Below are 128,576 nucleotides of genomic sequence, written 5' to 3' on the forward strand. Positions count from 1 at the left end.
TCATTCATGGGAACGCCTCTTGTCCAATCAAATATGAATAAATCGGTCGACCGGATGTAACTCTTTCATACTAGAAAATAACCGAGCAACTTGTTGCAATTCCACTGGGTGAAGCAGGAGCCCTGCATTGCAGTTACGATGCAGGGTTGCAACTTTAACCTCGCGGATGGGCATCACTGGATACAGTGCAACCAGAAAGTAGACCTCGGGGCTTAGCAGGCGCATTCATTTGGTAAATAAACTTGGCAGCAGATCTGGGCGGGCCCCTTCCCACAGAGAGAGAGCGAGAGACTGTGTGTGTGTGTGTGTGTGTGTGTGTGTGTGTGTGTGTGTGTGTGTGTGTGTGTGAAAAAGAAAAAAATATGAGCGCCCTTAAATTAAAAGGAGTACATTCCCTGTATATTTCCAACCAAAATCAATTCCGATGACCCTCTTTAGTTCTAGTTTTTGTAGCAGAGGAGAAGACAAAGGCTTTTCTCGAGCTGAAACTGTTCTCAAAAACTGCATTAATGCTGTTTTATGAGGTTCAAGTACAGGTTGCTTTTCCTGACTTTCAATTAGCTATTGCTGGTTAAGCCACACATAGCGTTTCCAGTGCAGTGCTCTTGGCAGTCATCTCATCGGCGCCGGTCTCGTTTCAAAGATGAATATCGCCCTCTAGAGGTCAAAGTAGCACAGACACAGAAACCAGCAGACTGCATGAATTGGCAGTTACTATGCACTTTTGGACGCGAGGGAAGAATTTTGGATGCGGTTTAAAAAAACTGCATAATACATCGACTCAAACCCCCTAGTGTTTGCCTCTCCACCCAAATCTACTTGAGAGACATTTTTGTGGATGGTTGTTTTTCTGTATTTCTCTCTCTCTCTCTCTCTCTCTCTCTCTCTCTCTCTCTCTCTCTCTCTCTTTCTGTGTGTGTGTGTGTGTGTGTGGTGGGGGGGGGGGCAGCACAGACCTAATGACTCCCATTCTATTCCTATTTTCACGTCGTGTGTGTGGCAGCACAGACCTAATGGTTCCCATTCTGTTCCCATTTTCACGTCGTTTTCTCACAACAGATGCTTCCCGATTGCCAAACGTACGTGCCTCCGGGCCATGAAGGACTTTTTAGCGAAGGAAATCCAGGCAATCTGCCGCGTTTTCCCAAGATGATCCCGGTCCTAATAGGTCTGCAAATGAGTTTAACATGACGAACAGGTGGCAGTTTGGTTCGGTTCAGGCTGCTCAAATAAAGGTTGATGTGTGCTGATGAATAGGGTCAACGAGATGTGCGACTAGGACACACGAGTGAAGTGACGGGCGGGGGGGGGCGGGGCATAAGAACACGCCGGTGTGCGCCGACGTCACGAGTGGGCTGGGGCGGGGCCCAGCGCAGGTGTACCGCTGACAGGTGTGAGGTAGCGATATGCGTGTCTCTGGAAAACGCGTTACATCTCTCCATGCCGTTACCCGAACCCGCATCTCTCCGGAGGCATGGTGCGCGACTGCGTGGGGAACTGCGTGCCGTTATTTTTCCTGGCTCTCGTCTTCGACATGGGCGGTCTGGCGGTGCTGCTGGTGGGCATTTTCGGTAACCTGAACATGGACGGCCGCTTCTACGGGGATTTCCTCGTCTACACGGGTTCACTTGTTATTTTCCTCAGTTTGGTGTGGTGGATCCTGTGGTACACGGGGAACGTGAAGTTGCACTCCGAGGCGGAGGTGGAGGACAGCGCCACGGTGGACGTCAGCCTGACGCACTGGGCGAGGAAGCTGTCGGAGAGGCTTTCTAACGGGGGGAAGACGACCCAGGCTGCCGTTGAAATGGGGCACGGGCAGGAGATGAGGGGGACGGTGCCGGTTCACGCCCTGACTCGGGTTACCTGGGAATACGACTCGATGTCGGGTCACGACAACAAGGGCTACGATACAAACGCTGACGGCGTGCCCTGCGAGAGGTCGGTGGAGATGGGCGTCTTGCAGGACTCTGCGGCGCCCGTGGGGACGGTGGATGGCAAAGCAGCAAGACTCCTCTGACAGGCGATGGTGTGTATCCCGCCCAGACAACCACAGCTCAGCCACTCGCATATGCCCCCAAACCAAACCAGCTCCACTTTCTGTATGCACGTTGTCCCTAACACCCCCCCCCTCCTTAGTCCCCTGGTATCAAACCCTGCTGCATATTCTCGACCGAAACAAACCACACGCAGGGCCATGAAACACCTGACCTACGTTAGTTCAACTCTTATTGGTTGAGGAAACTCGTTGCCTTGATGTCATAAAGGTCTCGTCTTATTGTACAAGTAAGGGGCCGTCATGGCAGAGTTGCTGTCAGACGTTCCTGCTGGTGTCTTTTGCGACCATGTGCTGCCAATATCTACAAACGCAAGGAAACGTGTCGTATGGATCATACACCTGACGCAGAACACCCTTCACTCCTCCAACTGAACATCTGGCAACGGATGAATCTCGCTTAAAAAGGGGGGAGGGGGGGCGAGTTGTACTGCTAGAAACGGGCGGCTGAGTTTGCGTTTGCAACTTGATGCACAGTGCGAGCGGCTGTGTTTTCCAGGGGCCGGGGCCACGAGGAAGGCGCGAACGCCCGAGCTGGCGCTCCCGATGCCGGGGCCCCTGGCGGAGACGCGGACGCGGTGTGATGGAAGTGCGCCCGTTACAGCTGTCCCCCCCCCCCCTCTCTCTCTCTCCCCTCGTTGCGTGCTTCCAAGGAGCTGTTGTCGGTGCGGGAGCGCGCCCTTCGCCACGCAGACTCGAGAGCCCTCACCATGGCCGACGCCTCGGGACCTGATCGTACACTTGCTCATGAATATCTTTAATGATTATTCATCTCTTTTCTTGGCCGCTGTGAAAAGATCGTCGGTGGCCCTTGGCAGCTTTTAATTAATGAGCCCGGCCATTTTTCTGTTCACCTTCACAGCTCTGCATTATTTCAGCTGTCAGTTAAGGGCGGCGTGTAACTGGGTGGCAGGCCAGACACCCTTTGGGCCCAAAAGGCTCTATTGCATTTTAATGGAACTCGGCGGCATTTATTGATTCTATGGAGCGGAGTGGACCGCACGCCTCCTTCCCCAGCCTGCAAAATGCATGGGCGATATAGGCCTATTTCCATACACCGGCCTCCTCCGCTTGTTCCGGGGGGAGGGGGGGGGACTTTGGGCCGTTTTCCCCTGTTATCTGTTACCGGTAATGATGCTGTAAGTAGAAGTGTTTTGACGTGGCGTGGTCAGAAGGACAAACAGCTGAAGCGGTAATCAGGCACACGTAACGTGGTGTGGTTTGCTTTTCAGACAAAGGTGCGTTTTCAGCCGTGCACAAAGGACGCATTAGTATTAATGGGCTTTATCACTGGACATTCCCCCAATGTCTACAGGCCTCCGCCTAAAGACAACAGCGTTATTGTGCAGGCCGACCCGCTCCGTTATGTAACGACAGGTCACACATGTAGACATCTATTGAGTTTTGTTTTGTCTTTTTTATGACGCCAACCAGCCCGAGTGAGTAAGGGCACTGCGAACTCAGCCCTCAAGTGTCAGGCGAACAATGTTTTCCCAGCAGGAATGACCTGATTCCATTCACAGGAATGACCTGATTCCATTAACCGGAATGATCTGATTCCATTAACAGGAATGATCTGATTCCATTAACAGGAATGATCTGATTCCATTAACAGGAATGACCTGATTCCATTAACAGGAATGATCTGATTCCATTAACAGGAATGACCTGATTCCATTAACCGGAATGATCTGATTCCATTAACAGGAATGATCTGATTCCATTCACAGGAATGATCTGATTCCATTCACAGGAATGATCTGATTCCATTCACAGGAATGATCTGATTCCATTAACAGGAATGACCTGATTCCATTAACAGGTAGGTATCACAGATAGACCAGGTTAAGTGCCCAGGTGATACGTGCAGCTATTACGGCTCACGTTTGGCCATTGTCCCCCCCACCCCCACCCCACCCCAACCGCAGCCACCGATGATTACCATGTCTCCAAGGAAATGAAAGTTGTTGAGCAATTACCGTCGCCCTATCCTTATTAGGGTGCCAGCCAGCGTTAACTATGGGGAAAGTATGCAGTGTTCAAAATCATACGCACCGTTGGCACACGTCAAACACTGGCAGCGGGAATGCAAAGCTGGACGTCAAGAAAAAAAGTCCAAATAAAGTCCAGTTTTTGCGGGCTGTTTGTGCAGTCTCTGGATTGTTTGATCCTTCATTGTGCTTGGCAGGCTGGGACTTAGAGATCCTTAAGCCCGTACAGTTGCTTTGTAAATCAAGCCGGATCGCTCCGAGCAGGTGTCTGTGTCTGGCTGACTGGCCACCAGCCACCGAGAGCGGAGCTAGAAATACACAATGGCACTGCGGCGGGGATTTTCTGCTCCATGAGTCATAATTGTTCGATCTCAGTGAGCCTGCATTTAATTAGGTGTGACTAAATAATATACTATATATACATAAATATATACATAAATATATATATATATATATATATATATATATATATATATATATGGTGGTGCAGCGGTTAGCGCGGTCACCTCGCAGCAAGAAGGTCCTGGGATTGATCCCTGGGGTAGCCCAAACTTGGGGGTCATCCCGGGTCGTCCTCTGTGTGGAGTTTGCATGTTCTCCCTGTGTCTGCGTGGGTTTCCTCCAGACGCTCCGGTTTCCTCCCACAGTCCAAAGACATGTAGGTCAGGTGGATCAGCCATACTAAATTGTCCTTTAGTGTGTGTGTGTGGGGGTGGGGGCCTGTCCAGGGTGTCTCCCCACCTGGCGCCCCAGTGACTGCTGGGATAAGCTCCAGCATCCCCGCGACCCTGAGAGCAGGATAAGCGATTTGGATGATGGATGGATGGATGGATGGATGGATGGAGGGATATATACATATATACTTACTCTGATCCTTGCTCTCCACTTCTTTGCAGATGAAGTTTGGTTTCAAGGACGGACGAGCTGTTAAAGGAGCGTTCTGGTTTCGAAGGATGGACTTGTCTCTCACGCTGCTCTCTGCAAACCTTAAGACTGGAAGGAAGTCTTTGGCTCGTCAACGAAAGACAATTAACAGAGGAGAGTATTTCTCATTCAGGGAAAAGGCCTTTCTTTCCAAGTAACTTGAAGGGGGGGGGCTGTGCACAGGTTGGAAAGGTCTTCAATTTTACACGGATATGGAAAATTTCTATTTTTATGTGCAGATTTTTTTTGGTTTTGTGACAGAGTTAAAGTATTTTCTTAAAATAAAGTTGTTGTTGTTTTCCAGAAAAATGACTTGTCATGTCTGTCTCTGTGTGTCTGATCTCTCCGATGGGTTTGTTACTCGTGCCCTTTTCCTGTAATGGGGGGTGTGTGTGGCTCCACCCTGACTGCCTGGCTGATAGCGCTGGACGAAGATAACGACATGCTGGCACCAACACAAGGAAATGTGCCTGGCACAGGTGGGGTCAATAGTCTGTGGCTCTTCCATTTCCTCGTCTGCTTTCTACCAGCGCTCTTAAACAGGAGACCCAACCTACTAAAGTGGGACGGGGCGCTGTTTTAATACCTCTTCTTGTCCGGCGTGTGCCGCATGCCAGGTCTTTATGTGGTATATCCATGGTCTACTCCGGGTGTTGTACCAACACACTCTTCTTCTATCTCTCGTGTGTGGGTGTGTGGGTGGGGAGTGATGACATGCCAAAAACAATAAATGGTGTTGTCATTACAGAGCACATGTCTGTCAGATTTCCACAATGACAAATATGTGAAGATGTGTTACGCAGATCTCTCGGCGAGGAATGCGAGCAGGCGTCTAAAAGCTCTTCCTCCTCGCCAGTCTTGCCACAAAGAGCGCCGAGCGAGGAAGGCAGAGCTGGGAAGGTAGCCCTTGTCGATATATTTCACTGTTGGCGTGAAGGGGATAAGGCCTCTGCTGAGGCGGCGACTACGAGCGAGGAGAAGCACTGTCGTACCCACACAGATGGACTGTGAACGGCCGCTATGGATTACACGCCATACCTCGGTCGCTGCATACCCTTCTTCTTGGCAGCCATCTTCTTGGACGCGGCCGGACTCATCCTCTTTTTCATCGGCGTCTTCGGTCCCTTCACCTTCTGGGATTTCTTCATCTTCACGGGACCCCTCATCATCTTCTTCAGCCTGGCCTTTTGGATCTTATGGTACCTGGGCAACATCGAGCTGTCTGTGGAGGAGTTGCTCCCCACATGAGCCGGACGGCCGGGCCTCATGGCAGCCCGCTGACTCGCCACAGGATTCATCCGCAGAGCCGTAAACCTCTCTGGACCTCACCTGAAACTGGTGCTTGGTGAGGCCAGAGCCTCCCCCTTAAGGTGCAGATCTTTCAAAGACATTATTTGTTTTCCTTGACCTCCTTTTGTTCAGATTTTTCACATTTTTGTCTTTTTTCCTCCTTTTAGGAGTTTGTGTGTTGGAGGACTTCCTGCCTTCCTCGCGAATTGCGATGCTGTGACTTTTGAGCTCAACGGGGATGCATTTAGTTGATCGAGTTAGAACAGTTATAAAGTGCAATTGAGTAGAAAGTGAAACACGAAAGCCTGATTAGAACTACTTTCTATTGTGTAATTTGTACTTTTCAGACCTTTGATTATAATTTACTGCGCTATCTCCGGTTGATTTGTGCTGGGATTTGTATATTTTGCTTTTTGAGAGGAGTCAGTTGTACTGGATCATCCCTGTGGTGATTTTCCTTCAGTGAAATCTGAGTAGTGGTCTCAGCCCATTCACCAGGAACCAGTCAAACTGGGTGCATCACAGACGGCTCTCATTTTACAGCGATGGCTCACTGCGAGGAGGAAAAGATTTTTTTTTTGTTGACAATAAAAAGCCATAATGACACAGAGGTTCAGACTAATGAAACATTTACAGGCCCTTTCTTCCCTTTTGTTTGTCATGTGTGCCCCCATGACCCACTCCAAACGTCCCACGGAGTATGTGAAACAACTGGTTTTTCCGTTAACAAGGCTCGACACTCCTCTCCGTGCTGGATCTGATAAACATGACTGCACGTCGGTAGTGTAGCACCTTATCAACACACCGAAAGGATAATAGCAAAATAATACAATATTTATGTGCGCTTGATGGGGGTGACTATGATTTATATTGCATGAAATGTGGCTTTGCATTCATACAGTGTATGTGTGCTTTCAAATTATGACAATGACCAGAGTGCCCCCCCCCCTTTTTCTCCCCAACTGTACTTGGCCAATTACCCCACTCTTCCGAGCCGTCCCGGTCACTGCTCCACCCCCTCTGCCGATCCGGGGAGGGCTGCAGACTACCACATGCCTCCTCCCATACATGTGGAGTCACCAGCCGCTTCTTTTCACCTGACAGCGAGGAGTTTCGCCAGGGGGACGTAGCGCGGGGGAGGATCACGCTGTTCCCCCCAGTCCCCCCCCCCAAGCAGGCGCCCCAACCAACCAGAGGAGGTGCTACGACCAGGACACACACCCACATCCAGCTTCCCACCCACAGGGACGCCCGACCAAGTCGGAGGTAACACAGGGATTCGAACCGGGGATCCCCGTGTTGGTAGGCAATGGAATAGACCGCCATGCCACCTGTACGCCTGAGTGGCCTTTTAACAAATGCCCTCATCCAGTATATAAGGGTATAGTTAAGCTATATATTAAGACCTCCTCAGGGCCGCACTGGCCAGTGTTTTCAAAAGCGTGGATATTTACATGACTATTGAGGCTCCTGCAAGCGTAATATTTGGAAATGTGTCAGGCGTGTATTACTAATTCATTACCGCGGGCGCGCGCTACCCACACACAGTAAGTAAATACCTGCAGCGCTCTACTGGCCTGCAGACATGTGATTCAAAAGGTGTCAAAATCCCTCTGTCCTCCGCCAGGGCTCGGGTTTCCTGTTAGCGCCCGGTGTGTCTTTCCAGTGACCGTTGCCAGCTTCTCCCCGGTAAGGATGCACTCGCGCATGCCGGCACACATCTGCCGGGTCAGCTGAAGTTGACACTGTTTCACTGAGCGACGAGGTGACAATGAGGCTGGGGGATGCATTTCCACCCCGGCTATACACGGCCGGCTCCCCGCTCGGTAGTTATAGTGCTGAATAAGAGTTTACACTCCAGCGGTCTATTGTGTCCCTTGACAAAACTGCGTTTCATAATTCAGTTGCTCTAAATCTTCCCCTGGCGGGGTATCGGAGGTTACAAATGGAAAACCGTGGGCCTGACGTGAAGGATATGGCGCAGTCTGGCAGCCAAGGCCTTTTCAGACAAGCTGCTGGAGGCCAAATTGGAAAAAGTAAGAGTCACGGGGGTGCTGGTTTATTCAGGTTGGGCCTGCATAGATGTGGTAGCAATAAACAGAGAACGTTGTTGGTTCCACCTGCTGTTGGCCCTCTAAACAAACAGGAACATGGAGCTTACCTGTTTGTATAATGCCATCGAGCTGGCCTTCTGTTTTCCTGATAACTGTGGCGACAGTGCCTGAGAGGCTTATGTATGGATTATTATTGGTATGTGTACTTATATTGTAGTTGGGCTGCTGTGTGTGAAGCAAAATTGCCCCTGGGGGACGTTAAAAATTAACTAGCCCTGTCCCTCAGCAGTGTCCTGCTGTCATAAACTGAATGCAGCACTACAGGCTGGATCTGTCTGTTGTGTGTCATCATGTCACGTCCACCGGTCTTTACTGCCGCTCCTCACTGTCCAGTCAAATAAAGCAATCACATGGGGCGTCCAGGTGGCGTGGCGGTCTATGCCGTTGCCTACCAACACAAGGATCACCAGTTCGGATCCCCATGTTACCTCCGGGTTGGTCGGGCGTCCCTACAGACACAATTGGCCGTGTCTAGAGGTGGGAAGCCAGATGTGGGTATGTGTCCTGGTCGCTGCACTGGCGCCTCCTCTGGTCGGTCGGGGTGCCTGTTCGGGAAGGGGGAATAGTGTGATCCTCCCATGCACTACACTCCCCTGGTGAAACTCCTCACTGTCAGGTGAAAAAGCAGCGGCTGGCGACTCCACATGTATCGGAGGAGGCATGTGGTAGTCTGCAGCCCTCCCCGGCTCGGCAGACTACCGGGACGGCTCAGAGAACAGGGTGATTGGCCAGGTACAATTTGGGAGAAGAAAGGAGGGGAGATTTCACTAAATAAATAACTAAAACACTTCCAAAAAAAATATTCAATATGAACAGAAAAAAACCAGTTAGTCTGGGCCAAGACAGAAAATTACTCCAAGTTATGATCTGGGCCGGGTCCTTGCATAAGTCAGCAGAGGTGGAAAGTGATAAATCTGCTTGAGGAGAGGTCTTTCTTATTTTATCCTCTTATGCTCCTCCTTGTATTTCTTTCCAGTACCCCAAGCTCAGAGAGCCACAAAACCTTCCCAACCCGAAGACCCTGTCTTTTAGTTTGTTGATATCTCGCCACATCCCTCTGTTCTTTCCTTTCTTCCCCTCCACATTCCCTCCATTTTCACATGTGCCCCCCCAATCATAACTATTAAGCTAGAGTAACCAAACCTGATGCGATCATTCAACTACTCCTTCCCTTCATTTTTCACTCCTCCTGCCCCTACATGTCTCAAATAAAGGCCTCCTAAATCTGTGCTCCTGTTTCCTAATGTACCTGTTTTAATGGAGACTGTTTTTAACAGCACAGCACGTTTTGTTTTCTACGAGTACTGAGGACAGTGAGGTTTAAAGTATGACTCTGGACTATGAATGATCCTGTCAGAACAATAAGAACTGATTCAGGGTCAGGTATGAAACGAAACCTGATCTCTAAGCAGCAGTGTGCCGCTGATCGAGCGTCAGCCACGTCTGCGTCGCCGCTGCCGATATCAAGCAGATTATGTCTGTCAGCGCTGGTACAGAAGGCCGAAGGAACACTTTGATATTCACACGGTATCATTCTTAGCCTAACTTCAACAGTATTAACGTTTGTAGATGTCTCCTTGTCTTCTGGGGGGAGGGGGGGGTCCACCGGGGATTAGAGGTTCATACCGTCCCCTCATATCAAAGAGATCCTGGGTTTAACTCCAGCCTATCTGAGTGGAGTTTGCATGTCCCCCCCGTGTTTGTGTGTTTTCTCTTGGTGCTCCGGTTCCTTCCCACAATCCAAGGAGATGTGTATCAGGGGAACTGGAGTCTCAGAATGATCAACGGGTGTGAATGGCGTGTGTGTGTGTGTGGGGGGGGGGGTGTGATGGATTGGCAACCTGTCAAGTGTCTCCTTGCCTTCTACCCAATGCATGCTGGGATAGACTCCAGCGACCCTGAACTGTATTATGTCATGGCTGGATGGATGGATGGATGGATGGATGGATGGATGGATGGATGGCTAGTTGATTTCCTGCCAGGAAAAGCAGGCTAGCAAAGCTAACTACTATGGCTAGCATAATGAATCCGCACTAATGCCAACTTAGCTAGCCACTTTAATTTGCTCGCTGGGTACAGTACCTTTAGATTTGCAGTGGTTTTACCCTGCTGATAAAGAACTGTTGGATGGTGAATTTATTCATAATTTCATGAACAGCTATTCGTTCATTATATTTTGTTGTGCTCCCGGTCTCTTAAGAGCGATGACGTAATCTACAAAGGTAAAAGTTTGCTCATCAAAAATGCTGCACTGTGCATTCTGCAAAGGAATGACACAGCTATTCCCTCAGTAACATCTGTGCATCATAGAAAGCATGAAACATCACTTTGATCTGCAGGAATTCCTCATGAGAGGAGGCGTGAGGGAGTCTACAGGGGGGGGGGGGACGTGTCGGCTCCCAGGGATCCGAGGCTCTCGATTGGCTGCTGTGCACACATGATATGGTATCACTTACAAAATCTATTCGCTGTAAATATTTAACCCTGGGTTGTTTGAAATGTTGCTTTTTTCTTTTTTTTTCTGTATTGAGATTATGATTTTAAATGTCACTTTGAATAGTTTACCAGGTTATGGTTTGCAATATGCATCATTTCCTTGCAATGTATTCTCAGTTAGAGTTTAAAATGGACTAAACATCAGTTTCAATGGACGAAGACAACACTATCATACTTCGACTTTGGTTTTGGCAGATTAAGATCATTTGAAAACTGAGTCAGTTTAGATGGAAAGACGGGGTCACGGTCACGTGTAACTCTAAAATACACGTGGTTTATTGAAATGGCTGTTTGACCACACGTTTATAGACTAACTCCTCATCGGTGCAGCAGCTTCTGTGTCACACACAACACAGTTAAGATGTGGACATATCATGTTAATACTGATGGATGTGCACGATAAACAGTGCAGTACATGAATGCTCAATAGTTTTCTTTATTTGTAAAGTCTTTAAAAGTGATTGACATTAGCACAGTTACACACTGTAGACCGAGGCTGTTCTGCAGGGGGGGAAAAGCCACAACCGACCCCAGAATAATTTCCTGCACCCCCTGGACCACCCCCTGTAAAATGTCCTGGATATGCCCCTGGGTGAGGTGCGATGGCAGGTGGAGTCCCATACTACATGATGTTACATGAGCTAAAGAGACTCCACCTTCAGTGCATAACAACCCAATGAATAATTTGGAATGGCAACACCTAACCAGGTCAGGTAATTACACATAAACTTATTTTGTTTTAATGACTATTGCTCACAAGCAAGCACGAACTTAATTATTGTGTAGAGAACTTTTTAATTAACTGTCTAAAATGTTATCGAGGTAGCCATACCTTTACTTCAGTATTCTCTCTGCCTCAGTTACCTGCAGGCCATTGTTGAATATAGTTTTGTCCAACCTCAAATTAAAAAAAAAAAGAAAAGAAAATTCAGTTGTGCAGTATGGCTGCCAACAATCACTGTTGTATGTTCTTTAGGCAATTTCATAAAGCCTATAAATTATGTGCATTGTTATTGTATTCATTACTGTTCTCAAGTCCCTTAAAAAAAAATTTTTTTTGTTATAAAAGAAACACTCAATAGTAGGGAAAGTGAGTCAAGTAAATTCTTTATGAGACAGTACAAGCCTGTTTCATGCCATAAGCAATCATCAGCTGTCAATAAAGCTATTCGGGAAAGAACATACCTTTTACTGCATCATCAAAATTTTATATATATATATATATGAATGTTCCCACTTGAAACTAGACCTGCAACAATGGCACTGGGTCTGACATTGACCCAGAACAAATCATATTTTACAGACCCAGCATCCCAAGTCAAGTCAAGTCAATCTTATTTGTATAGCCCAATATCACAAATTACAAATTTGCCTCAAGGGGCTTTGCAGTAACACAACATCCTGCCCAGATAGCAAAATTGCTGTGGCCCAGATCCGTCCCACACCCAACTTTCATCTTTCTTTCATCCAGCCTACATACCACGTGGAATGATGGCACTTGGGCGGTCCGCTCCTGTTTGCCAGATCTGGGCCAGAACCAAGCCATAGCAATGCCGCATGTGCCACATATTTGCCAAAGATGGCCCACATTTGTGTTGTGCTATTTGGGCCATATTCGCCATTTACCACACGGGCCACTTCAGGGTCACATCCAGATGACATGTTGCCGAGAACACCGCATCTTCGCCAAAAAAGGCCCACATTTGATTTGGCATATTTGGGCCATATTTGCTATTATACATGTGGGCCACATCCGGATGCTGTCTGGGTGTCCTTAGATCCTCGCATCGGATAAGGAACAACTCCCTAAAACAAAACAAAAAAAACTTTAACAGGGAGAAAAAACAGGATGAAACCTCAACCTCAAACCCAACCTTGTTGGATCTTCTGGTTTTAGAAGGTGAGGATAACTAAGGCTGTCTACTATGCTATGTCAGTTCCCTGCATTGCCCACCGAAAGCTTCTGCTCGTGACCAAGTTGTATTTTACTGTAACCTGACATTATTTATAAAGGTTGCTGGGTTGGAGCATATCCACTGGCAACACGACACGTACCAGTGATGAAAGTCCCCCCTGCAGAAAAGAAAACGAACCCTAGATGGCAGCAGTTATCCACATTCCAGTTTAAGGCCTTTATTTAAGGCACCCACTTAACCTATTGTACACTATTCGTTATTGTGTTTGCAATGGTAGCAATATTTTTCACATATGTATTAATGATAATAATGATGACATCGTATACGTATTAAAATGAGGTGCATCAAACAGGGTGAAACTCAATTCCCCCTTGGGGATAAATAAAGTATTCTGATTCTGATTCTGAATCAAAGGGATCAAAATGTTAAAGAACAAAATGTGATACTTAGCTATTTAGACAGACATATGCATGCATTCATACATACATACAGACAGACAGACAGACAGACAGACAGACAGACAGACAGACATAGTACATGCATGCATGCATGCATAAGACACAAAATGGGCAAAATCAAGAAACATTACATAAAAGCAAGCTGATAAAAGTGAAATTTTAGATTTAAATGTTGTAATGGTATGTGGTTGGATGTTGCTGAACTAGCTAGTCCAAGTTTTTCAGGAGAAACTGTTCACAGTTTAAGGGCCCTGATGGCAAATGTCTCATTTCCCTGAGATGAATATTGATGGCCAGAGAGTCAGAAGGGCCCTGCCCAAAGGTCACAGGCTGCGCTCCGCCTCTGCCCAAAGGTCCAGGGGCATTTAAACATTTAATAAGTTTATTCAGTCCATCCTAACCGGTACATCCTTTGTATTATACATCACCACCTTCCAGTAGCAGCCCAGTGAAGAGCCTATTCTGCAGTTAACAAGAGCAAAAATCTATATTTCATGGATGATTACAACAGACAACAAAGCTTTCATAGCTCACAGAATCACTAGCATTATTGCAGCTATACAGGTATATTCCAGTTGAAATAATTTGATGTTACAAGTCATTTACACAAGTGATTATTATCTGAGTTATTTTGCGGTCCAAGGCACATGAGTTTTTTTTCTTTTTCTTCGGCCTTGTATGAAGCAGAATCCCCAGTGCAGCAGAAGGCTGAGGTCAGCTGTCATATTCTCTACATTTTCAGTGCAATTTCGATTACATTTTCTTTGTGGAAGCCTTCGCCTAACATTGACAAGCGTAAAATGAAACTTCGGATAGTACATCATTATCACTTTAGATCATTCAGCAGGTTCACTCTCAGAACAAAGGTATCAAGCCTTCAGCATGGAAGGTCTGTGCTAAATGTCCTCTGGTGTGTAGTTCACATTTAGTTTAAACTGTTTAAAGTAATGTAGGGCCATTGTCTACTACTACTACTACCTTCAGCTGCTCCCTTTAGGGGTCGCCACAGCGGATCATCCGATTCCATCTCTTCCTGTCCTCTGCATCTTCCTCTGTCATGCCAGCCACCTTGCATGTCCTCCCTCACTACATCCATAAACCTCCTCTTTGGCCTTCCTCTTTTCCTCTTCCCTGGCAGCTCCATATTCAGCCCCCTTCTCCCAATATACCCAGCATCTCTCCTCTGCACATGTCCAAACCATCTCAATCTTGCCTATCATGCTTTGTCTCCAAACCGTCCAACCTGATCTGTCCCTCTAATATACTTGTTCCTAATCTTGTCCTTCTTTGTCACTCCCAATGAAAATCTCAGCATCTCCAACTCTGCCACCTCCAGCTCCGCCTCCTGTCTTTTCGTCAGTGCTACTGTCTCCAAACCATATAACATAAGTGGTCTCACTACCATTTGTAAACCTTCCCTTTAACTCTTGCTGGCACCCTTCTGTTGCAAATCACTCCTGACACTCTTCTCCACCTACTCCACCCTGCCTGCACTCTCTTCTTCACCTCTCTACTGCACTCCCCGTTACTTTGAACAGTTGACCCCAAGTATTTAAACTCATCCAACTTCATCACCTCCACTCCTTGCATCTTCACATTCCGCTGTCCTCTCTCTCATTCTCTCATTCACACATATGTATTCTGTCTTGCTCCTACTGACTTTCATTCCTCTTCTCTCCAGTGCATACCTCCACCTCTCCAGGCTCTCCTCAACCTGCTCCCTACTCTCACTACAGATCACAATGTCATCCACGAACATCACAGTCCACGGAAACTCCTGCCTGATCTTATCCATCGACCTGTCCATTACCATTGCAAACAAGAAAGGGCTCAGAGCCGATCCTTGATGTAATCCCACCTCCACCTTGAACCCATCCGTCATTCCAACCACACACCTCACCACTGTCACACTGCCCTCATACGTATCCTGCACCACTCTTACATACTTCTCTGCCACTCCTGACTTACTCATATAATACCACACCTCTCTCGGCACCCAGTCATATCCATCCATTCCATCCATTATCCCAACTGCTTATCCTGCTCTCAGGGTCGCGGGGACGCTGGATCCTATCCCAGCAGTCATTGGGCGGCAGGCAAGGAGACACCCTGGACACGCCGCGAGGCCATCACCTGTCATATGCTTCCTCTAAATCCACAAAGACACAATGTAACTCTTTCTGACCTTCTCCATACTTCTCCATTAACACTCTCAAAGCAAACATTGCATCTGTAGTGATCTTTCCTGGCATGAAACCATACTGCTGCTCGCTAATCATCACCTCTCCTCTTAACCTTGCTTCCACTACTCTTTCCCATATCTCCATGCTGTGGTTGATCAACTTTATACCTCTGTAGTTGCTACAGCTCTGCACATCACCTTTATTCTTGAAAATCGGTATGCAAAATGTAGGGCCATTGCGGCCTGTGTACTCGTCCGGGCAATCAATTTAAAATCCTGTTCACTACGTATCTGTAAGGAATGTGTTGTTCTTTCGGTCTTAATCATCGTGGCAACACTGTGGTTTCCCCCCTTGCAACAGTGCCAGTATGCGCAGCTCTTAGCGCAACGTTCAGGTTTGAATGCCATCTGTTTAAAGATGATGACGTCATTACAGGAGTGGACGCATGGCGCATGGTCTTTCGCCATGCACCACACTTCCTTGACACAAATGAGTGGCCTATAAACGTTTGCGTATTTCACAGTAACATTTTGTTGAAAAGATGAGCTGTGCAGTTTGAGCATCGCTCGGTGAGAACATGGACACAGGCTGAACGCCTTAAGTTTGGTCGACCTCCATCACATTCCGCTTGGGCTTAGCGCGTTGTGTGGTACTACGATTTGTAAACTAACCCGCTGCATTGAAGTCCTGGTAAGGATTTTAAACGGGATCAGATTCTTAAACCAGGGACATAGTTTACGCTTACCTGGGTGACTAACTGCCCATGAGCAGGAAAAGCATGCATGCCAACTCAATGTAATCATCAAACTGTCAAGCATCAAAAAAGAAGTATTGTGCATTATACTACTGAGCTGTCTGAAAAGAGACGTGTCAAAGAAGCCTCTCCATCATGCACAAGTTATAGTCCAACAATGCCAGCTGGAATTATTTTTTTATTGACCCTGGTTTGCGAAGCATCTAATGCTTGATTCGGCGCATGATTAATGTGAAGTTGTGCTACTTTACCAGCAGGGAATATAAATACGCACAGTCTAAGCATATTGTAGCGAATTCGGGGGACAACGCAACCACAGGACCTGCCGCGGCCGGGAAGCGAACCCGCACCGCAGGAGACATCGCTGCGGTTAGCGATGTCTCCTGCGGTGCGGGCGATACGGGTTCGCTTCCCGGCCGCGGCAGTTCCTGTGGTCGAGTTGGCCCCCGAATTCGCTACATTGGTGTCAGAAGTGGGATGGAGCGACCGTAAGGCCATCAGAAGCGTAGGCGCCCTGAGGCGTGAAGGAGCTGATATGCTTAAACGCGGGGATGCGCTTCCCGAAGGGGGGGGTAGGTAGTGTAACGTACATGGATAAGTAGACACGCTGGCCACTGGCTGGCTGGCTGGTCTGACCCTTTAGTCGAGCGGTTAGCGATGTCTCCTGCGGTGCGGGCGATATGGGTTCGCTTCCCGGCCGCGGCAGTTCCTGTGGTTGCGTTGTCCCCCGAATTCGCTAGAATATGTTCTCGATGACACTCTGCTGGGAGCACTGACATTGCATGTCTTTGTAAAATATAAAAATAGGTACAAACCGCCATCATTTCTATTACTTTCAAGACTTTCTCTATACAAATGATGACCTTCAATTTTTTGACTTAATTATTTTACTGGTTTATAAACATCACCAGCAAAAACGTAGGCGAGAACCATCCACAACTAGATGCAACTTTGATTTCACAAATAAAAAAATTCCCCTCCAAAAGCTCCATGTGCCAGATCTTACAGCTTTCCGTTCATCTGCGTGTCAGGCTGCAGTGCAACCAACCTCTATCCGCACAGACTATTTATATTGTTGTTGTCATTGGTAAACACGACGTGTCTGCCTACCTGATCTCAGCGTTCATTGGTTAGCTATACTGCCATTCGCTCTATTTCCGCCCATTTGGCCTTTTTTGGTTGGCTAGCGCTCCTTCCCTTTCTCTCTGTAGCGGCGGTGGGTCGGAGCCGCTGTGTCCCCGGTCTGGCACGTTCCTGTCCAAATTCTCTGCGGTGGAAAAATTGGATTCCCATCTCCAAATATCTTTGAATTTTTGATTCCCCTCTTCAATTTGAAGCAACCGGCTCAGGCTATACCCATAACCGCCCCCTACCCACGCCAAAACCTTAGATACAACCCTCGTAGAAGATGGCGGTGGTAAGCGGGACGCCTGGCTCGGCGGTAGCCCGGCTGGAGGGCCGAGAATTCGAATATCTGATGAAGAAGAGGTCGGTGACCATCGGACGGAACTCTTCGCAGGGCTCGGTGGATGTCAGCATGGGCCACTCCAGCTTCATCTCCCGCCGCCACCTGGAGATCTTCACCGCCGGGGAAGACGGCACAGGGAGCGGGGAGTTTTACCTCCGGTGCCTCGGGAAAAACGGGGTGTTTGTAGACGGGGTGTTCCAGAGACGAGGGGCTCCACCTTTACAGCTTCCAAGAATGTAAGACGGGTTTCTGTTTCTAAGTGTTCGGTGTTAGTCCTCAGCAATCGGAGCCGGAGTCTGCCTGTCAGACCCCCCCCCCTTTGTTGTTGTTTTGTTGCCCCGCTGCACGTGTTGTGACAAGCAACACCCAGCCCGGTCGCCCGTGTCCCACCTAAAGACAGCCAATGCTAACGCTGGCTAACGGTCTAAACAGGCTGTGTTGGCACGCCTGACTCGGTAAAGTGCAGCAAAGCCATACGTGTCTTTATTTGCACCCGGGACTCCAGCCCCGAGAAGTTTTAATTTTTTTTTTTTTGCTCCCTCTGTGGGATTTGTAATGAATTGTACTACGGTAGCTAGGAGGCTAGCGTAGCGGATGGTTTTCACTGGCTCAATGTCAACTTGGCCTCATGTTCCTTGTTGAGATGTTGACAATGTGTGTGAACGCTTGTGGGGTTGTTTTTTTTTTAAGGCCGTCAGAATGCAGCTTTACCCGAAGTATCATGTTGGACAATCTCATATTTTAAAGCTGATCTTGTGCCAGCCATATGCATATTTTTTTTTCATATTGGAACTATAACTATGCAGTGCGAGTAATTTCATTTGAACTGAATGCCAGTGGTCAGCAATCTGGTCCAAATATACTCCATTAATAATAAATTGGACATGGTATGTTACGTAAGCGTCATGTTAGACATCCATATTTAAACTCTGTACAGCTGAACCCGCGATTGCTCCCCTGATGGCTTCATTTAGACTTCAGATGTCCGCCGTGTTGCAAGGGAAGAGTGCAGAGCAAATGAACGCCACAGCATATTCCTCTTCACAGTTATATTTGATACAAAACTGCATCATGGTTTCCACTGATTTCCCTCTTGGTGTACAAAGTAATTCATCTTGTGACTGCATTGACATGCATGTTAGGGTAAACATAGCTGCACACTGCTGTTGATAGAAATACTGACATTTGTTTGGACAAGTAGACCAGATAGCCTGTATGATAATTACTTAATGTTTTGTATCTGTTCTTGACCTCTGTCCTTAGGTGCTGTTTTCGGTTCCCTAGCACAAGTATAAAGATCACATTTACAGCCTTGTCCACCGACAAAAAGGAGCGAAGGAACGTGCAAGAATCACCGGTAAAGCCCGTCCAGCTCCAGATATCGCCTTTAACCATCAACATTCCAGACAGCATAGCCCACCTCATGAGCCCCTTGCCTTCACCTACAGGTACCATCAGGTGAGACCAGGCTTTATGTTCTTGGAGCGTTGAATTCCAAAGAGCCATAGATATTACCAGTTTTCTCATTCCTTCACAGAATGCGCAATACACCCTTTTTGATTACCTACATCAGTATACAGACCGCAAGTGCAGAATGTTAGATTCATAGATGATTATTTCACTATTCCAGTGCAGCAAACTCTTGTCCATCAAGTCCACGGGGGGCGGGACTCTCCAGCTATAGGATGGGACGTGCTCTAACCTCTGATCTTATAGGGGACAACTCCCAATCAGAAAATGACAAGGAGGCCTCAGGTGGAGACAGTCCAAAGGTGAGATAAGGGCAATTTGGGTCATAACCAAAATTTGGCAGAATCAGAGTTCCTTTTTTTTTTTTTTCAAAATGTATTTAAGGGGGGAAGAAGGGAAATGCATGATGACAGTTGAAGAGATACAATCTATGAATAATCTGGGTGTAATCTTAAACTTTATATGATGCTTGAGTTGCTTTTAATTGCATTCGGTTACTCATTGAAGTCTAAAAATTACCCAACACTCACAAAAACATAGACTTTGGAGTACCAGTTCTCGCTGAACCTTGCTGAACTTTGTGTTTGAGAGAGCGTGAGTGTGAGCTTGTCAGTGATTGAATGTACTGGTTGAGTCAGCTTGTTTGGTGAGCATTTGGTTAACAAAACAGTTATCTTTGCAAAAGGCACACGAATGAAATAACTCTCCTATTGTTTACAGGACGACTCAAAACCTCCGTATTCTTATGCTCAACTAATAGTCCAAGCCATCACCATGGCCCCAGACAAACAGCTCACCCTGAATGGAATATACACTCACATCACCAAGAATTACCCTTACTATAGGACAGCAGACAAAGGTTGGCAGGTCAGTGTCTTCATACGGTTTGATTCACTCTGTAAATCTGAGTAAACTGTTTCTTTCCGCTTGTACAGGTACAGCTAAAGTTGTACCAAGAGATTTTGGTGCACTGGTCGAGGGTACAACCTGTGTGATGGTATCTAGGACTTGCGTACACATAATCACCTGCACAGAGTTTTTCCAGATTCACTGCATGCTTAGGCTTTTTTGCCGATGTTGCACTATGTATGTAAATGATACATTCGTAAGAACCAGGTACATTGTCTAACCATAGAATGCTATAGTAATTTATTGGTAGACCACTGTAGCAACTACAAGACTATCAAAGAAGATTGAATTAGATCATCTGGATATTTCTATCGGCAGATACGTTTCATCACTCATCTAAGTGACTTCTTCGGTCTAAACTTACTGCAGGTATCCCCACCCTTATCCACAATACAGTTACATAACGACTGAAACCAACAATCAGTTTCATATGCAAATATGGGCATAACCATTAACTAGAGTTTCAATGGCTGTGTGTACTATTCACAGAGAATTTGGGAATGTTAGTAATCACAGCATTGTAAGATGGCAACAGATGTACTCTTAGCCCCCCCCCCCCCAGTTCAAGGATGATTCCCTCTTAACATAGATGACCTCTTTGACTCCCCGTCCAAATCAGCATTCCATGGACGTCCGGGTAGCATAGCGGTCTATTCCATTGCCTACCATCACGGGGCTCGCCGGTTCGAATCCCCTTGTTACCTCCGGCTTGGTTGGGTGTCCCTATAGACACAATTGGCTGTGACTGCGGGTGGGTATGTGTCCTGGTCGCTGCACTAGCGCCTCCTCTGGTCGGTCGGGGCGCCTGTTGCGCCTGTTCAGGGGGGAGGGGGAATACTGGGAGGAATAGTGTGATCCTACCACATGCTCTGTCCCCCTGGTGAAACTCCCCACTGTCAGGTGAAAAGCAGCGGCTGGCGACTCCACATGTATCGGAGCAGGCATGTGGTAGTCTGCAGCCCTCCCCGGGTCGGCAGAGAGGGTGGAGCAGCAATCGGGATGGCTCGGAAGAGTGGGGTGATTGGCCGAATACAGTTGGTGGGGGGATCCGGGAAAAAAAAAGTCCCTCCCTGTCAAGGACGTGCACATCCTCATCCTTGAAAGGGTGACCACTAGCCTATAGACTGTATAGACTGCATATACTGCAGAGTCCTGGCCTGACGTGTTAGCTCTTCTGTGTTGTGCCATCCTCTTGGCCAGCGTCTGTTTAGTTTCCCTAATGTACAAGTCACGGCAATCCTCCTGGCACTTGACAGCGTAAACTAGTTTGTGTACACTACTCTGTTTGTGCTGGGGAACCTGATCCTTGGGGTGGACGATCCCATAGCGCACTTAACAGAGGCATGGGTGTGCTATGAGTTCCCCGGTCTCACCTGTAGTGGCCAACTTGTAAATGGAGGAAGTGGAAAAGAGGGCTCTGATGTCCTATCCAGGGACACCACCTAGCCATTGTTTAGATTTATGGACAACACCTGGGTTAAAATTAAATCTCAGGATGTACCACATTTCACCGACCACATTAATTAACTCTGTGGACAACCACATCAAGTTCACCAGGGAGGATGTAAAAAATGACAGGTTTGCCTTCTTAGACTGAAATTGCAATTGGTGATGGAGGATATTTGATTGATTGTTGTTTACCGTAAACCAACACATACAGTACTTGAGGTTTGACTCTCATCATCCACTGGAGCACAAACTAGGAGTCATCAAGACGCTGTACCACCGATCTGAAAACGTCGCCACCGACACAGCGGCCAGGGAAAGGGAGAAATCCCACATTAAACAGCGGGCCCGGTCAAGTGTGGTTACCCTAACCTGGTGTTTGTCAAAACCAGGAAGACGCCCAAACAGTGCACCAGCCAATTGAAAAGAAAAGAAGGGCAACAGCTGCTTAAGTATAAACCAGTAGTGATTCTGTATGTGGTGGGAGTGTCAGAAAATTTGAAACATGTATTTTCCAAACACCACGTCTCAGATGCTTTCAAACCCCAAAACATGCTGCACCAGAAGTTGGTCCACCCCAAGGATCGGGTCCCCCAGCACAAACGGAGCAATATAGTGTACACTGTTGAGTGCCAGGAGGATTGCCGTGACTTGTACACTGGGGAAACCAAACAGACGCTGGCCAAGAGGATGGCACAACACAGGAGAGCTAACATGTCAGGCCAGGACTCCACAGTCTACACCCATCTATAGGCCAGTGGCCATCTATGTGAAGAGTTAACAACCATGCCTGAACCGAAGGGGGCGCCTAAGAGTACATCTGTCGCCATCTTACAATGCTGTGATTGCAAACATTCCCTAATCCTCTGTGAATAGTACACGTGGTCATTGAAACTCTAGTTTATGGTCACGCCCATATTTGCATATGAAACTGGTCATTGGCTTTAGTCGTTATGCAACTGTATTGTAAGGGTGGGGATACGGCAGTCAGTTTAGACTGAAGATGTCACTTAGATGAATGATGAAACATATCTGTCAATAAACATTTTATCCAGATGAACTGATTCAACTTCATGTGATTTTCTTACCAGGATTATTGTGCATGCATAAAGACAAATCTTGCAAGCTATGCAGCTTTGCCTTACTTGACCCCTAAATTTGTCAATAATGAGTTTAACTTGTTAGTGATGGCTCTGTGTTGACACCTAATATGTTAAAAAAAAAATTGTCCATCCACTGAATATTGATTTGATGTGTTAGCGTTTGTCCCTTGCACTTTGCTTGCACATAAGATGTCATTTAACTGACACAAAAATATGTCTTAAGGAGCAGAAGACTTGTGACAAAAAGAGCCTCATTTTGAATGAAGATTTTATTCTTATCAAAGTTTCTACGGAAAGGTGTGTGTGTGGGGGGGGGGTCGTCATATGGGTAAGGGATCACACTGCTCTTGCAGTGGCTTTTAGCAGAGGAAAAAGGTTGAGGTCGAAGGGTTTCCTCACTGCCAGTGTCTCTGTCTCCTTGGTGTTCTAGAACTCGATCCGCCACAATCTGTCCCTGAACCGTTACTTCATCAAAGTGGCGAGGTCTCAAGAGGAGCCAGGTAAAGGCTCATTTTGGAGGATAGACCCGACCACCGAAGGAAAGCTCATAGAGCAGGCTTTCAGAAAGCGCAGGCCCAGGGGGGTGCCCTGTTTTCGGACCCCACTTGGACCGCTCTCCTCCAGGTAAAGCTTGGTTTAATCTAGACTGCAGCATCCGGCTCATGCTTATCCATCCACAGTTGAGTGGAAAGTGAATGAGGGCTGTTAACAAAGAAAAAGTTGTCAGTTCCTCGTGTAATTTTTCTGTCCTAGGAGTGCTCCAGCCTCTCCCAACCACACAGGGGCACTGTCTGCCCACTCCAGTGGGGTCCAGACCCCAGACAGCCTGTCCAGAGAGGGTTCCCCTGTTCCCATGGAGCCAGAACCCACCCCAGCACCTGCCCCCATCCCAACTACTACTGTCCAGCCCAAACTTGCTGTTATCCAAGAGGCTCGCTTTGCACAGAGCTCCCCTGGTAAAAGAAAATTAGACCAGATTCACCACCTACCAGACATGCTTGAAATTTTGCTTTTTGCGGTAGAGGTAGTAAATAATTGGTATATCTTGGCATATGAGAGCTCTGTTCATTGAAAGTTGTGTTTCCCAGTTTTATCACTACATGTTTTGCAGTCTGTCACAGAGGATGGCAAAATGTTACTGTGTATGTTAATCTACACCTTGCAGAACTGATTTATTTGACATTGAGCACACTAGTCTCAATTTATGTTAATATACAATACAGTGAGCCTCCCAAAGCTAGAAATTGTATTATTTATATGGCAATACCCAGCATGTTGATGCTTATTTTCAACTTCATTTTGGGAAGCATTTTGCTGCTTCTTGTGTGTGTAAAACCTTACATCTCTCATGCATAGTGGAGCAGCTCCAAAGTGTTTCTTGCTAGCATCACAGTGGTTTGGTTTTGGATTGTAGCTTTGGAGGTCCTGTCCTTGATCAATATTAGCTTGTGTTTGTGGAACAATTTAAGGTAATAGGAATACGATGCTCTATTTAAGGGAGGATTTTTCCCTGGAGTGTATCGAGTAGAGATACCACAACAAAAGACCCTTCCATTGTGACTTTTTGCCCCTTTTTTGTGATAGGCTCGCCATTGAACAACCAGCCAGTATTGATTGCTGTGCAGCGCCAGATGCCTCAGACGACCATGAAGCCTGTGACCTATGCCATGGCAACACCAGCTATGGTAACAACCCAAGTAAGCTCTGCCCCTGTCATGCAGACAGTGCATGTTGTCCACCAGATCCCAGCAGTCACCATGGCTGCTATGGCCGGACAGACCGCTGGCACCATGAGTGCAGAGCTGCAGGAGAACGGTGCTGGAGACCACCAGGAGATAAAAGGTTAGGCTCGATTAATTTGTTTTTAACTTTTTTTTCAACGTAAATATACTTAGTGTGTGAGCATTTTAACTGTTTCACTTCTTTTTTACTCTTAGTTAAAGTTGAGCAAGTCCCAGCCATCACAGCTTCCTCTATAGGTGGCGCTAGCCGCATTATCCAGTCCTCTCAGGCCACACCCCTTACAACAGTTACCATTGTGCAACAAGCCCCACTTGGCCAGCACCAGCTTCCAATAAAGACCATCACACAAAATGGGACCCATTTGGTTCCCATCAGCGCTGCTGCTAGCACAGGTAACGCACCAATCAAACAGTACGAGGTGGTTTGAACAAAATTGGAATACTGTCGAGCTTTCGTGTATGCAAAGTAACACACCACGTCTCTAATTAAGAATATGACAGCATTACATGGAATGTCATGTCAATCAGGTTCTTCTGTAAATGTGGTCTCATAACCTAATACCAAAACATAAACTTCTTTCTTTTGCCCTGGCAGCTGTGGCAAACCCTCTCCATCTCCTAGCGACCCACGCTTCGGCCTCCGCGTCCCTTCCCACCAAGAGGCAGAACGGAGACCAGTCGGAGCAGCCGGAATCTAAGAGGGTGAAAATGGATGGGGAGGAGGTGGGTGCAGTCGAAGCCGTGACCAACAACGGCTCCACCACGGACAGAGAAGGTGGGTTCAGTGAACAGGCTGGCGACAACTAGCTCCCCGGACTGGATACTGACACCCTAATCTCTCCTCATTGAGCCTAACTAGTCTACTATTACACCTCACATTACCCTGTTGGTTACCCCCCTGCCCTCCCCACCCCAGCCCACTGTTCTACCCGGTTGTCATCTGTTCCATGGTGCCAAAAGGAGAAGAGATGTGGAAAAACACCCATGTGAACTACAGAATTTGCGATAGCCCCTGGGGGGGGAGGGGGGACGATGCAAAAACGAGAGACCAAAATGAAAAGGAAAAAAAAAGGAAGAAAGGTTGCCGACGACTGTCACCCTCCCCCAGCTTGGAGACTCAGATGGACTGAAAATCTAAAGAGAAGCACAGGAAGACTTGACAGCAGTTTAAAAAAAGAAAAGGGGGGCGGGGGGCGAAAACACAAGTCCCCAGGTCAGAAAGGACTTTTAGACTATTAGCCATGTAGCCAAGATTAAAAATTCTCTTCACTGAGGCGATGCCGGCTTGGACGGTGAAGAGGAACCACAGCTTATTGGACAGCTCCAGTGTCTGTCTTACATTTTAACCCCATTCCCCCCCAAAAGGAAGGGAAGGAGAGCCAGCAGCATCATCCTGGTAGCATTACAGACAAGCACTTAATGTGTGTCGGTTACAGAATGGAAACGAATGAAATCAGCATCGGTGTATTTCGCAAAGGGAAGTGTGTGTGCGCATGTGTGGACATTCCCATCTTTGGCAGCTAGCCTCCATGTTGACCTACCTAAAGTCGTGAGTAGATATGCAGTATTCCGTTGTACACGTGTATCTTTGGATCTTTTTGAGTGTTTCTCCGTTACCCAAGGCACAGATATCTAGTAATAATTAAGATACTAAAGCTATAAAGTGGGGTCTGAAAACATTTACGCATCACCTGGTATTTCGGTATCTTTTTAAAAAAAAAACAATTTTTTTTTGTATGTGGACTCTTTGTTCAGTGAATTGAATGTAGTCTCCTTTTCCTTAAAGAAAACACTATCCATGGAGTGAATCCTTTTTTTTTCCAGTCAAATACAAAATTAATTTCCTTATCACTGTACATCTACAGATTTTTCATATTTTTCAATATCCAATGAGATAAAAAGTATATTCCCATGCGTATTTGACCATATGCTTCATGGAGCTTGCATGTTATGGATCTAGAGACCATATACCTGAGCAGATAACTGAATATGGAACTGAAGAAATTTAGACTGAATCTATGCTATATGATTCTTACCAGGGCTGCACTTAACCTGTCTTATTTTTCTTCCATCCTACTTTCGTTTTTTTGTTTTCCCTGTCATCTTTGGCCGTGTTTGTCAACTTTTTCTGTTGAAATTGGTAGTCTTCTTGCTTGATTTCATTTTATTTTATTGTTTCTGTTCAGGCTACTAAAGGCCTATTCAGACTGTTCCATGAGGAAAAACAAGTGATAGATGTTTGTTCTGCTTCAGTGGGTAAATGCTTTTTTTTTCTTTTTTTTTTCTTTTTTTTTTTTATAAATTAATTTAAAACACATTGCCTCACAACCTGCGTATTTCTTCCAGCACCTTTTATTCAGCGTCTTCTATGCCATTTAAGTACAAAGTATAGGCACAATTGTTTGATAGCAGCAACGGTAGTATAATGAAGCAACACTCCTGAGCCGAAGATGTTCAGACATGACTGCAAGAATCAACTTGTCCGTAGGTTTTGATTTCCCTGATAAGAGGAAAAAGTTTACCACGACTCATGTTTCAGGGATTAATGGGAAGGGCTTCACTGAGTTTTACCAAAACACTTCCAGGAAGTCCATGAGCCAAATGAGGGGTACCACTTACACTATATGTGCAGAAGTATTGGGACACACCTCTTTATCATTGAATTCAGGTGTTTCATTCAGACCCATTGCCACAGGTGTATAAAATCAAGCAGCTAGCCATGCAGTCTGCATTTACAAACATTTAAGAAGGAATGGGTCGTTCTGATGAGCTCAGTGAATTCAAGCGTAGAACTGTCATAGGATGCCACCTTTGCAATAGGTCTTTTTGTGAAATTTCTTCCCTGATAGATATTCCAGGGTCAACTGTAAGTAGTATTATTGAAAAGTGGACGCGTTTAGGGACAGCAACTCGGCCACGAATTGTCAGGCCACATGAAGTCACACAGCGGGGTCAACGAGTGCTGAGGCGCATAGTGCGTAAAAGTCGCCAACGCTGTGTTGACTCAACAGCTGCAGAGTTCCAAACTTCCTCTGGCATTAACATCAGCACAAATACTGTGCACCAGGAGCTTCATGGAATGGGTTTCCATGGCTGAGCAGCTGCATGCAAGCCTTACATCACCAAGCACAATGCCAAGCGTCGGATGGAGTGGTGTAAAGCACGCTGCCACTGGACTCTGGAGCATTGGAAACGTGTCCTGTGGAGTGACGAATCACACTTCTCTGTCTGGCAGTCTGATGGACGAGTCTGGGTTTGGTGGATGCCAGGAGAACGTTACCCACCTGACTGCATTGTGCCAACTGTAAAGTTTGGTGGAGGAGGGATAATGGTATGGGGTTGTTTTTCAGGGGTTGGCCCAGGCCCCTTGGTTCCAGTGAAGGGAAATCTTAATGCTTCTGCATACCAAGACATTTTGGACAATTTTGTGCTTCCAACTTTGTGGGAAAAGTTTGGGGAGGGCCCTTTTCTGTTCCAGCATGACTGCCCCAGTGCACAAACCAAGGTCCATTAAGACACGGTTGGGTGAGTTTGGAGTGGAAGAAATTGACTGGCTTGCACAGAGCCCTGACCTCAACCCCATCGAACACCTTTGGGCTGAACTAGAACGGATATTGCGAGCCAGGTCTTCTTGTCCGACATCAGTGCCTGACCTCACAAATGCTCTTCTGGATGAATAGACAAAAATTTCCACAGATACACTCCAAAATCTTGTGGAAAGCCTTCCCAGAAGAGTGGAAGCTGTTATAGCTGCAAAGGGGGGGACCAACTCCATATTAATGCCCATGGATTTAGCATGGGATGTCATAAAAGCTCCTGTAGGTGTAATGGCCAGGTGTCCCAATACGTTTGTACATATAGTGTATCTACTAACATGTGAGGGGGAAGGTGGAAGGGAAGTGACCCCATTTGTTTTCAGCCAAACTTCACTGATGGAACACCAGCATTGCTGCATAAATACTACCTGGTTTTAACAGTAGTATAGAATTAAAAGTGCTTTATGTAATTCTACTTGAATCCTAACCTCTATAATGTGAATGACAACAAATCAAAGCAAGCAAGACAAGCACATTCAAATAGAAAGGTAGTTTATACTCAAAGCATGTTTGATGCCATCTGCCATTTTGGGGCATCCTCAGTAGATCCTGAATTTCCTGAGGACTGCGAGTCAAAGCCAAGTTTTTTTTTTTATACCTTGTTTCTATCAGCAGCATTTGGCAACACCTTCAGCTTAATTTATTTATCAGGCTTCAAGGAAGGCAAAAATATCACACATAGCATCGTTAAGCACACTGTAGTTTTAACTGTCTATGCTAAAGAAAAAAAGTGACTCACATGATCAAATTCGAGATCTTTTAACTTGCTCGTTTGAACATGATTAAAAAACCGAGCTTGAGGGTGGCCAGTGTTTGTTAAATTGACTTGATACCCATCGTGGTTGTGGTGACTGCATTAGTGTTTGACCGCCAACTCCCAGAGAGCCATTGGAGATAGAAGAGTTGCCATGGCGACTGCAGCGCTGCTGCGTCCGCATCAAGGAACTGTTAACAACAAAAGCCACGGCTGAACCTGAGGTTGTGGTATCTGTCGGTCAAGGTCCCCTCTGAGCGTAGTCTGCCATCTGTGCATGTAAGCTGAAACAACTTCAGATCTTCCTGGGTTTGTGTTCTGCATTTGGCTGCGTTGGTGAGGATGTGACTCACTAATGTGCCAAATCCTTTTTCTTGAGAGGCCCCGACCAAACAGTAACCACTGAAACGAGCCGCTACAAAACCGGCATGATGTGGATATTTGTGGATTAGCTGTTATCTTAAAAATGCCACTGAGAGACTATCAAAACATGTTTTAATCTTCGTTGTAATCTTGATTGTAGCTTTGAGCAGGTTTTTGAATTTGCTGCAACTCAAATGAGGCCCCAAAGCCGCACATGCAAATAACGTTGGGATTCATTTCCCTTCTCCGCCGTTTGTTGCACAACTATCAGTGCAAGTATGAATGAAACAGCCAAGTAAGTAAAACCGAGATCTGACATTAGATTTTATTCAAATTTAAATGCATATTTTTACAATCATTTTAATTTTTTTCTCAGAATCAAGTGGATATTGTGTAGTGTGCCCACTGCAGTAAAGTATAACCGAATGTGTTAACATCGCTGACTTGTGTGGTGTGAGCAAATCTGACCAGAAAATATACATTCTAAAGCATGAAGCAAAAAGTGAAATGCATTCAGAGCCGTCTCTGACTGACACGATGAGATAGAAGTTAAGATTACCATGCCAGATGGAGAATAAGACGAGAGTATGCTGAATATGTGATTTGTGCGTTGCCACACCGCTTTTTAAATCGCCGGGTCTTGTCTACTGTACCGGATCAGTCTGAGAACTGAATCCAGCACGAGATTCCCTGATTTGCATCGTATGACTTTATTAATACACTTAAGGTGACTGTTAAAATCGTTCACAGAGTTAAGCCAGGCAGAAAGACCATGCCGTCGTAAACTTTCACGGTACCAAAGAGCGGTTACTGGAAAGTGACTAGACCGAAACGAACACATTAGGGGAAAAAAAGCATTAGAAAGAACCACCAATCACAGGCAAGGATTTCTTTTGGGATTAAATCAATTTATATCGACTATGTATTAACAGTGAATATCGGGAAACATCTAGTGCAGACCTGAAACGCCTTGAAAGACATTCAAGTTGGCTTATTATTCATACCTCTTTACAGTTCAGCTCGTCTGTGTAGGACAATAACCAAATTGATCAGATTTTGATCCTTATCTGACTGAAACAGTGCTTGGGTTTGATTGTTAGGCGTTCCTATTTGTGTAGAAGCCACAAGCACTCATTCATGACAAGCTTTTAACAAAACTAAACAAAAAAACTAAAAAAAAAATCAAGGGAAGAACATGTATTGCACATATAGATGGAAAATAAGGACAAAAAACATTTTTTTCTGCTTCTATTCTGTACAGTTCTATGCAGCTATATGTTCTGTCCGGCGCATTGTGTTTATACAGTGAAGATAAGCAAAATTTAGTAATACTAGGATCGCATTTCACAAAGCAGGACCGACGCCTGTCAACTTGGGTGAACAATCTGAATTGGGCCCGTCTCACCGATTCCAAGGTGTAATGTTAATATGACAGACGGACACAGCTGCAACATCATCTGAAATAGAAAAACAAACATGGGCTATTTCAGGCAGCTCATCATTACAGTTAGTACACACTGTTTCTGCTTTGTGAGCAGCTAAATGTAGTCCGTTGGTATATATACACACACATACATACATATATATAGAAGATGCACGTAACCACACATACACGTGTGCGCGCGCACACACACTCACACACGCACATACACATCCCGTTTCGCCTCAGTTCATAGGCACTCCCCCTGTAGCTAGACTGGGTGGTGTTATTTGACAAAAATCTTTTTTTTTTTAAATCCATCTAACTGTTAGAATCAACAATGTGATTAAAAATAGCCATTGTAATCCATCGTGAATTTCATGGAAGACATCTTCATCATTACATTGTCCTTTCAAAAAAAAAGTTTCCCTCTTATCCCTCGTGTTTGGTTTAGGAGGCTGAAAATCGCGGTCCCTTTGCCCACTCATGACTAGTCCGGAGACCATCTTCAGAAGTTCATGTCACAGAACAAGTCTGCACCTCTCGTGGTGCTAGCGTCTGTCCGTCCTTGTCAGGATTTCCCAAACTGTGATGCCCACCTCCCCTACTGACACTCTTGCAGGGAGTCTATCAAGATGATGGGAGATAGGGCGCAGAACGCTGTCCTCCCACCCATTAAATAAAACCATGGCTGCATTACAGCGAGTCTGCAGGGGGCTTTGAGGTCATATCTTCTCGTCCGTCATCTCCAGGAACTGGGCGTAGACGTCTCTGGAACACTCCCCTTTCTGGTTAAACAGGAACTTGTAGTAGCTGCCATCAGCACAAATGGCTGGGGAGGAAAGGAAGGAGACAAACGGCCAAGAACAAAATGAGGTAGGGGGAGAGAGTGAGAATGAAATAAATGGACAGCATTTTATATAGCCCTTTATTCTAAACTCCACCAGAGAAGAGAACAAATACATAACAGCTGTCAAATATCCTCTTTGATATGCATACTGCATAGAAGAAATCAGCTTTAATGACAAACAATTCAAGACCTGTCTCTAGCCCTCACTGTCAAATCAGAAACCAATATGAGGCATATTATGATAATATTTGATAATATGGTAATGATTTGTGACATAACTGGAGTCTTTACCTCAAGCCCCCACCCACTATTACAAATGAGAACAAGATCTACATACTGTTGATACAACGACATAGCAGTCAAAATAAATATCTGGATCTGAAGGCTTTGAATGGGGCAGAGATTTCATATGGCTACAAACAATTAAATGGTAAATACTGAATCAAGAGTTTCATCTGATTTTACACCACAAGATCCAATTCTGCATTATGCAACTCTTTTTCAGTATATATGGCAATTTTGAGAATTATCTCAAAATTTTTGTGTGTATCAAGCACATCAAAGTTTTGTGAATAAGATATACAAACCATACCTATTGAAAAACCCCTGACATAACTGGGCTCATCTCTAAAGACATGCCAATGTAGATGCAGACCATAAAAACAGATGTCAGATGCAAGTGTCAGGCACAAAACACGCCTCTTCAACCGGAGCGAAAGGGCAACTAAGTCTTACATCCTCAATTACAACACTGTCCCCCCACCCAGAATGTGACATACCTATGACGGCGTTGGGCTCTGTTCCAAAGGCACAGACGCAGGGGGAGCCTGAGGGGACCTGGAACTTAGAGAAGCTCCACTTGGAGCTGAAGTATTTGGGAAGAAAGCTGGCTGACGCCAAGCTGCAGAGAGAGTGGACGCTGATTAGGACACGGTGATGGAACGCAAGATCAGGAGCATTTTAGAAACCATCTGAATTTCACTTCACATTTACCTGAATGATATCACTCTCACTGTTATCTATCAAAAACACTATCAAAGACTTATCCAATGTCATTTTTCCATCCATCCATTATCCAAATCGCTTATCCTGCTGAGGGCTGCTGGAGCCTATCCTAGCAGTCATTGGGCGGCAGGTGGGGAGACACCCTGGACAGGCCGCCAGGCCATCACAGGGCCCACACACACACACACACACACACACACACACACACACACACACACACACACACACACACACACACACACACACACACACACACACACCTAGGGACAATTTAGTACAGCCGATTCACCTGACCTACATGTCTTTGGACTGTGGGAGGAAACCGGAGTACGTGGAAGAAACCCACGCAGACACGGGGAGAACATGCAAACTCCACACAGAGGAAGACCTGGGACGACCCCCAAGGTTGGACTACCCCGGGGCTCGAACCCAGAACCTTCTTGCTGTGAGGTGATCGCGCTAACCACTGTGCCACCATGCCGATACCCAACTTTTGTCTTTTTAAAAAAAACTTTGTCATTTTTATAAAGAATAAATAAATATGGCAGAGCCATAGGCGGAGACTAACCTTGACTGTTTGTTCCTTTTGGGATCCTCTGCTGCAAAGATGTGCACTGTGCCGTGGTCACTGGAAACGCAGATGAGCGATGCATCTTGGTTGAAATTAATGCTGAACCGGATGGAGCAGAATGAAATAAAATAAGAATGAGAAGAGTAGGACTCGGTCAATTGTTACTACACATCTTAAAAAACAAGGGAGGAAAAGCGAAGAACAGCTATAGAACCAGATCACATCTTCCAAGTCTCATGTTATATATCAGCTATAGCTTAAGCCAATTCTTACATTTTCTTATGGCGTGAACAAAATATTGTGATAAGGTTTGTAAATGAAGAGGGTATGGCAATCAACAACGCTGATCTGGACAGCTCACTGATAACACCGATGAAATTCTCCATCCTGTATTAACAGAACTCTTATTTGTGTTACGGTACATATGTATTGGTAGTGAGTATCACAGCTAGAGCAACTAATGGATGTCTGTCTGTCTGCCAACTTCTGCCAAAAGCCTAAATGTGTCTTTGGAGGACCAACATGGGGCTGATTGTCTCAAGATCCATTATCTGGGCCTCAGACCGGTTCTTTGTTATAGCTCTTCATCTCCTGGCCAGAACCATCACAATTCCTCACTCCAGCATCTACAACTCATCCAGAACACTATGGCAAGTCTGTGGCTGCTCATATGAAATTCAAAACCCTGCTGCTAATGTACAAAGACCGCTATGGGATCACTCGCCTTGTACCTGGACCAGCTCTAATATTCTTTCTGGCTCTGCAATGTTGAATTAATCTTCCCACTGCAACTGCAAACAGCCGAGTTGCTCGTGTCTTCCAGTGTAGACTGAAAACTCATTCTCTATCATTATCTCTATCATTTCTTTTCTGTTACGAGCATGGGCTTTTGTGTAACCATTCTCTGGTAACAGAGGTAGCCTGAGGGTGCTAAAGCCCCGGCCTTCTCACTCATTTTTGGTTGCTTGGAATGTCCGCTATGGTTGTGGGTGTCAGCTAAAGGCATGTAAACACAAAATCACAGTACTTGCTAGAGTTTCAGGTCATTCGCTATGCTGTTGGATCTTAGACAACTTTTTAATGTGTAATCAAGGTCACCCCCCAAATTAGCAAGGAAAAGCTGCTTATACTTCAGACCATGTCTGTCAAGGTCAGCAAGGTTTTTGATGTTGCTTGCTTAACTAATTCTATAAGTTTATTAGAATTACAGTTCAAATCTGCCCTTTCAGCACTACTGAGAAGTAGTTCCTGTACGTGTGGTGCCGATTACTGACCAGTAAATGTTAGCTGCCTGAGATCCCCGTCTCAGCTCCTGAATCAGCTGACCCGCAGAAGTGTCAAAAATTCGTATAAGAGTCCCCTATGGAAACAGGATATAGATTAACAAAATGTAAACAACCAACAAGCGAGATACTGTTGAAATATAATATAATGTACACATCAACAAAAGACTGCCGTCGGCCTTTTCCTGGTTTTGCCATTGATGGATTACGTGGCTGACTGGGACATACGATGTCACAATAGGAGCGGAGTCATATCACTTCCAATCAATTTCATTGAGGGAGTTTAAGTTTTTCCAACATTTACATATTTGACATCTTTACCAAAAATAAGTGATAAAAACCCTATCATGCACAAAAGTTTTATCATGTACTGCAGCTGGAATACTCACTAAGAAAGATGTGATACGGTTTTATTTGTCCATATAGTGCGGCTTACTTTCTCTGAAGCGGTAGCTATCCTCGTGCCCTGCAGGTTTAGGGCGATACAGCACAGAGCCCCTTCATGGGCGGGGATGTCGACTGGGGGCTTCTCTGTGTTGGCCAGGTCCACGATCTGCACGTGCCCAGAATGTGTGCCCGGGAAAGCCAGCAGAGAGTTGTTGCTATTTGGACAAAGCACACAAAGACCTGAGGAGAAGAAGCAGCGGAGAGAAGAAAGAGAGAGAGGGGTGGGATTAGAGTAAGCAAAAACGTGTCTTCAATATCTAATCAGTAGTAATGAAAGACACTGCGTATCTAAATAAAGACACACCTCAGTGATTCAAACATGGACTTGGAAAACAACTGACTTGGCTGAGAACTGAGGGTGTCAAGTCTCATCTAAGGACAACACCATTCCAGTATCTAGTGCCACTCGGTTATCTGGCAGGCTGGTAAGAAATCAACAGAACAGCAGACTGACCTTTGGGGTTATAGCAGGTCTCAAACACATGCAGCTGATGAGGGTTGTGGGTAAAGGTAAATACTTTAATCATCGAGTCGAGGACCACCACAATCCTGAGCACAAAGGACAAACAAAAAGGTTGCATTTAAACAAACTTGATGAGAAAAAAAAGAATTAACGACGATTACCATGGTCATGCCGAGGGCAGCTCATCTGACAATGAATAGGCAGGTGAGTTCTGTTGAGTTTGTGAGTGTTGTGAGTTCATGCACTCTCAGGGACAACTGGTAGATGACGTATCTGTTCACATGCAGACTAATAACCCCATCATAAAACAATAAAGGCATTACTCCGTCTACATAAACAATAATCTATAGGCCATTATTTGACTCTCTTAACTGGGGTAAAATCAAAATCGGAGAACGCACAATGCAATTAAGACGCTGAATTTTTGCTCAATCTTTCAATTTGTTAGCCCACCCGTACCCCTTAGCTAGCGTCCTTTCCGCTTTTTGAAACTGTACATGTGAATGGTCACAAGATGCAGTGATCGGGATATTGTTTGAGCCTAACCCCAGCAACAACTAGCCGGTGAGCTGACTAACAGCTTATTCTCAAACAGCATGGGAGCATACATGAAGGCTCTGCAAAAACAAATAATGAACGAAAAAATACCCATCAGGCTTGCTTCAGGACCGTCACTGCTGTGATCGGAAGGCAACAAGGACAGAAGTATTGAAAGATCCAATGTCGATATACTAATAATTAAATGAATCCAAGAACCGGATAAAGGAAAAATTGCATTATATCGTAACATGTAAACCCTATAATGGAAAAATACACCTTTAACTGATTACTCCCAGTCATTGGGGTACTGGTTTCCATGTACACATACTCAAAAACACCTTTTTCATGTGTTGCCATTACTGCAATGGAAGCCTTTGAGGTATATTGAATCGACATCTAACATATATCTCATATGCCAAGTTGAAACAAATATTCAATTAATTCTTGAAGTTGTTCTTTATTAATCGTTATTATGTTTCCTTTATTAATCCCCTTGGGGAAATGCAGTTACTGCAAATGAACCCATCCCAGCTGTGATCTGTGTAGCTAGAAGCAGTGGGCTGCCGCCTTCATGCTGCGTCCGGGGACCAACTCCAGTTCTTTTCCCATTGCCTCGGTCAGGGGCACAGACAGGAGTATTAGCCCTAACATGCATGTTTCTTTTGATGGTGGGAGAAACCGGCGCACCTGGAGAAAACCCACCGCAGACACGGGGGAGAACATGCAAACTCCACACAGAGGAAGATCTGGGGGAATGACCCCCCCAAGGGGTTCAAACCAAGGACCTTCTTGCTGTGAGGTGACAGCACTAACCGCTGGGCCACCATGCCACCTGTAATTCATTTCCAGAGTAGTTCCTGGATTTGCCCCTTGGTTAAATCCCAGAGGAATTTTGGTTCACTAGTTGGGGCTTTGGCCCACAAAGATTGATGAAGCTGTTCAGGAATGATGTCAAACCAGGCAAACTGTGTTCAAAAGTAAACAATTACCTTAAGTTTTATACTATGGCCCTATATTCATCAACCTCAGAACAGGGCAGATTTGCATAAAGCATCATGGCACAATTTTCAGAAAGGCCGTGTGACCAAGATAAAAGTTGCCTCATACTCATAACCTGTCAACAAGAAAGAAGGGCCAATATGGGTTCTGTGTTCCAGCTTATCATGGCCTGGCACTGCTTCATTACCACAGAGAAAATATCTTCGCCTAAAAGAAATGGTATCTGAAGAACGTTAATATTGTGCCTCAAGAGCAAATTTCTCTCTTGCTCTTCTCTTACCCAGCACTGGTCATATTCGGCAGCAGCCATTAATGATGAAATAATTCCTACTTGAGTGAAACCCAACACCAACATGCAACACTGTTAAGAAGCTCTTCTTCGATATGTGGACACAACTGCAAAACACATCAATTTCAATCTATGTTGGGCAACTATGACTACAGGAAAAATAGCTAGAAATCTATAGAGCTTATAACTTTTACCTATCACGCCGGAGCTTCACTGCTTTGACTTCTGTTGAAAACTCAATCTCAATAACGGTCTTCTTCTTTAGGTCATCCCAGATCATCACTACAGAGGCAACAGAGAGGATAGAAAACGCAGACATATTCACATGAAGAAAACGGCCATTCTTGTAATCCAGCAATACGACAAGATATATTAAGAAAATACTTAATTAAATGAGGTCACCTTTTATTCATAATGAATAAACACTCATAATCATATATTATCGTAAGAGCATGAACAAAAAATTAGAAAATGGATTTTAATGCAAAGAAAGGAAATGTAAATACGCTAATATACCTTTATTGGGAGGGTACTTTGGTTTCTTTCCTCCTCCCACCAGTGCTAGATAGTTACACCTAAACAGCATCTCCACATGGCCCACACCACCTTCTAGGAACTCTGCAAGGCAAACAAATGAACAGATAGTTAGTTGAGTATTTGTCTATAACAGGGGTGGGCAACCTGTGGCTGTTTAGCCCCTCTCCAGTGGCTCCCTGTGGCTTTGACAAAAATTAGATGGAAATGAGTAATGGTTATTTTTTTAACATTTTCATTTTCAGTTATCATTGTTGTAGGCCTAAAGTGATTCTTACATTCTCCACACCGAATAAAAAAAGAGAAGAAAAAAAACTCATCAACTAAAATGTGCATAATAGCCTACGTCTATAGCCCGGCGCCTTTTCCTCTAAAATGTTGCCAAACCCCAATAGCGGTGGCTAGGCTCTTGTCTCCCCACCTCAACCATGAACGACATACTCCAAATATGGCCCCCGCCTCACAGATGAGAGGCTGCAGTACAGCCCTGATATGGAGAGGATCTGCAGTGGTGTTCGGAAACAGAAATCGCATTAAACGGGTGAGAATGCTGTCCTTTACTAGGATATTATTTTCCAACAAAGTATCTGTTTTAGCAGGTTGTGATTTGTCAATGACTTGAATGACCCTTAGCTGTTGTGCGTTATGCTCAGGCCTAATGGTCGACTGCTGTACGTGGCTGAGGAAAAGAAAATAACAGGATTACCTCGAACTGAGCCGGATTTTGTTCAGTTTTGTTGGTAATAGCTTCCCCCAAAGAAAATAACAAAGAATGTAAACAATTTTCTTTATTGTAATTCTATAATTTATAATTTCAAAAATGCAACAAAACATGGTATTATTGTAATGGAAATGTAAAGTTTAAAGTACCAAATAATCATATATAGCCCACTAGAGTAGCCACTTGTGTGTGTGTGTGGGCAGTGTGGCTGCCCACAGGGTGTTGTGATGCATCTAGTGCAGCAGCGCATAGTTGGAGGGAAGGTGCATGTGTTCTTCCAACCTGCTTGCAACCCTCCTGCTTTTAGCTCGCTGCTCCTGGCTAGCCTTCGTGGCGAATAGGGAAGCATCCTAGCATGTAAGCCTTCCCTTGCCAGTACATAGCCTCCCCTTCACCAAGACTCCTGCTAGGCCTCCCCACGGCCACACATGGTAACTGGGGTCTTGCAGCCCTAGGCTAACTGGGCAGGGGATCTTGGAGCAGCAGTGGGCCCCAGAGATATGCTGTGTAGGCCCACCCTGGTGGACATGCCCTGGCACCTATCAACCACTGCCCCGCTGCCTTGTGGGTGAGTCTGGCAAGACCAAAGGCTAAGGGAGCTTACCCCAACAGAAAAGCAAGCTGTGGCGGCACGCTTCAAGGCGGTTTCCGAAAAACTGGATTTCCGGCAGCCTCCTGCGGTTGTATGGAGGTGCCAGTCGTCTAGGGGTCCTCCTTGCCATCGGAACCATCTCCTCTACAATCAAGTCAGTGGCGTTGGGAGAAGCGCACCCCCCGTGCCACTTTAAAAACCATCTCTGTGCAGGTATCGTCTTCTGCTATCTTCTTAGCCACTTGTGGTAAAACATGTTAATGAATGCTCATTTAGACCTATTAGTAATGTTGATATGCTAATTTAGACTTCATAGGCTGTGTTACCTTCATTATAAGGCTCAAATATGTTTTGCAGCTCCAGACTGATTTTTTTTTTTTTGCCGCTCTTTTGATAATAAAAGTTGCTGACCCCTGGTATATATCAAAGATCAGGTATAAACAAACTCCACAGGACCATAAATTGATAACACTGAAACAATGGATCCCTTTTAATTGTACTTGACCGTAAAATGGATTTATGACCATTGCCACTCTTTCACAATTCTTATGATCATTTGTTTGGAGGCCTATAGTCGGGATCTGGATGTAAAACTCCAGGCTCACAGTCGTTAAATCCTCAGCATTTCTCCTTTGAAGAAGTAACTGTGGAACAGGTCATGTGCTGGATCACATGGACAGGTCTCTTTTGGGGAAATGTTTAACCTCTCTTCTATTCTCTCACACCCACAGTATCCAGGTTAAATCTCATCACACACATGCTGGCAAATATCTTGTGCCTTGCCATCACAACACCATGCTTTGTGTGCATTAGCACCATCATGTTTATTAGTATCCTTTTGTTCATGTTGTAAACTATTTAAAAGGATTTAAAATTTAAAAGGAACTTCCGTTAAGCTATGTATATGAAAGAACATTACTGATCTATATTATGATGACTATATATAGTCTTCCTATAGTCATCCAACATAGGATGTTGAATCACAGTATGATAAACTGTGCTTACAATAAAAATGTAATTGATTGGAGAAAGAAGTTCGGGTAGAGTCAATTTATTTCAGAATAAGGTTTTCTTTGTACTTTAATTGGTTATGCTAATTTCACAAAACAGTAATTTTAGCAAACAAGAAACTGACAAAACTTCCTAAATGACTTACCTTAATAAGTGAAATTACAAATACATGTCGACTTTTTAAAGATATTTGTGTAAAGACATTCCATAAAAGCGTCTGGACAATCAACAACTAAACCTGCCAGGACCTGGTATGTAAAAGGAACATTTGATTTCATTTTGAAAAACATATGCAAACACGTACACAAAGTGTAGAGAAGTGATTTTCATATCAGCCAACTAACATATTTCAATAAATCTATGTTTTTCTTTACTAAATAATATTGCCTCCTATTATATAAGTAAAGGAAATTTGATTAAGTTTTTAACACTGTGATACCAATTTACAAAGCAACTGAGATGACTCTTCAGAAAGCCTATGCTAAGGCGTGAACACTAAAAATGTTTTCTAAAAAGAAATAGCCCCACATAAAAATCAAGTACAACTTAGTATTCTAGCTTTCTTTACCTTGTTTCTCCTTCTCTTTGAGGGGGTCTGTGTTGTACACACGAAACCCATTCTCCATCCCACAGGCAAAGCACCCTGAAGAGACAATAGTGGATGAGAAGGCTATCCAAAATTGTTCAAGTAATGCAGAAAATGACAATTTGCCCTCATCAAATGACTACCCTGCTTCTTTAGAGTGTCATGTCAGGTCATTTCAGTGACAGCCACTTTTCTAATAAGCTCATCCTTCTCATCTGTCACCTGTAGTAGGAGCTCTGTATGCAGGTGTTTGAGATGAGCACACTATGGCATTGAATGTCTTTATGCATGAATAAGACAGGTGAGAAAATCAAAGAAAGTTGAATCAGTTCATCTGGATACACCGTTTATTGACAGAAACGTTTCATCACTCATATAAGTGACCGCTTCAGTCTAAACTGATGTGACTTGTACATTGGGGAAACTAAACAGACGCTGGCCAAGAGGATGACACAACACAGAGAGCTAACGCATCAGGCCAGGACTCTGCAGTCTACATCCATCTACAGGCCAGTGGCCACTCTTTCAAAGATGAGGATGACAGGGCGCATCCCTATCCCGTGATGGGCGTTCCTCCCCATCCCTTATAGGGAGGAATACTGGTTTGATCGGTGAGTCAGAGGCCATCTATGTTAAGAGGGAACGACCATCCCTGAACTGGGGGGGGGGCTAAGAGTACATTTGTCGCCATCCTACAATGCTGTGATTACAAACATTCCCAAATCCTATGTGAATAATAGTACACATGGTCATTGTAACTCTAGTTAATGGTCACGCATATTTGCATATGAAACTGAGCAATGGTTTCGGTCGTTATGTAACTGTATTGTTTACAAGGGTGGGGATACTGGCAGTCGGTTTAGACTGAAGAGGTCACTTACATGAGTGATGAAACTTTTCTGTCAATAAACGTTGTATCCACATGAACTGGTTCAACTTTCTTTGATATGGCATTGAATGCTTCCTTCAGTTCTGAGAATGGAAGGAACTTAGACTGGATGGGGATCAACCAAACCTGTGCCAGTAATCTATACCAGTGGAGCAACAAAATGCAGTGGACAGGTGTTCTATACAGTACATCTCTCCGAAAAAGGGTGTTTACAGGTGAGCGAGGGGGTGTAAATATAAAGTGGCGAGTGGGCACTGCTCTCTCTCTCTCTCTCTAATTAAACAGCGTTTGCTCCTCGGGTTATTCATTTGACTGGCGAAACTTAGGCTAGTCGGTCTGCAAGGTAATGAGGGACTGAGCTGAAGTCTAAACAGCTGCCAACCATTGCTATTATCTATACTTTTAGCAACGCTCTGGCCCTTGCAGCTACTACAGTAGTAGTGCTAAGCTAGCGTTAGCCATCTTGTCACTGCAATCCTTTCCCCTTTAACATAGTTTTGCCAGTAACAGCATCTCATCTACATCCCATATCCACCCGGTTGATTAACTACTAACTAGTCTACTAACGTTAAACTACAAAAACATGATCACGAGCTATTAACTGGTTAGCGGTTACGTTAGCTGGCTAACTTGTGTGTAACCAAATGGAAAGGTAGATTAGCTGAGCTAACGTTAGCATTTAAAAAAACGCGGTATATACATTCAAGCCAAAAGAAATGATTTGATATCCATGATGTCAGTTCACTTTAGGTTGTTGTTGTTGACGGTCGTCGTAGCCTGACATAGGGAGGAATAGGTTGGGCTAGCTTGCTATCTAGCTAACGTTAAGCTATAACTTCAACCCAGCTGGCCCGGGACGTCGCTTTAGCGAAACCATCTACGACGCTCTCAGTTTTCCGAGATACAATGTGCCGTGAATACGGCTTCTTACCGTGGTCCTGGTTAAATCCGGCGTAAAGGAGCCCGTTCCCATGTGGATTGGACGGCAGTAAATTCATTATGTTGGGGGGGGGGGGAAATAATCGGAAGCAAGCCAGATCCAAGAAGTAATGCCCGATGAGCTAGCTGGCTACCATTCCTCTCCCAGTGTCTGCTGGGCAGCAAGATGCGGGACCGGCTGAGGAGGGGAGGATGGGTTCCGCTACACGGAGGACAGTCGAAATACCGCTCGAGCTTTCCATGCAAAGCAATTATGTTTGAAAATATTCAGCCGCGAGGCCTTTTAACAATATTTGTCACGACTGTGTTTCAATACGTTATTTGTTAGTCATAAAAAAAACGCAACATTATCGTGGCTTTCGGAAGTTGTTTGATCAGAGGGGCATTTGATTAACTCATTCTGGTGGCATCGCTTCCATTGTCAGTTGTTGGGTCAATACCGAAAGTATGTATGGTGGACACACAAACAGGCGAGGCGTCGTTGTGAGACGGTTGTGCGATTTTGCTGTTAAGTCAAAGTCAAAGCAGGTTTTTATTTGTCCCCAGAGGGGCCAGTTGCTGTGTAGCAGCGGCAACATTCAAACACGCAAACACTCCCAAGCACCTGCTAATGCTGTTAAAGCAGCATTAGCAGAATTTGAGCACACTGAAACATGCAACCTAAAGCAACAGCAACGGGGAGAGCTTTGGTCCATCTCTCCGAATGGATTTGTAAATATCCCGTACAGCATAAACATAAACAATAAACTCCTCAGTGTCTCGCGAGCCCCAGTGGCCTAATGGATAAGGCACTGGCCTCCTAAGCCAGGGATTGTGGGTTCGAGTCCCATCTGGGGTGAGCGTCTCTTTTGACCTCAATTACGACGTGAGATCAGAATGTTTGTAAACAAAGAGCGCCAAGCTACTTCCGGGTGGATTCTAGTAGCTGAGTAGTGCCTAGTAGCTAACGTGCATAACGGGTAAATAGCGCCATTTGAACGGACAAATTCATTTTCAGAATGCCGAAATCGTGCTGTGTGTGGGGCTGTAATGCCAAATGTACCCCGGCAAACAAGTTTTTAGGCTTTTTCCGTTTTCCATCAGAGAAATCTAAATCTACCCAGCGAAGTCTGTGGGTACAGAGGGTAAAACGGACGAAGAGCACTGCTAACCTTACAAAGTTAGTGACATTGCCAGGAGGACTTGCTTGTGCCGGACTGGGAGGAGGATGGAAACCATCCATTCATGACCGCATTTGTGGGAGACATTTTATTACAGGTAAAAATTAACATCGTTGCCGTGGTGTAGTGGGAGATTGTGTATCCCTTTCACCCGCTAGCTAACGTTACGTTGCCGTTGTTGTGTAGTGGGAGACTGGTGACACGAGGCCAGAGAGGCTATCATAGTTGGCCCGCTAGCTAGCTACATTAACGTTAACGTTACTAACTGGCTTTGTAATTGAAAGAGAGAATATATATAGTCTGTATACTTTCTTGAGAAATCAATCGTTTTTTTCTAGCTAGCTACATTTTCTGTTGATTTTAGCTCACGGTCAGTTTGTTGACCAAGACGGTCATCATGACGATCTTGAAACAAGGCCTAGGGTCAGTACGGTAGCCATGTTGACGGCGAGAGAGCCTACCCCTCTCGGTAGCCCAGCTAGAGCAAGTTTTCTAACTAACCTCAGTTAAATGTTTATCTTTTTCAATATATATTATTCTTATTATGCAGGTCGGCCAAGCCCTGACGATACCCACCCTGATTTTGCCCCATCCCAACACCTGGGACCCGAGTTGGCCATCTCCAGTTCCAAGAGAGCAGGAGATTCACAGGCTCGGTACGAACGAGCTGTAAAAAGAAGAGTACTCTCTGCCGCACCTGAGCCCATGTCTGACATCACCGAAAATGTGAACAATCAGTATGAAGGTGACAATCATGATGAAATCTCAGCTCTAAGGCAGTTGAATGGGCAGTTGACACAGAAATGTGAAAGTCTACAGAAGGAGATGGATAGCCTGTGCCTAGAAAGAGACTTTTATAAAGAGAAGGCATCAAAGTTGTCCTTCACTGATATAAAATGTGAGTGGAAGAAACATGAGAAGCAAAACATAGCCAGCTGTATGGCTGAGGATATCGACATGTCACACCCAGAACATGGCAAGGCTTTGATCCACAGACAGAGAAAACGCAATGACGTACCAGGGTTATCCAGAGAGGAGCAACGGCAAGCCCTTGCAGAGCTAAGACAGATCCTGCCCACTGCATCAGTTTTAGTCAGGGACAGCAGTGACACAGACACAGCGTCAGAATCTGAGGATGCTGTAGACTACCCACAGATCCCATATAGACTGGCAAGAAGGACTAATGTTGATGCTTGCCTTCCACAGGATATAATCAATGCCGCCATCCCCACCAAGCAGCAAATTAACAACCTGTCAAAAGCAACAGTTGCTCAGCCCCAATCAAACCTTTGGAGTGCCCAAGGGAGAGGAAGAGTGACTGCCAGCAACATCCACCAAGTTGTTAATTGTAAGACAGATGCTGCCTCTGCTATAAGGACCGTCATGCAGTATGACACCCAGAGCATCTCCCACATTCCCTCAGTAAAATGGGGTACTGAGCACGAAGACACTGCAAGGGATGAGTTTCGCCGGCACATGACACCATTACACAGAAACTTTGTTCTGAAACGCACAGGCCTTATCATCCACGAACCTTACCCATTCCTTGCGGCATCGCCTGATGGGATCTCAACCTGTGACTGTCATGGAGAAGCAGTTCTGGAAATCAAGTGTCCTTACAAATACAAGGACTTGTCTCCTGTTGAGATTCTTCATATCCAAGACTCCACCTTCTGCTTAGATAGCCATGGGGAACTCAAAAAGTCACACCAGTATTATGACCAGGTGCAAGCACAAATGCTTGTCACCAACTGTACACTGTGCAACTTCGTCATCTGGACAGAGCCTGGGTTTCTCATCCTTAATGTGGAACGAGATGAAGACCGCATCTCCCATTTGATGGAGCAAACGAAGGTGTTTGTGGAAAAACATCTAATCCCTGAACTCATGAAAACAACAGAAACAGCGGAAGATGATAAAACAATATGCACTTGTAACAGACCAAGATTTGGAAAGATTATATGCTGTTCGAATCCCAACTGCAGTGTTAAACTGTACCACTATGACTGTGTGGGTATAAAAAGAAAGAGACAACCGTGGTTATGTGACCTATGTAAATAAATATGTTATATGTTATCTCTGATTTGTTTATTGTCTGTTACCTGTTGCTAGTTCCCTGCCTGTTATCTGCTCTCAATGATATTTCTGTAATGCAAATTTGGGTGACTGAAAAGCACTATAAATAAATATGTATTATTATTATTATTATTATTAAATAGATGACATACAGGTAAATTAGGCACTGGCGCCCTCTAGCGCAGGTTTATTTTTTGTGCTTTTACTTGCATGGATAATAGAAAATAGCTGTTTGTGAAGGATAAAAGACAAGACAACTTCTTTTTTGTGCTCAATGTATATATTGTGTCAGATATAGCTCAGAGATCATTTTCATCTGTAGTCCCTGGGCAGGGAAGGGTAACAAAAAAATAGTGGGTCAACAGTTACACATAAATACAAATTATTAAAATCCAATACAGTTTTAATCTACAGTGAGGAAAAAAGATATGTGATAGGTGTTATGTGTTAAGACAACTAACTTGGTGATATGGTAATATATCTGCCTAACATTTAAGTTTATGTTCCCAAACATTCAGTTATGTTTCTTTCTTTCATGTGCTTTGTGTCTTGTTTATATTACGGCAAATATAGTTCTATGCCTAAAAAAACTCTAGAGGAAAGTAGCCAACACTTGACAACATGGCAAATGGTGAAGCGTTCTTAATGAATAAATTAATTTGCAATCATGTGAACCTCAGGCTTCTTCACAATGTGACACCATATCAAGGCAGCGATTTGTTTACAGTCTCATCCAATAAGTTTAGGTCTAAGATTACTTAAAGCACAGCACACTTTAAGAATGTCACTGGAGAGAGGCGCAAGTGTGAGAGGCAGAGTGTTTTTGAGAATCCGGAAGATCTTGATCCGCTCAATAGCTCGTTCCACGTGAATACGTAATGCTGAGAGCTGGCGGGCCCTCCCAACGTCATGCCCAGGCAGCTGTTCTCTCCCCTTCAGAAATGGAGGCATGACCAGTGTGGCACCACATCTAGCCAGTTCTCAAGCTTTCAAAAAAACCCTATCGGCCATAACCTGATCACCTGGATTGATGTTAGTGTAAAAGTTGGACCGTGCAGTGATTTCTTTGTCTGAGATCCTTCTTCCCCACATTCTGGAAACAAATGGTATAGTGCCATAGGGTGTGATGCCAATAAGAGCCTTGAGTGTGTTATGGTGTTTGTAATTTGACCAGGTCTGGGCCCTAGCCCTGAGGTTGAATGGCCTGTCGATGAAAAACTCAGTGCAGTCAATAATGACAACGCGTTTTTTAAACCTTTTCTTAAACTTTTGAGGCATATTTTTTTCCGAGTTCCTCTGTAGATGGCCACGAGATTAAAACATCAAGTCGCTGGGTCCGCGGTGATGTAGCGGTCTAAGCATCGGCGTTGTGTCGATGCAGTTGCCCACTGGGGACTGGGGTTCGCGCCCCGGTCTCGTCAGATCCGACTATGGCCGGACTCAATGAAGAAGCAATCATTGGCAACGCTGTCTTCGGGAGGGCGGCGGAGTAGACTTGTGTTCGTCACGCAAATGCGTCTCTGTATGTGTCGGAAAAGCAGTAGTTTGGCCTGGCGTCGCTTTGTCACGAAAGTGGGGAGGCGGAGAGTTGCAGTTGGCGAACGCATGCAGTACGAGGGTGGGTGTTTGAATTAAAATAGAGATCGATTGGCCACTAAATTGGGAGGGAAAAATTAGAAATAAATTTAAAAAAAGACCAAGCCGCTTGTCAAGGGCTGGTATGATTTGGTTAATTACATTTGAGACGCATGATGTCGACACTCCAAACCTAAAACCCAGGTCCAAATTGGTAAGTCCGTGTCGCAGCTTCATCAGCATTACCAAAAGTTGACTCTCTTTGGAGATAACCCTTCGTTCTGAGAAGAATGGTGAAATTAAGTTCAAAATCCATAAAAATGCAGCAAAATTTGGCGGTCCAGAATAAAATGTAAATAGTTTGCTTTTCCTCTTCTTTTCATTGTCTGCATCAGTCTCTGATGGCTGGGAGTTCTCAGAGGAGAAGGACAACTTTGATGCCTTCTCTTTATAAAAGTCTCTTTCTAGGCACAGGCTATCAATCTCCTTCTGTAGACTTTCACATTTCTGTGTCAACTGCCCATTCAACTGCCTTAGAGCTGAGATTTCATCATGATTGTCACCTTCATACTGATTGTTCACATTTTCGGTGATGTCAGACATGGGCTCAGGTGCAGCAGAGAGTACTGTAGCGAATTCGGGGGACAACGCAACCACAGAAACTGCCGCGGCCGGGAAGCGAACCCGTGTCGCCCGCACCGCAGAAGACATCGCTAACTGCTAGACTAAAGGGTCAGACCCGCGAGCCAGCGGCCAGCGTGTCTTCTTATCCATGCACGTTACACTATTCTTTTTACAGCTCGTTCGTACCGAGCCTGTGAATCTCCTGCTCTCGTGGAACTGGAGTTGGCCAACTCGGGTCCCAGGTGTTGGGATGGGGCAAAATTAGAGATGCACCGATCGATCGGCACACGACCGGAATCGGCCGATTTTAAGCTGATCGGCCTTGACTCGTGCTCGGCCGGTCAGACGCATATATCCGATTCTGTGCCGATCAATTAGGGCTACGTGCATGCGCCGCACGATGGCGCACACGTGACGTTGCACGCACACCGAGGCTGTGAGACAGATCAGGGCTGCGACCTCACACACGCAAGCCAAAATGTCGGTAGTGTGGAAATTTTTCGCCGTCGATGAAGAAGACCCAAAGCTCGCAGTTTGCAACACATGCAAGATTAAAATAAGACGCGGAGGATTAATGTTGAAAACGTTTGGAACCGCAAACTTAATCAGACACTTAAGAAACCACCACCCCGGCGAGTATGCCAAATTTGATGAAGCTAACAAAGGCAAGGTAGCCCAGCTGCCCATGCTACCGTTCTCAACACACAACGAAAAGTGCAAAATAATTTCGCGGAAAATTATGGAGTTCGTAGATTTGGAAGTTACAAAAAATGTTTGTGTTTGCTGTCAATTATTGTTGTTAGGGGAAAAAATCGGAATCGGCAGGTCAGACTACTAACAAATCGGAAATCGGAATGGGTCAAGAAAACTGAAATCGGTGCGTCTCTAGGCAAAATCAGGGTGGGTATCGTCAGAGCTTGGCCGACCTGCATAATAAGAATAATGTAACGTGCATGGATAAGAAGACAGGCGATGTCTCCTGCGGTGCGGGTGATACGGGTTCGCTTCCCGGCCGCGGCAGCTCCTGTGGTTGCGTTGTCCCCCGAATTCGCTACATTGGTGTCAGCAGTGGGATGGAGCGACCGTAAGGCCATCGGAAGCGTAGGCGCTCTGAGGCGTGAAGGAGCTGAAATGCTTTAGCGCGGGGACGCGCTTCCCGAAGGAGGGGGGGGGGTGTGTAGTGTAACGTGCATGGATGAGAACACACGCTGGCCGCTAGCTGGCGAGTCTGACCCTTTAGTCTAGCGGTTACCGTTTTACCCTCTGTATCCACAGACTTCGCTGGGTAGATTTAGATTTCTCTGGTGGAAAACGGAAAAAGCCTAAAAACCTGTTTGCCGGGGTACATTTGACATTGCAGCCCCACACGCGGCACGATTTCGGCATTCTGAAAATGAATTTGTCCGTTCAACTGGCGCTATCTAACCGTTATGCACGTTAGCTACTAGGCACTACCCAGCTACTAGAATCCACCCGGAAGTAGCTTGGCGCTCTTTGTTTACAAACATTCTGATCTCACGTCGTAATTGAATCACAAAGTACAAAACGTTTAAATTTTATTTTATTGCTTTCAAAGCGGATGGGACACGGGTATATATGTACACAGACGAGTTCACCGTTACGTCAGAGGGGTTCCATGGTGTAATGGTTAGCACTCTGGACTCTGAATCCAGCGATCCGAGTTCAAATCTCGGTGGAACCTGTCTGTTTTCCAACTTGTAGCTTAACAACGTGTTTCTACTCTCCGTTCTTTCCTGGTACGAGTAGATTTCGCCGCCTCGGTTTTTCCGCCCTGCTTCCCTCCCAGCAAGTCCCTCGGCCTCGCAGAACGTCACTCGCTACACGTCCGCTGACAACGCCGCAGCGTGTCAATGGGTTGCGTGTAGATTCAACATGGCGACCTCCACGTCGCTGCGTTGCTGTTTACTCTGTCGCTCACGCTTCAACACGCTGCGCGTTCATCGCGCTAAACAAGAGGACCCCGCCGCCGCAAGGGAAACGAGCAGACGTCCCGTCTACCAGCCAAGGCTGTGGTACGGAACCCGGGGCTCAGATAATACACAGGTACATTTCGCATTGGCAGATGCTACGCTAACTACAGTTACAACAAACCTGTGTAAAATAGAAACAATGAAAACGCATCGCACCCCGGAGAACATTTGCCTGAACGTAGAGTGGATCCACACCTCAATATCAATCAATATATGACAGGTTTTTTTTTAATTTTATTTATTGTTGCAGGATGCCCAAATACACATTCCGGTGGGTAAGTATGCGATTTGAGTTTGACCTTAATTTAAGGGTGTAGCTCAAACCACTTCCCCCGTAATTTCTTGCAGTCGCTGTTTTATACGGTTCTGCTTTGGTGTACGTTTCCTTGTGTTGGCAGATCGTCTGACCGTATCGTACAGTCGAAGCGGTGGTCCGGGTGGTCAGCATGTAAATAAAGGTACCGGCCTTTCCATTCAACAATCAGTGTTTTAGGTGGAGACACCAACCCCACAAAGTCACCAAAGCCCATGACTTGCAAGTAATACATTTCGCCTGCGTTTCATATGATATGACATGTCGACCGACTGATCAGCTATAGGAGTGCTCATGATATGTTGTCACGTGCTCCACCCCCCCCCCGTGTGTGTGTGTGTGTGTGTGTGTGTGTGTGTGTTTGTGTGTGTGTTTTGCACTACAGTAAGCACAAAAGCAGAGGTCCGATTCCATGTGCAAACGGCAGACTGGATCCCAGAGGATGTCCGGCAGAAAGTCCTTGAAAAAGTTGGTGTTTAAATGTCAATTCCCTGTCTACCACACATTTTGCTTGACTAAGACTTTGGCAAATAGAAGACTGACAATGTGAAACTACCTGTGCATTTATGTCAGCTGTAACAACTATTTTTTCTGAATTGTCAGTGTCAGGGTTAATATGCCTGTCTGTGCCCCTGATCAAGGCTACTACTACTACTACTACTACTACTACTACTACTACTACTACTACTACTACTACTACTACTACTACTACTACTACTTCCAGCTGCTCCCGTTAGGGGGTGCCACAGCGGATCATCCGTTTCCATTTCTTCCTGTCTTGTGCATCTTCTTCTGTCACACCAGCCACCTGCATGTCCTCCCTCACCACATCCATAAACCTCCTCTTTGGCCTTCCTCTTTTCCTGTTGCCTGGCAGCTCCATGTTCAGCATCCTTCTCCCAGTATACCCAGCATCTCTCCTCCACACATGTCCAAGCCATCTCAATCTTGCCTCTCTTGCTTTGTCTCCAAACCGTCCAACCTGAGCTGTCCCTCTAATATACTCTTTCCTAATCCTGTCCTTCCTCGTCACTCCCAGTGAAAATCTTAGCATCTTCAACTCTGCCATCTCCAGTTCCGCCTCCTGTCTTTTCGTCAGTGCCACTGTCTCCAAACCATATAACTAGCTGGTCTCACTACCATCTTGTAACCCTTCCCTTTAACTCTTGCTGGTACCCTTCTGTCGCAAATCACTCCTGACACTCTTCTCCACCCACTCCACCCTGCCTGCACTCTCTTCTTCACCTCTCTCCTGCACTCCCCCTTACTTTGGACAGTTGACCCCAAGTATCTAAACTCATATGCCTTTGTCACCTCTACTCCTTGCATCCTCACCATTCCGCTGTGACCCTGAGCAAGGCAATGGGAAGAAATAACTGGAGTTGGTCCCCGGGTGCTGAACGGCAGCTGCCCAGTGCTCCTAGCTACACAGCTAGGATGGGTTAAGTGCAGAGAGTACATTTCATTTGTATGCATGTACAAAATGACTAATAAAGAATAGTCTGTCTATCTATCTATCTATCTGTCGGTGTGTGTGTGTGTGTGTCAGCCAGGGTTGACCTTTCACAGATATATTTCCTCTTTAATACAATGGTGGTTACATTTGCTGAAATGGGATCATATTTTTGTACTTGTGAGTAGTTTATTCTGCTCTTGCATTCATTTTTTTTAAGAAAAAGCCATGGATAAGAGCGTAAGCCTACATACAGTTTTTAACTTTAAAAATGAGTAAATTTGAATAAAGTTGTATTTACAAAACACCTGTGGGGAAAAATCCTTTTAAAAAAATAGTTTGCTTTTTAGTATTTTTTTAAAAGAAATATTTTTAGAGATCTTCTTAAAAGCTGTGACATATATGAGTAATAAAACTTTTACCTAATGAAATAATAGGCATTCACTGATCTGTTATTGAGAATGTTTTGGGTCCACCGCCGGTCAGCAGGACAGTACTTGATGAAACTCTCTTTGTGGAACAGAACAAGAACCGCATCAATAAAGCAGGGGAGCTCCTGGTGACCTCCGAGCTAAGCAGGAACCAGCAGCGAAACCTTGCCGACTGCATACAGAAAGTCTCTGACATCTTAGCACAGGCCAGCGAGAAGCCATATGAACCAACAGCAGAAGACATAGCACTCAGGGAGGGCAGGTATATATCAGGGCAGCAAGACACGTACGATAATGGCTAAAACCATTTACATTGATGAGGAAACGTGTTTAACAGGCATTTGATGTCTTATTCATGCAGGTTGGACAGGAGGAACAAGGAGCGACTAAAGCAGAAGAAGGTCCATTCAGCAACCAAGCAGAGCAGACGAGTGGATTTTGACTGAAGGGAAGTGATTTGTCTGAGGTGGTCACCTTGCTTGATGACTCCATAATAACTCGTAATAAAACGTCTTGTTGTTTTACTCCATTGAGCTCATAATATTTTTTATGATAATAATATGTCCACCATTATCCAAACCGCTTATCCTGCTCTCAGGGTCGCGGGGATGCTGGAGCCTATCCCAGCAGTCACTGGGTGGCAGGCGGGGAGACACCCTGGACAGGCCGCCAGGCCATCATAGACACATTCACACCTAGGGACAATTTAGTACAGCCGATTCACCTGACCTACATGTGTTTGGACTGTGGGAGGAAACCGAAGCACCTGGAGGAAACCCACACAGACACAGGGAGAACATGCAAACTCCACACAGAGGACAACCCGGGACGACCCCCAAGGTTGGACTACCTTGGGACTTGAACCTAGGACTTTCTTGCTGTGAGGCAACCGCGCTAACCACTGCACCACCATGCTTGCATAACAATATACTATATGATGATAATATATATATTATATTATGATACAAATAGCATCATAATATTTTTCTTATGCCAAAATGCTGCTACAGTTATCGATTGTATCTTCCTTGGTAAAATGCTCAAGTGAAAAAAGTTGCTAATTAAAAGATGCAAGTGACGGCCCAAATGTTGGAAACACTTAACAATATAGGTGTATTAACGATATAAACCGAGTCTAAGAGCCTTAGGATGATGCCATTTAAACGTTAATGTTCCTGAACCCACGAATAGTTACTGATGTTTGGGTCTGTCCGCTGGGGAGTCCTTGAAAGGTCTCTTACTTTACTGCGGTGTCCATAAAAGTGGTATCAAATTTGTTTGCTACTTCAACACTTTATGACTCAGCTTTTGCACAGCGTATTTATTTATGATTTTATTACTTCAAAACAAAAATCCAATTTCCTTTGGTCTGTTGGTCTGTCTATGAGAACAGGAGAGGGAAATCTTTATCCTACCCACTAGGGGAATTATTTTTGTATCAAGCAGTTAAAAACATCCATCATCCTTCCATCCATCCATTATCTGAACCACTTATCCTGCTCTCAGGGTCACGGGGATGCTGGAGCCTATCCCAGCAGTCACTGGGCGGCAGACGGGGAGACACCCTGGACAGGCCGCCAGACCATCACAGCTAAAAACACATATCAAACATGTAAAAGACATTTTACAGTAACAAAAGAGTCCTTGATACAGTCATAATCTAGGTACATTGATCAGCCAAAATATTAAAACCTCTGATATGTAAGTGAATAAATAACATTGATTATCTCATTATGTTGAAACTTGTCAAGGGGTGGGATATATTAGGCAGCAAGTGAACAGTCAGTTCTTGAAGTGGATCTGTTGAAAGCAGGAAAAATGGGCAAGCGTAAGGATCTGAGTGACTTTGACAAGGGCCAAATTGTGACGGCTAGACAACTGGGTCAGAGCATCTCCAAAACAGCAGGTCTTGTGGGGTGTTCCCAGTATGCAGTGGTCAGTACCTACCAAAAGTGGTCCAAGGAAGGACAACCAGTGACACGACGACAGGGTCATGGGCACCCAAGGCTCACTGATGCGCGTGGGGAGCGAAGGCTAGCCCGTCTGGTCCGATCCCACAGAAGTCAAGTCCATCCATCCATCCATTATCCAAGCCGCTTATCCCAACCAGGGTCACGGGATGCTGGAGCCTATCCCAGCAGTCAAGTCAAGTCAATTTTATTTGTCTAGCCCAATATCACAAATTACAAATTTGCCTCAATGGGCTTTACAGCAACACAAGATCCTGTCGGAGGTACTTTAGTTCAAATTGCTGAAAAAGTTAATGGTGCCTGTGATAGACAGGTGTCAGAACATACAGTGCATTTCAGCTTGCTGCATATGGGACTACATAGCCACGGACCGGTCAGAGTGCTCATGATGACCCCAGTCCACCGCCGAAAGTGCCTACAGTAGACACGTGAGTGTCAGAACTGGACTATGGAGCAACAAAAGAAGGTGGCCTGGTCTGATGAATCATGTTTTCTTTTAAATCATGTGGACGGCCGGGTGTGTGTGCATCATTTACCTGGGGAAGGGATGGCACCAGGATGCACGACGGGAAGAAAGCAAGCCGGCGGAGGCAGTGTGATGCTCTGGGCAAAGTTCTGCTGGGAAACCTTGGGTCCTGGCATTCATACGGATGTTACTTAGACACGTGCCACCTACCTAAACATCGTTGCAGACCAGGTACACCCCTTCATGGCAGCAGTATTCCCTGATGGCAGTGGCCTCTTCCAGTGGGATAATGCGCCCTGCCACACTGCAAAAATTATACAGGAATGGTTTGAGGAACATGACATGGCGGTCTTGACAGGACGCGGAAGCGGGGCAGGCCAAGCTAACTGCTGGCCCATGCAGACCGGCAGTTCCGACAGTCATCCTGGCTGGCGTTCGTTCTCTGGACAGTGAAATTTAACTGTTTTTTTTGGGTTTTTTTGCTTCGGTCTCTCTGTTTTTGTATGCTTTTGGTTGTGTAATTTTTGGGAAACTTTGTATATGTGTTTTTTATCTTTTGTGTTGTACTGCTGTGGGCTGGAAGAAACGAAACGAAATTTTGTTTCTTTCCTGTATGCAAGTACACGAATGAAATGACAATAAATTGTTCCTGATGACAAAAGGTTCAAGGTGTTGCCTTGGCCTCCAAATTTCCCAGCTCTCAATCTGATCGAGCATCTGTGGGATGTGCTGGAGAAACAACTTCGATCCATTGAGGTCCCACCTCGCAACTTACAGGACTTAAAGGATCTGCTGCTAACATCTTGGTGCCTATACCAGAAGGAACTCTCAGAGGTCTTGTGGATGCCATAGAGCTGTTTTAGTGGCACGAGAGGGACCAACACAATATTAGGAAGGTGGTTTTAATGTTTTGGCTGATGGGTATATATGCTACGGTGTGTTTGCAGATCTGCAGATGGCCCTCTGGTATAAAAGGATGAAATAAATTGCTACTACCTCTAGGGAACCTATACATACACCCAGAGGGGCTATGATGAATCTGCTTGTGAAATAAAAGCAATAGCGAATAAAATCCACATTGATTAAAAAATGAATTAATAAAATGTTAAGTGAAGTGATAAACCCAGAGAAAATTCGAGAACATTTTTAAGTGTAGCAAGTAATAGTTGTAGATCTTTAGTGTCCTCAGGGGGGCAACTTTTGTGCAGCAGAGAGAACACATGACTTACATTGGTTGAACAATACAAACCCATATAACAACGGGCAGAGAAAATAATAATAATATAAAATCAAAGAATTACAATATGCCCTGTGATGGCCTGGCGGCCTGTCCAGGGTGTCTCCCAGCCTGCTGCCCAATGACTGCTGGGATAGGCTCCAGCATCCCACGACCCTGAGAGCAGGATAAGCGGTTTGGATAATGGATGGATGGATGATACAAATAAAAATGTTGGTAGTACTACAACAGCAAGTATAACTCGAAATCACTGGAGATAGGTTCTCTCCCAGGGTTCGAATTACGCGGGGGCCAATGGGAGCTGAGCTCCCATGAAGGAGGCATTAGCTCCCTTGAAAGCTGTAAAACTCTAGATCTGTGGGGGTCTCTAACAAAATATTTTAAAAAACATTATTTGATCATAAATAATGTATCTTTCAATGTTATTGAAAGATACATTATACATTGCGCACCATTATTCGTCCGTAAATAGGACATTTGGCTGCACTTCACCACCGAGACACTGTGGGGCGCTGTAGGATAGCCTGAAGCAACCTCGGTTTTGGGAAACTCGGTATGCTTGAAACGTTGACAGGGGCGCCAAGATGCGGAGATGGACCGTTATTAATGTTGTCTTGATATTGTCTTAGCTAGTCACACCAGGTAACGTGCAATGTTTTTCACCATGCCTCCTCCTCGGCCACCAAAGAGACAGCTCGCTGCAAGCCTGCTGGACTTTGGTTTTAACAGCTCAAAAGCTAAAAAAGTTGCTGATTCAGAAAAAGTCAGCGACGTTAGCGTTAGCTCGGCTGCTGCTAGCAACATTTCTGAAGAGGACTCCACCACCACTAACGGTAACGAGGTAAGGCTCGATCAAGTCATTTTGCGTTTTCTACAGAAAAGCGTGGCTAGCTAACACTCTTTCAGATTAGTTTTGAACTTCCCGTTTAGTTAGCAGCGTTTAGTATACGTTAATGTACGTTTATGTAAACTAACGTTATGCCTTCCTATAGGTTCGCCTGGGCTCCAATGTTAGTGTAAACTACTAATAAGACACGTTAGCCCCTAGCTAACGGGTCTAACCCTTTAGCCGAGCGGTTAGTGATGTCGCCTTGTGGTGCAGTACACCCCGTATCGAATCCCGATTAGTACAACTACTAACGTCGGGAGTGGGACCACAGATGGTTCTCAAATCAAGGAGGCCGAGGAGCAAAATGAGGAAGAGGATGGTGGAGCTGGAGCTACACCACGAACCTGGGGTGAGGACCAGTGGAGGTCGGGGAAAGAACGACGCCCCTGGCTGGCGTCCACAAAGGATGATCTCGGGTGCCTGGTCTGCAAGGAAGCAAAGACGCTGTTGCTATCGGGGAAAAAAGGGTAGGAGTGCACTTATCTGATGAGTGGATTGATGGGAAGGTGCGGAGTCCCGTTCAAAAGCAACTGCGTAAGAAGATTTATATACACCGTGACAGCTGTGCTCACAAACGATCTGTGGAAATCGCAGAGCTCAAACAAAAGGAAATGTTACCAAAGAACGCTGCTAAACTCAGCGCCACTATACATAAAGAGACGGCTAGTTCGTTCAGGGCAGCTTACACCGTCGGTAAAGAGAGGTTGCCATTAAACAAAACTGAATCCCTTTTTGAAGCTTGATGAGATGAATGGCGCAACAGTCGGCATTGCTCACAGATAATGCATTGAATATAATATTTTTTCGCAAACTCATTCGTCGTATTAAAGTATGTAGAGAACTATTTTTCCGACGTGCCCTCTCATCGCAATCTTCAGTGTAACCTGCAAGGCAACGCGTTTAGATATGCTGCCATTTGATTGGCTGAGGGGTTATCACGTTCTCAGCACATGAACGTATCGAAGCCCCTCTCGTCACCTCTCAGAGTTGCTCCAAGATAGTTGGACTGACGGTAAGATATCAGGCTCACATTAGTATTTCGTTTGGCCTCAACATTTTTGTCCGTGTTTCTGCTTTGTAGATAGAAAATGCCACCGAAAAAGAGAAGAGACAGCCGAAGCTTTTTCGCCACCCAGAGAGTAAGTAGTAGACTAGCTGCTAGGCTGTTGTTAGCTAGCTAACTACCCACAAAATGCAAGCCTCCTAGCCTAACGTTAAGACCCATTCTACTATGGAAAAGTGTTATTAAGGTGTTAGTGTAGTGAATGTAATGAAGGCTAGTATTGAAGCTAACTGACTGGGTTCTGTAATATTTGCCGGTCGATTTAAAGACACGCGGATGCGGTCCCACACAAATGCAAACATGCTAGCCTAGCGTAATATCACCAGTCGTCTACTGTGGAAAAAACAACTGGTAGCTAATACGTTTCGAGAGTAGTAGTAAAGCTAACTGTGTCCCCTCTAGTCTTTGAACCAATGTTAGCAATTACAAGGGTTAAACTAGTGAATAACTGCTAGTAACTATGAATCACTGCACACAGGAAAAACGGCAGCATGCAGCAACAAATGTAGAGCAGGCTGATGATGAATCAGGAACAGAGTTTCAGGTGAGGTGTTGACAATGTCTATTAGCATTTTTGTTTGGAATAAAGATGACATGACTGCAGTTCTTTGTTTTAGGATGCTTTGCCGCCACCCCCACCCCCCGGGGGCACTGCTTGGCAGTGTCCCTACCAATACTGAGACCAAACTTACGCCCTTGGAAAGTGCTTACCATTAGATGGGTGTCCAGCAGTTTTCGTGCCGTCAAAGCTGTGCTGAAAGATTTTCCAGTGTTGGCAAAACACTTTGAATCAGCTAGTGAAGATGATTCTCGTTCTGGTGTCGAGAAGGCCAAGTACGCTGATTTACATAAGTACCTCACGTCCACTGGATCCCTTACTGATTTAGCTACAATGAAAGACGTGCTGCGTGAACTACAAAGTCTCTCCCTGAAGCTACAGAAACGGGACACGTCCCTTGTTGATGCAAGCCAAAACATTCACCAAACCATTGAGGTGCTCTCGGCCATGAAGAACCAATGGGGGAAAACCGAACAGAAAATCAAAACGGACATATCCAGTGGTCAGCTGAAAGGAGTTGATCTCCCCGAAACCAACTGTAAAATAAACAAGTCACAATTTTACCAGTCAATCATCAACAGTCTCAACACGCGTCTCCCCGAGAGTGACCTGGTAACCATGCTCAAGCCTATGGATCAGCACTTCTGGCCAAAGGAGAGGACTGAACTCGTTCTATTTGGGTGAGGTGGGGTGGGGAAGTTTGCTAAACTCCTCGGAGAGCCTAGCGGTGAAGTAGTCAGTCAGTTCAGAGACTGGAAACTAAAAGGAGAGGAACATCAGGGTAAAACCTTGAAAAGGCTAATAGTGGCAAGCACCACTATTCTTCCAACATCTTCAGTGTGAGAGAGGCTTCTCTGCGTGCAACGACACTGACAACCAGACCAGGAACCGTTTGCAAGCCAGGAGCCTCTCTGCATTGTTGTTTTCGGACTTAAATGGGCCTCCACTCGAACAATTCGACCCCACACCATTCGTCCAATCTTGGCTAAAGAAAGGACATCGGACCTCAACATCCCGGATTCCCGGACGGCGACCACAGCCAGCAGCCATCAGACCACTTTGGTCGGTTTTTGTCTCCGCCAAGGTTAGATGCTGGCTTTTACTTTTTACTAACCTATTTTACATGTCATGTACCCCCATGCGCAAACAACAAAATTATGTAGCCTACATTATAGATTATAAGCCATAATCACTGGACTTGTTTTGACGGACCAAACTACAACATTAATAATATGAAATAGTAAAATACCAGTTTGTTTGTGTCTCTCTCTCTCTCTCTCTCTCTCTCTCTCTCTCTCTCTCTCTCTCTCTCTCTCTCTCTCTCTCTCTCTCTCTCTCTCTCTCTCTCTCTCTCTTGCAGTGTACTCTTGTGAGCTGGTCTCACCACGCAACATTTTCACTGGCCGCTGTGCCATGCATGCCATTTACGTGTGTGAGTGAGTGTTAGTGATCTCGACTCTCGAAGTAAGCAACTAATTGTCCTTGAATTTAACATGGCAACTGTTTTTTGTTTTGGGTAAAATATTGTTATATATTTTATATATAATAGGCCTATATAATATTGTTTTGTGTTTGGTAAAATATACTAAAGTTTGGTAAAAAAATACTCAAAGTCCTCCACTACAGTGTAGTAGTAGGCCTAGTAGCTGGTTCTAGGGCATTAGGCTAAACATTCGATTTCCTTGACACGGTGCTCGTGTCAGTGCTTATCCAGTCATACACTGTAATAAATAAAAGTCCCATCGCTGCGTGGGCATGAATTGAGCGCATGCGTACGTTTTTTTTGCCCTGTTTTTGGAGACCCCCACGAAGCTGAGTTTATTATTCGAACCCTGGTATGGTACCAAAATATTTTTAAGAGGGATTTATACTTCTTTACCAGATATAACTGTTTTAACCCGAGGTCCCTGTTTTCTGAACTCAATCAGCATATCCTTAGTTTTGCTGACATTAATCTCGAGAAAAGAAGCCTCGCACCAATTCTACTTTAAGTGACTTGGTCAATTTGGGTCATTTCTTTTCCGTCCGCCAATCCATTGTTGGCTTTGTCACTTCAGTCTTTCATTAAAACTAGAAGAAATTGGAGAGGTTTTTTTTACAAAAACAAAAGTAGCAGAGGATGGTTTCGATCCATCGACCTCTGGGTTATGGGCCCAGCACGCTTCCGCTGCGCCACTCTGCTGCGCGTCACATTCTTGTATAAGCACAATTATATATTATTCATACACAACAGCGAGTGGACTCGCTTGAAGTCTGGACTAATGATCCTTGTTACTCTACTTTTGGATATTATTAGACAGAATGCGGATGTTTCCCTCGCAACTACTAATCTGCGTTTGATACATAAAGCGTTCAGAAGCCCAACGACTTCCACTCAAACCGGCACATCCAAGAAGGGACACAGCGCGGCGTGGAGACACCGAAAGCCCCCACCCCTACTCCCAAAACCCCAAGCCGAACGCGGAACTACAAATCTTGCAACTACAAACTTGCGTCTGATACATAAGGCGTTATAAGTTGTTCTTATACAGTCGGAGCAGTTGCGACGCCTAAAAACAAGACTTTTAGATCAGCGGAGTGCGAAAAAGCGACCACGAAGGGACTCGAACCCTCAATCTTCTGATCCGAAGTCAGACGCCTTATCCATTAGGCCACGCGGTCCACACGTTTAGCTTCTCGGCAGTTCTGCTTTATAAAAGAAAGCCGAGATAGTGCGTTGCCGTGCTTTGATTGATGTATCGGCAAATTGTAAACATATCGTATGGATTTCAACACATCCGAACAACAGAGGTACGAATCCGTCGTTCGGATTTCACCAAATATGATTACATACTTTTTAAACCGTTTTTTTTTCGGAAAAATTGAAAGCTAGCGTTAGCTGTCTTCATTAAGCTAACGCTAACGTGTTTGCTGTGGGGTCAGCCCCCATGTTCCCTCAGCGCTGTGGGCTAGCTATCGAACAGGTGAGCTAACGGTTAAGGTCAGGTAAGCGTCGCGTTAAGGTTAGAGTTACGTTGGGGTTAAGTCGCCTTAAGGTGGGTTAGGTTAAAATTAGTTAAATACAACAAAGTAGGTTTGAGGGAACACGGGGCCGAGGGAACAGACACGCCCCCCCTTATGAACACGTTGAACGCAAAGAACCGATGTGCTTGATGTTTAAAGAAAACAGCTGCAATTCAACCCATCCAGAAACGTCAGGAGACCGCTTTTGTCGCCACTTCAGAATGGCCTGTAGTTTTGTCTTTATCTAGTCTTAATGTTTTGCTGTTTTCATTCAAACGAAAGACCCTCCTTCCACTACCATGAGAGAAACCAAGAGGTCTGAAGTCACCTTTGTATATCGTCCCAAAAGTCATTATGAATAAAAAGTAAAAGGCTAATGTAAACTACTAATAAGACACGTTAGCCCCTAGCTACGAAGTCTGAGCCTTTAGCCGAGCGGTTAGTGATGTCGCCTTGTGGTGCAGTACACCTCGAATCGGGATCCGGAAGTGTGCAGATCCTCAGAAGTCTCTTCAGAGCGCGGGAATAACAAAGCGCGAGAGCACGCTTCCGGGAGAGGATGACGACTGTAAACTACTTATAATACACGTTAGCCCCCGGCTAACAATTCTGACCCTTTAGCCGAGCGGTTAGTGACGTCGTCTTGTGGTGTGGTACACCTCATATCAGATCCCGCACCAGGCAAGAAAATAACCGGTTACACTAATAAGAGTAGTTTGCTGTTGGAAATCGGTTTTCCACAGCCCCCCCCCCCCAATTTTTTTTTTAACTTTTCTATCTCAACCGAGCGTACAGACTCGATAATCGTACGCGAATGGAAACCTATTTTTATACCAACTATGTTCTTGATTAACACTTTTCTACTCAGCAACGGCTGGGGCGGACCTGGGCGGATGATGTACGGCCCACAGCTTGTTGATATTGTAGCATTTTGCGTGGCATTGTTTTCTCATGTGCACTAGTCGATGTATAGGATGTCATTCATACAGAAATCTGGAGTACAAACTCGCAAATCAGCAAAGTATGGACACATAGAACCCTATCTTATGGGCAACATCGCCCACTAAACGTTAAGGATAAAGTTGATGAAACTCGGCTTGTGATGCTCAAAAAACTCAACAGCCGTGTCTCCTTCGGAACTATGATACACCTACATGAAACTGCTCACAACAAGGTCTGTGGGTTATCTTGAGTAACCGGGTCATGATTTCTGGCAAGAGACATGCCGAATTCTCCAAAACTCGGCAACTCACACCAAAACGATCTGGATGGAGAGATGGCTCTACAGGTAAGAGGAAAAACATGTGTTTTTTGATTTTGGGGCGAACTGTCCATTTAAGTCCATCACCCCCACAATCTGCTATGTAAGGTCAGTGCTTTTTGTTTTGTTTTGTTTTGTTGTTTCTGAGACTCATCTCAGGAGATACAGAAATGCACGACAGAGGAATTAATCAAAACGACAATAGTGTAAAAATATCGCTGCATAGTAGTATAGATCTTTTCACCACCCAGTGAAGTCTTCCGTTGAGTTGATCTACGGGTGGATCCAAAAATCCTGCATATCCCATCAAAAAGACACACCACATTAGAGGTCTGTCAATCAGTGCACTGACATTGCTCAACCAATGGTGAATTGGGCACAATCTAAAATATTTGACCTAAAAATTATTATTAGCATGTGTCCCAAGAAATTGAGATGGAGTTGGAAACAATTGATAAGTAACAAAATTTTTTTTTAAACAATTGTGATATTTGACCAGAAGCGCTTTGAGTGGCTGTTGCAGCTAGAAAAGTGCTATATAAAATGCAACTTGATTGATTGATTAATTGATTGGTATTTGTGTGCAATTTTATTTTTAATAATTTAATGGCTTATTTTTCTACACCACGTCCGTCTATTGATTTATTAACCCCCAAATGTATCCATACACTTATTTATCTATTCTATTCTTGACTGATTCCTTAACATAGTAGGCATAAGGCTCCATTGTTTAAGCCAGACTTTGATGAGCTATAGACAGTGATGGAAATATCTCTGGCCACTAGAGGGAGACAGAAACACTCGACTCCAAACATACTGATGGAGAGATGAGGTGTCAAGGTTCGGATAGATTTAATGGTTGATGCTCCTGAAAATTTCTGAAAACCCAAAATATACAATAAGCACAGAGCAAACTACTTACTAGTGGCTGGTATTCTGTTTGACCCAAACATATTGGTTGCTTGTCCCCCTCATTACATTGCGTTACATTATATTGTCTGTGCCATGTGTTGGTTGAAACTTATTTCCTTTACATTACTCTTCTAAACATTTAGCCTTTACCCTTTCGTAAGGCTCCCTTCTACCAGGAGACGAATACTAACTATTTTACAATGACATGTTCCCTCCACACTGAGTCAATTAATCAACTTTAGTATTTTGACAATTATTCTAATTTAAAACATGACACGTCACATGCTTTCAATTTGAACGCTAAATCTTATGTTATTCTGCTGTAAAGTGCAGTAATGAGAACAGGATGGACAGGGACATTTTACTTCATGTCTCGGCACATTTTGAGGATGGGCTGTGTCACACATCAGACTTTCCTCCTACTAATGTACTCATTACTGAAATAAAACCACACAAAAGGCATTACGTAAGTGATTTATTAACATGGTAAGAGATCTGAGTTTTGTGATGATGTGAACTAATGTCCAAATAATCTTGGATGCCGATATACCATGCATACCATGTTAACTGATGATACACATCTTTAAACTGGATGATAAAAGTAAAGCAAATTAAATCGTTTTTACTTCAAAAATATGTTAGTAACACTCACAAACAGGCAAAAAGAAAGCAAACAACTGTTAGAATCGAAGACACTGTATTGTGACATTCACACAAATAAATAGACTGGTAGAAGTTGACATTAGCTATTCTAAATATGCAAAATATTGGGCGTCAAACCTTTTTAAGTGCAATAGTAAGTAAGTGGGAAATTACAGTACAGAAACCTAGAGAGCCTGTAAAACACCGAGATAATAGCCTCTGGTTTGGTATTGTTTCCTCTAATGGATTTTCCCCTCTTCTCGCCTCCACTTCGGAGAAGCCCTCGACTGCAGTGTGCAGTTCGGGGGCTCCGCCATGTTCAATGTAGGCGGGGTCAAACGTTTGACTCCGCCCATATTGAGCACCGCCCCCGATCTGCACCCTGCAGTCAGGGATACTTGCTGCTTTGACGTAGTTCTTTTGCTTGTCATAGGAGGCGATGTAGGGCACAAATATTAGCTTCTGCCTGGCACTTTAGCGCTTGACTCTGCAGCTCGGTTTAGTATCAGAAATAACAGCTTGAACCATTCAAGTACTCAAGCAACAGCTTGAACCATTCGATCAGCCATGTTGGTGGCGACCAAAAAACGAACTTTGCACGCCACAGTTCTTGAAGCAAGGAGTAAATCCTTTCTATTTCCACATTCGTTTTACTCTCCCAGAAGTCCCTCAGATAAAATGACCCAAGAGACCCCGAGAGAAGACAATGGCATTTACAGATTATCAGCACAAGACTGCAAAAAAAAACCTTAACTTGGTATAGTTTTAATCACAAATGACATCAACACAACACACGTGTATTGTCTTATTTGCTATGTTTGCTAGGCTTGAAGCTCGGTTATGTTTCCCCCATCTGAGTTACTAAGGAAGTATTTATAAAATATTTGCTATACTAACATTCATTATAATAAAAGTTTATATGCTGTTAGTTGTCCAGGAGCTATATTGTAAAAAGTCGACTGCTAGTTGCTATTCAAAAGCCCTGGTTAGAAGCCTTATACCGGCTGCAGCTCTGCTATGTGTGCGTCTTACTGTTATTAAAAGTGTTATGTAAGTATAAGAAAAATAGTCTGAACACTGCAGTAGAAAAAAAACCCATTAGATTTGCACAAAACCTGCCAGGGAGCCTTGGCGGGGAAAGAACATCGGTGTGAAAATCAGCATCCTCGATTTTAAAATCCACGCAGGTGGTTTCAGCGTGTTTGCCAAACCCCGTGCAGAGATTTCAAACTTGAGGGCATGGCTTTTAACACTGACTGTTTTTCCTGCCTAGCGGCCCGTGGCAGGCTCTTTCAGGTTTATACTTTCAAGAAGCTCGTTTCCTTTCACCCATCCACTAGTAGGTTTGTCTGGACGTGCAGGATCCAGCACTTCTCGTTCGTCTCAATGCAGTGATCTGTATTGTAGCGAATTCGGGGGGGGGGGGGGGGCAGTCCGGGCCACTGTCGCCACAGCCGGGACGCGAACCCGTGTCTCCCACTCCGCAAGCGACAACGTTAACCAGTCAACTAAAGGGTCCGCCCCGTTAGCCAAGGGCTAACGTCTACTTATCCATGCACGTTACAGTATGTTTAGGTTTTGACTTAATTGAATAACAATCAAAATATATCTGGTTTGCTGCTTTTTCTTTCTGATATCGATGCCTAATAGGTAAAACAGGAAGAAAAAAAAATCATATTCCAATGACTAAAACTGCAGACACCGTATATGATAATGTAGCGAATTCAGGGGACAGCCCGGGTACCGCCACAGCCGGGACGCGAACCTACGTCTTATCTCTCACTCCGTAAGCGACAACATTAACCAGTCGACTAAAGGGTCCGACCCGTCAATCAAGGACTACCGCGTCTACTTATCCATGCACGCTACAATAGCGAAGCAATCAACGTTCAAAAATGAGCGATACTCAAAAGATTTTTCCGCTTAACTTGTCAAAATATCGTTTTTAAAGTGTTCATAATGCCCAGAAAACATAAGACAACAAACTGCCAAGATTGTCTTTTCCCTTCTTTTTTCGGTAAGGGTAGACAGCAGTTATTTAGCATCTAGTTAGTTTAGCACTCCTTCACATTCAAGACCCAACGTGTGAGATTTGATGTGTTCTTTCCAGCTAGAGGGCAAAAGCGGTCTCCTCTCCATCACGATCTTATGTCGCTGTGCATCTATTACATCCATTTAACAGCTTTGCTCCTTTCGGAGACGCGGCAGAGCGGCTGCTCTCCGCCACATCGCCGCCCGCGGGCCGCGACCCCTTTAACGCGGATAAGACCAAGGGAGTTTGAGTGCGGCGACACTGAGCGTTTCACAGTGGGAGGTAAAGGTTATTTGCTCAAAAATAAAATAGAAAGCAAACGGCGTCCTGCCCCCTAACACTGCAATACATCGGGGCTCCCTTATGTCGTTAGACGTCAAGTGGCGCGCATGCGCAGAGCTTGACGGAAAGCGCGCGAGCGTCAGGGTAAAATCTCTTGGCAAAGAAGCGAGGCACCCCTACAGTATAAAATACAGTACTGCGGTCACACACGAGGAGCAGTGCAACGTCACAGCAACGTCCTCCAGGCAAAAGGCTTGTCTGTAGTTAAAATAACATTTTTTTTTCAATAGTGATATATTGAACAACTATGTCAGGTGTAGTCTTATTTTTTTTGTGGATTCCCCCCCTCCTTTTTCTCCCCAACTGTATCCAGTCAATTACTCCACTCTTCCAAGCCGTCCCGGTCGCTGCTCCATCTCGTCTGCTGATCCGGGGAGGGCTGCAGACTACCACATGCCTCCTCCGATACATGTGGAGTCGCCAGCCGCTTCTTTTCACCTGACAGTGAGGAGTTTCACCAGGGGGAGGCAGCGCGTGGGAGGATCACGATATTCCCCCCAGTTCCCCCTCCCCCCTGAACAGGCGCCCCGACCGACCAGAGGAGGCGCTAGTGCAGCGACCAGGACACACACACACACACACACACCTCCAGCTTCCCACCCGCAGACACGGCCAATTGTGTGTGTAGGGACGCCCGACCAAGCCGGAGGTAACACGGGGATTTGAATCAGCGATCCCCATGTTGGTAGGCAACATAATAGACCGCCACGCCACCCAGACGCCCCAGTGTCAGGTGTATTCTTGAGACCACTGAAGATAGGGAGGGTTGTGGTCTAGCATGATTTTACAATAGCAAGTACAGGACGGTCAATTAAACTATTGTGGTTTATACACACCGTGTTAGAAAATGCAGTTTCCCCAAGTTTTTGAAGCAGATGCAGTTTTCTAGCACGAGACCTCCGTGTTTGGTGCTCTGGTATGGCTGCTGAGAGATACGGTGCTGTCCTCTGGGTCCATATTCCTGTGGGTTGGTGTAATCTGAAGTGACGGCTGTATCTGTGGTTTGTGTGGCAAAAGGCATCTGAAGACTAAAGTGTTCGTATTTCTTCAGTAAAAACAGGCAGACTTTGAGGAAAAGACATGTTGAGTATGAACGGTGATTAGTAGAGTTAAGAGTGGCGTTATGTTTAAATATAGGTCAAGTGACTTCTTTTCATATTTCATAAGATGCGAGTTAAATTCACTGTGGCTGAATTGAGATTCTTCCGTATAATTTCATGCAAATCCAAGTCTTCTGTGCCCTGAAAGGTTTTACTCTTATCGTGAAATATTTTAACACTAATTCGACCCTATGGTTGAAATTCATTTTAAGATGGGGGGGCTGTCTAGCAGAGTCCCCTGTAACCTTGCTTCATATCAGAGAAAGATAAAATAAACCCCTCTTCACAAATTCAAGCTCTGAACACGGAACAAGCACACGGCCTTCCTCTTTAACCCAGCCATTACCGTTTACTAGACTTGCCGGACTTGCCAGGCTTGCTCGCTTTAGCGGCTTTGGTAGCTTTGATGTCAGTCTTGGTCTTCTGGATACGGGAAAAGATCTCTTTAAAAAGGGCCTTGTACTCTGGCGTGTTCTGTCCCAGCCGCTTATCAACAGCCTCCACTTGTTTGCTGATGCTCTCAATAGCCTCCGGGGTGGAGGGGGACTGGCTGGGGGTGGGGGGAGGTGCCGGAGTCGGGCCCATGGCACAGTCTTTCATGGAAGGATCTCGGGAGACGGGGCGAGAGGTCTGGACACCGGCGTGACAAAGGCTCTCCTCATGTCGCCTGCACTTCCCTAATAACTCTTCGTATTTCTCCAGTAAGGCGTGATACTGCTCATCCACCTCCCTGAGAATAGACATCCCTCTCTTTCTCACACTGTTGGCGTGGAGGGCGTAGCTCCCCCGCCTTCTGCCGGAGGCGTCCCGGGCCACGATGGCGTTGAGCGCCGTGTCGCTGCAGCTTTTCCTCACGGGGCTGGATGAAGGGAGGGCCTCGCCTCCCACCCCTCCCCCGCCCTCCGTCTCCTCCCTCACTCCTCCGCCCGTCTCCACCGTCTCCCCCTCCAAGAACGTGTCCGTCTCCGGGGTTCTGTTGAGGAGCGTCTGGGTGAGAGCCACGCCGTCGTCCTCGCCACTCAGAAGGAGTGTCCGCGCACGACGCAGCTGCTGCAACTCCAGCAGCTCCACCTCCAGTTCGCGCACCCTCGCCTGGCAACTCTCGGCATCCTGGGGGGGGGGGGGGGGGCAGAGACACATGAGGACAATTGTTAATTTTCTCACAGGACACGCAGATATCTCCCGGTTCTGGAAAACTTTTTGACTCTTACCTGCACCCGTATCTCCAGGCGAGAGAATTCTCCCAGGAGAACGTGACACTCCCTCTCCACCCCTTCCCGCCGTCCTCTCTCCAGCCGGGCTGCTGAGCGCAAGGCAGATACCGCCTCCCTCAGACGCTGGTTCTCTTCCTCGAGAGGCTGGCACTTTGCATCCAAGGAAAAGCTCTCAACTCTGCCCACTACAAATCCATCCTCGTATCTAAAAGATACACACTGATGACCACTATGCTCCAGGAGTATAATCATTTGAAATTTTATCCAAAAAACATTTTTTTCGGGGGGGATCCCCCCCATAATTGTATCTAGCCAATTACCCTACTCTTCCGAGCTGTCCCGGTCTCTGCTCCACCCCCTCTGCCCATCCAGGGAGGGCTACAGACTACCACATGCCTCCTCCGATACATGTGGAGTTGCCAGCTGCTTCTTTTCACCTGGCAGTGACCGGACGGACCAGAGGAGGCGCTAGTGCAGCGACCAGGACACATACTCACATCCGGCTTCCCACCCGCAGACACGGCCAATTGTGTCTGTAGGAACGCCCGACCAAGCCGGAGGTAACACGGGGATTCAAACCAGAGAACCCCGTGTTGGTAGCCAATGGAATAGACCCTTACGCTACCCAGACGCCCCCAATTTTACCAATTTTAAATGTGATGGATACTGCTTGTAATAACTTTCCCATATCCACATTTCCTTCAGGGTGTATACTGTTAAATCATGCAAACTGCAGAAGGTATTCATATATTTATTGTAATATAGGGATACATAATATCATAGATGGGAAACGCGACTGTGTTGGGACTTGGTTATGAACAGAAAGATACAAGATCATTGTCACACGTTCATAACTGGATGTAGGCCTTATACTGACTGTACATCTTCAGCTGAGTAGCTAATATCACACATTGTTTACATCATATCCTGACTTGTTGTTTAACACTCATATTGTAAAACAGATGCTTCTGCACAGGTTCAACAGAGCTGAAGTTAGCTCATCTGAATCATGTTCTCGGCTAACCGTCAACCCAGAAAAGCAAGCTGACGCATCACGGAAACTTTTATCAAAACTTGATTTGTTAGAACAAGTTAAAGGCGATACAGTATGTCTTACTAGCATCTCTGTCGATGTTTTTTTCTGTGGAAAAAAAAATATTTTGCCAATTTTGATTATGATAATAAAAAAAACAGCTCTTAATATGCTACAACAGTATATATTTTTAGATGCAGTCATTCACTCACGTTTTTGGAGGGGTCACATCGCCTCCTGGCCTTGCAGAGCCAGCCCACTAATTTTGCTTTGCTCATTGTGGTAAAGCTCAGTTGGAATTTGCTCATGTTAGGGGCATCATTAGTGGGTGTAGAACAAAACTGCTTTGAGGACAGTTGGGTCAACCTTTAATCAGTTAGAGCCAAAGACCCCATGATGAAGAAGCGGAGCACCTCATTTCTTCCATCTGCCAGGCACAAATGATTCTCTGACTGCTTCCCAGACTATATCTCATATCGACCTAAGCTGAGTTTGTAAAATTTGGGGATGGTTTCACAAGTCAACCCCTCCGAACCTATGCAGGTGATACAGCTAAACGTGAGACTAAACATCAGTTTGGGAGTGTGTGATTGAGTTAGAAGCTAGGTTCATGAGGTGCTTTGCATCTAAAAAAGCAAAAAATTGATGTCAGTCTGGGAGTAGTCCTGACCTGGGCGCTGTGCAGAGCTCCCTCAGGCACGGGAAGGAGTGGATGGTCTTGCGACGTTCTCTCTTCTCCCTCCGAACTCGGAGCTGCTCCATCGAGCGAAGCTGCTCCACCTGCCCTGAGAGAGCCTCCACCTGGTTCTGCAGCACTTCAATGGTCCCTGTTAACCTGGTGAGACCGACAGGAGGATGAACAAATGGCAAGGCAAGGGGGCTGGGAGGACAGAGGCAAGGAACAAAATGGAAGGAGGACTAAAGGGAGAGTAAGGGGGGAGGGAGCGAGTTCTTCACACCTCTCTATCTTTTGCTGCGAGGCCTTGCTGTCCATCACCAGGGTGTGGTTGGTGATTTCCAGTTCTCTGGCGGTCCCATCCAGCTGCTCGTAGACTTTGGCATGCTGCTCATTCATGTCCCGAAGAACCTCCAGCTGCTTCGACAAGTACTGTGGGACAAGCAAAGAAACACAAAACACAGTGCGGCAGCAGAAGTAGCTGTATAAACACGTATTCGTTGGTAACAACTGGACTTGATCATGAACTCTAAGATACAGTCTGAAATCATGGCCTTATAGGCAAACCCCAGTATTTTTTAACCTGAGCACAACTTTCCTCTTGTTAAGAGCCATACCAAGTGATGGCTGGCAGAATCTTTTAAATTGATCCAGTATTGAACAATATCGCATCAGCCGACTGCTGCACACCAAGCTGCAGTGTAATCCTTCTGGCCAGTCCTGTAGCAACTCACGCCTCACAGGATCACAGTGTGGCTTCTGCTCCCGATTAGATAAGATTAGAATTGATATCTATTTAAATACATGATTGATATCATGGCTAAGGCTCTTTAGACCCCTCTCATCACATTCTGTCAGTGCCAACCCCCCCCCCTTTTTTTTGGTGGACGTTATTGGACGAAGGATTACATTGCAGCTTGGTGCACAGCAGTCGAATGAGGCTAGCTTGCTCAATACTGAATCAGTTTAAAAGACTTGGCCAGCCATCGCTCAGTTTGACAGGAAAACAGAGATTAGGGTAAAAAAAGCACCGGAGTTGAACTTTAATCCAAACACCACACATCAACGCTGGTCTCTCCCCCCCTCCCTTTTTTTCTTCCAAATCATACTCAGCCAATTACCCAACTTTTCTGAGTTGTCCCGGTTGCTGCTCCACCCCCTCTGCCGATCCGGGGAGGGCTGCAGACTACCACATGTCTCCTCTGATACATGTGGCATTGCCAGCCGCTTCTTTTCACCTGACAGTGAAGAGTTTCGCCAGGGGGATGTAGTGCATGGGAGGATCACGCTATTCCTCCCAATTCCCTCTTCCCCCCGAACAGGCATCCCGACTGACCAGAGGAGGCGCTAGTGCAGTGACCAGGACACAACATCCACATCCAGCTTCCCACCCGCAGACACGGTCAATTTTGTCTGTAGGGATGCCCGACCAAGTGGGAGGTAACACGGGGATTCAAACCGTCGATCCCCGTGTTGGTAAGCAACGGAATAGACCGCCACGCCACCCGGACACATAAACGCTGGTCTAAAGGAAGATTTGGTTTTTGTTTTTTTAATAGACCAGGTGTTATTGTTGTAGTTTTTGCCATTGTGCATATCAGATATGATATCATTTTACTCACTAAGCTCTTACACGGGACTCAAAGTAACGGGTTCAACTTCAACGTGAGTTCAACTTGCAGGAATGAGCAGCCTAGTAACCATCGTCTAACTACCAAGCCAGTCACGGATAGTGGGAAATTTTGCACACAGTCCAACTGAAGCAATAAGATTTTTCATTGTTGTTGCTGAAAGGACGTTCCGTGTTCGACTGTCCCGTAAATGCAGCCGTAACGCTTTGTCCAGCAGTGTGTGCAAAATCTCCAAAATAAGGACAAAGAGTAAAGAGAAATCATAACCATTACACACGATAGCAAAAATAGTGAAAGTAAAACCCAGATTGTAAAAAACAAAACAAAAGCACAACTCTCCTTTAACTACACAAACAAATTCACTAAGGATTAATGGTTCACTTGTAGCTGATTAATTTGTCTCTAAAATGCCATGCCAGTTTCAATTACTTGTATTCCATCCATCCATCCATTATCCAAACCGCTTATCCTGCTCTCAGGGTCACGGGGATGCTGGAGCCTATCCCAGCAGCATTTGGACGGCAGGTGGGGAGACACCCTGGACAGGCCGCCAGGCCATCACAGGGCCTCAATTACTTGTATTGTTTAAGTTAATGGCTTAAATTAGCGAAGCTGAAATGAGTTGCCCAGATCCCTTGATTGAAATCCATTTCACTAAAATGATTGTCTTCCCCCGCTACAGAACTAATTCAGTCTTCATTTACTGAACCACGGAGGACTGCTGAACGCTGGAAGGTAAAGAGTGGATGTAATGGAGCGCATCCCAACATCTATGAATAATCAGTTCCTTCATCATTAACATACTATACCCAAGAGTCTTCACGCTCCAAAACCTCATGTCATTTCAGATACAGCTGAAGATCAGAGTGACTCGGCAGCCCCCTGAAAGGTTTATTCATCACACTCGTCCTAGCCCCCCAACTCGTTTTGCATCCCAAGCTGTCTGAATCCCACCAGCCTACGGACACTGCTGGCATCAGTAGTGTGATCCATACCTCGATCTCCTGCACCTGCTCTTCATTAGTGATGTACATCTGCTGCAGGGAGTCCTCCAGCTCCTTGTTCCTCTCCAGCAGAGTTTTCCCCAGCTCTGCTGCCAGGTGGAGGTCTGCAGGGAGGGAACCAGAGATGGACGGAGAGATGAAGGAGGAACACATAGGGAGAGATATAAAAACAAGACAGGACAGGCAAAAGGAAAACAGGAGGCCGGTTGAATCGGATCAAAGGCGACAAGGGAGGAAAGGAATGAAGAGTGTGTAAAAAAAAAAGTGTGATGAAGAGGAACAAGGAGAGAGGGTGATCAGGATTGGGAGAGGGAGGAAAAGGGGAAGAGAAGGAGGTTAATGACATGAAGAAAAACTCTTTGTTCTAATTTGAAGCAAGGTTATATAGTCCACTATATTTACCTTCCTCTATTTTGTCCAAATTCTAATGGTAAAATTAATTCACTATATAGTGCCCTCAAACATTGCAGCAATGCAACTGAATATGTTGCGTCCAACGCATGTACACTACTTCACACGTTAAAAATACCACAATGCGGGCATCTGGGTAGCGTGGTGGTCTATTCCGTTGCCTACCAACATGGGGATCGCTAGTTCGAATCCCTGTGTTATCTCTGGCTTGATCAGGTGTCCCTACAGACACAATTGGCCGCGTCTGCGGGTGGAAAGCCGGATGTGGGTACGTGTCCTGGTCGCGGCACTAGCGCCGCCTCTGGTCGGTCAGGGTGCCTGTTCAAGGGGAACTGGGGGGAATAGCGTGATTCTCCCATGTGCTACGTCCCCCTGGTGAAACTCCTCACTGTCAGGTGAAAAGAAGCGGCTGGCGACTCCACATGTATCGGAGGAGGCATGTGGTAGTCTGCAGCTCTCCCTGGATCGGCAGAGGAGGTGGAGCAGCAACCGGGACGGCTCGGAAGAGTGGGGTAATTGGCCAATACAATTGGAGAGAAAAATGGAGAGAGAAAAACCCCACAATGCAATGCTTTGCCTCTTCTTTGCTCTGCTCTTGCATTCTTTACTGTTAAATACCACATGGCAGGATGAGAAGACGCAAAATGACAATTCAGTAGTGCCCAAAATCTCCATTTATGACTCCCTACTGTGTATTCATATGTAGGGAATACTGAACAAGGGAACGATACTGAACACAGTCTGCTCACGGAATAATCTGGAATAATCTAAAGACGCACTAATTCAGTGGGTTTCAATCTATGGATCTCACAGGATGTCCACAATAAACTCATTTACACAATAAATAAACTACACAATTACATGTTTTTTCTTTTTTTAGGATCAAATGTTTTTTTTATTAAACTATAACAAGAAAAGATTTATTTTCATACTTTTTAAGTCGCTGCAAACGACGCAATGATTTAACTGTATTCCAAAATATCAGTAAAATGCTGTTTAATGTTGACATTGCCTGGTCAGTTCCATTCGCTCATTCAGCAGGCCAGGGTTGAAGACTGAAAATGATGAACATCATAGAGAGGATTGTTGATCATCTCGCTTTTTGACACTTGATAACAATTTATCGCTTTAATTCACTGCGCAACGTATTCGGTGGGTCTCGGGGCCCGAAAATGATTTGCGCATGGTGAGTCATGGCGTGAAAAAAAAAGTTTGGGAACCCCTGCACCACTTTGTCTCTGTAATACAGCAGCTTGGCAGTGGGGGGGGGGGGGGTTAGCCACTCTGCAGCATATCTCCCCCCCTTATCCCCTTTGACAATATGAAGATTGGAGATGTTTTGATTGTGTCTTTGTGCCAAGAGACACCGCAGTCCACTGAGAGACATGCAGAAATAGACAGAGTTGCAACACCTCTGGAGCGACATGAAGAGGTTGGGATGGATGAAACCAATAATAAAAAAAAAATCCGACATTACCGCGACATACAGCTTAATTTGCTGATTATTACACCCATGCACTTTGACGGAGTGCTTGTGTAGTGGTATGAACTCCACTTTTCTTGGTCGTAAAAACAGCACTTACAGTATGAAAGCCGTTGGGGGCGCTTTAATAGTTCCGCTCCTCATCACTCGGCCGTTAATGCCCGTCTCGTGTTGATAAAGGCGATACTGTACATGAGTTATCTTTGCCAGTAACACACTATGTTCTGAGTTTGGAGTCAACGGTGTGCACGGTCAATGCTGTTGGGTTGGAGGGGGCAAAATGTCTGCCAAGACCTCTGATAACAAAATAAAACAGTAGCTAAAGAGTCAATAAGGTCATCTCTGATGTAGTACTCCCGGGTCTGTCTTCAGGACTCAATCATGATCACTGAGACCGATCCCCATGTGCTCGCTCCTTTCATTGACTCCTGATCTCTCACCTCCGATCCAAGAGTGTATTTGTGTCCCGGCCTAACTTGAAACACAAAAGCAAGAGATAGATGGGAGACTAAGCTGCAGCCGGGGCCGGAGCTCATTTATGCCTTGGTCACGTTGGCAAATGTCGTTCAAGTATTTTGTTGCACACGCTTGATTTACTTTAGTTCTTGCTCACATTTTTCTCACCATGTCCCTCTTCTAGCTAGTAAACCCGTCCAGTCTCATCTTTCCTCAATTAGATTAATGAGTAGCATGCTAAGCTCCTCCAGATGGGCTGGTTCACAGATCTGCCTCCGTGCTGGAAGCCTAATGAACTCCTGCAGGGTCCGAAGAACCCACAGCTCACGTAAAACTCGATGGGTCCCATCAGCCGAGCTCCGGTTAGCTGACAACAGATGAGCCCTCTGAGGCCTGCAGCTCCGCTTAGAGGAGGCAGTGAGAAACAGTGTGTGGGGAAAAGTTCACAGTTGAAACGGACTGTAGAATAAAACCATGACTCAATACTGAACATACTGGGGGCCAATGGTGTACAGATGAACTGAGCCAACCTTTCTGGGATTTCTACACCTGGATTATTGAGCATGCATCGAGACCACTATGAACAGCATTTTCACTGATATGTGCTTAGGTATCACACAGTTGTCATTTGTATTATTTTCCCTCACTTATCATCTTCTAATTTGTCTTCTTGATAATATGATGAATCTTTATTGAGCTTTTCCATAACATATGCTCACACATCACACATGGGAATACTGCCATTACCCATGATAGCCATTCTGATGTAGTGAAAACAACGGTGATACAGTCCCTTTGGGTTAAAGTTGTTGTGGGCGAGAGCCAATAGTTGATAGTGCTAGATGACAGATGCTGAAGTAATTCATTAAGAAAATTAAGTGTGGGGCCTTCAGATGTTGTGGTGGTCTATTTTGTTGCCTACCAACATGGGGATTGCCGGTTCGAATCCCCGTGTTACCTCCGGCTTGGTCGGGCATCCCTACAAACACAATTGGCCGTGTCTGCGGGTGGGAAGCCGGATGTGGGTATGTGTCCTGGTCGCTGCACTAGCGTCTCCTCTGGTTGGTTGGGCTGCCTGTTCGGGGGGAGGGGGAACTGGGGGGAATAGCATGATCCTCCCACGTGCTACGTCCCCCTGGTGAAACTCCTCACTGTCAGGTGAAAAGAAGCGGCTGGCGACGCCACATGTATCGGAGGAGGCATGTGGTAGTCTGCAGCCCCCAGAGGGGGTGGAGCAGCGACCGGGACGGCTCGAAAGAGTGGGGTGATTGGCTGGATACAACTGGGGAGAAAAAGAGGGACCCCCCCCAAAAAAAAGAAAACAAAAGAATTGCAACACACTCAGAGAATGGCTTGGCTCGATGCATGCTCATAATGCAGGTAAGGAAGTCCCAGGAAGTTGAATCGGTTCTCCCACTAAACGTTGTGTCCAGATGAACTCGATGCAACTTTCTGGGATTTATTTCTGATGCTTTCATTTCAGAGACAGTAAAGCTGCAACCATGGGTTCGAGACTTTGGAGAAATTTGTCAAAGTCTGTTCAATACCTGGTGCAATTTGACCGCGGGGGGGAAAAAAACCCACTTACACAGCACAAATTATATCTCGGTGTCTATATTCAGAAATCTATCTCTCTTTGGGTATCAGTAACTGTCTACCTGAGGGGGAACGGGAACATATCACAGCCCCGGGGCCTCAGTGTCAAAAGCAAAATGAAAGGGAGAGAGGGAGAGAGGGGGTGATTACTGTAATGCATTTCTCTGCACTGTTAAACAACTTATGTGACCCATGGTTGTCAAAGACCAGTGTGTGTCTCTGGTCATAAAGTGCTGCATCATGACTTAAATATGACAGATACCATCTGTTTTGGGACCAGAGTCTCTGATGCAGAATGGATTCCCTACATGTTCCAGCAAAAACAACTGCAATCCAGTTGTCTCTGCATGAGCTTATACGCACAAAAGGGCTTAAAAAGGTATTTGTGAGCAGATGGTCGTCACACTGCATCATACAATACGTGCATTATGCAGACAGGCCTATCAATTGTGTGTGCGTGTGCGTTGAATAGCTTGCTATTCTGATGGCGATGTTGGTATTTTAGGAGTATTTCTCCTGCGTGATTTGAGGGAAATTAGAAAGCGAGGCCTCTCCTCTCCCTTTCGGATTTTACCGGCTTATCTGTGAAAAATCCAGTTTTGCCGTGTGAAACGTACACATCAAAATGTACTCATAGTTGACATTCTTCCTGGGTGGCATACATCCTTTACATTCAGACGGTCCAGAAGGCTGTCGTCAGATGTAAGTCTCGCCTTGCTAACCGGTGAGTCCAGACAAGCTTGCAGCTCCAGCTGGTATGGCCTCATTCTGGCTTCTTGGACCGGGGCCAGTAGACAGCTCTGGATAGCTCCCAGTAGCAACAGACAAAGAAACATCTCCTTTACATATGTTTGCATCCTCCTATCTACAGATATATTAGTTTTGAGAAATGTGAGCTGGAACGGCATTATTTTCTTGTATTTGCCATTTCCACTGGACTCTGCAGTCCAAAATCTACATTTGCTGAATCCTCCAAAATGAAAACCATCCACCGGACACATGCGACGTCAAGGCAGCCCTCTAGAGGGTATCAGTATCACAGATTTTCCTACACAGATTCATATATATTCACTGTTTTGGGATGAAATCTCAAATTTTTCCGCTTGCTAACGCTGTATTGAGGTGCGTCATAAAACTTGAGTCCGGTCGAGTGCAACCAAACAGTAATACAATGCCAGCGGCGTCTCTCTCGGGTGGACTCGTGGCACCTGGCAGTACCACACGTCTAAAGGCGATCCCGGCCAGTCAGCACTTTGAGGCCGACAGCACATCTGCAAAGGTCAGGAACGCTTCGACTTAAGGGACACAGAGGTCACACAAAAGCATCGGTGAACAAATGGAGGCAAATGTACTTTTTATTACTATTACACATGCCATTTTGGCTGACATCCCATTTAGTCCTTTTTACTGTTCCCCCTTTTGCTCATGCCCTGCTGTCTCTCCCTCCCTGTCTCCCCAGAGTGCAGAAACAAATCACCCACGGCCCAGGATGTATTTTGATCTTTGCATCCACCGATGGGAGTTTGTGCAGAAAGAGGAAAAACACAGGTGTCATCAAAGTATTGCACCGTCAGTGTGCATGTTGTGTGGCTGTCTCCACTTAGACCACGAGCTGAGCAAAATCTATGCGGTAATGCATTTAACCTCCATACAGGGTAAGTGCTTTGGCACCAAGACAAGAAATTAGGAGATACTGGAAATGCAATAAGCATTGCAGAAGGACAGGATGGGAGTGTGTGTTATGTGTACGTGTGGCTATCAAACGTTTTCTCTCCTGCTGTATTTCTCAGGGAATACAGGTAATGGGGCTTAAACAACATTTCTTTCTAGAGAAAAGAGCTTAGCTGTCACGCTTCACTGCGATGCGTGAAAATCGCGCAATGAATGACACTAGCTCCATATCGTGCGTGCCTATCTGGTCCCTCATCGTAACGAAACAGCCCTCGTCTATATGCTAATTAGCTGAGACTTTGGAAGCCATTTCACATTGACAGTTGGGGGAAATACTTCTCACCTTGACGCCAAAATAAAGTTGTAAAAATAAGATAAAATGCCCTCTCTTTTTTTCCCCCAAAGAGATGTCGCATATTTACTCCTCTTCCATTCAAGCATGCAATCCAGTCTCAGTCTGGCCTGATGACCAGGGGATGCAGGGGACGGGGGGTGGGGTGGGGTGGGGTGGGGTGGGGGGTGGCTCTAAACTCTATTAAAGTCTCTCATAATCATCACATCTACAGAACTAAAGTGAGACTATTGAATTATTAGACTATAATTCATGGTCTAAAAATACCGAAACTGCCAGGGGCTGACACTGTGATGTATGGCAGAGCTAATGGGCTTGATGGACAGGCAGGAGGTAATTATCTGATGATTACAGATGGGCTGGGGTTAAATGAGGAAAGCCTGGATTTAGGATGATCTTTGCTGCAGGCCTGCTACTGCATCCCGTATTTTTGAATAAAAGGTCAGATTACATTAAAAAGAGCAACATGTTGACAAAACAGCATGCGCCGATATTCTCGGGCCAGGTCTAAATCTGGTTCTTCATATCTAATGGTTCAGTATTAGGCCAAAATCCAGATCTCAGACGAGAGCCGGCGGTGCAGACAGCAGCCGTCCTTTGATTGAACTTGTTTTGTCAAAATGCATTTCATTATGTTTGTTTCATTCGTGCTAGCTTTATTATATTAGCAACACTGACAGCCAATTTTGTAGCATCACCAAGGGACTCTGAAAGAGTTACTGCCATGTTATTCTGTCATCATGCTATTGTCGCTGGGAATGAGAAATCACCCAGTGTTTTCAGTTTTTTTTAATGAAAATAATCTACGTGTATGTAAAAATGACATCATAGGTGTGTCTCCTTGCATGAACAAGGCCTTTGTTTGTGGAGACCAGCTGAGCTCGCCGGGATGCTGCATGCACGCAGGGCCGTGCAGAGGATGTCACATCCACATTTGCATCCACATCTACTCATTTAGCAGATGATTACATATCCAAAAGGGGACTTACCACAAGAGAGCCGGCATCGATCACATGTCCGTCATCATACAGCACTAAAAGTGATCATATCATAGCCAAGCGTGTGTCTGTGGATGTGGATGCCTTACCCTGCTCCAGATCCTGTTGGTCGTACCACGGCTCTTCCTCTTCGGTCACAAACTCCTCCATTCTCCCTGAGTTTAACATGGACGGCCGGACCCGTCGCCACCTAAGACTCCAGCAGACAGCCCGGAGTAACAAAAACCCGCCGTCTCTCGCCTCTCGTCCCCGGCGTTGCGTCTTCCTCCCAAGACAAGCCGCGCCGCCGCCGCCGCCAGCAGGATGGATGGGTGACGTCTTCTACCGTCTCGAGACAAAAGACATCCTGTCTGACTCCCCGTGAAGAGAGGTTTCCCTCCCGGAGAACGAAGCGAAACCCGCCGGAACCGCGTCGCCGTACGGAGACGGCTTCCACCGCCGACGTCTAATTTCGGTTGTGCCCAGCTGTATGAGGAGCCGACTGTTCCCTATTTCCTTCCCATCTCTCTCTCTCTCTCTCTCTCTCTCTCTCTCTCTCTCTCTCTCTCTCTCTCTCTCTCTCTCTCTCTCTCTCTCTCTCTCTCTCTCTCTCTCTCTCTCTCTCTCTCTCTCTCTCTCTCTCTCCTCTCTCTCTCTCTCTCTCTCTCTCACTCTCTCTCTCTCTCTCTCTCTCTCTCTCTCTCTCTCTCTCTCTCTCACTCCCACCTCTCTCGCTCTCTCTCTCTCTCTCTCTCTCTCTCTCTCTCTCTCTCTCTCTCTCTCTCTCTCTCTCTCTCTCTCTCTCTCTCTCTCTCTCTCTCTCTCTCTCATCCCGCCGTCCCGTTGCTCGCGTACAGACGTGGCAGTGGTGTTGCAATAGGCAGCAGCGCTTCCTATGCGCACATTTAACGGGACGGGCGCCGCAACCCCGTCTGACCACTTATGAGAGAACACGATGTTATGAGGTCATTCTTATGAAGAGCCTTGTCCTAACCACCGCGGGTGCAATAATAATAATAATAATAATAATAATAATAATAATAATAATAATATGTACCAGGCCTTCATCAGGTCCTCTTGCTGTGTGAGCACTCCCACTCGTCCATATAAAACCATATCGATTAAGGTTAATGTGGCGCAAATATGGAGAGCCAGCCGACAGACAGCATCAGATTTATTATTATTATTATCATTATCATTATTATTGGTTGTAGTAGTATAGGCAGTAGTAGTAGTAGTAGTAGTAGTAGTAGCTGTTGTATTAGCAGTAGTAGTAGTAGTAGTAGTAGTAGTAGCAGCAGTATTAGCAGTAGTAGTAGTAGCAGTCGTAGAAGTAGTTACTACAGTTACTACTACTACTACTTATACAACTTCCACTGCTACTACTACTAGTACTACTACTACGGTAGTAGTTGTAGTAGTATAGGTTGTTATATTATGGATACAACTACTGCTAATTAGCAGTAGTAGTAGTAGTAATAGCAGTAGTTGTATTAGTAGTAGTAGCAGCAGCAGCAGCAGCAGTAGTAGTAGCAGTTACAGTAGTAGTAGTAGTAGTAGCAGTTGTATTAACAGTAGTAGTAGTGGTAGTAGTATTAACAGTAGTAGTAATAGTAGTAGTTCTATTAGCAGTAGTAGTAGTATTAGAAGTAGTAGTAGTTGTATTAGCAGTAGTGGTAGTAGTATTAGCAGTAGTAGTGTAGAAATAGTATTAGCAGTAGTAGTCATAGTATAGTAGTAGTAATAGCAGTACTAGCAGTAGTAGTAGTAGTATGGTAGTAGTAGCTTTAGCAGCAGCAGCAGTAGTGGTAGTAGTGCTAGTGGTCGTATAGAAGTAGTATTAGTAGTAGTATAAGTAGTAGTAGTATATAGTGACATTAGCAGACTACTACTAGTAGTAGTAGCAGTTGTAGAAGTAGTATAGTAGTAGTGTTAGCAGTAGTAGTATAGAAATAGTAGTAGTAGCAGTCATAGTATAGTAGCAGTATTAGCAGTAGTAGTAATAGCATGCAAACAGTAGTAGTAGTAGTAGTAGTAGTACACAAGCAGTAGTAGTAGAAGTACGCAAACTGTGGAAAGTTGCATGTATAGTCAGTTGCACAGCACGGTTTTTTGAAGTACAGTAGTACTGCCACCAAGTAAAAATGTCTTTGTTAGCATGGTGATAGCGCTTTGAGTGGCTGTTGCAGCTAGAAAAGCGCTATAAAAATGTAGTAGTAGTAGTAATAGTAATAGTAGTAGTAGTCCTATCATCATCATTACAATTGCCATTAAAGTGTATGTTTGAACAAAGTTTTCTGAACAAATTTAAATGTTCTTACAGAGAATAAAATAAAATTCGAATTAAATAAAACACTAAAGGCAAGCGGAATGAATCACAAGGCATTAAGGAGGCAGGCTGGTTATTAAAACCCGAAACTGCCTTTGGTAAATAGAGACTTTAGGCCTCTCTATGCCCTCAGGTGTTGTGGTGTTCATTCTACCAGCAGGAAGTAATACCGGCACAGAACGCATGGTTCCCTACATGGTTAACAGCCTGGTACTGGTGTAAAGGAGAAGCTTGCTATTTGAGAATAAAGGTTGTAGGAGTTCCTCATGTAGGGCCTCCTGGTCAGGAGGAGGAATTAGTTCTGTTTGGGGGTATTTGTGTTCACACACTGTCATCAGGATCTTACGCAGATCCAGTTCGGTGTTGGGCCAAATATTGTATACCTGTAGAATATGTACCCTATGTATTCCATGAATCCAGTTAGAGCAGTCCTTGGTGAATCTGGTTATTACATCTCAGTTTCTCATAAGCAAATACAAAATAGCAGAATGTTGATTATTTCATTGATTGTTTTGCCCTTTCTGGATTTTCACTATGGTTTCAAAACCAAAGTAGGCTAGCATACGAAAGCAGGTGAGAGGCCTACATTTAACTGGTCAAACACAGGTGAATCTTTTTCATCTTCTTAAATCAACTAAGTAAATACCCATCAATGTATGAAGCAAAATAAATTTGTTCATTCATCTGCACTAAGGCATGGTGAGCTAACCCTCATATGAGTTCAAGATGTCATGCAAATCACATTGTTATGGTGGGCCAATATAACTTCTGGTTGTTTATGCAGCACCACTTTCCCTATCAAAACCAAGGTAACCACCTCTCTGAGATACATATTCATCTGCTGCAGGCTTGTAGTAGGGTGTAGGGTTGTGATACTACTTTTGATGCAAGGGGCTTTGCAGAGGATTTCCATATTGCATTTTAGGTTTTCACTTGTAATCATACTGAACGCTTCAGAGTGGATAAGGTCATAATTATATTAATGCTGATTCTCAATGAGGTCTTCATCTATTGTCAGAACTGTTGATTTTTTTGTAAATAACAAAAAACCAACCATTTATCTTAGGCGGCAATCAAGTCAATTCTAGTTACAGTTTTGAAATGCTATGCAGTAGCAGTAGGCGTTGACCCCGACCGTAGCTTACTTTCTGTTGATATCTGCATTATGTTGTTTGAAACGCCAGGGGGCAGACACTTTCTATTATTATTAAGCTTAAATTCAGCTCACCGAGATTTCCCTTGTAAGACTCTGGGGAGTAATCACATCTTCTATAGTAACTTAGGAGAACTCTGCCCAATGAAGAGCCATCTAGCCATACAAATTATGGAAACGGATAATGGTCAAAGGTGGTGTACTTAATATGTAAGTAATCTCCTAAACCCAAAGTGATATGATAAGTAAAGACATATGAACACGGGATAGATAGATAGATGGATAGATGGATAGATAGATAGATAGATAGATAGATAGATAGATAGATAGATAGATAGATAGATAGATAGATAGATAGATAGATAGATAGATAGATAGATAGATAGATAGATAGATAGATAGATAGATAGATAGATAGATAGATAGATAGATAGATAGATAGATAGATAGATAGATAGATAGATAGATAGCTGCATGCATGCATACATACATACATACATACATAGTTCTTTGATGCACCATGTGGTGCAACCTGGACACATCGTCTGTAATGAACCTGGGGTCATCAAGTGTTTCAGGTCTTCACATCAGACACCCTCACCCAAGCAACTCAGCCGGGGGTGATCAAGCCCCGACTTGTGTCCAGGTAGCGCATTACGCCACGCCTCATCCCTCTTCACCAGAGCCAGCAGGAAGCCTTTTTCATGGCTTCCAAGGTGTTCCTAATGGCTCTTCTTCCTTACAACCCACAAATCCCCAAGGGTCCCAGGACCTCGTGTAGCGACTGGCCTGCAAAGCCCCTGCAGCCCACTTCAACCAGCTCACAGTGGGCCTTCCATCTATTCCTTTGACACTCAGCTACCAGATCTGCATACCTGGCTCTCTTCCTTTCTTGTGCCTCCGCCATCCGATCTTCCCAGGGGACAGTTAGCTCTAGCAAAACCACTTGGTTGCCACGGACATCAAGACCATGTCTGGCCTGAGTGTGGTAGTTGCGATGATGTCCAGGAACCTCAGTTGTCTCTCTAGGTTGTCTAGGAAATACCAGTCCCTTGCTGTTGTGAGCAGCCCATCCTGGGCCTTTGGCTGGGGCCGGGGCTTCTCCCATGCTTGAACAAAGGTGATGGTGCGGTTTGTTGGGTGTTGCTGCTTGCTGTAGCTGATCCCAGTGCAGACGGTGTCTGCTGCTGCCTGCAGAACTTGGTCATGGCGCCAACAATACCGCCCTTCTCCCAAGGCCATTGGACAGCAGCTCAGGATATGCTCCAAGGATCCCCTTTTCTGGCAGAGTTGGCAAGCAGGTGAGTCCACCAGGCCCCCGCTGAACAGGTTGGAAGGGCTCGGGAGGACATCATACACTGACTGGACCAAAACCGTGAATCGGTGTTACTCCGCCTTCCAGAGTTCGGCCCAGGTGCTCTTTTGGCCGGTTGTATGCTCCCACTTGGTCCAGGCCCTCTGCTTGCACATGCCCACCATTCTGCTGTAGCGAGCTTCCTCCACCTCTGCACATACCTCCTCCTGGATCAGCTTTCACCTCCCATTTCCTTGAGCTTTACCGTAGAAAGGTCTTGAGTTTCTCCTGAGCCCGGCCTGACTAGTTGCCATGGTGCACATCAGGATGCTGTGCTGCAACCTTGCCTCAGCCTACTCAACTGTCCCCTGCGTGTGCCACTTCCTCCCTGTTCTGACCTTGATACCCGCGGAAGAGACCCTGGTGTCAGCAGAATCTCGGTAGAGCAGGACTTCTCTGGCTCGGGGGACCTTGAACTCCTCTGCCAGACTGCTGAGAGCAAGCTGTAGCTTGGCATACAGTCTATATACATACTCGCTCTAATTTAGGCAAGCTGTCTGAGTAAGATGGAGAAAAGTGGGGGCGTCCAGGTAGCATGGTCTATTCCACTGCCTACCAACACGGGGATCCCAGTTCGAATCTCCATGCTGCCTCCGGCTTGGTCGGGCGTCCCTACAGACACAATTGGCCGTGTCTGCGGTTGGGAAGCCGGATGTGGGTATGTGTCTTGGTCGCTGCACTAGCGCCTCCCCTGGTCAGTTGGGGCACCTGTTCGAGGGGGGGGACAGGGGGGAATAGCGTGATCCTCCCACGTGCTACATCCCCCCTGGCGAAACTCCTCACTGTCAGGTGAAAAGAAGCGGCTGGTGACTCCACATGTATCGGAGGAGGCATGTGGTAGTCTGCAGCCCTCCCCGGATCAGCAGAAAGGGGTGGAGCAGAGATCGGGACGGTTTGGAAGAGTGGGGTAATTGGACGGATACAAATGAGGGGAAGAGGGGGAAAATACCCCCCCCCAAAAAAAGATGGAGAAAAGTAAGTCACTTTGTCCTTTAAATAGTTACAGGGCACAACTGTACATCCTGTTAGATTGTGGTGACGTTAGTATATCGCAGATGGAAACAGCCTAAGATACGAGAGGCTGTCGGATATTGTGGATTTCATTTGGGCAGTACAATCCTACACTGGCAAGGTGGATCTGTGGGTGGGGTTCGTGTCCTCTGTGATCAGTGGCTGAATCACGGAGTCGGACAGGCACGATGTACGTGACGGCTGTGCTGTGTGACAGATCAGCTTTCCAATGTCCACGTTACTGTTTGGAAGGCGTCGATGTCCTCGGTGGTTTAGTCACCGTGTTGTACAAGCAGTTCGCGCAGACACACATGGGTCTTGTAATATCCAGATCTGGGTAGTTCAAGGCTGTCGAGAGAGCCTGTTGTTCGGCAAAAGGGTTGAATAACGGCATAAGCCAGACAGATCTGATGAAAAGCAGAAACCCTGCAGGAATTCAGAGCAGCCGAGTCTGTTGCCGTGGCGAAGAAGTGGCCGGGGTTGCGATTCAAACGGTTGTTTTTTGTGTAATGAAAGCAATGTGCGCTATTTGCCCCCGTGCGTATGTCTTTTCAGCCCAACAAAGGGCTAAGGCATCTGCTTCGGCGTGCCTCTTTTCCAGCTGGGGCTGCTCTGCTGTGGAGGCCAAGTGCTGAGCAGCTTACACTGCTTAGATATTGGCTTCAGCGTGGCCCTAGTCCTACTACATTGAATTAAACCTCTGCAACGACAACCAGAAGAGGTATGTTTTGTACATAATCTACACTTATTAAGTATTTTCCAGCCTCTGTTTTGAAGGGGAGAAGGAGGAAAAGAGCGCAGAAAGAGTTGCTGCAGGCAGCAGCGGAGCATGAAGCACCTCTCAGACGTTACGATGCCAGAGAGTCCCACATGTGTCTATGAGAACCTGACACATTAGAGACATTTTAATCATGATTCACAGAGTCAGCTCATTAAGCTGTCCCAGCTAACGTCAGAAGGTTGTGATTACACTTCAGAGAGTGACAGTTGTGACCAAATGTCACTTTTATATTATTATCTATTAGTGGCTGGGTTCGGGTAATGGCGATGTTATGTCCATTTGAGTACAGCAAGATCTCCATTTTGGGATCCTTTAAAAGAGACTATCCCCCAACTCTCTCTCTCTCTCTCTCTCTCTCTCTCTCTCTCTCTCTCTCTCTCTCTCTCTCTCTCTCTCTCTCTCTCTCTCTCTCTCTCTCTCTCTCTCACTCACACACACACACGAACACAGAACTTTGTGGAGTCTGCAGCTATAGTGCGGGGGCTGAAGCTAAGGCCGTCCTGCACAAAGACAGCCTTTATGCCTCCTCTATCCCCCACACCCTGCCCAAGTGTCCCTGTACCATACTAGGGGGATACACGCACAAATACATACACACTCATATGCACTGGCAAAGACACATTACTATACTGACATACCACATCTGGTAGATTTGTCAGTTACCTATCACTAATATTTCCCCTGTGAGTCTGCCCAAACACTGCACTCTATATGCCACCATTCATTTACTGCAATACGTGTGCTTCTTCCCATCGTCCGGCACTTTTACAACAAAAATCACTTTTGCGTTGCTGTGCTTGCTTTGTGCTGGCACCCTTTTATTTCGCCTTTAAGAATACAAATGAATTGAATTGAGTTGCTAAGTAAAACTCAGTATGCTCACAGGGTATGCTATGGACACACCATACACACACACACACACACACACACGCGCACCCCACCTCCTTGACACGCCATCATGGCCAGTGCAGTCCTTCTGAGAGGCCTTGTGTTTCAGAGTCGGAGATCGTGGGGTTAAAGCGCTATCGTGTTACCAGCAGGGTCTGGCTGAGACAAAGCCTGAATGGAGGCCGAGTTTACATACCGCTTGCCCGGGCCTCCATTGACTAGATCTCGCCACAGCCAATTACAATACAGGGGTCCATGCAAATCAGCCTATTGTCACACAGCATGCCTATGACTTGCCCACCGATCCCAGCGTGTATCTGTGAGCATTGCTCACATCCCCAAAACACCCCACGCTTCTCATCTTCTTCAGAATGGAAATGTTATAGGGGCTTTACAGTACAGGAAAGGCCCTGTGGGAACCATCTCAGTCAGTGAAAGCCAGAGTTTTGCAAACCTTGTCTACCTTAGAAATCCTTGGAAACTGCTGATTCCAAAGATACCTTTCTTTTTGTTCTACAATGAATATTTCTGGAGTTTTAAGCGAACATACAAACATACACTCTTGGCCGCCGCCGCCCGGCCGCCGCCACCACAAATCGCCACAAAATAAACTCAATTTCAAAATAAATAAAAACATTTTACTGGGTTTTTGAACCAAGTCAAATTTCGAATAAAACTCTTCCTTTTGAAACAAGCTGCTTGGCCTCGTCTGAGCACAGATGTGTTTGTGTTATATCATGAATGAGTTGAGGTGACAAAGGTTTGGGTCATATACGATGAGCAACCGGTGTGGGCAGCAGCCGTGCATGCACACATGCACACATGCACACGCACACAGAGTCCCACCGCCTTCTCTTGGTTTTCGGGTTTGAATGACTGTTGCAGGTCTTTGAGGCTAATGTAGGAAGGACACTTAGCAGGACAGTGTGTGCTGCTGAACTGATTGGATTTACTGACATCTGAACCAGTAGCGACTCATTCAATCACTCATGACCCCCGTGCCTCATGCACCCCGTTCCCTCATCCAGTGTTTTCACTTCTGTGGCGAAATCCACATTTTGTCAAGTGACCTTCCCTTGCGAGATCGTCAGAAACAGTCCATCCTTTCAAGGGTTCCACGTACAGTCTAGTGTCTTGCTCACGTATAAACACACACGTATACACATGTATACACACATACACACATATACATACTACATATACCACGTATACACATGTATATCGGAGGCCGAGGTCGGATGGGTTTTGAGACTTACATCAACGGTGAAGCTTAACTTGAGCAATACTCGGAATGACTTCTTAGGATTTTTTCCCGCTGTTCTCCCCAATTGTGCTTGGCCAATTACGCAGCCGTCCCGGTCGCTGCTCCGCCCCCTCTGCCGGTCCGGGGAGGGCTGCAGACTACCACATGCCTCCTCCGATACGTGTGGAGTCGCCAGCCGCTTCTTTTCAACCTGACAGTGAGGAGTTTCGCCAGGGGGGTCGTAGCGCGTGGGAGGATCACGCTATTCCCCCCAGTTCCCCCTCCCCCCGTACAGGCGCCCCGACCAACCAGAGGAGGCGCTAGTGCAGCAACCAGGACACAAAGCTACATCTGACTTCCCACCCGCAGACACGGCCAATTGTGTCTGTAGGGACGCCCGACCAAGCCGGAGGTAACACTGGGATTCAAACCAGCGATCCCCGTGTTGCTAGGCAACGGAATAGACCGCCATGCCAACTGGAGGCCCCCAGAATGTCTTATCTTGATGGATGAACTAGCTGTTATGTTTATTTGCCCCTTACTTAAAAGTAATGTATCATGAATAAATGATGCCCATGAGCTGATAGTTTTGTTAAAAGTTGGCTTTGAAAGTACAGCTGCCCTCCAACATGCAGTCACACACACAAACTTACAGTACACACACACACACACACACACACACACACACACACACACACACACACACAAGCTGAAACACTGTTTCCCACCCTGTTTCAGAGGTCAAATGCGAACAAAGTTAAACGAACAAGCTCATTGTTCTTTCTGTTAAATTCTTCTATATTTAGCCAGAGCGAGCCTCTCATGTCAGTGGAGCAGGACCTCCGGGGGGCTGAATGGGAGGAGCATGTGACTCGGCTGGAGCTACCTCTCCTCCCAACTACGGCAACGTGCACCGACACACCGACGAACGTGAATCAACAACCGCACTGAGATGCTCTCGAGCAATCTGCATGTCAGCTGACAGGAAACTAGGTGGACTCCATGCACACATACTATGCACACGCACACACACACACACACACACACACACACACACACACACACACACACACACAACACACACACACACTCCACCCCTTATTGCAGAAGGAGCCTCGTCTCCACGGTGACGAAAGACAAAAAAGGAGGCCTGACTAGAGGCACAGCTGGTCTTTAATGGGGAAGAGAGAGAGAGAGAAAGGGGAAGAGAGAGAGAGAGAAAGGGGGAGAGCGAGAGAGAGCGAGAGAGAGAGTGGAAGGAGAGTCAGTAGACAGAAAAGTGAATGAGAGTTTGGAGAGGTGCAGACAGGACAGAATGAGGGGGGTGAGAGAGAGAGAGAGAGAGAGAGAGAGAGAGAGAGAGAGAGAGAATGTCAACACGAGCAGTGAAAGCGCTGGTGGGTGAACAAGGGAGGGTATCCTGGAAAGTGAGGGAGGGCGAAAGAGGAGGGGACGGAGGAGGTGCACAAACTCTCTGAGAGCAGGAGTGACTCAGAAGAGACAAACTGCTGCTATCTCCAAGACTTGCAGAGCGGGCCAGCGAACCGCTGGGTCCTTGAACAACCGCTCACTTCAAGGTGGCCGTTCTCAAGTCCAGCTCGAAACAAGCTAATTAGACGAAGAGCCTGACACAACCATAAAAAAAGAGAGAGAGAGAGAAAAAGAAGAACGAGAGGCATGAGTAGAGGGGGAGGGTTGAAAACAAGAGGAAGGACTGTGAATCATCGAGTAGATGGTTTTATGTGCAAAGTGAGCCCTGGTCGGTCGTCCTCTGTGAGGAACGTGAGCAAGCGGAGCGTTAACGGCTGGCTTCTGGGTGAAGCTGTGCATGTTCCCCGCAGAGGTAAGTCTGTTTCCCCTCTTCTCGATCCGTTGTTTTCCTTTTAACATTCTTAACCGGTGATGTTCAGCTGATGGGTTCAGTGCACGTTACACCATGTGGACACCACAGAGCCCAGGTCACCTTTATCCCTTCTGTGGTTGTTTACAGACCAAGTACTTATCATCACTGTGTGGACAACACAAGCTATCTCCCGTAAACACACTGAGTTTTTGGTCAACACTCAGTCCCACTCCACTGTACTGTCACACAGCCTCACACAGATTGAGCGAAGTGATGGCTTTTTGGTGCACTCGGTGTGCGTCCGAACAAACAAAACGAGGGCAGAAAGAGGAAAGAAAAAAAAAGGAAAAAAAAGTGTAACATTCAACAGCCCCAACAGTAGTCTGCATCTAGGCTGGCACAGCAAAGGAAATGACTAACCGACAAAGGACTTGAGCAAATTGCAGGGCCAGTTTACAGTGACATAAGTGGATTTATGTCATATCCCGGGGAGCCTGATTTCGTCTTTTTCATTTCTGCCACTTATGAAATATGATGCCGGAGTGCAGTGGAAAGACAAAGGAGAGAGGAGCCTCAGGGCAGCCGGGGGGAGAAGGGTATATATACACTATACAGTACACAGTATACTATGGTATATAGAGTATACTATGGTATATACTATACAGTTTTCAGTATACTATGGTATACAGTATACTGTATACAGTGTATGGTATATGGTATATGGTATATGGTATACAGTATACAGTATACTGTATCTGGTATACAATATATGGTATGCAGTATACAGTATGGTATACAGTATACTGTATACAGTATATGGTATATGGTATACCGTATACAGTATATAATATACTGTATACTGCATACCATTTATGTATTGTATACCAGATAAGGTATACTGTATACTGTATACTGCATACCATATACTGTATACAGTACACAGTACATGGTATACAGTATACAGTATGCAGTATAAAGTATACAGGAGATGGTATACACAGTATAGAGTATAAAGTATACAGTATGCAGTAGCAGCAGAGAGCTCACACATACTTTGAAGGTGGCAGAGGAACATTTGTGGCCAGAATTAACGGCCCGCCGCTCGCAGTCCCCCCCCCCCCCCCCCCCCCCCGTAATCTGTCGTCAGAAGAATCTCCTGAAATCAGCCGAAACAGGGGAACGTTTAGGCTCCCCTATATCATTGGATTGATCTACAACTTAATGAAGAAAAAACAAAAGTAAACTGAAAAAGTAAACTTCAGTAATATGTTTACAAAGAAGGGCCTGGTGGCTCATTTATGAGACACTCTTATTTGTTCTCGGGCACTCAAGGAAATTGTTAGCTCTCAGCTTTGTCTGCCAGACATGTGCAAAACCTGGTGGCTATTTGTAAGTCCTTCCTGCTGACATCTGCTGTCTTCCTCTTGCATCCAGCAGCCACTCAGGCTGGCAAAGGCGTCAATGTCGGGTGACCGGTGTCTACATGCAGGGGTTACCCGGGCTCTACGTCTTCCCTATGGGACAGACGTCAGGGCTAGAATATTCCACCAGTGTGTAAGAACGAATTTGTGCAGACGGCGTTTCATGACCAAGGACCCTAAGAAAGAAAAAAACTTTTTATTGGCACACGTCTTGAGAGTTCATCTGAATTTGATGAGACACAACTGTTTCTCGTTTCCTGTACACTTCCACCGCCGTGTTTAAGAGCAGGTGGCTTCTGAGTTAGCGGTTCACACACAGCAAATTATAAAACGCTTTTCCTCCATGGAAATGGTGAAGACAAAAGCACTTTCCATGGACAGCGGAGGAGATTAGACGGCGCTGAAGTCTACGTGGCTGCAAATCCGATGACCTCGGAGTTCCTGTTTCGACAGTCCCCCGGTGTTATCGAGACGTGTGCAGCCCGTGGAAGTGTCGTCCTCCTCCCAGGGCTCGAGCACGAGAGGAAAACTGAGCACGGATCTCATCAGCTGCTGGGCAGGAGTTGTTGGAAACAACGCCATCCAAAACATCCAAAGGTTGAGCTGGAGAAGTCTGGAACAAACGTGTCGCGGCCGTGGACCGTCCGCAGAACTCTGAACCACAAATGGTTGTGTGGTTTTGAGGCCCGGCAGGACTCCACTGCTGAAGGGAAGATGCAGTGAAGCAAGACTGGCCTCAGTATGCTCACAGGGGAAGCTATGAACACAGACACACACACACACACACACAAACATGGCATGGCGTGGTGGAACCTGACCATCATGACGATAATCTGAAGAGAAATGTCGGCGTCCTGAGACTGGGTCTTTGTCGGATGTCTTGGGTCCTCCAGCAGGATGAAGGCATCCAGCAGCAGTTCAGGAGGAAAGGGTGCAGTGGCCCCGCTACCAATCCTGATGTGAGTCCCTTTGAGCCAGGAGCTGAAAGCAGCATTGGCTAAAAGGCACCCTGCAAACATGCCAGACGTGGAGGGGAACACGGTCGGTGGGGAAGTCAAGCAACTGACGGGTCCAACAAGCATTTAGAGACACTCGTCCCTGTAAAGGCCGGGCAACAAGGTGCTTTGGTGCCAATAAGTTTATCCAGTCTTTTTTGGTGTATTTTTTAACCTTAAAATGCTAAGGTTTACTTTTTTTTGCTTTACATTTTTTATTCTACTTTCTTAAAGGGCAAATTAATTAACCCAATAAATTTGACAGAACAAAACGGTTTTCCTGTTTCCCTTTATGTGAGATTATGTAGTGAAACTGTTTTGTTTTTCCCCCCTAGTAATCTCTGCCAGTTGGTATAGTTTATGTTTCTAATATCGGTGACGCACGTTGTCTTCTTCAGAATTGCCTTCTACTAATGTGGTGGCGTCATGTTGTCCCTGTCTTTCTTGTCTAAGTCATACAGGATGAGCTGCAGACTGAGCTCACCTCATCAGAAGATGAGAGAGAGATAGAAAGAAAGAGAGCATGAGAGAGAGTGAGAGAGAAAGAGAGAGAGAACAAGAGAGTGTGAGAGAGAAAGAGAGAGTGTGTGTGCGTGCGTGTGTGTGTGTGTGTGTGTGTGTGTGTGTGTGTGTGTGTGTGTGTGTGTGTGAAAGAGAGAGAGAGAGAGAGAGAGAGAGAGAGAGAGAGAGAGAGAGAGAGAGAGAGAGAGAGAGAGAGAGAGAGTGAGAGAGAAAGAGAGAGAGAACAAGAGAGTGTGAGAGAGAAAGAGAGAGTGTGTGTGCGTGCGTGTGTGTGTGTGTGTGTGGTGTGTGTGTGTGTGTGTGTGTGAAAGAGAGAGAGAGAGAGAGAGAGAGAGAGAGAGAGAGAGAGAGAGAGAGAGAGAGAGAGAGAGAGAGAGAGAGAGAGGAGAGAGAGAGAGAGAGAGAGAGAGAGAGAGAGCGCACGTTGCAACCACAGAAAAAAAATCGTTTTTTTTGTTTGTTTTTTTGGTGACTTGTCTTGTGCCACAGTCTTAAACATTTGATTTGACCTGATTAACAAATCGAGAAAAAACAAGAAGTTACAACATGTCCCTCTACTGTCAGACCACTATGGATCCCAAAACCCCTGATCCAGATCAGTTAAATCATTTCCTGGGCTTAGCACACACACACACACACACACACACACACACACACACACACACACACACACACACACACACACACACACACACACACACACACACACACACACACACACACACACACACAGAGTTCCTCTCTCACGGCTTATTTTGCCCGCCGGTTCGCAGACTCGCCTCCTCGCCTCCTCGCCTCCCTCCACCATCAGCCGGCGATAAGCTTGCCCACACACAGCTGCTCCGGTGCTGATGACAGGCCCCGGTCTCAAATGCCAGGCTTGAAATAGTCTGGCATGTTTATAATTAAACTGTTTGGGTAGCGCGGCACCTCCCTCGCTGTATACGGTTCCAGATCCACCCAGGACCTGCTGGAGGATCACATGTGCTGCCCACAACACCCCCCCCCCCCACACACACACACACACCTGCCCGCTGCACTGACGCACTTGTGCACGGAGGAAGTACATTATGGTACTGATGAGAGGTGCTTTGGCATGATGAGCGTGAAGTGTGAGGCCTCCTTCGTCCGGGGATATGGGACATACGCATGCAGCAGCCCTCCCGTCTCCAGGGGTAATTGCAGCGTATGCGATGCAAATTGCAGAGTAGATGCGAAAGCTGGGTGGAGCTCTGGATAAATATAACTGCAGGCTATGACTTTTTACACCAGGGTTTCTTCCCCCCAGACGGTGACAGAGTGCGTTGGGTCCATGCATAGCCCTTCATTCACTTTACTGTCCATCTTTTTTTAGGCTTGACCGGTGCAGGTGTGGCGCTGTAAGACTCCACATGCGATATCCCGAGGCCACCGCACTCCTCTGAGCATATTTTCTTTCGGGACCGACGCCTGAAGCTCGCAGAGGATGGAGGTGAAAGGGGAGGTGCTGGATATCCTTCAGAAGGTGTGGACCAAACTACAGGGTCTCCCCCAAGCCAACCCGCTGGAGCTGGGGGCCTTCTTCATACTCATCCTCTTTGTTGGTGAGTGTTTGTTTGTGACTTGTGATATATGAAGCAGGCATGTGCACCTGTGGGCGTCCGGGTAGCGTGGCGGTCTATTCCGTTGCCTACCAACACGGGGATCGCTGGTTCGAATCCCCGTGTTACCTCCGGCTTGGTTGGGCGTCCCTACAGACACAATTGACCGTGTCTGTGGGTGGGAAGCCGGATGCAAGTATGTGTCCCGGTCGCTGCACTAGCGCCTCCTCTGGTCGGTCAGGACGCCTGTTCAGGGGGGGAGGGAGAACTGGGGGGGGGAATGGCGTGATCTTCCCACACGCTACCTCACCTGGTGAAACTCCTCACTGTCAGGTGAAAAGAAGCGGCTGGCGACTCCACATGTATGGGAGGAGACATGTGGTAGACAGTCTGCAGCCCTCCCCGGATCGGCAGAGACCAGGGCGGCTCGGAAGAATGGGGTAATTGGCCGGACACATGCACCTGTATAGGATGCATCAGTATTGATAGCAACTATCTTGTCATTAAAACGAAACATAAACTTGCATGGCATGTGTTACAAAACGGCGTGTCTGTCTCCTTCCAGCCACGTTTCTCTTTATGATTGTGCTGTCCTGCGTCCACTGCTGCTGCTGTGGGAAGCCCAAATACCAGGGCTCCCGAATACAGCCCCTGCAGACCATCTGAAGGGGAGGACAGCATCTTCCCTACCCTTTCACCAAGGGAACATCACGTACACACACACACACACACACACACACACACACACACACACACACACACACACACACACACACACACACACACAAGGGCTCATGGCTGGGAGAGAAGAAGGGACGAGGGATCAAGGAGAAGGATGAGGAGATATTTTCAGGAGTGTTTCTGAAAGTGGGACAGAGACCAGAGACGCTGTTAGAGATCCACGCCATGTGGCCCGGGCCAGGGAGTCGGTGCAAAACCAGCAGAGTAGCGCAACCCATCAAGAGTCACTGTGGGGCCGGATGATGGAGCAGTGTGCTGCAGCTCTTTTCAGGGACAACAAGTCCTATGCTTTCCACAACAAAAAGAAAAGGAGATGGTATGAAAAGACTGGTGAGTCTGCTCAGGGTTGGTGCTTAAATGGCAGACTGACTCAAACATTACAGATCTTGTGGTTTTGATAATATGTAATATGTGATAATAAAAAAAAAAGTTAAAAAAAAGAAGCTCTTCTCTCTTAAATTGAACATATTGTGAACTTTGCTCATATGGGCACATTTGGTGTAGTGGAGGACAAGGCATAGAGCGCCCTCTGCTGGTTAAGAGAGTATAAAGTGTTTTGCAAAAAATGTCTACGGACGAATGAAAGAAAAGTGTCAATGAAGAAAGAATAAATTATTTCATTAAGAACTATAGCAAAGATACTGGCAAATAAAACAAGCATTGCAGAGTTATGTTTAACTGAATCATTTTCAATATTCCCCCACATCCTGCTGTGTTGTGTACTGAAACAAGATGATCTTGGATAAATAATATTGATTTGTTCTTGGTAATCAGAGACTAACCATACCAAGTAAAGATGTATTTGTGAATGAACTTATGCACAGCAGTTATGAATATACTGTATATTAAAGTTTAAAAAAACTGGACTCATCAATTTTTACAAAGTCACAACTTTTTAAAGTCACATTTACCCACACAGACGTTGCATGACTTCGCTGATAGATAGTTGAACCACTGTATGCATACCTTATCGTCATGGCTCTCCTTCGCCTCCAGCAGTCAATATTATCTGTAAACATTAACCAGGAGCTTTGTTTCCTGTATTCCTTCTCCAGCGGTCGCACTCACAAAACCAAACAGGGCGAAGGAAGGGCACGTTTCACCAAGAGCAAGAGAGCCAGAAATCACACTTTAGATGCCAAAGCAGGGAGGCAGCAATTACCAGCATTTGGGTTTTGAGCGAGGGATAAAAAGAAATGTAAGACCTGCCATAACTGGATGTAAGATAGTCTGATGCGCCAGCTGTATTTAGACTGGAACTGGATTGGGAAGTCAACAGGAGGGCCGCTTGCTTGGTCATCTCCGCTCGCAGACTGTATTTACACAGTTGTGAAGCAGAGCAGAAGATCTCCTAGCAGGACATGGCAGTGGAGAGGTGAGTCTTTCAACAGGAGTGTGTTGGTGAAGATAGTTGGGAACGTCGCTTGTTTCTGTAGAGCATGCTGATACTAACATGGCGTGTCGCTTTCTGTCTGTGAAAGTGTTTTTTTCTTCTTCTGTTGAATTGGACGCAGTAACATAACTAGGTCATTTGACCTTAGTCATCTATCTCATACCAGAGTGTATGAGATAGATTTGCATCAAGTAAGACATCTGCATGAGTAAAGAAAGTGACCAACAACTTCTTATTATCTCAGCTATATGAGGATGATGATGATGATGATGATGATGATGATGGTGCAGGTGATAACGATGGCAGTCATTTTAGATACGTTTTTGATCAGTACACACTAACTGTGGGCTTTCCCTTAAAGCTCTTTAACTATGATTCTGCCCATCTTTCTGTTTGTATAGTGCACTAGAGCCTCCAGGCCCCACTTGGTCACCAGAGGACTGGGCTGGGTGGTTCATGCATCGCCTGTATCAGGAACCCTGGGCACTGGGTGGTGTTGTGGTCATAGGAGTGTTTGTGCTGGGAACTCTTTCTCTGGTTGTGTTTGCTCTACTCTACGGTTGCTGTTGCGCCCAAAAGGAAGAAGGCAAGGGGAAGAAGAAGAAATCCAAGAATTCGGTGATTTAGATGTATATGAGGGGGACATTAGTCATCTTGACTCACACATATTAAGCACTGACATGACAGAGAAAACCTGTTTAAAACTTACCTGTCCATTGCTGGGTCATTCTCAAACTGGACTGAAATCTGAACTTGCAGTATACTAACCCAAACTTTTGTAGCACATAGACATATTCAATTTACATGTTTGAAATTAAAGCATAATATGGAATACTTGTGTGCTTTTACTCTTTTGTGTTTACCAAAGCAACGTTAATTGAAACTACAATGTAAATTGGGGGAAAAATCATTTCATTTCCGATTTGATCAAGTATTTTCAATTAATTTCTCTCAATTGATTGATATGATTAAAACTGATAGTATAAACTCCTGGCTTCCATCAGAGCTACAGACTCGCTCATCTTTCAGCAGAGGCCTAAAATGTTCTTTTCCAGGCCTACCTTAATCTATAGATGGTCTTGAAGGATGACTGTTACACTGTCATACTTTGTGGCATGGTCCAGCTAGGTTGTAATTTGAATCCCCTACTGTTATTATTTGCATCTCTGTTGCATCCTCCTATTATGCACTTAAACTATTGGCTATAATATGATTACGATTTAGTGCTCTAAGATGCCCGCAGGTTGACACACACATATCTGCTAATTGTTGACTTTCACTAAGTCACTTTGGATAACAGTACCTGCCAAATGAGAAAATGTCAGTGTTACAGCTTCATTGCTATAGTAAAGCGTCGTACCAGTGGGTTTCCTTAATGATGGTAAAACATAAAAAATGACCAAAATGTCACGATGGATAACTTACATACAAAGTAAACAAACAGGCACAAACTACTTTTAACAATGTGTTGCTAAATGCTGCATGTTGTCTCTATTATTCATCATTCAGAAATTCCACACCCTTATGCCATGATTTAATCCTACACGACAATTTTAAAGATATAAAGAAAAAAGCTAATGATTGTAAATGCTTTTCTATTTAAATAAAGCATTGAATAAAACAAGAGTCCAATTGATCAACAATCAGGACTATAATTCCCGTTGACAAGCGGGCGCATGCGCACTTTTTCCAATGAGAATTACGTCTTTACTGTGCGACGCGTTTATGCGACGCATGTTAGCAATGGCGAGCAGCAGAAAGAGTGCGCCTCTCTCGTCTTTGGCTGATTATGGAGACGATTCCGAGCCCGATTCCGACCCAGAAACAGAAGACACAGGTCATTAATGTCATATTTAGTCGTTTTGGTTCGTGAAGATGAAGTCAGTTGGGCTGATAATCCGTTTACTGAGGGGTATTTCTTTACGCCCGGAATTCCGCGATATTGGCTAACTTTAGCGTGTTACGTTGTTAAATTCAAATTAAAGATTACGGTTGCTAATTATGTCTTTATGCATGCTCAATGATCTTAATCGACGATCTTTGATTGGTGGTTATGTTGAATTGATTTTTTTTGTTTGTTTGCGGAAAGCCTGGGTTATACAAATTTCAACAGTTGGGCAGATAGCTGCAAATTCAAGAAATAAGTTGAGTGTCCTAAATTCACTAAGCATGGCCAAGTATAAAGCTAATATTGTTGATGTCGTGCGGTGCGAATACTTTTTTTCTATTGCTGTCAGCTATTTATATTCATAAACTGGTAGAGTCTTGTAGCTGAAGTGGATTCACTTGATTTGAGCACAATCGTGCAAAGAAGTTTTTCTCCCTTTGGGTTGCCTCATTAATTCGCGGGTGTTCTAGCTTGTGTCCTTACAAAACGCGGCTGTTTCTCCACCAAGCAAGAACGGACTTCGTGAATCAGCTTCCAATAAATGTACGGTATGTGTCTTGATTAGACATGCGGCTTATAAGGCCATATTTCACTCCCAGTGAGATGAACAAGGAGGTAAAACAAAGTTGAATCAGTTCATCTGGACACAACGTTTATTGAGAGAAACGTTTCATCACTCATCTAAGTGACCTCTTCAGTCTAAACTGACTGCAGGTATCCCCACCCTTGTAAATAACAGTTGTATAACGACCGATAACAACATTCGGTTTCATATGCAAATATGAGCGTGACCGTTAACTAGCGTTTCAACGGCCATGAGTTTCAATGGCCATGTGTACTATTCACAGGATTTGGGAATGTTTGCAATCGCAGCAAACTTCCTCATCAGCCAACTGGCGCACAAATTATGAGTCATCAGGGCGCCGAGCTGACAATGTCCCCACCGACAGACACGGGGGCCGGTTAAGGGGAGGAATCCCAGATTAAACAGGCCCTGGGTAAGTGTGGTTATCCTAACTGGGCGTTTGTGAAAGCCAGGAATATGCCCAAACAGTGCACCAGCCAATCGAAGGGATAAGGGACAACAGCTGCCTAAGCGTAAACCGGTGGTGATTCCGTATGTGGCGGGAGTATCTGAACAGTTGAGACAGGTATTTTCCAAACACTGCGTCTCAGTTGCTTTCAAACACGCTACACCAGAAATTGGTCCACCCGAAGGATCGGGTCCCCCGGCACAAGCAGAGCAATATAGTGTATGCTGTTACGTGCCAGGGGGATTGCCGTGACTTGTACATCGGGGAAACCAAATAGATGCTGGTGAAGAGAATGGCACAACACAGAAGAGCTACCTCGTCAGGCCGGGATGACTAGACCCATCTACAGGCCAGTGGCCACTCTTTCAAGGATGAGGGTGTTCGCATCCTTGATAAGGAGGAACGCTGGTTTGCACGAGTGATGAAACGTTTCTCTCAATAAACGATGTGCCCAAATGAACTGATTCAATTTCCCGTGTCTACTGGCTACGTTTACACGACAACGGTCTTGCGTTAAAAAAAAAAAGTTCTGCGTTCAGACGACATCGTTTTGAATACGATCCGCATTCACACGGATCCGCGAAAAACGACTGAAAACGTTGTGGTATGCATGCCATGCCAGTAGTTGGCGGTGCAACTGTAGTAGAGAGCTCTTCTGATGGATACCGACAACGCCATGCGCCTGCGAACAAACGCTTTTTTCTCAGAGCGGTGAGTGAACAAAGAGACGATGGCGAGTTTCCTTCTTTCAGCTTTTCCCCTGTTTTTCAGGGGTCGCCACAGCAGATTTTACAGTTTCCATCAGGACCCTGTGAGGGCACAGTACCAATGCTGACCGTTGTTCGATCCGGTATGGTCTTGTCAATCTGCATATTGATTTGGCAAAATTTTACGTCGGATGCCCTTCCTGACACAACCACTAACCCTATGGACGGGGGCACAGGGAAAGCGCTGGATGCCATCCCAGTATTCATGGACTTGCGCCCATGCCTGTCGCTATATAGAGTCGATGGCGAGTGTACGCTCGAAAACATAATGTTGTCTTGACGGACGATGAAGTGGAGTTGTTACTCCTAGTGACCCTGGACTATAAAGCACAGTAATGGTGCAGCAAATCTACACGTTGCTGGAGGAGCGTTAATAAACTTAGCAGCGATAGCCGCACAACTACAGCTCGGTAATCCGCCATTAGTCGTCTTATTCGCGACCGAAAACGTAATACGCATGTGCAAAGTGGAGCCGTGACGTCACAATTTTCACCGGAACCGGTTTTGCTAGTTTTCACCATGACGCTGGGGTTGCATTTTCAGAAGACGTCACGCTGGAACCCCGGTTTCAAAAGTTTGCGTTTTCAGGCCCCCCAAAACGCCAAACGCACCGATACTGTAGCGAATTTTGGGGACAACGCAACCACATGATCTGCCGCGGCCGGGACGCGAACCCGTATCGCCCGCACCGCAGGAGACGTCGCTAACCGCTCGACTAAAGGCTCACACCCGCGAGCCAGCGGCCAGCGTGTCATCTTATCCATGCGCGTTACAATACTTTACCGTTTTATGTTGAAAACGTTGCCGTGTAAACGACCCCGTCAGTTTGTTTCTTTGCCCTCTCTGCCTTGGGGATGGGCTACTCTGAGTATGTAAATGAGTGCCTGACATGGCTCCTGTACAGGTCTATGAGTTTTTCTAACAAACTTAGAATTAGTAGCCTTGGATGTTGTCCTAGACGTCTGCTCCAGTCTACATGTGTGGTAACCCCCTGTTTCATTCTCATCCAATCCCCAGGTTCCCGTGGATGGGGTCTAGTGTCAGCAAGCTATGGTGATGACGATTTGAGCCGGGTGGAGGAAGTGGATGAAAAGGGATCTGGTTTTGAGGACAGCGAGGATAGTTCCCGGAACTCGGTCAGTTCGAATGTTTCACAGTCTCACCTGTTAAGCATGCCAGTGTTGACTTGTTCAGAACAGGAGGATGTCTCAACAAACTCTTTATATCGTGTTCAAGTCCAGTTTTGTTTTAATAGCCTTTGAGATACATACACTTAAGCACTCTTTTCTTGTCGTTAGGTGTCAAACCAAGTGATGGGTAGCAGGATTTTTTAGATTGACTTAAGAATTGGGAAAGCTAGTGTCAGCAGACTGTTGTGCATCAAGCTGCAGTCTAATCCTTCGGGGCAAAATCGCTAACCAAATAACATCCTCTAAAAGCTTTTTTTGGCTAAGAATGTTTTGAGAAGTAATAATAATAAATCAATCTTATATAGCGCTTTTCTAACACCCAAAGTCGCTTTACAATAAAGGGGGTGAAACAAGACAACAGATAAACATAGCACGAACATACAGGGGTAGATGGGGGGGCTACGAGAGGGAGAAGCAGCAGCCACACACGATGCCAGCAGTACTCTCTGGTACTGTTTCAGAGAAGTGTCTGAAAACACCTTCCATTATAAGAAGACAGTCCCAGTACAGTTAGTCAGCACAATAGTAGACCTTATATTTTATTTTATTTTTTGTAATCTCTTTTGTAATTTTTGTGTCTCTGACTCTCTCACACTTTCAGTATTTTCTTCATGTAACAACGCTGGTTTGAACGGGGAGTCAGAGAGGTCATCTATGTTAAGGGGGAACGACCATCCCTAAACCGGGGGGGGCTAAGAGTACATCTGTCACCATCTTACAATGCTGTGATTGCAAACATTCCCAAATCCTCTGTTAATAGTACACATGGCCATTGAAACTTTATTTAATGGTCACACCCATATTTGCATATGAAACTGGTCATTGGTTTTGGTTGTTATGCACCTGTATTGTTTATAAGAGGTAGGAATACCTGCAGTCAGATGAAACGTATCTGTTAATAAACATTGTATCCAGATGAAATGATTCAACCGTCTTTGATTCATGTAACAAATCCCTTCTCGCGGGATTGCAGAGCGAAAATTCTGTTCTAGGTTAGAAATGGATCGATATCTATATAATTACAGGAATTATATCGTGGCTAAGGCCCTTTGGACTCCACTCGAACGTTTTGAGCTTGTTTCATGGTAAAAAAGCGCTCTCTTAGTGGACACCACTTTGCAAGCACTATTGCACCGAAGGATTACATTGCAGCTTGGTGTGCAGCAGTTGGCTGAAATGATCTTACTCAATACTGAATTGTTTTAAAAGAGTCTGCTTCCCATCGCTTGGTTTGACTCCTAATGAAAGGGGAACAGGTTAAAAAAAATACTGGAGTTTTCCTGAAAGTAGGAGTTATGGTCTCAAGGGTGCTTTACATTCTAGCAGTGAGATGGATGGATGCAGCAAATGACACCCCCCATCTTTTCATCATTATACTGATAGCAATGTTGCCTTCTACAGTTTTGTGTTTATATTTGTCAGTTAGATAGCGGCAAGGTGATTGTTTTAAGCGAGTGACTGAGCTCCTTCTTATTTGACACGTGATAATGCACAAAGTTTTACTCAATCCTCACTGTTTTGGAGAGTAAGGAGGAGGCATAGCCATTGTAGAGGCACATAAAAAATTGCAAAATTCTAAGTTAGTACTTCACTGGTGCCTTTCTGAAAACATTCATAGTGCACCTTTGTATGTTTATGCAGGTGTCAGGGACAGAATGCTTGATGTTAATTGCAGTGATATTGGGCAGCTGGTTGTCATCTCTGTCTGAGACTCTTTATTTGGATTGTGATTCTGACTGGTCCCCCTTCCTTGTCTCACCCCCCTCTAAGCTCTGCGGTGGTAACCTTTTTGCATTTTTGTTTTTATAGGACATGGACGAATCTGACGAGGGGAGGGACGCAAATGATGTTAAGGTATTCGAACTGCTCCCTGGTTGTGGGGCGGTTTGGAATTGTAAAAGGATCCTGGCTTACTGTTTGTGGAGGATCAATACATTGTTATTTCTGTGTTCTGTTACTAACCCATTTGTCACGGGATGGGGGAAAATTATTTAATTTGCTGGCACTTTAAAGCTGTCATAACATACCATTGGAGAAGCATAGTCACTAGATGTCTTGATGCATGCTCAATAATCCAGGTAAGAAAATCAAAGAGGGTTGAATCAGTTCATCTGGATACAATGTTTATTTATATTTATACATATTTTACATGCGTATTATCCATCCATCCATTATCCAAGCCGCTTATCCCAACTGGGGTCACGGGATGCTGGAGCCTATCCCAGCAGACATTGGGCGGCAGGTGGGGAGACACACTGTATAGCTGCCAGTCCATCAGAGGGCCGACACACACACACACACACACACACCTAGGGGCAGTTGAGTACGGCTTATTCACCTGACCTACATGTCATGACATACATTATTTATTTTTCATACAACATTTATTGACATATACGTTTCATCACTCAACCAAGTGACATCTTCAGTCTCAAGTCACAGAAAGTTGAATCAGTTCATCTGGACACAACATTTATTGAGAGAAACATTTCATCACTCATCTAAGTGACCTCTTCAGTCTCAACTGACTGCAGGTATCCCCACCATTATAAACAATACAGTGGCATAATGGTTGAAAACAACGATCGATCTCATATGCAAAATATATCTTATGTAGAAGGCGCGATCTGAAAGGGATTGGAGACTGCAAGGTAGTGACGGGAGAACGTAGTTAGGCAGCATCGGATGGTGGTCTGTAGGATGACTTTGCAGACCAAGAAGAGGAAGCGAGTGAAGGCAGAGCCAAAGATCAAATGGTGAAATTTGAAGAAGGAAGACTGTTGTGTGGCGTTCAGGGAGGAGTTAAGACAGGCACTGGGTGGTAGTGAAGAGTTGCTGGATGGCTGGGTAAGCACTGCACAAATAGTGAGGGAGACAGCTAGGAAGGTACTTGGTGTGTCATCAGGACAGAGGAAGGAAGACAATGAGACTTGGTGGTGGAATGAGGAAGTACAGCAAAGTATACAGAGGAAGAGGTTGGCAAAGAAGAAGTGGGACAGTCAGATGGAGAAAGTAGATGGGAGTACAAAGAGATGCAGCATAAAGCGAAGAGAGAGGTGGCAAAGGCAAAAGAAAAGACGTATGGTGAGTTGTATGAGAGGTTAGACACTAAGGAAGGAGAAAAGGACTTGTACCGATTGGCTAGACGGACCGAGCTGGGAAGGATGTGCAGCAAGTTAGGGTGATCAAGGATAGAGATGGGAATGGGCTGGCAAGTGAGGAACGTGTAGCGAGAAGTTGGAAGGAGTACTTTGAGGGGCTGATGAATGAAGAAAATGAGCGAGAGAGAAGGTTGGATGATGTGAGGATAGTGAATCAAGAAATACAGTGGATTAGCAAGGTGGAAGTGAGGGCAGCTATGAAGACTGTGAAGAGTGGAAAGGCAGTTGGTCCTGATTGACATACCTGTGGAGGCATGGAGATGTTAGAAGAGATGGCAGTGAAGTTTTTAACTAGATTGTGTAACACAATCTTGGAAAGTGAGAGGATGCCTGGCTAGTGGAGAAGAAGTATACTGGTACTGATTTTCAAGAATAAGGGGGATGGGCAGAACTGCAGCGACTACAGAGGTATAAAGTTGATCAGCCACAGCATGAAGATATGGGAAAGAGTAATAGAAGCTAGTTAAGAGGAGAAGTGATGATTAGTGAGCAGCAGTATGGTTTCATGCCACGAAAGATCACTACAGATGCAATGTTTGCTCTGAGAATGTTGATTGAGAAGTATAGAGAAGGCCAGAAGGAGTTACATTGTGTCTTTGTGGATTTTGAGAAAGCTTATGACAGGGTGCCGAGAGAGGAGGTGTGGTATTGTATGAGGGAGTTGGGAGTTGCAGGGAAGTATGTAGGAGTGGTGCAGGACATATATGAGGGAAGTGTGACAATGGTGCGGTGTATGGTTGGAATGACAGATGGGTTCAAGGTGGAGGTGGGATTACATCAAGGATCGGCTCTGAGCCCTTTCTTGTTTGCAGTGGTGATGGACAGGTTGACGAACGAGATCAGGCAGGAGTCTCCATGGACTATGATGTTTGTGGATGACATTATGATCTGTAGCGGCAGTAGGGTGCAGGTTGAGGAGAGCCTGGAGAGGTGGAGGTATGCACTGGAGAGAAGAGGAATGAAAGTCAGTAGGAGCAAGATGGAATACATATGCGTGAATGAGAGGGAGGACAGTGGAATGGTGAGGATGCAAGGAGTGGAGGTGACAAAGGCATATGAGTTTAAGTACTTGGGGTCAACTGTCCAAAGTAAGGGGGCCTGCAGAAGAGAGATGAAGAAGAGAGTGCAGGCAGGGTGGAGTGGGTGGAGAAGAGTGTCAGGAGTGATTTGTGAAAGAAGGGTACCAGCAAGAGTTAAAGGGAAGGTTTACAAGATGGTTGTGAGACCAGCTATGTTACATGGTTTGGGGACAGTGGCACTGAAGAAAAGACAGGAGGCAGAGCTGGAGCAGGCAGAGTTGAAGATGCTAAGATTTTCATTGGGAGTGACGAGGAAGGACAAGATTAGGAACGATTATATTAGAGGGACCGCTCAGGTTGGATGGTTTGGAGACAAAGCAACAGAGGCAAAATTGAGATGGTTTGGACATGTGTGGAGGAGAGATGCTGGGTATACTGGGAGAAGGATGCTGAATATGGAGCTGCCAGGGAAGAGCAAAAGAGGAAGGCCAAAGAGGAGGTTTATGGATGTGGTGAGGGAGGACACGCAGGTGGCTCGTGTGACAGAGGAAGATGCCGAGGACAGGAAGAAATGGAAATGGATGATCCGCTGTGGTGACCCCTAATTGGAGCAGCCGAAAGTAGTAGTAGGTTTCATATGCAAATAGCCGTGAGCATTAACTAGAGTTTCAATGGCAATATGCACTATCACAGAGGATTTTATAATCAAAGAAGGTTGAATCAGTTCATCTGGATACGTTTATTGACAGATAACATTTCAACATTTCATCACTCAACTAAGTGACCTCTTCTGTCTAAACTGACTGCAGGTATCCCCACCCCTTCCAAACAACACAGTTGCATAACGACCGAAACCAATGAGCAGTTTCATATACAAATATGGGTGGGACCATTGACCATTAACTAGAGTTTCAATGGCCATGTGGACTATTCAGAGGATTTGGGAATGTTTGCAATCGCAGCATTGTAAGATGGCGACAGATGTAGTCTTAGCCCCCCCCCCCCCCCGGTTCAGGGGTGGCCGCTCCCTCTCTTTAGACTGAAGATGTCACTTAGTTGAGTGATGAAACGTATCTGTCATTAAAAGTTGTATCCCGATGAACTGATTCAACCTTCTTTGATAGTCACTAGATGGTGCTATGGCTTTATTAATGTCTCGTTCAAATTACAAACTGCACTCTTAATAAAGCAAAAATCTTGTAAGCTGTTATGATTGGAAAAAATATACAGTTAGGTCCATAAATATTTCGACAGTGACACAATATTTGTCATTTTGCCCCTATACACCACCACAGTGGATTTGAAATTAAGTAACTAATATGTGATTGAAGTGTGGACTTCCAGCTTTAATTTAAGAGGTTGGACAAAAATGCATTAACCGTTCAGGAATTACAGCCAGTTTTATATATGGTCACCCCATTTTCAGAGGATCAAAAGTAATTGGACACTTGACTAACAAGTGGTTTCATGGGCAAGTAAGACCTTTTCCATCATTATTCCATGACAAATTAAACAGATAAAAGGTCTGGAGTTCATTCCCAGTATTTACATTTTCATTTGGTAGCTGTTCATCAGAACTCTCAACATGAAGTCCACAGAGGTGTCAATACAAGTGATGGAGGCCATCATTAGGTTGAAAAAGCAAAGGAAATCTATCAGATGGATAGTAAACACTTCAGGAGTGGCCAAATCAACATTTTGGGTACATTCTTAAAAAGAAAGCATGCACTGGCAAGCTCAGCAACACCAAAAGGCTTGGAAGACCACGGAACACATCTACAATGGATGATCGCAGAATTCTTTCCCTAGTGAAGACAAACACAATCACAACATCTAGTGAAGTCAAATCACTCTTGAGAGGTAGGGGTATCATTGTCCAAGTCTACAATCAAGAGACGCCTGCATGAAAATAAATACAGAGGGTTTACGACAAGGTGAAAACCACTGGTGTCACTTAAGAACAGGAAGGCCAGATTAGACTGTGTTTAAAAACATCTAAAAACCTACCCAGTTCTGGAACAAGGTTGTTTGGAGAGATGAAGCAATGATTAACTTGTACCAGAAGGATGGGAAGAGGAAAAGTGTGGAGAACAAAAGGAACAGCTCATGATTCTCAGCATACCGTATCATCTGTCAGACATGGTGGAGGTAGTGTTATAGAATGGGCATGTATGGTTGCCAGTGGAACTTGGTCAGTGGTGTTTATTGATGATGTGACTACTGACAGAAGTAGCAGGATGGATTGTGATGTTTATAAGGATATACCATTTGCTCAGATTTAGCCAAATGTCACAAAACTGAGAGGTTGGCGCTTCACACTGCAGATGGATAATGACGCAAAACAAGCTGAGAAAGCAACCCAAGAGTCTCTCAAGGCAGAAAAGTGGAATATTCATCAGTGACCAAGTCAGTTGCCTGACCTCAACCCAATTGAGCATGCTTTTCACTTGCTGAAGATCGAACTAATGGCCAAAGGACCCACAAACAACCAGCAACTGACGGCAGCTGCTGTTAAGTCTTGGCAGACCATTTCATAGGAGGAAACTCAGAATTTGAAGAATTTTTCGATGGGTTCCAGACTTCAGACAGTCATTGACTGCAAAGGATTTTCCTCCAAACATTAAATATAATTGTTATAATCATAGTTATGTTTGTTTGTCCTATTACTTTTGAGCCTCTGAAAATGGGTGACCCTGTATATCCATGGCTGTAATTCCTGAACAGTTAATGCCATATTTTTATCCAACCCCTTAAATTAAAGCGGAAAGTCTACTCTTCAATCACATCTCAAATACTTCATGTCAAATCCACTGTGGTGGTGTACAGGGGCAAAATTACAAATATTGTGTAACTGTCCAAATACTTATGGACCTAACTGTATGTGTCATCATTAGGCTTTATGCTTTTGTGTTTGAAAACCCTGTTCTGAGGTGAAAAGCTTAATCATCACTCCTGTGGCTCTTGGCATACCTTTCGGGGCCTGACTTGTGCCATGATCGCCCATTGTGCCCTCTTTGTCATCTGGACAAAGAGGGCATCTTAAAGACATGTTGCTTATCCACCATCCGATCAGCTCCTAACCACACTTTGAATCTGCCCTGGGAGACACACACACAATATTTGTGTGTGTGTTTGTGTGTATGTGAGCGGGAGGGCGGCAGAGAGAACTGGAATGCTGTGCGAATTGGACAGCATGCCAGCTTCCTGCTCTATTGATTGGTCCAGGTCACTGAGGTTCAGTGTGAGTCACATCTCAAACAAGCTGAAACAATACAGGAGAGGGAGGATATCTGGTCCGTGCAGAGACGGATGAAGACATTGTTTTAAGTTATTACATTACAGTCATTTAGCTGACGCTTTTATCCAAAGCGACTTACAATAAGTGCATTTAACGTAGGAAATCAGGAGAACTACTAGTCATCAGGGGTCATAAGTGCATCTTCTCTCTAAACAAGCATCTAAGGGCGAATCCTCCTGATGTTATAGAAGAGAAATCTGGAGGAGCGAGCAACCGATGCAACGTTTGCAGCAAACGACAGTTGGTCGTCCAGAATCACACCCAGATTCCTTGCAGTCCGAGGTTGGCGTCACCACAGTGTTGTCAGCGGTGATGGCCAGGTCTCGGTGCGGGCAACCTTTCCCCCAGACGATCATCAGCTTTGTCTTGTCCAGATTGCGCTTCAGGTGGTGTGTCACCATCCATGTCTTCAGAGTTCACGGCAATTTGTGTGTTTGTGGTTTAGCTTTTCCAGACCTGACAATGAGTTTTTTCTGATCAACAAGCCATATCCATGATTGACAGTTGCATTGCAGGAGCAAGCTGAAGAACTTGTCTAGCGTCTAGCACCGTGTTTAAACCACAGCTGTAGTATAGGGGTTTTTACTTATATATATATATATATATATATATATATATATATATAGACTGTTACATGTAACTACTGCCATTCTATAGTTGATAAGATAAGGACTGCTTTTAGTAGTTGCAGACCTTTTCCCCACTTGTCTTGTTGCTAGCTTCAACCGATGAGTCTAAAGTCTGTGAGCTGTTAATCTGCCTGCAGATGGCAGGTATGTTTTAGTACAGAGCTACATAAACGATTTAAACTACAGGTTGTATTTATTGTTTGGGCCTAATCTAGCTGGGGTGAAAGCATTGCAGATCTTGAAATGCGTTGTAAATCTTAAAATGCATTGCAGATCTTTGACATTTTGCCACAACCGTTTGCCTGAATATATTGAGCAATGCCTTTGGTTGCGTAAGTGTGATTTACTGTCAGTTCTTTAATTGAACCAAAATAATCCTGAGCACGGGCTGGCTAACATATGGACCTGATATTGTTTTAGTGGATTATATATATTGTTACATTGCCCAATTACGAGCAGGCTTTTATCACACATTTTGTTTTGGCTATGATTGACTATAGTAAGACCATGTTGTTAGGTTAACTACAGGGAGAAGGGTGATCTAGTAGGACCACATCACAGCCAGAGTAATGGCAAGCATATCTGTCCCGGACCAAGACACTGAATACCTGCTTGCTCCAGGGCTGCTGCTTTTTAGCCCAGTTTTTCCACAAACTTTTTTTTTCTGTCACACCACACTTTGTATAATCGAAATAAATTCCACAGCACACCACTAATCCACTAACAGAAAGAATTTTTGAAATTGCAACGCCAGAGCTCATTTCCATTAATGTGAACATTAACTTTTTCCATTTCTTTTCTATCCTTTTCTATATAAATAATCACTTTTAAGTGCAATTTGAATTGTTTCCACACCTAGTCAGCTCCATCGGCACGCTGGTGTGCCTCGACACGCCACTTGAGAAAAAGCGATCCTGTGTTCCGACATTGCTGTCAAGTTGGGAAAGCAGAACAAGAATTTTTCCTGAATGGCTCAGTAGAATTCACACTTTACTCTCGCCATTCCATGATTTTGTGGTCTGTTTCTGCCTGAAGCAGCTGGAAGTGCCATGAAGTTGTTTTTGGTTTGGGTTTTATATCGGTAATCTCTAATGTACCCACCCTTGATCGTCCTTTGGCCGCACCGCCTCCCCTCATTCCTGTACGTGATAGGGAGTGTGAAGACAATTCTTTGAAGGCAGTTGCTAGGTGACTGTGTGTGTGATGCTGTGCCAGTGAATAGGAGCACTGTTCCTTTCTGCTGAACCTGTGTTATGCCCACAGTGCTGGCAGAGCGGGGGTCATATTTTAGCAGCTTTACAAGGCGGCTCCTCCTCTTCCTCCAGCCAAGCTTCAGCTTTCCCTAGAAACAGCCCCGGACTGGGTCTGCTTATTTACTGTCCTGTTCTGAGTGCTGTCACGAATAATTCACCCCAGCCCTGCCGACTTGTGTTATTTTGGATAAGCATTTCTGCTATACAGGTTTCAGTTATGGAGGTGACTTTGCTTTCAGGCTCCATCTTTTCCCTTTACCTTGTTTGTTTTTAGGGTTTTTTTTAAGTCCACTACGCAAAACCATAAGAAATTAACCATAGCGGAACAATGGCTGACAGGATTAGCCATTGTTAATTGAGGTGATAATTATTCAAGGATTAACATCTCAAATAATTATCACCTCACCTGAGCATATTATCTTTAATAAAGTCAAACAGAGACAGCATCAGGAAACTGATCGCCCCCTTCTCCTCTTGTTATTTTTTTCTTCTCTCTGCTCCCCTCCTCTTTTACAGGAGAACTTGGAAGTGGAAAGGAGGGACCCTAATGAGCTAGTTGGTGAGTATGTGCGCGCGCACACACGACACACACATGAATCCTGACACATCTGATCTGCATCTGACGTCTTCACCCTACAAGCTCACACACATGCATAATAAAATGTGTATATACTTTAGCATCAGTATTTTCTTCTTTTTTTTTTACATTTTTTTAATTTTCCTCCTTTTTCTCCCCAATTGTATCCGGCCAATTACCCCACTCTTCCAAGCCTTCCCGGTTGCTGCTCCACCCCCTCTGCTGATCCGGGGAGGGCTGCAGACTACCACATGCCTCTTCGATACATGTGGAGTCACCAGCCACTTCTTTTCACCTGACAGTGAGGAGTTTCACCAGGGGGACGTAGCACACGGGAGGATCATGCTATTCCCCCCAGTTCCCCCACCCCCCTAACATGCGCCCCAGCCGACCAGAGGAGGTGCTAGTGCAGTGACCAGGACACATACCCACAATCGGCTTCCCACCCGCAGACACGGCCAGTTGTGTCTGTAGGGACGCGCGACCAAGCCAGTGGTAACACGGGGATTCGAACGGATGATCCTCATGTTGGTAGGCAACGGAATAGACTGCTACGCTACCCGGACGCCCTTGGATCAGTATTTTCAGCACCATATCAGTTAGGCGTTGGCGCAATAGACTCAGAAATTGGTAACTCGGATGCAATTTTGTTATGATGTCAATTTTGTTGAGTAACCGACAGGTCATTTATAAAGTTACAACACAGGAAGGTGTCGGTGAGTTGTGAATCATAGTGTGTTTGTGTGTGTTTGGAACAAGGTGTGTGTCAGATCAGACAGGATATGAGTGAGACAGGGCAGGGGGTGATTTCTATATACCGTTGTAGACTTTCTTGTGGCCAACCGTGTCATGACTCTACAGCCAGGTGTAGAAGTTCGGACAGGCATCACCTTCATCACATAACTGCAGGCAATGAAGTAAAACTGGCGAACTGATGGTAAAAGTGGCAGTGTCTTAGTTGAGGAAACTTCAGCAGGGCACACAGTTGCCATGATGGACCTAATTGGTCAGCTGGTTTAGAGGGGACAGCTTGGGCTCCCCAGCCACTGGACCACCCTGCTAACCCCATCGAGGGATTACACACATGTCAAAATATCACTCCGAGCTGATTTTAAATGTGGGAGGTGGATTGGTTAAACTGATGTTTTTGCAGTGTAGTGTTTGTTCCTGAAGCTGTTGCTTGGTTCGTGCTGTCCTGTCATTGCTGCCGCCATGGTTTAAAAAAACAAACAAACAAACCTTGGCTACCTCTCTTTGGGTTTCCTCGACTGCATTCTGTAGGTGGCAAGAACCAAGAGAATACTTTGCAGTTTAACCCCCCACAACTCTATGCAACAACACGTCCACTTTCCCTTTCACCCAGCAGGATGCTGGAAAGAGAGTCATAGGAAGGGGGAAATCGAATGAGCAATTTTTGATTTACAAAGTAAATACAGTCAACCAACACTGTGTCGCCCAGTGGTGTGCTCTGACTCATGTTCTGGGAGCTGACATTTGACATTCCTGCAGTGCAGCCTGGCTCCTCTGTTTGTCACTAAATGTCACAGTGTGTCTGGAGGAAGGGTCTCTTGCCAGAAAGCTGAAGACAGTTCTTTGTCCAGTAACTGAAGGGATGGACATTGTCTGTCTATGTCTGGCTGACCGAAAGACCCCCGGGGGTACAGATTGTGCCTTCAGTATTTTTTTTTCTTTTTTGGGAGGACAGATGGTGATTTCTTTTTTTTTTCTTTTTTTTTCTTTTTTTTAGACATTGTTCAAGCCTCTGTCTGCCTGGCCTTGTCTCTGTATTCATCCAGTCACTGCTGACACTTGGTAACTGTTGCGTGTGAAAATGATCCACTGTGCAGTGGCCCTGCATCTCCCTGCACTAGCTGCTAATGGGGCCACGCCTGTGATACCTACTTCGTTTATCTTGGTGTTGAATCCCAAGTTCCTCCAACTAAACTTCAGAAGTGCCGGCTAAATCCCCAGTTGTTTGATTTTGATAAGTAGGCTCCCACAATTTCACGTAGCTAACGGCTAAATATGATTGTGTGTGTGTTTATGACTAAGTTCAATGAAACACTAAGATCCCACAAGGCCCCTATGAGTAATTTGGCTTGCCCAGTCTGGGGTTGTTTTTTTTCCCCCTTTTTCTATTTACTGCCACAGCCAACGTTATCTTGTAGTGCACTGTAAAACAGAGGGTGTATGTACTGGTTGCATGCCTGCCAGTTTGCTTTTATATTTCTGTAACATTGTGTGTGTTTATATTCTTTCATGGTGCGTGTGTGTGTGTGCGTGTTTGCGCGCGCATGGGTTGTATACTTGCTTCCCACTAAGGGCAACACCCTGCCCCTCCTAGTGAAGGTGTGTCATGGCCCTGGCTGACATGAAGCGTGGGGGAAGGTGAAGAAACACACATCAGCAAGCTCTGATCTCTCTCTCTCTCAGGTCTCTCAGCCATGTCTGTCTGTTCCAAATGATCCGCAGTTCAGGACTGTGAAAAGGGTTAGTTGAAGGCAGGGGAAACTGAGAGGGTGCTTGGGAAAGGAATGCCTCTGTAGATACACAGACACCCACAAACAGACTTTCTCGCTGTGTATCTCTCAAGGTCAGCACTTGCAGTGTCCCACAGGCAAAGATTGCTTCATTGTTGACCAGCAACATTGTGCCATCAAACGGAACAAAAGACTGTGTAGCTGGACCACGTGCCAGCACTGAGCTTTACCTGTCAGATTTGTGAGACAAGAAAGTGTCCAAGACAAAGCTGCAAGGAGATACATCCCCTTAGGAAATGAACTGTTCATGTCCAGTCAGGTTTTTACCTCTCAACACTGCATTAGATTGTGAATAGAGGCGGCCTCTCTGGGCTTCGCAAGCACATGCTGACTTACGGGCACACACCCAACCACACACACACACACACACACCCACACACTCACACACCTGGCTGGTAGTCTCAAGCGTGATTGATGGTGCTGAATGACTGTAAAGACTCTGGCTGATTGGGATATAGAGTGACACAGAGGAATGCCTGGCCTGCGGTCAGAGAAAATGGAGCGTGGGAGGAGTTGAGGAGAAACAGGAAAACAAGGCAAGATTCAAAACGGGGTGGGGATGATGGAGGGGGGGGGCTCCCGTCTCCATACAAGTCCCAACAACAGCCACTCCCTGCCCTTTAGGAGCTCTTCATAGCCTCATACCAAACTAACCCAGTCTAACCCCCTACTTAAAAATTATGACGCTCAGGAATTTACCAAACATGTTTAACCAACATACACTGAACCTTTGTCACATTAACCATATTTGTGTTTTCGTTTGGGTTCCCCCCCACCCCCACGCCAGTTATCTTTCTATCCCATCTCCCTCCCTATTTGTAATTTAACACCTTTCTAGTTGTTTTGCCAGACAGCGGTCGACAAGGCTCTGAATATTGCAATGTGGTTTCTCACGATTCATCAAAGTTAATTGTGTAAAATGACGTGTGAATTCAAACTCAATCCTAAATGTTTAGCGATGACATGATGGGGGACAAAATGTATTTGGAGCAAGTTGATGTGGAGATATTAATGCTTATTTTAGTGTTTCTGTCCCCTCCCAAGCCCTGTTTTCAGAGAAGGTGAGGAACATGTCACCTGATGAGATCAGGATCCCTCCAGAGCCCACCGGACGCTGCTCTAGCCATCTTCAGGTACATACACACTGAACTTTTTTCCAATTTCTTACTTATGAAAATGATACACCTGCTCCCATCTCAATCCTAAATCACACCCACTTTCGTACACCTCCTCTTATACCTCTACTACCATCAGGTGACAGTTGTCATACTTGAAACATCTTTTTCATGACACTGCGGGGCCTAGTTATTTCTGACAGTTACACCAGAAAAAGGTGTGTGGATAATATCTGGATGATGGTTTTTGTAAGACTATGAATATGTGGTTTTCATGACTATAAATATGTGGTTTTCATGACTATACAGGCAGCACTCTGCAGTCTCAAGGTTCCCACGCCTCCTGGAAAACCTAGGAATTTATAAACTAGTTTTCCAGTTATGGAGAACACCTGGAAAATGATAATATTGCCCAGATGTCCTGGAAATATCATCGAGGTCATGGAGAATTGTAAAGTTAGGTTATGAAATCCTGGAAATCCTATTTTACCCTCTGAGATGGCAGATCTTTAGTGTCATTTATAGCAGAGGTGGAACTTGTTTCATAAATATTTTAGCTGCTGAGATTGCACATCAGTGCTTGAAGTTTAGGGGGTATGTTTAGTGACCAACTAAAATTTACATTTAGAGTGTGTTGAGGCTTCCACTGATAGTGAATAATGATTTCCTATAAAGAGTAGGAGCCCTGAGTATGCACCCTCCCCTTTTGGTGAACATTCAAAAATTTAAGAATGTTCTTGAACCACTGATGACGACCAAAGGAGACGGAAGCAACACGGAGTCCCAACAACCAGCGATTAACGCACCTCATCTTTTGCATCAAATCCTTCGCAGCTGGACAAATTTCCCCCTTAATATAAACTAGAAATAAACTCTGGAGACTGCATATACCCTCTCAGAACTGTTCCCACAATTAAACCAGGCTTTTTAGATCACAGAAAGTTGAATCAGTTCATCTGGACACAACGTTTATTGAGAGAAATGTTTCATCACTCATCTAAGTGACCTCTTCAATCTCAGTCAGACTGAAGAGGTGTCTAGATGAGCTGATTCAACTTTCTGTCATTGCTTTACCTGGGTTATTGAGCATGCATAAAGACAGACTTTGTCATTGATCAATTTAGTACTAACATGTACTTTAGAGCCTTCAGCTACATTGAGGCTTGCTCTATGAGGTGTTGAGGCAGGTCAAGAGGGAGTGGCAGAATGCTGACTCAGTCCCTTACTGAACAGCTCAGCAGTTAACAAGCAACCCTGGGAGGCAAGCACTCACCCTGTCTATAAGACAAACTAAGAATTCACCGAGAATTCACCTGAATATCACTGCCCAGGAGACATACCATCGCACCGGAGTTGCACAAAACGTGTTGTTGGGAGGAAAAAAATATATTTTGCTTCGGTGTATTAGTTGCATTTATGTGGTGGTACAGTAGTGATGCTAAGGTCAGGGTTTTTTAATACTCGTACCCATCCGACCCATTATGAGAGCCAGTCCGCTCTGTCCGGCCACTAAAATATGTATTAATTGACCGCCAGAACCCGATTCGCAAACCTCCAAATATAGCCCAGGCTAGCAAAGTGAGCAGTGTTGCTCTATTTCGTTTTTGGGCTGTTTGCCCAGCATGATACACTGATTGCAAGGTGTAGCCTAATGTATCTTAGCCTAATAGCGTCTGAGTCTAGGCTACTAAATAAATGGAGGAATTGTTCCAAACGATGTTCTTCATTGTTGAATTGCAGCAAAACAAGTAACCTATCATTAAAGACACAAACTCTTTCTCTCTCTTGCTTACACACACGAGCCTCTTTCTGACCAAAAAATAGTTTTGGTGGTGTAAACAAAATCTGCGGATACCACTTAGGGAAAAAAACTAATAGGTGAAGCTTCAACACTCTAAAACACATGCATTGACCAAAACCACAATCGCAGATTGACGATAAAGCTGCTTGCGAGGCGAAGATAAGGTGCACTAGGGATGCACAGCCTAGCCTAGCCGCAATGTTTCTGTAAGTTATTGATAACTTACTCCGAGTGCCACTTTGTCACTTTTTGACCTGCCCGCCCACACCCGTAATATTTTATAGTAAGCCTACCCAAACCCGCTGGACCTGCATGTCACTATTTTCAATTGGGTCACAAGGTTAAACAGGGCCATCTAGTGGCTTTGTTTGAAATGCAATGTAATGTCCCACAAAATTACATTGTATAAATCGCTTTGGAATATAATTCACAGGACCAACCAGACAAGTAAAAAAACAGCGATTTATAGTCCAGGAAATAGGGTACATACTCCTGCCACAGGGAGGGAGTGGTGTAGATGGCAGGCTTAATTGTAATGACAGAGACGTTAATCAGATTTCAGGTCCTCAGCTGTCATTTCAACGTTGCTGGGATGGATTACATTTTGCAAATGCATTCCTACTTCCTTCTATGACAGTGTCCAAAACCACTGGCTGAGAACTTTCTGGAGTCGAGAACGTCTCCACAACCTCAAACAGAGGTGTCAGCACAGCTTACCACAGTATTTTCTTAACCATGAGATCCTTCCAGTCGCCTGTCTTCTCCTTGTAAAGGTCTAATTTATCATTTTGGATCCCCTCGCTCCATTTGACATTAACAGCCCTATCCAGCTCTTTGTGGCTCAGTCGAGCCCTGTTGTCAAATGTTTCTGAGAGGTATCAAAGTCAGCATACACAATGACTTCATTCACATTGGCCCTTACTTAAACAGAGTCCCAACAGTTCCGTGGGTTATGTTTATGCGAAGACACCAAAGGTGGGCTTTGCCAAATTCAACGCCCTTGTTGGTCATTATTTATATCTGGAGTGTGGAGGAGGCTCAGAGTTCATCATGGCTGCCTGGTACAAATGCCTTCCTCACTAAGAATATGTCCTTCTAAACTTGTCCCTCGCTGATTTGCAACAGGAGAAGATCTACAAACTGTATGAAAGGAAACTTCAAGGGGATTTTGACACAAACAGCGTCATCCAGAAAAAGAAAGAATTCAGAAATCCAAGGTACGTGGTTCAATGAACACAAGGTGCCTCATTTAGGAACATAAGCCCATTTCGCAGAGTAACAGACATTTGAGATTTCTGTTAAACACATTTTAATACCCATCACCCATTAATCTTCTGTGCTAACAGACAGATTAAATACAGATGTTGCTTGGTGTGCGGTTTTCTTTTCCTGATGTTATTTGGTGCTTTTTCTGTGCCTTTTAGTATTTATGAGAAGCTCATCCAGTTTTGCAGTATAGATGAACTAGGAACCAACTACCCAAAGGACATGTTTGATCCTCACGGCTGGTCAGAAGACTCCTACTATGAATCTTTAGGTTAGCTGACAAGTGTGTTTGTGTCCCCCCCCCCCCCATTTATTTATTTATTGTAGTGTTTTGTCTATGTGTGACCAGAACTCAGCACTCATTTCTGTCTCATGCCTCTTCAGCCAAAGCTCAGAAAGTGGAGATGGACAAACTGGAGAAAGCAAAGAGAGAGCGAACCAAGGTGAGCACAACAACCATAAAAATATTTCTTCTACCCAGACAGAACAAGGGCTCTGGTTGCTTTTCCCTCTCTGTCTACATCAGGGGCATGTCTCCACGAGCTGCGTTTAATTCCTACTTTGTGTTCTCCGTGTGCAGACACATTGACATACAGAATTCAAGTATCGCAGAGCTCAGCCTTCATCACTGCAGTTCAAGCCCAGCCCAGTCCGACTTGCTAAGCTGAACCACTGCATGTGTATGCTCCCGCTGGGTGTTAGCCTACTATATGTGTGTGTGCACATCTTCACAGGAAAGGCTCAGCTGTGTGTCTGCCATAATTCACCAAATAGAGTGCCAGTGTAGTGATTAAATGTGCTGGGTGTGCCTCAGGGAACATGTTAACAAAACGATATGATACACGCTGCTATCATCATTGTCATCATCGTCTTCTTCTACTTCACCATCATTATTATCATCCAGGCTGTTAGTCATGGGCCTGGAACTTTTCACTGCATAACTTGAATCAACATGTTTTGCTGAGAAACTCTCCTTTCTTCCCCTGCTTGGAAACATAGGCATGCTTTGGGCATCGCACAGAAAGGGTGGGAGTCACTGACTTTTAATTATTTTGTATTCTGTCTTTTTCCAGATTGAGTTTGTGACGGGTACTAAGAAGGGGACCAACCCCTCCAGCACAACAGCCTCCACCACCAGCACCAGCACCACCACAGCAACAGGTAAAAGACTCAGAGCCCTGATGGGGAATGGCAGACGCTGCAGCGTTGGTAACCTGCTGTTAAACCAGTATGGCATGTAACTCAGAATTTTAGTGTTGAGTGTCTAGAGCAACCCACGGCTTGTTATTCACTTTCTTGCTCCCCCCCCCCTTCTTGCCAGCAGAAGCCCAGAAGAGGAAAAGCAAGTGGGACTCGGCGGTCCCTGTGACTCTGGCCCAGCCCGTCCTCCTCACTACTACGGCGACCCTGCCAGGGGTTGTCTCTGTGACAACCACCGCCAGCGGCACCAAGACCACTGTCATCTCTGCGGTGGGCACCATCCTAAAGAAAGCAAAGCAGTGACACACAGGATGCAGTAGTGGGGGGGGAAATGGGTAATGTCTTCGTGAGTGAATGTGAATGAATTGTGTGTGTGTGTGTGTGTGTGTGTGTGTGTGTGTGTGTGTGTGTGTGTGTGTGTGTTCCCTCTAAATGTAAAAACATGAAAAGTGGCATGAATTTGTGGGATGAACTGAACTAATGGGCGCTTCCAAATATATTTTAATAACCCACTTTCAAACGCCCAGACTGCTCTCCATATATACTGCCTTCTATCTCTGGGATTGTCAAACCTGCGCCCTAGCGTCAAACTGCCCGACCCACAGTTTTCGGTGGTGAATTTACTTGTGGACCTTCGTGAAAACCTTTCACCAATGACTCTGGTTTGCACACTCGGCAGTGTGTGATGTATGGAGGTGTCATATTTTTGTAACTTGGGATTTTGGAGCGGCCATCCAGCAGAGTGGGAGTCCACATTTACCCGCCTTCATTCAGTTAGCTCACCAGTAAGCCTCTGCTGAAGCTATGCATAGGTTTGATCTGATCAGGGTTTTGTTTTTTTACATTTAAGTTGGAAAAAGGTGGCACCAAACCTCTGAGGGCATAGGTTCCCACTTTGGGTTGAATGAAATCCTAAACTGTCACATCAGATGTATGAGGAATGGTTTATAGGTTTATATTTCTATCCATTTTTTTAAGTGAGTACAGTATTTTCATGTCAGTTAAAATTGGCTATACATGTGCATCAGAATTTGTCAGCTGATTTATTTTTAGTTTTGCTTTTTAAAGCTCATTAAAAAAAAGGTTTTTTTTGTTTTGTTTTTTTTTCACACATGTACATATTGTATAACTGGTAAAGTAAATAAATGTGTTCTGATGCTGCCTTTTCAACTGAGGTTTTTGTCCATTTGTTTCTGGGAACTTCTGGTAACATGCACACTTTAATGAAATCAAACTGGGTTTTTTTTCTGAGCAGGTCATCAGTGACAGATCAATCCCATATACTGAACTAAAGGACGGATAATTGGTGTCCTTTGAGGGGAAAAAAGGGACCTTTTATACGGCATTCCTCTGTTTTCTATAGATGTCTGGCTTCAGTAAAGCTTTGGATCTGGGGGTTTTAGTGTGGAAATAAAAGAACAGCCCTCTTTTGTTGGGAACAAGCACCATGGACTGCAAGCATTAGCCTGAATCTAAAGAGAACGATTTCTTTCTCTCTCGCTCCCTCTCTCCATTTCTTTTTTCTTTTCTTTACTCTCGCACTCATCCTCTCAGGGAGAACATATGTGTCCCAGGTGGATGTTCAAGTTATGCTATTCGCAACATCTGACTTTTATCCAGAAGGCATGTAAAGGTTGATGTTATGCCTCAAGCATGTTTCGGAGTTTTACTTTTGGTGTACTTTAAAACGTGCCATTGCTGAGTTGGTGTCATCATGAAAAGATGGTACAAGGACTCGTGGACAAAGGAATGTGGAGAACTTCTGTGAAGTGCTGGAGAACTTGTTTCACCAAGTCAACTCACTGAAAGTCTGTTTAGTCCTGTTACCAATGGATGGAAGCTGTCACTTGGATTTATTGGTGTCCGTGTGGATGGGATGGGTAATAATGGTTGTCCCTAACCTTTTCCTATGGTTGGAGGACTTTAATACTCTCCCTGGTGTTGCTGTGGTCCTTCATCATCCGCACATCGCACCCATTTCACAAACCGATGGCTTTTACGAGTGCATTTTCTCTCTCTTAAGTCAAAGCACATTTAATCATAATCTGTCGGTGTATGTAGTGGAAGTCAAAGTTGGGTGATAAACTACATCAGCATCTTTTGGATGACACTTTGTGCATTGGCCTTGACAGCAAAGTGTGTCACCCTCCTATTTTAATAGTTTAGGTTAGCTAAATGAGGCAACTGGGCTTTCTCACCGATACCCAACATAAGTGTTGCTTAACTGGGATGACAACAGTGGATGACTGAAGAACGTTGCCGTTCCTCTGCCATCTGAAGTCAAGCCTTAACTGTTGGAGAAAAGGTCAAACCCGCCCCATATTAGATGAATGGTTGTGACTGGCCCGACCCGGGCTAGGTCGGCTTGGGGGGAGGGGGGCAGACGTATATGTCAGAGCAAATGTAAAACATGGTCCCAAGGCTAATTCTAATTCCATGCATTAATCCTTCAGCATGACTTATTTAATGCATTGGCGAAAGACTTTGGTCCAAATAAGAGAAAAGTTGTTGGAATATTATAAATTATTTTAAATTTTCTATTTGTTAAAACTTACTTTTATGGATATTTATGTATTAATTTTCCACTATTCGTTTTTTTTTCTTCTTCTGTATGCTCATAGAATAGACCGCCTGACAGGGCTTTTAGACAAAATAATAAAAACTTTGATTTTTGGAACATTACTGAAATAAAAATGATAAGAACAGAAATTTCAATTATTGTCATGCTCTCAGTGAGCTGTGGACCAATTTTGGTATTCTGTTCTAGCTAGCTAATTTTATAACAGTGTTTTTGGGGGGAAACAGTTAGCTGGTAGCTGGTTAAAACGATAGTCTGAGGACAGATGTCCTTACTTGCCTGTGTGTTTGTTTCCTTATTATTTTGAATTGGCACATGGGAAGGACCATGTGTCGGCCCTGTGATGGCCTGGTGGCCTGTCCAGGGTGCCTCCCTGCCTGCTGCCCAGTGACTGCTGGGATAGGCTCCAGCATCCTGCGATCCCGATTGGGATAAGCGGCTTGCATAATGGATGGCTGGATGGATTCTAGTTAGATAAATGTTAACATACATTTTCTCAAATGACTGGATTTAAACACGTGCCACACTTCAGTTAGCTATGAAACCCCATTGAGTTCACATTTGGTCAATATGATGGACATATTTGCCAGCTAAACCGTTTTTCATGTCTCTCTCAATGTTTTGCAGCATGTAAGTGTCTACAGAACCCCGAATGCTAATCCTGGTATTTCCACCTGGCACACTACTTCATCTATTGCCTGCTTCTATATTTATTGTTGAGGAGACCGGAGTTGGTTGTAACGCGGGGTTAGCTGTAAACAGCAGCATGATCTGATGTCGCTGTGTTGGTGTTGTTCCCATAACATCATAATCAATGTTGCTCCAGGACCATCACTGCAATGGACCAATGGACCCTGAAAAATACCAACGCTAACCTAACATAACCTCAACCTTACCCTAATCTTAACTGATAGCTAACTTTAACCCAACCGATAGCTGACCCACAACAGAGTCTTTTTTTTGTTTGTTGATTCTTCATTAATCCCTGTGGGGAAATTCTTCTCTGCATTTAACCCATCCTAGCTGTGTAGCTAGGAGCAGTGGACGGCCGCCATGCAGCACCCGGGGACCAACTCCAGTTCTTCTTGCCATGTCTCGGTCAGGGGCACAGACAGGAGTATTAACCCTAACATGCATGTCTTTTTGATGGGGGGGGGGCTGGAGAAAACCCACCGCAGACATGGGGAGAACATGCAAACTCAACACACAGGATGACCTGGGATGACCCCCAAGGTTGGACAACCCCAAGGTTGGACCTTCTTGCTGTGAGACGACTGCACTAACCACTGGGCCTCTGTGCCGCATTTTTCTGGGCTGAGTGTACATTTTTTATCAGCACTGATTGTGTTGAAATAAGATTTATAGAACTTGAAGTTACACCTGGGTAGACCCAGAACTTGCTGGAGGGACTACATGTCCAATCTGGCCTGTGAACACCTTGGGATCCCACAGGAGGAGCAGGGGGCGTTGCTGGGGAGAGGGACGTCTAGAGTCTCCTACTTAGCTTGCTGCCACCACGACCCGACCCCGGAGAAGCAGCTGAAGATGAGATGAGATGAGAACTTGAGTTAGACTGAACAAGTGAAAGGTGACTCATCTCTTTGGGGGAACTCACTTTTTATATTAGGGGGAGTGCGTTGGTGAGTTACTGGTAGTAAAACTTCCACGATGCAAGGATATATATATATGTGTGTGTGTATGTATGTGTATATATATATATATATATATATATTTGATTTATAACAGCAGATCTGTGCCCATGAGACAAATATCACAACAAACATCCCGTCTGATACAATATGGACTAACAGAACAGAATAACTTCCCGACAAATAAGAAGCGAATAGGTCAAATGCAAAGGCCACGCAGTAATCGGGAAATTCTTCTCTTATGGTCAATTTGCTGCTGCGCTGCCATGTTTGTATGGTGGATAGTAGGAATAGTGTGGCTGGATCTCCATAGTGAATGAGCGATTAATCACTCCCATGAAACTCTTTTTTTAAGTTTTTAAGTTTTTACTTCAAGAATGCACGTATAACATTGTTTATATAGAAAATAAAAGGCACAAGTCAACTCAATTTTATTTGTATAGCCCAATATCACAAATTAAAAATTGGCCTCAGGGGGCTTTACAGCAACACAACCTCCTATCCTCAGACCCTCGCATCGGATAGGGAACAACGCCCTAAAAAGGCAAAACTGTAGCAAAAGCGATTTTTGTAATTAATGTTTTCAGGACCCCCCCCCCCTTGAAATTTCTTTTCAAGGCAGCTCCTATTTATCCATGCCGTGCCCAGCCATCATTCTGCAACATCTTACAGTAAAATGGCCGACAGGGGTGAGGATGTGTGTAAGACTTTTGAAAAAAATGGTTACAACTAACTCCCAGTGGAGACTAAGGACGTCTTTTGTAGGCTTATTTTCTGTTATTTTTCAGCACGCCTTATCAGTGGAAAGGGAAAAGCGACAGGGATGGGCCTGCAGACATGTTGAACAAGGCTGCAGTTGAAGTCAGACAGAGAAAATCGATCAGATCTGTCACTGAGGTCCAGTTTCTCAGCCATGTCAGTTTGGACAGATATTCTAACGCTTCGCAGAGACCGAAAGAGAAAAGACTCTCGCATGAGGGAGATGCCCTGTGTAGGATACCACAGCAGTCAAACGGTTTTCAGTGAGCTACAAGAAGAAGTCTTGATGGCAGGATTGGCTCCACGCGAGGTAATCTTATGATGGGTACAGGCTAGCCAGTTAGGCTGAAGTACAAATGGATACCAGTGTATATCAAATGTGTTTATTCTACATTTCATGTTGAAATGGTTCAGTTCAAAAGGATTAGCACTGCTATATACTGTATGTCATAGTCAAAGACGCACATATCAACTGACGGTCATGTTGTTCTTTCATTCCCTATGTTCTTCATTGAAGCTCTTCTAAGGGACCTTGTACTCTGTGTGCTGTGGGCTCAACTCCTTGTGTTTGACATTCATTCATTAAGTCCGTGATATCATAATGGAAGTTGAAGTAATTGCTGTGTGTAGTACAAAAAATGTGGGTACCTTGTTTCAAAATGTTAGAAGTGTAACATCAAAACTTTCGAAGTTACGGGTGCTGAGAGCAAATGTGTTAGACTCAGCCCCGGTCTCCCCTCGTAATACCTGTATACCATATTCCCGTGTGCTCATTTTTCTTCTCCTGGCTCACCACCTTGTCATGGTGGAGAAGCTTACGTGTACCAATGGTCCCAAGCGCTATGCCGTGTGGAGCTTGGCTCCTGGTAGGGTCACCCAAGGAGGATAGGTCAAGGGGGAGGTTCCAGGCGAAGCATGATCCAACAGAGACCTCAACGGCGGAACTGGCGGAAGATGTCTTCAGACCACAATATCAGTGAAGGCGGATGAAGGCTGCAACAGAGGGTGGTCCCCAAATTGTCTTGGTTCTCCATGTTATTGGACTCTGGCCACCCCCTGCCAAGGACCGTCTGGTGGCTGCAGGTGCATCAGCCACTCCAGCTGCCACATGCAGGCGTCCTAAAGGACAGTCATACTCGACCCCGAATGACCGCCAATGATGATGCTGATGCTCATTTTTATTCAAACAGACCTTCAAGCAGTGTTGTAGTAGTCAAGTCCAGGACTCGGACTCAAGTCCTGATTTTCAGGACTTGTGACTCGACTTGGACTTGAGTACTGGTGACTCGGACTCGGACTCGAGCATTGACTGCATTCGGACTCGGAAGTTGGAGATGAGGACTTGGACTTGTTAATTGATAAAGACTGTTTTTTATTTTTGTTAGTTTTTTTGTTTGGCTATTGAGTCACAAAGTAAATAAGCTCCCTTTGAAATGGTAACAGCTGTGTCACTTTTGTTTCATGTAGACCTTTTTTATTTGTATGTCAGCTTTTTTACGGTGCCAGAGTGGAGCGCTGGAGCCCATCTTGGAACTCGACTCAGACTCAACCTTGATGACTCGGACTCAGACTCAGGTAATGGGGACTTGACTCGGACTCAACTCGAACTCTTCTTTGGGGACTCGGACTCGAACACTGGGGACTCGAGACTCGACTCAGACTCGAGGTTTAGTGACTCGACCACAACACTGTCTTCAAGTGATCTCCCCATATTTCTCACTTTGCTACTGTAACCAACCTTACTTTTTCTTGTACGTTACAGGAACTTGCAGGAAAAACATTTCTCTACCATTGTACTGGTATAATGTATACGTGACAAACTTGGCTAAACTGGTGAGTATGGAAGACATGTGGATGACAGACTACAGGGCCTCTGGAGATGGCGGGCCAGAAGTTCACGTCAGACTATGAAAACTCGCCTACAGGGCCTCTGGAGATGGCGGGCCAGAAGTTCACGTCAGACTATGAAAACTCACAACAACTTTTGAGTCTCAACCAGATAGACTGATTTATGAGTATTTGAGTGCACTTTTTCATGTTAGCTCCTGCTAGGGAGTGGGTTTGGCCTCACAGGGAAATGCAAAAATCAAAGTTGATTACTTAAACAGTTGTTTGGGGCATCATTGTCTGTGATTGTTTTATATATCAAAATACAATATAACTCCCAATAAACTCGTAATCTTTCACACTTCGTTATCTTTATACCCGACTAGTTAAAGGCTTTCACAAGCCTCACTGGTTCCCAACTCTCACTTTCAATGAGATCTATTTCCACATCACAGGCTTTGCATCAGCTCATCCTAATTTTATATATATAATCCAGTGAGTTAACTAAATTCTTTATGAGACGGTACAAGCCTGTTTCATGCCATAAGCAATCATCAGCTGTCAGTAAAATTATTAATAATTATTTTGTTCCTTATTTGTTGAGCACTTCCCCTACTGTTGAATGTTTCTTTAAACAAAGTTGTGTGTGTGTATATATACATATATACATATACACACACACACACACACACATATATATATATATATATATATATATACACCACTTCTACTTTCGGCTGCTCCCATTAGGGGTTGCCACAGCGGATCATCCATTTCCATTTCTTCCTATCTTCTGCGTCTTCCTCTGTCACACCAGCCACCTGCATGTCCTCCCTCACCACATCCATAAACCTCCTCTTTGGCCTTCCTCTTTTCCTCTTCCCTGGCAGCTCCATATTCAGTATCCTTCTCCCAGTATACCCAGCATCTCTCCTCCATACATGTCCAAGCCATCCCAATCTTGTCTCTCTTGCTTTGTCTCCAAACCGTCCAACCTGAGCAGTCTCTCTAATATATTCGTTTCTAATCCTGTCCTTCTTTGTTACTCCCAGTGAAAATCTCAGCATCCTCAACTCTGCCACCTCCAGCTCTGCCTCCTGTGTTTTCGTCAGTGCCACTGTCTCCAAACCATATAACATATCTGGTCTCACAACCGTCTTGTAAACCTTCCCTTTAACTCTTGCTGGTACCCTTCTGTCACACATCACTCCTGACACTCTTCTCCACCCTGCCTGCACTCTCTTCTTCCCCTGTCTACTGCACTCCCCGTTACTTTGGACAGTTGACCCCAACTATTTTATATATATATATATACACACACACACACACACACACACACACACACACACAACCTTCTCATTGCAGCTACATGTGGTTAGGGTACAGACAGTGGTTATTGAAAGTTTGTGAACCCTTTAGAATTTTCTATATTTCTGCATAAATATGACCTAAAACATCATCAGATTTTCACACAAGTCCTAAAAGTAGATAAAGAGAACCCAGTTAAACAAATGAGACAAAAATATTATACTTGGTCATTTATTTATTGAGGAAAATGATTCAATATTACATATCTGTGAGTGGTAAAAGTATGTGAACCTTTGCTTTCAGTATCTGGTGTGGTGTGACCCCCCCCCCCCCCCGTGCAGCAATAACTGCAACTAAACGTTTCTGGTATCTGTTGATCAGTCCTGCACATCGGCTTGGAAGGATTTTAGCCCATTCCTGCGTACAGAATAGCCTAAACTCAGGGATCTTGGTGGGTTTCCTCACATGAACTGCTCGCTTCAGGTCCTTCCACAACATTTCGATTGGATTAAGGTCAGGACTTTGACTTGGCCATTCCAAAACATTAACTTTATTCTTCTTTAACCATTCTTTGGTAGAACGACTTGTGTGCTTAGGGTCGTTGTCTTGCTGCATGACCAACGTTCTCTTGAGATTCAGTTCAGGGACAGATGTCATTTTCCTTAAGAATTCGCTGGTATAATTCAGAATT

General features: G+C 45.2%; 6 protein-coding genes, 1 long non-coding RNA gene and 4 other non-coding genes across 15 annotated transcripts; 7 read left to right on the top strand and 4 right to left on the bottom strand.

Moving 5' to 3' along the window:
- The first annotated feature begins 1,379 nt into the window (after window positions 1-1,379).
- On the top strand, window positions 1,380-5,193 carry LOC130128061 (transmembrane protein 238-like). The gene is made up of 2 exons (XM_056297770.1): window positions 1,380-2,026; window positions 4,941-5,193. Exon 1 carries the CDS (start codon window positions 1,475-1,477, stop codon window positions 2,015-2,017), a length of 543 nt encoding a protein of 180 aa, XP_056153745.1. The 5' UTR covers window positions 1,380-1,474; the 3' UTR covers window positions 2,018-2,026; window positions 4,941-5,193.
- Window positions 5,194-17,294: 12,101 nt separating this feature from the next.
- On the top strand, window positions 17,295-26,628 carry foxk2a (forkhead box K2a). The gene is made up of 9 exons (XM_056296945.1): window positions 17,295-17,883; window positions 18,911-19,105; window positions 19,278-19,419; window positions 19,838-19,984; window positions 23,006-23,199; window positions 23,329-23,531; window positions 24,160-24,417; window positions 24,513-24,710; window positions 24,913-26,628. Exons 1-9 carry the CDS (start codon window positions 17,588-17,590, stop codon window positions 25,122-25,124), a joined length of 1,845 nt encoding a protein of 614 aa, XP_056152920.1. The 5' UTR covers window positions 17,295-17,587; the 3' UTR covers window positions 25,125-26,628.
- Window positions 26,629-29,348: 2,720 nt separating this feature from the next.
- Window positions 29,349-42,291, bottom strand: wdr45b (WD repeat domain 45B). Its single transcript, XM_056297309.1, has 10 exons — window positions 42,162-42,291; window positions 40,324-40,398; window positions 37,414-37,515; window positions 37,092-37,179; window positions 35,061-35,155; window positions 34,596-34,786; window positions 34,151-34,236; window positions 32,874-32,975; window positions 32,080-32,201; window positions 29,349-31,282 (listed from the first exon to the last, which is right to left on the bottom strand). Exons 1-10 carry the CDS (start codon window positions 42,226-42,228, stop codon window positions 31,176-31,178), a joined length of 1,035 nt encoding a protein of 344 aa, XP_056153284.1. The 5' UTR covers window positions 42,229-42,291; the 3' UTR covers window positions 29,349-31,175.
- A 643-nt stretch (window positions 42,292-42,934) lies between these two features.
- On the top strand, window positions 42,935-43,007 carry trnar-ccu (transfer RNA arginine (anticodon CCU)). The gene has a single exon. It is a non-coding gene; the product is annotated as a tRNA-Arg (tRNA).
- A 6,227-nt stretch (window positions 43,008-49,234) lies between these two features.
- trnaq-cug (transfer RNA glutamine (anticodon CUG)) lies at window positions 49,235-49,306 on the top strand. Its single transcript has one exon. It is a non-coding gene; the product is annotated as a tRNA-Gln (tRNA).
- Window positions 49,307-49,410: 104 nt separating this feature from the next.
- On the top strand, window positions 49,411-52,429 carry mrpl58 (mitochondrial ribosomal protein L58). Its single transcript, XM_056297658.1, has 6 exons — window positions 49,411-49,668; window positions 49,846-49,870; window positions 49,994-50,053; window positions 50,294-50,376; window positions 51,885-52,054; window positions 52,154-52,429. The coding sequence occupies exons 1-6, from the start codon at window positions 49,498-49,500 to the stop codon at window positions 52,236-52,238; spliced, it is 594 nt and encodes a 197-aa protein (XP_056153633.1). The 5' UTR covers window positions 49,411-49,497; the 3' UTR covers window positions 52,239-52,429.
- Window positions 52,430-60,086: 7,657 nt separating this feature from the next.
- On the bottom strand, window positions 60,087-60,158 carry trnam-cau (transfer RNA methionine (anticodon CAU)). The gene has a single exon. It is a non-coding gene; the product is annotated as a tRNA-Met (tRNA).
- Window positions 60,159-60,564: 406 nt separating this feature from the next.
- Window positions 60,565-60,637, bottom strand: trnar-ucg (transfer RNA arginine (anticodon UCG)). The gene has a single exon. It is a non-coding gene; the product is annotated as a tRNA-Arg (tRNA).
- Window positions 60,638-66,776: 6,139 nt separating this feature from the next.
- On the bottom strand, window positions 66,777-80,282 carry LOC130127465 (cerebellar degeneration-related protein 2-like). Its single transcript, XM_056297117.1, has 6 exons — window positions 79,883-80,282; window positions 72,818-72,930; window positions 70,475-70,623; window positions 70,186-70,350; window positions 68,480-68,687; window positions 66,777-68,378 (listed from the first exon to the last, which is right to left on the bottom strand). Exons 1-6 carry the CDS (start codon window positions 79,959-79,961, stop codon window positions 67,611-67,613), a joined length of 1,482 nt encoding a protein of 493 aa, XP_056153092.1. The 5' UTR covers window positions 79,962-80,282; the 3' UTR covers window positions 66,777-67,610.
- A 15,330-nt stretch (window positions 80,283-95,612) lies between these two features.
- On the top strand, window positions 95,613-98,267 carry LOC130127773 (uncharacterized). The gene is made up of 3 exons (XR_008811850.1): window positions 95,613-95,963; window positions 96,689-97,008; window positions 97,428-98,267. It is a non-coding gene; the product is annotated as an uncharacterized LOC130127773 (long non-coding RNA).
- A 500-nt stretch (window positions 98,268-98,767) lies between these two features.
- sap30bp (SAP30 binding protein) lies at window positions 98,768-120,964 on the top strand. Of its 5 annotated transcripts, none has more exons than XM_056297331.1 (11): window positions 98,780-98,863; window positions 99,423-99,462; window positions 101,733-101,851; window positions 103,715-103,759; window positions 111,782-111,824; window positions 115,427-115,515; window positions 118,424-118,515; window positions 118,723-118,835; window positions 118,949-119,007; window positions 119,638-119,725; window positions 119,886-120,964. In XM_056297331.1, the coding sequence occupies exons 2-11, from the start codon at window positions 99,456-99,458 to the stop codon at window positions 120,065-120,067; spliced, it is 837 nt and encodes a 278-aa protein (XP_056153306.1). In that variant the 5' UTR covers window positions 98,780-98,863; window positions 99,423-99,455; the 3' UTR covers window positions 120,068-120,964. The 5 variants fall into 5 exon arrangements, with proteins under 5 accessions (XP_056153303.1, XP_056153304.1, XP_056153305.1 ...); XM_056297332.1 differs by lacking the exon at window positions 98,780-98,863 and adding an exon at window positions 98,910-99,170 and having other exon boundaries at window positions 99,427-99,462; XM_056297328.1 differs by lacking the exon at window positions 99,423-99,462 and having other exon boundaries at window positions 98,768-98,863.
- Window positions 120,965-128,576: the final 7,612 nt, after the last annotated feature.

Source organism: Lampris incognitus, chromosome 17 (assembly GCF_029633865.1).
Source record: "Lampris incognitus isolate fLamInc1 chromosome 17, fLamInc1.hap2, whole genome shotgun sequence".
NCBI lineage: Eukaryota > Metazoa > Chordata > Actinopteri > Lampriformes > Lampridae > Lampris > Lampris incognitus.

Bases quoted from the DNA above. Each gene is read 5' to 3' on its own strand.
- mrpl58 (XM_056297658.1), top strand. From the start codon at position 49,498: ATGGCGACCTCCACGTCGCTGCGTTGCTGTTTACTCTGTCGCTCACGC. The intron at 49,669-49,845 runs GTACATTTCGCA...TTATTGTTGCAG, and splicing joins GGGGCTCAGATAATACACAG to GATGCCCAAATACACATTCC. The intron at 52,055-52,153 runs GTATATATCAGG...TTATTCATGCAG, and splicing joins ATAGCACTCAGGGAGGGCAG to GTTGGACAGGAGGAACAAGG.
- LOC130128061 (XM_056297770.1), top strand. From the start codon at position 1,475: ATGGTGCGCGACTGCGTGGGGAACTGCGTGCCGTTATTTTTCCTGGCT.
- foxk2a (XM_056296945.1), top strand. From the start codon at position 17,588: ATGGCGGTGGTAAGCGGGACGCCTGGCTCGGCGGTAGCCCGGCTGGAG. The intron at 19,985-23,005 runs GTCAGTGTCTTC...TTGGTGTTCTAG, and splicing joins CAGCAGACAAAGGTTGGCAG to AACTCGATCCGCCACAATCT. The intron at 23,532-24,159 runs GTAAAAGAAAAT...TTTTTGTGATAG, and splicing joins CTTTGCACAGAGCTCCCCTG to GCTCGCCATTGAACAACCAG.
- sap30bp (XM_056297328.1), top strand. From the start codon at position 98,770: ATGGCGAGCAGCAGAAAGAGTGCGCCTCTCTCGTCTTTGGCTGATTAT. The intron at 119,008-119,637 runs GTGAGCACAACA...GTCTTTTTCCAG, and splicing joins CAAAGAGAGAGCGAACCAAG to ATTGAGTTTGTGACGGGTAC. The intron at 119,726-119,885 runs GTAAAAGACTCA...CCTTCTTGCCAG, and splicing joins CAGCACCACCACAGCAACAG to CAGAAGCCCAGAAGAGGAAA.
- LOC130127465 (XM_056297117.1), bottom strand. From the start codon at position 79,961: ATGTTAAACTCAGGGAGAATGGAGGAGTTTGTGACCGAAGAGGAAGAG. The intron at 68,688-70,185 runs GTCAGGACTACT...TGTATCTTTTAG, and splicing joins GAGCTCTGCACAGCGCCCAG to ATACGAGGATGGATTTGTAG. The intron at 68,379-68,479 runs GTAAGAGTCAAA...CCCCCCCCCCAG, and splicing joins GCCTGGAGATACGGGTGCAG to GATGCCGAGAGTTGCCAGGC.
- wdr45b (XM_056297309.1), bottom strand. From the start codon at position 42,228: ATGAATTTACTGCCGTCCAATCCACATGGGAACGGGCTCCTTTACGCC. The intron at 34,237-34,595 runs GTAAGCCGCACT...CTGTTTCCATAG, and splicing joins TAGCTACCGCTTCAGAGAAA to GGGACTCTTATACGAATTTT. The intron at 31,283-32,079 runs GTATGTCACATT...TTTCCTCCCCAG, and splicing joins AGAGCCCAACGCCGTCATAG to CCATTTGTGCTGATGGCAGC.